General features: G+C 54.1%; 7 protein-coding genes across 21 annotated transcripts; 3 read left to right on the top strand and 4 right to left on the bottom strand.

Annotated features, from left to right (window-relative positions):
• The first annotated feature begins 30,575 nt into the window (after positions 1-30,575).
• ANK1 (ankyrin 1) lies at positions 30,576-67,403 on the top strand. 10 transcript variants are annotated; one of them, XM_084302315.1, is made up of 44 exons: positions 30,576-30,668; positions 38,049-38,150; positions 43,007-43,105; positions 44,138-44,236; positions 44,911-45,009; positions 45,121-45,306; positions 45,445-45,543; positions 46,070-46,168; positions 46,477-46,575; positions 46,995-47,192; positions 47,311-47,409; positions 47,782-47,880; positions 48,157-48,255; positions 48,427-48,624; positions 48,803-48,901; positions 48,989-49,087; positions 50,187-50,384; positions 50,597-50,695; positions 51,084-51,182; positions 51,494-51,592; positions 51,697-51,789; positions 52,030-52,102; positions 52,480-52,503; positions 53,312-53,414; positions 53,706-53,853; positions 54,075-54,172; positions 54,260-54,484; positions 54,885-55,039; positions 55,150-55,361; positions 55,488-55,692; positions 55,866-55,962; positions 56,316-56,544; positions 56,707-56,832; positions 56,920-57,039; positions 57,174-57,258; positions 57,503-57,577; positions 58,141-58,272; positions 58,468-58,614; positions 60,159-60,711; positions 61,350-61,614; positions 62,892-62,975; positions 63,259-63,426; positions 63,719-63,841; positions 65,130-67,403. In XM_084302315.1, exons 1-43 carry the CDS (start codon positions 30,645-30,647, stop codon positions 63,815-63,817), a joined length of 5,808 nt encoding a protein of 1,935 aa, XP_084158441.1. In that variant the 5' UTR covers positions 30,576-30,644; the 3' UTR covers positions 63,818-63,841; positions 65,130-67,403. The 10 variants fall into 10 exon arrangements, with proteins under 10 accessions (XP_084158441.1, XP_084158445.1, XP_084158440.1 ...); XM_084302319.1 differs by lacking the exon at positions 30,576-30,668 and adding an exon at positions 36,031-36,123 and having other exon boundaries at positions 60,639-60,711; XM_084302314.1 differs by lacking the exon at positions 30,576-30,668 and adding an exon at positions 36,031-36,123 and having other exon boundaries at positions 61,350-61,608.
• Positions 67,404-68,501: 1,098 nt separating this feature from the next.
• NKX6-3 (NK6 homeobox 3) lies at positions 68,502-70,334 on the top strand (the record flags this gene model as incomplete). Its single annotated transcript, XM_084302425.1, has 3 exons — positions 68,502-68,883; positions 69,852-70,021; positions 70,104-70,334. The coding sequence occupies 3 exons, from the start codon at positions 68,502-68,504 to the stop codon at positions 70,332-70,334; spliced, it is 783 nt and encodes a 260-aa protein (XP_084158551.1).
• Positions 70,335-74,975: 4,641 nt separating this feature from the next.
• On the bottom strand, positions 74,976-83,414 carry GPAT4 (glycerol-3-phosphate acyltransferase 4). The gene is made up of 13 exons (XM_084302300.1): positions 83,365-83,414; positions 81,235-82,132; positions 79,284-79,353; positions 78,703-79,000; positions 78,450-78,524; positions 77,944-78,033; positions 77,732-77,825; positions 77,183-77,298; positions 76,898-76,953; positions 76,484-76,569; positions 76,117-76,245; positions 75,957-76,036; positions 74,976-75,354 (listed from the first exon to the last, which is right to left on the bottom strand). Exons 2-13 carry the CDS (start codon positions 81,397-81,399, stop codon positions 75,246-75,248), a joined length of 1,368 nt encoding a protein of 455 aa, XP_084158426.1. The 5' UTR covers positions 81,400-82,132; positions 83,365-83,414; the 3' UTR covers positions 74,976-75,245.
• Positions 83,415-83,544: 130 nt separating this feature from the next.
• LOC311219137 (protein phosphatase 1 regulatory subunit 3C-B-like) lies at positions 83,545-88,625 on the bottom strand. Of its 3 annotated transcripts, XM_084302144.1 has the most exons (3): positions 88,495-88,553; positions 86,355-86,413; positions 83,545-84,759 (listed from the first exon to the last, which is right to left on the bottom strand). In XM_084302144.1, exon 3 carries the CDS (start codon positions 84,713-84,715, stop codon positions 83,849-83,851), a length of 867 nt encoding a protein of 288 aa, XP_084158270.1. In that variant the 5' UTR covers positions 84,716-84,759; positions 86,355-86,413; positions 88,495-88,553; the 3' UTR covers positions 83,545-83,848. The 3 variants fall into 3 exon arrangements, with proteins under 3 accessions (XP_084158270.1, XP_084158271.1, XP_084158272.1); XM_084302145.1 differs by lacking the exon at positions 86,355-86,413 and having other exon boundaries at positions 88,495-88,625; XM_084302146.1 differs by lacking the exon at positions 86,355-86,413 and having other exon boundaries at positions 83,545-84,749; positions 88,495-88,609.
• A 124-nt stretch (positions 88,626-88,749) lies between these two features.
• On the bottom strand, positions 88,750-92,541 carry GINS4 (GINS complex subunit 4). Of its 3 annotated transcripts, none has more exons than XM_084302148.1 (8): positions 92,420-92,541; positions 92,225-92,311; positions 91,913-92,026; positions 91,362-91,459; positions 90,933-91,021; positions 90,446-90,536; positions 90,239-90,357; positions 88,750-88,875 (listed from the first exon to the last, which is right to left on the bottom strand). In XM_084302148.1, exons 1-7 carry the CDS (start codon positions 92,516-92,518, stop codon positions 90,261-90,263), a joined length of 675 nt encoding a protein of 224 aa, XP_084158274.1. In that variant the 5' UTR covers positions 92,519-92,541; the 3' UTR covers positions 88,750-88,875; positions 90,239-90,260. The 3 variants fall into 3 exon arrangements, with proteins under 3 accessions (XP_084158274.1, XP_084158273.1, XP_084158275.1); XM_084302147.1 differs by lacking the exon at positions 88,750-88,875 and adding an exon at positions 88,981-89,118; XM_084302149.1 differs by lacking the exon at positions 88,750-88,875 and adding an exon at positions 89,583-89,693.
• Positions 92,542-92,686: 145 nt separating this feature from the next.
• GOLGA7 (golgin A7) lies at positions 92,687-96,856 on the bottom strand. 2 transcript variants are annotated; one of them, XM_084302431.1, is made up of 5 exons: positions 96,630-96,856; positions 95,538-95,690; positions 95,087-95,188; positions 94,732-94,795; positions 92,687-93,956 (listed from the first exon to the last, which is right to left on the bottom strand). In XM_084302431.1, exons 1-4 carry the CDS (start codon positions 96,738-96,740, stop codon positions 94,748-94,750), a joined length of 414 nt encoding a protein of 137 aa, XP_084158557.1. In that variant the 5' UTR covers positions 96,741-96,856; the 3' UTR covers positions 92,687-93,956; positions 94,732-94,747. The 2 variants fall into 2 exon arrangements, with proteins under 2 accessions (XP_084158557.1, XP_084158558.1); XM_084302432.1 differs by having other exon boundaries at positions 92,687-93,953.
• A 12,966-nt stretch (positions 96,857-109,822) lies between these two features.
• SFRP1 (secreted frizzled related protein 1) lies at positions 109,823-121,791 on the top strand (the record flags this gene model as incomplete). Its single annotated transcript, XM_084302203.1, has 3 exons — positions 109,823-110,357; positions 113,837-113,914; positions 121,469-121,791. 3 exons carry the CDS (start codon positions 109,823-109,825, stop codon positions 121,789-121,791), a joined length of 936 nt encoding a protein of 311 aa, XP_084158329.1.
• Between the last annotated feature and the right edge of the window lie 14,545 nt (positions 121,792-136,336).

The following is a 136,336-nucleotide window of genomic DNA, read 5'->3' as shown; positions in this document are numbered from 1 at the left end:
CTTTCAGCTAAAGGAGGAAGTCTGCTTACTGAAATTTTCATCCTCTGTTTCCCCATTTTGGAGTGATTTTATATTTCTCCACCCAGAAAAGCAGCAACAAGATATGATCCATAATACGTTTTCTACTGTTTTGTGTATTTCCTGAACAACTTACTCAAAGAAGAGAAAAATCAGTGTTGGGAAAAAAAAAAAAGGAAGTGGCAAGTTAAGTGAAATTATTGCTAAGACTATTTCTCACTTCCTCTGTCCTGTGTCCTTGCTCCATTCTGAAATAGCAAGAATGGAGAAGAAGATGAGATTTTCTTCAAATACAGCAGATCTCTAGGGTCACTTTCTACCAACCATACACCTACAGCGCACAAAAGCTTGGTATCAATCCTAGGTCAAATGCTTCATAACTTAGAATATGATTTGTGTAAGCCCCTGCACAGGACAACCTTATATATATGGCAGAGATAACTAATTCCAGTTAACTCGGTCTCTTAAATCACTCTGTCAAAAATCAATGTAGATGTTTCAAAAACAACCCTCCATGAATTGGAAGACCATCTAGCAGGCTTGTCACTCACCCTCAAGTTAAAGCACTAAGCGTGAAACACTAGATGCTAGGGTTGTAAAAGGACAAAAGCCCTGGATGTAGAGTTTGATAGAGACAAAATCCTCTCTGGTATCTTGAGAGGAGAGGAAAAGGGTGTCATGTAGGAAGAAATAAATTGGTTTTGGACAGCAGATTTCCCAAACCAGGGCTTCAGTCAATCCTGCTGGGAGGAGCTATTCTCCAGAGCAGCTAGTTCAAGCTGTTTTGTGTTCCCTTCTGACAAAAATTGTCTTCTGCAGTCTGATGTAGGCAAGACTGTAGTTACTTTAGCACTGTCCTTGTCCTCCTTTGGTTTGTGTTAGGGAGCATGCTGTTGAGACCAAAGCAATTTGCAGAATTTGGTCCTTGGCAAGTGATCAGAACTGCCCAGGCGCGTCCAGCGAGAGGTCAGCAGGTGATGGTAGAAACTCCAGGGACAAAGAGAAACACTGAAAAAGTGGTTTTTTTTAGAGGCTATCACAGGTGTCCTTGATCATCTCTGTGTGCATCCAGCTGTGAGACATGTGATATGTTAAGAAATGTGCCCACTGTCTTCAGGAATGTTGTCACAAATACTGTGCAGAGCTCAGTGAGTCCAAGTAGTAGATGATGGTTCAGGAGGAAGGTAGAAAGGAAGACATGGGAAAGCGCCACCTGGAGGCTCTGACAGTGTTTACATAACTGTGGGGCACTGTGCTATAGTCAGGGGTATGATGAATATATTACTCTGAATGAGTTGGTGAGGAAAATGGATTTGAACAGGGAAGGATTTCTGCCCTTGAGAAAGCACAGGCAGCCCTCTCAGCTGCACCAGTAAAGCAACTGAACTGCTGAAGTGCACCCCTTTTTTCCTGCAAATAGCTGATGATGCTTTGGTGCTCTACGAGGTGTGCCTATATGGTATTAGATCAGAAGTTTCTCTGACTTACAGATGGAGTCTGAACCTGGGGTTATCTGGGGTCTTGCTTCTCTGCTCTTCTTTGTGGGCAGACAGGGGACAACGGTATTTTGCAATTCATGTGTCTAATGGTTTTCCAGTCAGGATCAGTCATGCATAGTGCAACGGGGGGCGGGGGGGGTGTAAGATAAATACTGTGTCCAGGAACTATCTTTTGAAAAGTTCTCTGCATCTTACCTTCCCTTTAGCATCTCGTCCCAGCATTCTAATCAAGCTGTGGTTTAAGGGCTTCCAGAGAAGGAGGCTGAGCCCAAATCATCATGTTCAATAATCTGTGATGGATCTTTCCTGCCCAAATTTGTCTCACTCCTGTATGTTTTGCTATCTGTAGCATTCTGTAAATTTTTCTGCTGAGTGAAAGGATATATATTTTTAGTTATTTTAAATATGGTGCCTCAGATTCTTCTGTTGTATGAAATAATGTGCAATTGTTTCCTTTTGGACGTTATCTGTATCACTCACATTTTTCTGTGCTCCTTTGTCACCTTTCTTCCAGTCTGAAGGTTCTGCACTAGTATGTGCTGTCCCTTTATGTATCACGATGTTTGAGGTTGGAAAGGACCTCTGGAGGTCATCTGGTCAAACCCCCAACCTAAAACCAAATACAGACAATCCTGGTTCAATTCTGTGGTGTCAGAGCGGCCTCCTAAACTGCCTGCCAGTCCGCAAGAGAACTCTTTCAGCCTTACTGTATACATTTCATATCTCTTCTTAGAATCCTTAGAATCTTTTTGCTATTTTTATTTGAATGAGTGCTTCATTCTGTGTCAAACAAGATGGCAGCTGAGCATATGAGGAGCTTATCCTCAAACTTGAGGAGCTCATGAAAACATACTTGCTCCTTCTGTGAGACTGCATTTCTTTCTTCGTGTGTGTGCACTGAGGAGGAAGCAGGTTTTTAGACAGTTACAAGGAGGTGATTCTCTGTTGTGTCCCCTGGGGCATCAAAAGTGTGACCCCATATCCTATTTCTCCCTTGATGGTAACTGTTCTTGTCCTGTGCTTGTTCTGCTGTGGCTTATAGGGAGTTAAGATGGGATCTCTTTGTAGGAGGAGACAGTGTCCTACAGGCAAAAGTCTGCGTACGGCCACTGCCTGGTGCCATTCAGCTTTGTCTATAGTGGATGCTTTGTTAGCATTAGGAAATACAGAACATCTCAGGGCAGAGCCTGGACTGTAGCACTGCTACTGCTTGACTGCAAGCAAGCAGACCCTGCCACATAGTGGGGCTGGGTTGCAGAAGTCTGACCCAGCTGAAAGCTTGCATCCACGAAGGCAGAACGTAGGTTAGGGATGAGATGTACTCACAGCAGTATCTTGCTGCTGGCTTGCTGACATTGCCTGGACCTCCACAGGCAGGTTGTCTCACAGTTCTGAAAGGTCAAGACCCAAGCACTGTGAGGAGTTGCACATGTGGTGGGAACCGTTGCAGTTGCATTTAGCAGAGCTTGGTTTAATTCCTGGGTTCTGTATTTTGAAAAATGAGGTAGTTCCTCAGAAATTATTCTAAACTGGCAGGGAGCTGGTTTAGGGTGCAAAGTCACGCAGGCAGAACTGAGGAATTCTCAGTGTGTTATGGTTAATTGTGACAATTAATTTCCCTCCTGTGTACATGTTGGTGGCTGCAGAGATATATATATATACATTTCTTTCTTTTTTTGATTTGGCCTCTGCCTCTTTTAGTCTGTGAAGTGTTTCCAGTGGAAGAGACAGGATTAGGGTGACTGAGTGCAGCTGTGCATGTGGCATCTCCTATCTATAGAGTCTTTCACTATACTTTTTTTTTTTTTTGATGGGTGTTCATAAGATGTTACTGTATAAAGATGTGCAGCTGTATGTAGAGTGCTTTATTTATCTAGATGAGTAGAGTAGAGAGAACTATAGGTGTCCTTGGAAAACCCTTGTAAAATTTGATGATTTCCTGTTCTCAGACTTTATTAGGACCCCATAAACGTTTGCTGTATTCTTACCCATCATATGCCATATAAACTAAGATACACAGATCTTTTTTTCTGTTTTTAATCTATGTTTCTGTTTCTTAGTCTATGGATGAAGCAAGGGAATTGGAGGAACTTCAAATGAGAAAGAAATGCAGGAAATGCAGGAAAACTTAGAAAAGTGACCTATAGCGCCTAAGGTAATTCTGCATTTCTCCGCTTCCTGTCACTCTGTATAACCTGTCAAGTAGTTGCTGAGAACATTAATCCCTGCTTCCCCGTCTTTTGATACAAAAGGGACCCTTTATGTAGAAAATAGGCTGTGCCAGAACAGCACAGGGTATGCAGGGCTGCTACCTGGGCAGATAATGTTCTGAGTGCTTTACCCATAGGTCTACACATAGGTGAGCTTTACAGGGTTGGGGGGGGGGGGGAGGGGGTACACAAGAATTGGACTGATAAAGGCAGGGCTGATAAGAAGTGTCTGAATAGAGCACACTTTGCTGCAGCTAATGTGGTCATCACCAAAGTGTCAATCTCACCCACTGGCACAATCTGCAGGAATCAAATTTACATCGCTAGGCCTGATCCCTGACTTCTGGCCTGTCACTGGTTGCGCTTCAGGAAGGCAGCTGCAAGTGAAATGTACAGATGTGTGTGGAGAAAGGGTGACTGACTCCAGCAGCCTTAACCAGGGTTCCTTGAAGAGGACTTGAGCTCTGGTGATGCCTGAATGGGCAGGGGCTTTACTCTTCAGGAGCTGTGTAATCAAAGAGCAGACTGAGCCCCCGGTTTCTGTCTCCCATTCACAGCCAAGATCCCTCCCCTCCCCTTGCTGTTCACTCCGTGGAGAAATGCAAGGAGAAAAGGATGCTGTTAAGCTGCACTTTGCTCTGGTACTTGGCACAGCCTTTGCAGTGTCGGCTATTTTCTGAGAGGGATGCTGCCTTCCTTCTAACCAATGCAGCGCCTGCCTATAGCTCCCCCTGAAAGGAGCTGGAATCATAACCCAGAGAGTGAGCGAGTGATGCGGATGCTTCACAGAGAGTGACTGAGAGAGAGAAAATCGGAGAGACTGGAATATGTGCCTGCCTTAGCAGCATTGCAGTGGTGAAGCCACTGACTGACTGCATGCAGGTTACTGCTCTTAATGCATTGCTACAGAGAGCCCCAAAGTCAAGATGAAATGCATCATCCTCCTTTTTCACTGCTTCTCTGTTGTCACCCTGCATTAATTGCTGAGAGTTATTTTCCTTCCTGTGGCTGGCTGCCTGCATCTCTTCTCGTGCTGCAGGAGAGACAGTGAAGGAGCGAGCGCTGCACCAGCCTGGTGTCCTGTCCCACAAGGAGGATTCTGCATGATGTGCCAGTGCAGTCAGGGGCTGCTGAAATGGTGCACAGGACGTCTGGAACAGCTGGATTTAGGATTATTAATGGTTTGTGAAGGTGTCCTGGACTCCGTCTAGCAATTAGCTGGAGACATCGGCTGTCCCTTGGGGCTTGTTGTCTGCTTTCTATCTTCCTCTCATTACTGCTTTCACACCCATCTGGGTCGACAGCATTTGAGCTAGGGGAAGGGACCTTCTTGGCCAGTAACAGAAGGGTGCCGTGTGGAAAGTGCCGTTGTGAGCTCTGGAGGGAACTGCAGCCTTTGTGAGCTCTGGAGGGAACTGCAGCCTGACCAGCCATGGCTCAAGCAGCTAAGCAGCTGAAGAAAATCAAAGATATTGAGGCTCAGGCTTTGCAGGAGCAGAAGGAAAAGGAAGAATCCAATCGCAAGCGCAGGAACCGCTCTCGGGACCGGAAGAAAAAGGTCAGTGGCACTGGGGCAAGCAGCCCTATATCCAGATGCCTATGCTTGTGGCAGTGGGTGCTGTTTGCGTTTGGGAGGAGGGGAGAGAAGAGGGGGGCAGCCTGCTCCCTGTACAATTTCATGTGCACGCAGCATAAGGAACAGTCCCTGCCAAACAGAGGACAACTTTTGGGGTCAGGAGTCTGCTGTTTGCCCCAATGACTTAGGAAGGCAGCTAGAAAAAAGGTGGGTGAAGGGAGAGAGGAAGGGAAGGGTTCATCTGGGCAGCCAAAGAGTCTCACACAGACCACTTCCAAGTCCTTTAATCATCTGCCAGTAACAGATTTGATCTCTGAGATAACATTTCTGGCTTCTAGTTTCATGCAGTTTCCCAGAGTTGCTCTGTATATGCACAGTGAAGGGGCCGGTGACCCTCACTCCTTTCTCCAGTGACAGAGTGGTCTCAGTGTCCACTTCATGCCCTGCTTTACCCAGAGCACCGAACCCAGGGTAAGGTGGCCGCTCAAGGAGAGGGAGCAGTTTTGTGCAGAGGCTGAGAGCTCTGCTGCTGCTCAGGGCAGGCTGTTTGTGAGCGGGACACAGGTCACCCCTCCCGAGAACAGCATGCTGCTTGTTGGCAGGGGGTGTGCAGGCAGTCAGAAGCAAGAAGAGGTGTCTTTCCCCTCTGCTGACACTGAGTTGCGGGAGCCTTTGGTCCGCCAGCTGTTCCAAGCTGTAGCTTCCCTCTGGAAAGTTACTGCCATTTGTTTTCTTGCTGCCAGCTTCCTGCAGGAGCAGGCAAGTGGCTAAGATAGCTTTGCTGCCCCTTGGAGATCTCGTTCTCACAGCGGGGCCTGATGTGTGTGCTATACACCAATGCGGAGAGGCAGTGAGGAGGGAGGTGAAACCAAGGGTAATCCTGTATATGCATGAAAGGAGGTTGCGATACCGGGGTGTCTTAGGTAGACTTCTCCTCTGTATTTAGCAAAAGACTTTGTGACTTCCATGTGTCCCCTGTGAGCAAGAGGCTTAAAGCAGAGCTCTGCTGCTTGGAGCATGTTGACAGCTGCTTCCGTGCAGTCCTGAGAAGTGTCCTGCTGAGGTGACAGGGACAGGCACTGCTGACCAGCCCTCAGGCTTTTATTTTTCCTGCCACACTGCTGGACAATTGCCAGTTTAGGTTGTCTGGGCTAGTCCGGACACTGTAATTCCAATTTCATTCATGCCTGTTTCTGGTGAAGGCTCACTCTGTGTGGCTTTCAGAAGACCATTCTATTCCTTCCCACCTCCCCCCTCCCCAGCACAGTGTATGTGTGTCTCAGTGATGGGCTGGGAGATCCAAAGATTCCAGTAAAGTGTCTGGACTTCCTCAGGTGGAAGGTCCTAGGGAGGGCACCTTCTTGCCTGCCCCATGTGAGAGGCCTAAGTCGCACTTGCTGCCAGGACATGGTGACAGAAGGAAGGAAAGCGGAGAAACACTGCTGAATAAACCCAAGAGGGCTCTGGTTCCCTGGGACAGAACAGACCTTGCAGCCATAAAGAAGTCTCTTGCAGCACACTAGTCAGGATTGTCACAGCATGAGGAGCGTGGATCAAGGTCTTCTTGGAGAATTCAGTGGGATTCTGGCACACTGAGGAGAAGCTAATTTTAGCTACCCCTTCCTGAGTATTACGTCCAGGGAACACACTCTGACAAGGGAGACTGGCCTGCCTTTCAGCTTACTGCCTACCGTCAGGGCAGGCAGAGCCCCTGCTCACCCCCTCCCTGTTTCTCCTGGGACCAAAGCTGGGACAGGGATGCTTTCCATGTGAGGCTGAACGCCAGGCTGTCTGACCAGGAGAGCTCTGTGCCTGCCAAGAACAGCTAATTGTGGAGAGATCGACGGACACGTTCAGGACAGACTCAAAGTCTGCAGACAGCAGCTTGGAGCTTGGATGTGGGGTTTTAGCTACAGTGCTGGCATGTCAAATGCTGCCTTCTTCAGTGGTAACTGTTTACTGCATGCGGGCTCGTGGCTTTTTCCTGCAGGGCTTCTTTTACTCTTCTACAGGGCAGCTTGTCTCTCATGTTGCTTCAAAGGGCTTTGCTTTGAAGAGCCACCAACCCAGGAAAGTTTGCTGTGGGGCAAGCTCTCTTTTCTTATCCCCAGCCCTCAAAAGCCCGAGTGTTTGTAGTGGTAGTGGTTTATTGTACAAGTCTCTGTTGGCACCAAGCTGAGGGCTGCCAGAAAGTGTTGGAGTTTCTCATTCTGTTTTGCAACAACAGCTATGGGGGTCTCATCTGTGCTAGCCTGGATGTTTGGCCAGTGCCTTGTGAGTCTGTGTGGGGTTTGCATAATGTCTGTGCAGAAGGCCTCTCTTCCAAAATACTCCTGCACTGGCCATCAGCATGGACCAAAAATGTTGTGTCACTGGGTCCTTCTGCTTCTCCACCTGTGTCTGCCATTTGTCTCTTGCTTTATCTCTATGCACATCAGTCTCCTGTGAGCAGAGGAGCTGCTTGTGTTCTGTGTTTGTACAGTGCAGCATGTCAATGTCTTAATTTACGGCTGAGCCCACCATACACTGCTGCAGTGCCCTTTTTTAGAGTTAATAGTAGGGCGTGACCTGTGATCCAGGGAGGTGCTAGCATGACACAAAGCAGCAGAGACAGCCAGAGGAAGGAGATGATGGCCCCAGAACAAGTTTCTTCTAATCTCATGCAAGCTGATCCCTGTATCCATCAGCATTTCCAGCTGTTTTTGTGTGGTCGTGTGTGTCCCCTATATTGCACAAATTACCAGTTGGTGGTTGAATCCTACAAGACCATTGTGTCCTGTGATAGATATCTGGAGGTGGTGAGTTCAGTTATTTAAAGCTGTGTTGCCCCAAACCCTTCTTCTTGGACCATAATTATAGTTGTTGCTTTTTAGTTTCCATGGAAATTTCTTGGCTTTTTTATTGAGTGTGTGTAACGAGCTCAGCTGACCTTGCATTGTCCATTTCCACGTTGTGTGCCTCTTTTTTGTCTCTCAGCACAGGAACAGTCCAGGTGTTATAATCTTTCCTGCTCCTCCAGTATGCTCTGCCTCCACCATTTGTAACTCAGGTGGTGAGAGCTGGTGTTTGGTTTAATAGGGTGCATAAAGTATTTAAGCCATGGCAAAGGTGTCACCCACCTTTGCTCTCTGTGCAGCCTAGCCACACTTGTATTTTGGGCCGAGCTGCCACTGAACAGCTGGACATGTTCTGAGTAGTGGTCCTGATCTGTGTGCTCCACAGCATTGCTGGAGGTTGCCTTGGTCTGAGGATGGCCCTAGGATACCAGCTCTCAATAGTCTGTTCTGTCCCCAAATTCAGCACAGGTGCTGAATTGTGAGGAATTGCAAGGTCCTCACAAGCATAATGTGTTGGTGGCTCCTTGGGGTGCTCTGCAGACAGGTAGATGTGATGGGGAGTAGCCCATGAGCAGGGGATGGGAGTTGAATCACAGAAGTTTGCTGCCATTAGAGAATTGGCCAAGCATCAACTGGAATGGCTTCTCACTGTTTCTGCTGCAGTACCCTAGCTTCAGTGCTCTGTGTGTTTTGTTTAGATGGCCAGCCCACAGGGGACCACGGCCACTGAGTTAACAGCTTCTGGGCTGCATGTGGAGTCTCTGATGTGGTCAGCTGCGCTGTCATTAGGACAGGTGGTGATACATTGTAGCAGTGTCTGTGTTTTGGACCAGCTATCCATCCTTATTTCATGGTTCTGGGAGATGCTGATGGTAAAGAACACCTCCTTCCTTTCATGGCAGGTGTGGCGTGGTCAAGCTGCCACAGCGGTTGGGAAGCCTCCCCCTTGGAAGTCACACAGAACAGTCGACAGATACAGACCTGCCTTTTGCAGGATTATTGATGCTTTGGCACAACTTGTGAGGCTGGTCTGTAAAGTGTTACTGTCCATACAGTGTTACTGATTCTTTTTTGGGTTGTATGTGGCTTATTATGGTGATTACATTGTCGAGATAGAGAACATATGGAATCCCTTTCTGGGAATTCTGGAAGCATTTGCCAAGCTCACCAGCCTGGTGGTTAGAAAGGGCCCAAAAGGTGTGACCTCGTGCTGGGACCCAGGGTATTTGGCTCACCTTTGTTTCAAACATGCATCTTAAGCAACTTGCAACTGTACCAAGTGCAACACGATGGATTGCTAGTGCCTGCAGTGCCTTGCAACCTGACAAGCTTTGAATGAGATGAATAAATAATAATAATAAAAAAAAGCTAATAGTTTTGTGACAGTTGTTCTTACTAGTGAAGTACACGAATTCTGGTACCAAATACAGCCAAATATCCAGTCAGGTCTGAAGAGTGGCAGACATTCATCTGAGGAGCACAAAGAGGCAGATAAGAGCTGAACTCCTCAATTGGCATGTGAGATTCATGGGGCCAGAACATGGAACCTGTAAAACATCTATAACAAGGGTGTTATGCAGCAAATATGACCAACAGTACTTCAGGAAGATCAACAATTCTAATAATGTCCAAAGGCCACCTCAGTTGCACATATGAAAGTGGGTACAGTCGCTATGCAGCACAGCTGGTGGCTAGCAGATTAAATAACAAGCTAACTAGAAGGTCAGAAGAAGGCAATTTGTATGGTAATTGCTATCAATGTTTAAATGATAAATTGTTAGTGTGAAAAATGTGATACATCTGCTCACTATGTTCAGAGCAAGTTTTGCCTGGGCATCTAAAGAATAGAGGAAAGTGCACTGCTGTCTCAATTTACTACTTTTTTGTTTGTTTTTAATAATGAGGAGCAGACCACTTCTTTTATCATTCCACTTCTGTCTAGTTCCTTTGGTTTGCAAGCGTCCGAGAGTAAGATGGTCTCTCGGTATGGATTTGTGCAGCGTCTCGCCCAATGCCATCTCGAGTGCTGAAAGAAATTGTTTCCAAATAAGAAATTCTGCACAAAACTCCTCGCTGTTTTTCTAGTTGTCCATTTCCAGGATGCAAAACACATATCAGTCTGTTATATATTGGAATACATCCCAGCAGGAGTCAGAAGAAACTCCAAGCTGAGGTAGGCGAGGTGAACTGGGAGAGGGGCTAGATCCTGAATGGGCAGCTGTGAAAAGCTAGAGGTGATATGGAGGGTGCTAATTCTTTTGCATGAAAGAAATTCTGCATGTTTAGGAAATGTGGGAAATAGTTCAAGTCAAGTAGGGCTTGGAACAACAGCCACAGGTTCCATCAGACAAAGAAGCAATTACAGATGCTTTGTTAGTAGGACAACTGATCAGTCATACAGGATGAGCGTGCTTGTGCTTGTTGTGTCACAGTCCAAAGAGCTTGCTCATCTCCTGTTCACTGATGAACTGTGTCAAGTGGAACCTAACTCCAAGCATAGGATCCCTGAGACTTAAAATCCAGGCACCTCTGTCAGAGCTGTGCAAAAAGCACACAAGAAACCAGGGTGAGAGGTGGCTACTGGAGTGCTGCAACAGAGAAGCTGGTGAAGCTGTACTCTGCTTGCCTGCCATCCTTCCCCAGGGCTGTCACTAACCAGTAGCCTTCAGCCTTGTGCTGGCTTTAGAGAGGCTGCAGGGAGCAGAGTGCTGGACAAAGAAGGGCAAAGGAGTTCAACAGACCTGGGCTGCAGACAGCTTAGAGCATCCCATGTATAACCATGCCTTCCTCCCATGGGTGTCGGGCTTGGTGTAGTTGCTGGACTGGGCTACCTGGGTTCCTGCATTCGGTGGCATTAGATCCTGCCAGATGTGTGATGTGGCTGTCAGCCACCCAGGGCTGTAGGGGCTGCTGGGTGCTTTGTTGGTGTCTAACCTGGAAACTGGAGCTTGCCAGCAAGAGACGAGACCATATCACCTGCAGAGTCTTAGAGCACAGTGCTGCTTTACCTCTGTTCTGTGCCTGCTCCTAGAGCATCCACTCCAGCTGCAATTTCTGCAGTCTCCAGCTGCAAATTTTGTTGTCTCCATCAAGCAGAACTATTCCTGCATATCCTTGAATGGGCCTGGCAGTGGGGTTAAGCAGTCAGCACCACAGATGTTGAAGCAGGCGAAGTTGAGAGATGTTCCTGGCTGGTCATGCAGCCCAGCACTTGGATCTCAAGCCTGCTTCTGGTTGTGCCCATGCTTCCTTACAAATGGATGCTAGAAGCTTGTGCGTGTCTCTCACTGGACATTCTTGCAGTAGTACCCTTTCTGCAAAGGTTGCCGTTGCAGGGAAGAGCGTGAAATGGGAGCCTGGAGTCCTTGGCAGCTCTGGAAGGACAGGCAAGACACTGTGGGAGACCACTGGGGCAGAGTAGTCCCATTAGCTGATCCTGCACTAAGGAGCTCCTCCTTGCTGGAGGAGAAGCAGAGTCAGGAAAGGACATTGAAGTACACAGATGCCATCTCACCCGAGGCGGCATCAGGAGAACAAGTGTGATGATTATGCAGGCGTCTTCCCTAAAAAGTTATCCAGCTGTTGGTGTGGCACAACACTGAAGCAGGTATCTTTAGAGCTTTGTCATAGTTGTACTAGGTGAGGCTGTTAGGGCACCAGATGCCCCAGCCAGGCTCCAGCTACTAACATCAGCTCTTTGCAGCCAGGATTGTGTGTCTGGATTCCAGTTCTCTGGGTATGAGGCACATTTTCTGCAAAGGAATTGGTATCTAGTATCTTCTGCCTGAAACTTGATGCTACTGTGCAGTGGCAGGGAGAAGGGGCATGGGATATCAGGACAGCCAAAACCTTTGAGGCTCTATGAATGTAACTGGCCGAGTGTGTGGACAAAGAATTAGACTGTGTTACTATGAATGGGCTCAGTCAATTAGCTATCTAGCTATTACATAGGCTTTCAAAAGGATTTTGCAATTGAAAGGGCCATCTTAAATCTTTCTGTGTGTTGTGCATGCTAGGTTCAAGGCAGCAGTGCAACGTTGAATCTTTTCTGCTATAATTGCCCGGTTCTTAAAGCATTTTGTATACACAGTTGCTGGCAGACTGGGGCAAAGCATGAGCTCCTTTACAGGTGATCCAGTGCACTGACTGATGGAGCAGCTGTGGAGGATTTGCACCCACCACTGTCTGCCCAGTGCGCCAGCAAGGAATTGATTTGTGCAAGCAGAAGGTAAATGTGACCCTCCAAGCTCTATCAAGGTTGTTGGGGAAGCAAGTCCCATCAGGGTCTGGGAAGGATTACGTCAGCTGGCTGCACTGTCAGGAGATTCAGACCTCTGATTTGCAGAAGATTAATAAATGTTTAGTTCGTGTTTTATGCTGAGTTGGGAAGTACGGGGGCTGAGTGTGACAACGGCTTCCTCTGATGCTGTTTATCTGACCTGCCACTGGAGTACTGTGTGAATGGAAATGCTGTCAGGATTAGAGGGAGCGTCAGTGCTACACTGTGTTGTGCTGCTCTGCCGACTGAGGTCTGCAAGGGGACATTCTCCACACAACCCACTAAGGTTTCCTCTCCATCTCTCTGTTTCTCTCTCACAGGGAGTCATCAGGAAGCAGAGGTGGTTTCAAACTTCCCTTTGGCTAAATTCTGTCCGATTTCACTCACTGCTGCTCACAATCACCCTCTGGCATTTTTCCATTAGGCTGCAATGCAGCGTGCACTGGTTATAATGGGAGCATCTGTGCTCCCAGCATTTGTATTTTCTTTCCAGCGATTGCATTAAGTATGGGGGAGGGATGGCAGAGAATAGTGCATGGCATATTTATGTGGTGGAAGCAAAATGGCAATGCAGAAATTAGACTACTCTCAATGCTCCTTTACAGAAGAGAGGTTACAGGAGTTTGTGGCTGAGCACAGGATGCTGGAATGGACACAAACCAAGATGTCTCATGTGGCCCAGAACACGTATTCAGTAGCAGTTCCTCTCTGGTGTTTACCTTTTTCTTCTTTCACTATCTGCTTTGCCCTTTGCAGGATGTGGTGCTCAGGTAACCTGGTTTCTCAGATAATGAAAGCTGAAGTATGATAGATTGTGTTTGATTGGGAAGTTCATCCCTTTCTCAGTAAACAGTTGTCCACAAATACTAAAGGCACTTTTAAGTGAAGAAGAGCTTGCACACTACTTAACTAGCAAGGCATTTTAGAGCCGGTGCCTCTGTCCTTTGCTGACACTTCCAGACAAGAGGGAACTGCAGAGCTTGTGATGGGAGGGGGAGCAGCTGGCGTGTAGAACATGAGCAGAATATAAGCATCTGGATGAGAGGGATGTCAGGTCAGAACAGACCCTGCTGCTGCAGGGACTCGCTGGCGGCTAGAAGAGGCACAAAGAGGAAGCTGGTGCCATTCTGCACTGCTGCTCTGCAGGCTCTTAAATTATTCAGGTAATAATGGTATCCATATGTGCTTGGTGAACCAACCAGATATCAAGGTATTGGATTGAGGCAAGCAGCGTTTAAAACCTTGCGGCATTCAGAAATGTGTTTCAGGAGCAAGCTCCTTCAGGCTGTGCCCTATCCTCAGTGCCTGGTCCCCTGCGCTGTGTGGAGCACCCCTGGTGTCTGCCCAAGCAGGGCAATTGCTGTGCACAGGGAGTGAGCCCTGCCCAGAGCAAATGCCTTCAGGAGGATGCGAAGCAAAGGATGATGCCCCTTTTGATAGTCCTGTGCTTGATACCATGAGGGGCTCGGGTAATTCATGGTGAGAAGCTGCTTCTGGTGTGCTGCAGCTGAGGTACAGCAAGCTAGGTTTGAGCTCAAAGGAAAGCAGCTTTACAGAGATCTAAATTTAGAAGTTTAGTCTGAATTATGCTAATTTGTTTTAATTGTCTAAGTATGTCAAGGTTCTTCAGAAATATACCCTCTCTTTGCTGGCCTGGGAAGGTGCAGCTTCACTGGGGGCGTGATGGAAGGATAGGTCAAGGATTACAGACATTACTGTGTTCCCTGTCCTACTTACATGTATATCTCTATAGCAGTCCTCACCTTCAGCTCTCAAAATGCCATGAGGTGAGGTTCTGAAAACGTTAGCCCTGGACTGGACAGACTAGCCTTGTTAAAATCTAAGACGTGTAGAGGGCAGCCTCCTGGACACAGGGAAGTTCCTGATATATATAGCCCCTCTATAAAAGGACTGCTCAGCATGGCAGGACTAACTGAAAATTCACATTTCCTTTCACAGCTGAACTATGTCATGTTTTGAGCCACAGTGCTGCAAACAGCAGCAAAATCCAAGCTCCCTTCCTATTTGCAAACCAAATTTTGCTGACTGGCTGAAACATTAAGCCAGAGCCATATATTTCTTTGCAGGGGCTGCAAATGTAGGGGACTATGTTAAATCTAGGGCTGCAGAATGTCGCAGCCTCAGTGAAAAATCTTCAGCAGAAACAAAGCAGCAGGTATTCACCGAAGTGTCTTGGGAGGTGGAAGGAGAGAATGCAGCAGCAGGAGAGCATTTAGAAAACAGACGAGGTTTCTAAATTTATACAGGGATGAGGGAAGAGGGAGAAAGTGTGCGCGCGCGTGTGTGTGTGTCTGTGTCTGTCCAGGTCATTGAGAAGCCTCCTGTTAAAGCAAAAAGGTACTGCAGCAAAACAACAAGTAGAAATGATGGTTACAGTCATTTACTGCATTGTGGTAAGAGGACTTCTCAGGGCCTGCAGGATACATACATGTGTATATTATGGACCTCTTATATGGGAAATGCAGAGAACAGAGTGCTGAAATCCTTTGCAGAGTATAAACTGTGTTAGATTTTTAACTCATCTGATAGTCCCTGCAAAGGACTAATAAATATTTCCACCTTTTTACAGTGTAATTTGTTCAGAAAACAAAGGCTTCCAGATAATCTACAGGAAAAACAGTGTACTCAGAGTCCATTTAGTTCTGTCATGATGCCTGGAAGGGGAGCATTGTGTCTTTCCCAGGACTTGCTGAGAACAGCAAAAAGTAAAGAATAAGATAAATGCTATGAGAATGTGCTGTTTTGGTGGGTGACATAGACAGGTGTGGGGTGAGTTGAGGACAGTTTCAGCTTTAAGTGTGCTTCCTGGCTTGCACTGAGCATCTCGGAGCACATGAAAGAGGCTGCCCCTGTCCGTGCATGGCTCTGTGAACACTGTGCAGGTATCTCACTGCTGTCTGTGGGCAGCAAAGGCACCAGACTGTCAGTATGACTGCCCCATCTAGATCTTGTTCCAGCTCTGCCTCCCTGTCGTCTGGCATATTCATGGACCCTGAGGCAGTACAGATGCCTGGCATCCTAATGCGCTGGATGGAATACACTCTGAGGGTCTGTCATCTATTTTAAACAACGATCTGGGAAAGAGAAGAAGAGAGTGTCTGTGCCATCACCTCGCAGTGAGTAAGCTGTCTGCTTGGTGCTCTGACTGAACCAGCCTGTGCTCGCAGAGTCTCAGAGCCTTGCCTTGGGCAAGTGCTGTGGGAAATGCTGTGCTAGACATTCTAGGCATTTGACCCTTCCATCTCCAAACGTGCTGCAATTAAACTCAACATCTTCTAAGACACTTCATCAGCTTGCTCTCTCTCCTCTGTCCCCAGCTGAGGGCTTTGCCTCTCAGACCTGAGCACCATGTCCTGGCACACACACATTGCTCTGTTCAGAGAGAGTGGCTCTGCTGAGCAGTAGGTACTAATTTCTTCAATAGCCTAGCTCTGTGTTGTCACTTGCAGTGTAATTGTTGTTAATGGCACTCGGAGACCTTGGAATCTCTTGTGCAAATAGAGAGGTCCTGGGCAGTGCCAAAATGCATGTACCATCAACCTGATAGCTGCTGTCATCTAGCAGTCTTCTGGGTAAAGTGCTCATGAGGTCCTTGTGGAGAGATTGTTGTGCTACTCCCTGAAACATGTTTTGGCTGCACTGCTGGAGCTACTTGTCAGCTCTGCTGCACAGCTGGCTTCTGATTTAGGAATTTGCAAAGAAAGAGTTTGTTATGCTGGCGCTATGGATGGACATTGAAAATCACTGGCTTTGTTATTGGAACGGAAGAATCTGAAACAAGCAATTCCCTTTTGCTGTGTAGTTCTCTATAATCTTGCAAAAACAAAGTTAAGCTGGTGTTACCAGTGCACGGAAAGTTTCAGAAACTACCATCCTTTCCAACACCTTGTATTAGTTGGCTGGGAGAAGAATCTTACCATGCAACACATCAAGACTGTGAAACTGTATTGCAGCACAAGGCAAATTCTTACAAGTCAGTTGTTCTTTTTGCAGGTGTCACACAAGCTGTAGGGATGGAGTGAAAAAATGGCTGCTTTGGGCTGTATCTTTCTTCCAGCAGATAGTATCTGCCAGAGCTTTAGGCAGGGATGAAATAGATGCCAACTGAGCTGTTTCTTGCATTCCTCTGCATGGGGAGGGAGGGGAAGGAGTAAAAGGGGTCTGCCTGGGAATCAGCTCTACTCTGTTGATGACTGCTATGAGCTTTTACTGTGTGCTGTAATTGCATGCATGCCTCTTCCACTTCTAGGTTCTTACTCTGATATTTGAAATAATAATATTCTTCTGAAAATGATTTCCATGGTTTTGCTTACAGGAGTAAATAATGTGTTTTTAAATAAGATGCTAAACTTCAATAATCCCATTTCTATGGCTTGGAAATCTCTGCACGGAGTTCCTTTTCAGCTCTTTCTTCTCCCCCCACCTTCATTTGCCTTGTGGTGGATGAAAGTGCTCGAGTTGGCGGTGGGCCTGGGAAGTGGTGTGTGTGGGGTGGTGATGTGCTAGGGAGCTCTCAGCAAGGGAAAACTTACCTAATTGGCTTTTGATGTTGGACTTGCTTTCCCTGTAGTGGGGAGGGTTATGGTTCCACTTCCTCCACTTTTAACGCTGAAACAGAAGTTACATCTGTGGGTCAGTGTCTTTGGCATGGCAGTGTTTCAGCTCTCAAGCAAGAGATGACTGCACAGAGTCTGTACTTGGCCTTGCAGGTTATAATTTTCTAAGCTCTTCCCTTCTTCAGCTCCTTTTCTGGCAGAATTAGCTCAGCTCACAGGGACAGTAGATTTGGTCCAAGCAAGAATTGCTCGGTGAAGCGTGGCATGGCAGCTCTCTTCATGCACAGGTTGGACGTGCCACTGAATTGATGCATAGCAATGTGCTCCTGTTGAAGAGTAACATGATGGTCAGCAGGCTGACCCCTTTCTGTACATACTAAGAAAAATGCTTCCTGTCAAGACTGCTGTCAAATAGCTGCAGTGCTGAGATTGCAGTAAGAGGAGCTGCAGTATCACAGGACAAAAGTATAAAATATCTGCTGCCCGTCAGTACTGTATCAGCAAAACTTCTCACAGCTTGTGAACTCATCCCTGTCAATGGTGAGATATGTCTCAGGCCTGCCAGAGGAGTGCTCCGTGGCCAGCAGTAGCACAAGACATAAACAAATTCACCCTCTCTCTGTCCAAAATGTGGGGCAGCAGTGTTCAATGCCTCCTGACAACATAGCAGCAGGGATCAGCAGCACCTCCACAGGGGGACTCTCAACACACTGCATAGCACCCCCACCACAGCAGCAGCAGAGAGGACAGTGGTTCTGCCTTTCTTGTACTGCCCAGACATGGTGGGTAAGCTGCAGATGCTGGGGCAGAGGACCTGACATCTTTCCCCAATTCACTTTGTTTGAAAGTCATGCTTTGGAGCTGAGAGTACTGTGAGGATGCACAGAGCGAGCTGATCCAGAGGCTGTGCTCAGCACTGCTGTAGTGAAGCAACTTCCTTCTGGAGTTGGGAGATCAGGTCCATTCACTGGGAAGGGGCATTGCACGTTGGGCATTGTAGTCTGCACAGACTTCATCTCTGTAGAGGTGTTTTGCCCATTTGCTGGAAATAAATGCAGTGTTGTACACAGAGAAAGACAAAGGAGAGTGCCCAGTAATATCACATGAACCTGTAATTTGTTCTTGACAGAAAGAATCTATTGCAACCTACTGTGAGAAAAAAAAAAGGAGCTGAGCAGATGAGGAAGGTTCAGAATTTCCTTCATTGTTTGTGTGAGATTTCTGAAGAAACAAACAAACAAACAATCAAACAAACAAAAAAAAAGCAACTAATGTGCAACTAATGTGCTTTTTGTCCTCTTCCTGGAGCTGCAACCACTGCAGTTAGCTTCCTGCCCTCCAGCTGTCTGCTCTTTACTGCCAACTGCTGAGCTTTGCCAGCAGGTCACCAGGATAATGCTAAGCTTATTTAGTGAAGAATGGTACCTTGAAAATATGCACAAATCATGCTTATGTTTAAATTACGAGAGATATATGACATGCCAGTGATGTGATTAGGAGCTGGCAGGAAACAGTAGAGATTTCTGGGGTTGGGTGCCCAACCATGAAAATAAGGACCTAACTTTGGCTGTGGCTTTGAAGATCAGTATGAGCAAACATGCATACAAACTAGTTGCTTGGAGGTCGTCATGCCTCTGAAGAGGCACTAAGGGTTGCAGAGAGCTAGGAGAACAGGCTACAGAGCTGGAGGCTTCCAGCAGGACCAGATTCCAAAACATGGTCAGCAGCTAATGCAGCAAGGCAGCTGTGATGAAACCATTGTGCTGTTATGTCTGCCACAGCGCTTTGGCATCCTGGCCAAAATGTGCTTCCCAGTCTCCATCCATGGGCAGGTGAAAATGGGTCCTCTTTTGAAAAGAACTTGAGGAAGCCAACAGAGGAGATAATCAATAGGATTTTCTTTACTATTTAATTAAGTTCACAGGCATGCACAGCCAGGGCATTCAATGTAAAATAGGCACTTAGACTCCCCCCATACTCCATGAAATTAAAAGGAGGAAATCTAAAGGTTTTAGGATGAACTGTCTTTGTGAGCCTTGTAGCCAGCATCTCTTATAGTTGCTGTCAGAGATCCTGTGATGTTTGTGTGTGTGTGTGGACTGACTCCTCTGTCCTGCCAAAATCCTTCTCAAGCAATTGCATTCTGTTTCCTTCAGTTCCCTTGCTTCTCTGGTTCTTTGAGTTCTCCTTAGCATTTCTGTGGTCTGCTAGAGGCTGCTTTCTCTTACACTGGTTATGGGCACATTGGTTTATCTGAGGGTGACCAAATTTAGGGAAATCTTTGCAGTTGTGGAGTAGGCTGTAGGCTGAGTCATCAAAATGAAAGCAGTGGAAATGGAAGAGAGCAGTACATCGATGTTAACTCTGTTGGAGATCAGGTTTCTGTGTTTCATGTTGCAAAGCATATTCTGTTAGAAGGCTAGCATAAAAAATGCTGAAATAAAATCGTCCTCTGTGCCCCCACATTTCAAGGCTTCTTGGATTGTACTGAGCCACCGTAACCTGGTAGTTGAGCAAGGGCACATGGGATGCAGGGGCTAGTGCCTAAAATTTCCTGGCACTGACAGCATTGGTTTCATGCAAAGAGCAAGGTAGTTCTAGTGGTAAGTGCTTCAAGGGTATTCATCTCTGAAGGTACACGAAATTGTGCAGTCCTTTTTGAGCTTTGAGGTGCCCTTGCAGTGCAGGGGATCTCTGAGAGCTGCCGGAGAGGGGATCAAACTGCCTGCTTCTCTTGAGGTTTGCACAGCCTATTTGTCTTGTGGAATTACTTCCCCCTCCTCTGCCTGTGATGCAATGGGAGATGGGGACAGCATTATGCCGCATGTTAGCTGGCTGTGCTGGTGCTTCCCTGGCCTGTAGAAGCCCCAGCAGGTTCCCCAGCTGCTCTGCGGACAATATTCTATGCGCTCAGCTCCCAGTGCTTGCTGCCGGCACCAGTAGCCGGGAGTAACAACATCTTATTTTTGAATCATTTAGGGGGGGATTTTTTATTAATAACCCAAATTACCCCGCAAAACTGCAGCTTCTCTGATGTTAAATATTAAAGTCCACTAAGTAGGTGAGCCAGCACAGAGAACAGCATGCTGGTGACAACTTGTGCTGGTGGGACCTCCAGGGTGCATCCATCCTCCCTCGGTGGAGAGCCCTCCATTGTCAGGGCAGCCAGGTGCTTCCCCACACAGCTCCCCATCTTCCCAACGGCATTTTGCATGCTTTAAACAGATCAGCACATCAAAGGCTGGCAGATCTTCTCTCTGGCGTTGCCATGGCAGCAGCAGCTGAGAGGATTTGGATGTTTCTGGGGCGGATTGTGTTGCTGGGTGCATTGGGGCAGAAGAGGACTGCTGTCCATGCACCTGCATTCCTGTCCTCACAGACACAAGTGTGCACGGAGCTTTCTCACTGTGTAAGGGGCTGCTCTGCCTTGGCTTAGGGTGCTGTGATACCTCCAAACTGCCCCCCTCGTCTCCGTGCAGTCTGTGAGAGAAGAACGCTGTGCCACACGTCAAGTAGGTCAGCTGAATACACCCTTAGAAACGCTTGCTTCTCTCTGCTGGCTCTCCAGGGAGCAGAGGGGTCTGCCCCAGGAGCTGGCCCTGCAGGTGCTTAATGCTGTTACAGTGAGGCTGCCCTCTGGGCGCCTTCCTCAGGGCCCTCCTCAGTGCCTTGCAGCTCCATGCATGCTGGTGCAGGGGATTTCCAGGAGTGCACACAAAGCTGAGCTTTGAACACTGTGGAAAATGCGACGTTGGTCTGGGCAGCGTGCTGCAGCAGCGTGATCCAGGGCCTCAATGCTAGTCTGTTGAGCTGTGTTTCATTAGCAGAATGCCTAATCCTCCTTAAGAGGTGCTGCAGTTGCTCCCAGGAATTCAGCACTCCCTTGTGAACACTTCCCTCTCAGGTGCTCCTGACCTCTCCAGCCAATGTCTGCTGAGGGGGCAGGCACATGTATGTGACTTATTCTGATGCACCCATAGCAAATGTTCCATGGGTAACAATGGCTGGCACTCAGGAACAGCTGCCTGGTGTGGTGAAGGAAACCAGGTAATTTCAGTCACCCAGCCTGCTGCTTATTCTGCTGCAGTTTAGGCAGCCAGCTCTTGGGCCGGTGGCCTCAGTGCTGTTGGACACTGCATTCTTTGGGAGATTATGAGTTGCTGGCAGTATGCTGTAACATGGTTTGTGGTGGGTATGTTATCATTGTCAAGTTGCTTTGCAATCATCTGAATTAACTGCAAACTCATCTGCAACAAAAAATGCTTCATGTTTTCATTGCCTCTAAGAGCACAGTATTCTCTGCTTTCCCTAGGGTAGGCTAGATTCCCTGATGGGACTGGGGACCCAGTGCTCTTCCAGGCATGGACATGCCAACAGATGATACATATTTTCTTTGTAGTATCTCCAAAAAATGCTCTTGGATTGCAGAAGCACTTCTGATGCCCATCTCTGAGAATCAAGTGACATTCCTGTCTCCAGAGGGCTTCCTTAACACTAGCTGTGGCCTATTAAAGAGGTTCGCCTTAGGGCGTAACTGGTCTTTTTCAAGAGCAATTTCCTGCAAAAGGTCTAACTGAGAATCTGGGGTATGTCTGGTCTGCCCATGCAGGATCCACTCTCAGGAACTCTGTATTGTAGTACATTGCAGTATTTTCCCAGACTGAATTTACTTTCTCATAGTTCTGACCTGCATCTGCAGGTACAAGACAGAAGAACTGGGGTACACATCCAGAAAGTCAGAAGGCAGACAAAAGGATGCTGTTGGTGGGTGGAGCAAAGACCATGGAATTCATTATAATAAATTCCATTTTCTCTTTGTGCATTTACCCTGAAGTAACTCTGTGCTGAGTCTGCTGTCAGGCTGCGGGAGACCTGTGGGAGAACAAAACCTGATTTGTTCTGCAGCGTGGAATCACGGGAGCTCTTTGGTGTTCTCTGCTGCCTCCTGGGTGGGGACTTACCAGTGCCTCTTCCCTAAAATCTGCCCGGTCCTCTTCTGCAATGCAGAGCTGGATGCTGGATGGTGAACAAAACCTGCCATTCGCTGCTGACCTGCACACATTTTCCAGAGTTTAGAGCAGGGTAAACTGGTAATGGTGACTGCTAGAGGCTTTATCCTACTGGGAGATTTTGAGTTGCAGGTGTGTGGTGGGCACCTTGAAGAGCAGAGATGGAGGGTGTATGGTTTGTTGAGATCCCATGCTCCAGAGGAGGATTCATGTAGCCCATGAAGAGGAGCGGTTGCACCGATGTTCTACAGGTGGCAGGGGAAGTTCTCTTCCAGCAGTAAGCACTTGCACATCTCTGGTGAGGTAGCTGACAGAGCTTTGAGGGGCAAAGTTTTACTGCTGAGGCCAGGGAAAAGTGCTGATACTGCAGGCATTCATTGAGAAATGTCCACTGGGAGAAATAAAATATTTGATCTCCTTCACTTTTAGAACAATGGTGAGACTCTCATTAGCTCTGTCAGGTCAGCGGAGCTCTGTCCTCACTCTTACTCTACAGAATTGCTCCCCTTCCAAAGTAGTGTATGAGTGAGTATTTCTGGGACTCTGGGACTCTGCTTCTCTCATCCAGAGGCATCTTATGTAATTGAATTAGACCTTAGCAAAAGCTACTGTGAGATGAAATCATCCTAAATGCTGATCAGTGAGAACAGAGCTGTGGGCATACAACAGAAATGTGCACATCTCTTCTGAATCATTCATTAATTGCCCTTAAATGGAACTCATGAGGTTCAAGATTTCAAGTGTTTTTTCTGCAGATCTGCCAAACTGTTCTTCAGAGCATTGCAGTAACTGGAGAAAGGTGCAGGCTGTTGTACTGTGATCAGGGTGCTCTGGTGTGGGTTGTCGTCCTTGCTGTAACGTTCATACCATGTTGTCCAGGCCTGTCAAGGGTGTTCAGGAAATGAATGAATCAGCAGTACCTGGAACAGTTAGCTAGTCATAGAAGGGGATCAGCAAAGGGATGGGTTTCTAACATCTTGGATGTCTGTATGAGATGTCTTTATGGGACTGATAAGGAGTAGGAGCGTGCAGTTGCACTCCAGACCTCAGGGAAGCTGTGCACCTTGCCTGCAGAGATGCAGCTGACTCCTATGGCTGCTAATTGCTAGGTGTGTAATCCATAATCTGTAGGCGTATGGGGCGGAGCAGGAAAATTTTTTCAACTGCTTCCTTTGTTTGCAACTTCCTGTGATGTTTTAAAACATGACCTTAAGCTCAGATACTTACATATGAAATGCTTCATATATTATAGTTTGGGAAACAGGAAAAAACAATGGTTTACCACCTTCTTCCCTCTCAGAGGTCCCATTAAGATAGATTCATGCTGTACAAGTATTATCTCTACAGACATCACAGGCTGGCTGCTGGGAAGGGGGACTGCCCATGTAGGGCAGCTCTGTGCCAGGATGAGCAAACTAATCTTGCCACAGTCCCTTTAGACATCACCTTTAGAAGGAAGAGGAGTGACCTTGTGAGTGTGGAGTTTGATTTTGGAGGAACATGAGGCTCTGAGAACCTGGGAGAAGAGTTAATGACTTTTTTTTTTTCCTTTCATTTTGCATGGGAACCAGAAGAGCGGGGACAAGTCCTGCTCTGTGAGCTGCTGCAGTATAAGTATTTCACCATAATCTCAATGGCCCTCCCTGAACAATCCCCAAGAGCAAATTAGTGACAAACAGATTTTGCTAACACTTTATAGTTTTTGCAGATATTCTTGGCAATGCCTGTTATGGACTTTGATGTTGATGGCACAGCCCAGTCAATATTGCTCATCCAGCTCCCAGGAGGGGGTTGTCTAAAGACCCAGATCAATTAGAGAGATGCAGAGAATGGAGGTTTCCCATGACTCATTTTTCTGTGATTATACTTTGACGCTGTAACCACTTCGTGGTAACCTGCAGCACAGCACTGCCACTGTCACAGATGTTGCCTACAGATGGCTGATCTACACTTGTAATTCCACCAATTTTCTTGCTGATCCTCGTTTTATTTTTGCCCAGTTGCACTCCATGTCTGTCCAGATAAAAAAGCTGAACAAATTTCAGCTGACTGTGGTGTGAATACTGACTGGAATTAATTTAAATTTTGGCGCAAGCCTTCCTGCCTTGTTACTGATATTTGAGCCCTTCCTCAAACTAGAGAATTTATGTGTCAAATCACAGGTGTATAGCTTGTTTTGTTTCTTGCTGTGAATATTAAATGGAGACTTCTTCCACTCCTCCACTCTCCCCTGTGAGCTCTGTGCAGGTCCCTGGACACCTGTCAAGCCACTGCAGAAGCAGGTAACAGAATTGAATACACCACAGAGTGCCTGGTGGTTGAAGGTTTTTCTTGCTAGTACAAGCTCAGAAGAAAATAATTTGAGAAATCAAAAGAGAAGAGATTTACAAAAATGGTTTATACCTTCTGTCAAATTGCTTGAGCTGACACGACTGAGCAAGAAGATCTTGGTGCAGACCATGGCATCTAGGTACACTGCAGACCTCAAAGACCAAGTAACTGCTGAGAGTAAATGTACAGTGAAAGGTCTTGCTTTTCCCCTTACTGCTTAGCAGCAGTGCAGAAAATTTCTCTGCAAAAGTAGCAGAGTGCAGCTTGCCAGGTAGGGACTGTGCGTTCATCTGCTCTCACAGGATGTCAGTCTACATTGCCTCCAGGCATGCACTACAGCCAAATGCTGGATCTCTCTCAGTCTTGAGATCCCCAAATAGGCATAACACTGAGGTATCTCAGTGGATCTGTAATCTTGCAGTTATAGCAGAGTCAGTGGATCCAACAGAATCAATAGCTGGGCTTGATTAGCTGCAGCTAATACGGGTCTTGTTATATCTTTCAGATTGGTACTTGCCTAAGTGAAAGCAGAAACTTGCACCATACGCACTAATTAAGAAGTGATTTGCCCTTGGCCCCTGTACTGAGCGTAATGCTCAACTGGCTTCCCAGAGCTGGGATTTTTTAGATTCAGGCTGAGTTAGGTGGTACTCTTTGCTCTCTAGAACTGTCTGGTCTCTAGCAGGGGGGAAAAAAACGATGATGGTGAATGTTAATCCTTTGGTCCTTTGGGCAAGATGTCTTCTGGTCTAGTGGATGGGGGAGCTGATCGCAGCAGTTGCTGAACACTTTCCATCTGAGAAATATTCTCCTTTGCAGCCAGGATAGCACATGGTCCATGAGTATTCCTTTTCTGTGAATGCGTGCAAATAAGATAAATTGGTGTGATAAAATTTTCAGTTGCATTGCCTGGCTCATCCAAATGAGGAGCAAAAAGAACACCTTATGACTCATGTCATGAGTTGCCAAAGGGGTGCATGCAATTCTGTCTGCTCGGTGTCAGTGTAGTGAGGGACAAGGGCTGTGTAAACTTCCCGATTTCAGGCTTAGACTGTTACCTCTCCAAGAACTAAACTGTGGTTATAAAGGCAAAAGGCAGTTATCTCTTGGAGTGAGACAGCAGTTTGCTTCATCTCTGAAATCATGCCTTTGGAGGCAACTGTGCATTGTTCAAGAAACTTAACATGAAGACCTTTTCAGTTTATATTTCTGTATTTCCAGTGTGAATCCCACAGCTCAAACAGTTCTGAACTGATGGAAAGCAGTTAAAGGGTTACTTAGATCAGGGGTGTAATGGGGAGAGATTTCCTATGCCTATTAGCTGCTGAGCTTTGCAAACCCAGTCCACTGGTTTTCTTCCAATTTTTCATCTGTCCCATGCTTCTGGGTACCAGTTTTTAGACTCATGTGGGGACAAGTATTTGTAAACTGGCCTCCCTCCCCGCCCAGCCCTGGTTGTTCTCTCTCTCTCACACACACACGAAGGGATAGAGAGGCAACCAGCGTGAGAGCAAGGCCTGGAAAATCTGTGCATAGCAAATCATTGTCCCTCTTCCACCACATAACATCGCATAGTTTCTCCTCTGATGGAAAGCTGAAGAGCAGGTGTCAGTGTGCACCTTCCATGTCCTTCCTCTGGCTCATGACTGATGATTCCAGCACTATGGAAGCTGAGGAATTGACTGTCTGAGAGGTGAGGCACCAGCAGCTCCCATGGACTTTCTGTAAAATTACGTATCACCGTGCCAGAAACAACAAATGCCATGGCAAAGCAAATCTCAGCCTTGCTGTGCTAGGAGGACTGCCTGCTCTGAACATCAGAGTGCCTAGCTCAGCACTGCAGAGCACTGCTATCTGCTTATTTATGCTGGTATCACAACTGTTCTCTCTTAACAGCATGAAGCAGCCTGACAGTGGCAGTGATTTTCATCACAACTGTGCTTGTGTGAAGCTGGGTACCTTCCATTACCTACAGCTGGGCAGCAGTAACAGAATTGCTAAGGGTTTAAATTATTCATCTTTTGCTGCTGACTCAGCTTTAAAATTGCATTCTTGTTTTCTAAGGTAACAGCTTGTTACCAGAACCAGGGAGCCTGGCTGCTCCGTGGAGTCTCAGCTGTGACGGGAGCACTGGGAGCGCTGTCCTCTGTAAGCAGACGGGACATGCAGCAGGGTGAACCCTGGCACACCCTTGTCCTTGCTCCAGGAGGGCGTAGCGAGACAGGAGCAGCTCTCTTCAACAGCTTCAGCCCTGGACCTGTCCTGGCATTGTTTCTCAAACTGCTGAATGCAGAAGAGGCTGTACCTCATTCTCTGAGCAAAAGCAGCAAGAAGTTTTCTCCAAGTATTGAAGCCCACTGTTGAAGAGAGGTATTTACTTTTTCCCAAGGCAATGTGTTTAAGACGCTCTGCTGTCTGACGCACTCCCTATTCCCTTATATGAAAGGAAAAAAACAGCTGAGGACGGACTGGCAGCAGCCTCTGGTGCCCAGAGATCACTTCTCTGGTTACATGGAAGATAACAAGGCAGAGGAAGGAGCCTTGCATTCTTTCACAGCTACATCATAGTGCAGCTGAAGAGCTTCTCCAAAGGCTCTCAGGGAAAGGTCAGTGGCAAGACTTCGTATCTTGAAAAAAAACAAACAAACAAACAAACAAAAAAACAGAAAACCCTCTGTATGTGAAGGAGTAGTTTTCTATAAAGATCTCATCCTCCTAGTTGCTGACAGGGTGCTGCCCTCCACCCTACCTCTGTCTGCATTTGGTGCTGGAATTCAATCTTAGGTGTAAATCTGTAGTGCACTAGTCCTGCTGTGTACTGTCGCAGGAGCTGTCTCAGGACCACAGAGGGAGAAATTATTTTTCCTGTGTATGACATATTACAATATCTGGGGAACAGCACTTAAGACAATACTAGAACCCTGGCTGGTAAAAAATCCCCTGAAGCCCATGGGGGTGCACAGAGTGGCACAAAAGGGAGCTGACAGCTATTATTCGCTGTAACTCTCAGCTGCTTTTTCTCAACATGGGTTTGCTCTTTCTTAGAGAGTGTTTCTGTTGTGTCTTTTGTAAATCTTTTCCCTTTTCAGAGCTCTGATTGAGCTCTGTATTAGCTCTTGTGGGGGCAACACAACTACAACTTGAACAATCGCAGAGGCCTTTAAGGAGATATTTATATACTCAGATGTCGCTAAGGAAAAGGCATGGTATAAAATCCTAAAGAATGAGCAATCTGGCCAATCTCAGTTCATGGTCTGAAGACAGGTAAGTGTTAAGGAATTGCCTGAGACCTTAGTCTCTTGAAGTGTTTTCATAGAAATGAAAGGAGCTTTGGGATTAAGTGCTATATGTTTATTAGAGTTGTATTCATTAATTTTCATGCTCTTCTGGGCTCTGATTTCTCAGGCAGGATTGTGCCCATACTTCTGTTTTCTCCAGAAGTGCTAGCTGTGTCGAAGATGTTACTGTTAGGTGTAACAGGCAAGGTGACAGTGACAGAATGCTAATAAAGTGAGTCGCTCAGGAGTATTAGATTTCAGAACTGATGCATGCAACTCGCCTGTCTGTGATCATAGAGGGAGAACCTCAGAAATGCCTCAGCCAAGGTGGTAACGAGTGAGGTGAGACCTCATAGATGGATCAGTGAGAAGTGGTCAGAAGAGAATGATTAATGAGGGACTGCAATTGATGTAGCAGAGTTCTAAGAGTTTTAAGTGTCTCCAAGTTTGCTTAGAGATAGAGCCTGCACCAGCCCTACAACCAGCTGAAAAAATAAATGGTTATCAGTGTATTGCACGCTTCAAGGCAAACTGCTGTGCTCTTCCCCTTCTTCAGGGCAGGGAGTGAGCAGGCATGTGCCTACCACCTCTCAGGACACTGCTCATTCCTGCTCTTTGCAATACCCTTCACCTCTAGAACTACGGAGATATGACTGGTCATGGAGTTAACCCTTGGGCTCCATACAGTTGCCTAAACACAGGTATCTTGTGCCACACAACATGCCATCCCATGGGTCTGCTGTGGTCCTGAACGTGCCAGCCTGCGTCGATGCCCCAGACAGCCTGGGCTGCCTCTTGCTGCCTCTTCTGAGGTCTGACGCAGGTGGTGGAGGGCTGCTTGCAGGCAGAGCTCCAGGTCTCAGTGCAGCAGCAAAGCCTTTGTGGCTCGGCCAGGCTTGCCAGGGCAGTGCCTGGTGGTAGTTCATCTCTGTCCCTTAGAGAAGCTTTGGGAAAAAAAAAAAAAAAAAAAAAAACATCCCTGCGAGGGGCTCTTAGATTTAGGCACTTTCCTCATTTCTCGTGGCTGCGGAGAGGCTCTGTCTCAATGTTGGGGACCTGGGGCAATTCCTTCTCAGCACCCAAAGCACCCTGTGGTTACTGTCCCTGTCCCTGCAGCACCTGCATCTGTTCCTTGCTCTGCACACAGTCTCAGGGGCCTTGTTCCACACACAGGTGGAGAGGTCTCAGGGACTTTTGCACTGTTCTTCCCAGAAGTGTGGTATGAGGTAACCCCAGGTGGACCGAAGGACACAGGTCTCATTTCTAGGGCTTTGTCAAGTGTGCATGGCACCTGATTGCAGCAGGTCCTGCATGAATTTTGTGTTATTCTGAGCCAGCAACTCCTGTTTGGCTCAAGAGCCCTAGCTAGTAAGATTCTGTCTTCAGGGTGCAGAGGACTCGTATTTGCATTCATGATATACAGCTATGCAGGGGAAAAGAACAGCAGGATCCGAGACACTGATGATGTTGGCCTGTAGGTTCAGAGCAGCAACACTTTTTAGAGCAAATGCAGTGCCCCAGCCAGAAGTTACATTGCCCATCATTGTGATAATTAACATTTGAGCTCTACCTGAACTGGAGGTGGAGTCTGTTATAGGTCAAACACCTGAGGAATCCCAGGCTTCCAGGGAAGTACTGAATTGCACTAGACAAAGGGAAGGCGTTCTCATTGGACTGAGACAATGACTATTCGTTACTATGATGCTTCAACGTGGCCTTTGCTCAGTATAAAAATCTTAGTTTCTACATAATGCAAAGCACTTTTCTGCCCTAACAGGCTCTCTTGATCTACTTTTCCTCCTTCAGCTGGTATAAGCTTTCCCAGTGGTGGGCTGGGCTGTTTTATAGGAATTCCCTAGGGGGATGCAGTTGGCAGAGCTGGTTTTGTTCTTTCGGCAGCTGCAAGTGTCACAAGCTGTATTTATCCGTATGCTGCCCGGCCCTTCCAGGCGTGATCAGCTCATGGCCTCACTGGATGGCCCCAGTGCAGAAAGTGCTTTGGCCTTCTTGAACCTGTAATTGGCAAATAGGACCTGGTGAATGGTAGCTAGAAATAGAAACCAAGCTGTGCAGCTCCCCGGCACTGCCCCAGTGCTTTGTCAAGGCTGCCCAGTTTAGCATCTTGCCCCCAAATGGGGTGGGAAAGCACTAGCAGAAGGATGCATCCTGCCACCCAGGAGTGCCAGGTGAGCATCCTGTGGTGCTCTGTGCTGTCATCCCGAGCCTGAGCATGAGGAGAGGGTGGGAAGGGAGTGGTCTCCAGGAGGTCTGTTCCTTTGGACGATCGGTGTGACTCCCTTGCATGTCTTTCAGAGAGGGCATGCACCAACCACTGTGGACCCCTTGCCTTCTTGCTGCAAGCAAGGATCTCCTGAAGGGATGCTGGAGCAGGAGTCTGCTGCGCAGGTAGAAGGGGGGAAGGGGCGCGTTCATTATGTTGCAGTGGGCCCCAGGCCCTACAAAGGGCCTGGAGCTGCTGTCACTAGAGCTCATCTGCCACATCAGTTCCATCTCAGCGTCCCTCACTTTGGGACCTTGCCCCGGCCAAGGTCCGCAGAGACCAGTGGACTGTCCGGGCTCCTCTGCTGACTGCCTCCAGCCCAGCCTGCTTCGTGCAGCACAAACCAAGAGGCGGTGTGGTTCAGGCCACAGCATCGTTTCATTTTGTGGTGTGCTTCTGAAGTTCCATCTTCCCTTGTGCTGTTTGAAGAACAGGGTTTGCGCACACGGGCTCCTCCCTGTTTACATCCCGCAGGCATGTTTATGAGGTGTGCGTGGGGCACGGCAGTGTCCAGCCTGGCAGCCCTGGCCCAGCCAGTACGTAGAGCAGCTGTAATCTCCAAGCTGCATACAGGAGACTCCCACCGTGCTGGCAGGCACGTGAGAGGGGAGATAGGGTGCAGGCCTCCTGTTGATAAAACTCTTCGGGGCTGGCTTCTCACACTTGATTTGGCTGCAGCATTCAGTGTAAGTGGGCTGATCAGACCTGCAGACCCTGGCTGTCCAGGGCAAGCTGACTGTCCTGCAGCGATGCCATGCCTGCATTACATGAGGGTGAGTACTTGGGCAGCCCTAGGCATCGTAATGGGCTCACTGGGCAGCACTAGGGGGAGAAGAATCGGGTCAGCTCTGAGTGTTTTTTTGCACAAAGGAGTTTAGATATATCCTGGTTGGGAATATGGATTTAAGTCTAGTTCAGAGAAAAAGGTTCCCAAAAGATGGCAGCCTAAATGGGTCACAGAATGGCAGAATGGTTTTGCTGCCCTTCCTAGGTAGCTGGGAGCTTGCCTAAGGTCATGCTGGGATTCAGTGGCAGAGCCTGGCATTGAATCCAGAATTCCTAGTTCCCCCTGGTGCTGTACTCACCTTGTCCTTCTCACTGCTGCTTTGCTGGGAGATGTGAAGTGCCCACTAGGGTGTTTTTTTGTTGTTGTTGTTTTGTTTTTCCTCAGTTTTAATGGTACATGTTGATTTCTGTGTTTATCATCTTTCTTTTTTTACCCACCCGAAGCCCTGGGACAGGTGCACAGGATGACGTTTCTTTCTAGGCACAGTGCTGCACTAGCTCTGCTGAGGAGCAGGTGGCTGTGCTGCCACAGCTTTTACTCGCATGTCCTCACCAGGGATCAGCTGGCAGTGATCTACTGCCAGGCTTGTGCTTCAGGTGCTTTCCTGTTGGTGCTTTCTTCCCTGCATGGCTTCCGGAGGCTGCACCCCAAGCGCTGGCCAGGCCAGCCTGGCTGCACACTGCTAACAGTAAATCTGCAGCCATGGCACAGGGTCTGTGGTGCGATATCTCACAGCCTGCTCATCATAGCAGAAAGCCCCCTTCTCAGCACTTCTGCTCACGCAAGCAAGCAAAGCAGGTGTGGACTAGCCCTGCTGAAGCAGAGGGACAGAACGAACTAATAGAGACTGCAGAAATTAGGAGGAGTTTATACATAACACTAGCAAAGAGAAGGAATTTTCAGCACGAGGCACTGGGTCAGACCCTGATGGCATGCTCCAGCCTCCAGCCCATCTCTTCAGTGCAAGGGCACTGCCCAGAGCCCAGGGCCAGATGAGGCTGGCTCATAAGGTGTGCCTTTGTCCGTGGCTTGCATCAGATGGGCTCAAAGCATATCCCCATGTTCCCCCTTTCACTGGCAGTGTTTGTTGTATGTACCTGCCTGAGCCATGTCGTGGACCAGGAGGGCAGTGCGTTAGGAAAGTGGGAGATAAAAAGCAGTCACAGTGCTGCCACATCTCTGTCACCAGCTGTAAGCGCTGTTATGTTGTAAGAAGAGGTGTAGTTCCTGAGCAACAAGCTCTGATGTATTGTCTTCAGTCACAGTCTATGTATTTTCTGATGAGGTAAAAATAGCTTTTCTTTTTCAGGATATGCAAAGAGCAGAGGCTCCTGCTAATATCAAAGGAGTGTGACAGCTTTCCCCTGGGTGCACCTCACCCCAGCTGGTAGGAGCAGTAGCTGTGCTAGCTCTTGCCTTGCTTTGGGTCTGTGTGAGAGGGACAATGTTCTGTTCTCCAGCTCCCTGTTTGGGTATCTGGACCAGCCCCTGTTCCTCTCTCCACTCAGTGCTGCTGAACCCAGCACTTTACTTCATTGAGAAGTGGTGCTTTACAAAAGGCAGAACAAAATCTTGATGCTACTGCTTAGAAAATCCATCAGTAGTAGGTGGTAACTGACAGACAGGCTGTCACAGAGCTGCAGGCTGTAGCACCAGGGGATCCTTATCAGAAGGATCAGTCTGCCATGAAGGGGCAGCTCCCAAGTCCTTGTTCATCGCAGATTAAGCTGCTTCTGATATACACCCTCCTCCAGTCCTGAAACTATTCCAGCTTCAGCAGCTATCAAAGGGGATCTGTGAGGGGGAGGGAAGGAGCCAACGCAGATGCTGTCTGCACCTGGACATGCTCAGCAGGGACAGAGCTAACCATGGCCCTGAACTGCACCACCAGTGACAGTCCAGAACATCTCTTCTGTTAAGACTGAATAAAAATGGACTTTCCAAAAGCTAGTTCGTTATGATTCTGTAAAGATGGAGGACTGTGCATAATAAATGGGCCAGGTGACTGCACCTGAAAACTTGCCTCCTCTTTACTACCTTCCAAGCTCAAACTAACAGACAAGTTGCCTCCCTTCTCCCAAACCTGTCAGGGGCCCTATTTCCTTTACTTTGTGATTTCTGCTCTGCCAGTTGTGCTGAGTTCTCTTTCAGCTCTAACAGCCCCCTCGCTGCAGGAACATGCGCAGAGTTCTTGCTTTCTGCATGGTCAGATTCTCCTGCATGCAAGATGATTGTGCCCCCACCCCTGCACTCTTGTCACTGGGGGTCTCTGCTGCCCTTACCAGTCTTTGACCTGTGATGATCTGTTGAACAGTGGTATGTGCCCTAGGGAGGCCTGGAGTATTGTGAAATCTCCACTCAAAAGAAAGGAACATGGACAAGGGGTTTACTCAGGGTTTTGCATGAAATGAGAGGAAGCTCGCGTGGCAGGTGCCTTCCAGGGATGACCTCTTGGTGTCTTGACTCTCATCAGTCCTATTAAAGTCTGCAGACCTGCCCTAAATCATGTGGGCAGGGGTGAGGATGGTGAGAGTATAGGTTTTGGGCATATATCCTTTTATCTGATGAGCTTTCCCAAGGCTTTTGCTTTTCTCTTTCATCTGGGTTTGCAGTATGTGCCTGGTAGCCTCTTCTCTGCTCTTCTGGCAGCCCGCCTGAGGCTTTGCTCCAATGGCTTCTCTGGAGATGCTGTGCTCTGCTGAATGCTTTCTTCCACCCAGAAGGCAGAAACCTGACAGTAGGTTTTGTACCCACTGCAGACACCACTGGGAGTATCAAGCTTCTGTGAATGCAGATAGGGAAGAAAGTTCCTGTACAGCAGACAGTGCGGTTTCTCTTTCTGGGTATTCTGAGCTGAATCCCTGATTCAATTTTCCTGATCTTCCCTGATCTTCATAGAGAGACCGTAGGATCCATCTCTGACTGCGCTTAATATTAGCAACTGTTTTAGTTTGCAGGACTGACTCCAATCTGATGAGAAGGGCTCTAGGTTATCACCTGGAATCAGCTGGTTGAAGTCAAAGCACTTTGTTTCAGCAGGCAGGGGGAAGGGCCAGTGGATCCTAGCAGCCTCTAACTGGGCAGGGCTTCTCTTTGGGGACTGCTGGAGTCATGGGCTTGCTGGAAAGGGTGCCCAGTCCCTTTCTCTGAGCATCTTTGGCCATGTCTGCAGCCAGACATGGGCCCGAGCAGTCCCATCAATCTGCATGCACATCCTTGCAGTGAAGGGGTCCCACCTCCTCCGGAGCTCCCCAGCAAGCAGCCAGCTCAGCCCCTTCCTCCTGCTGGGTGCTGAATAAACAACAAAGTATTTGCAGTCCCTGCCCAGGCTGCCTTGCCGCTCCAGCAGAAGACTTGTAAACAGGAGAGAGAAGTGGGCAGACAGGGTGAAGAGTGCAGTGTAGTGGGATGCATGTGTGCCTTTCACCAGTCTGGAACAGCACGGCAACTTGCTGCTTGCCTGCTTCCTGCTGGCCCAGAAAACAGTGATAGCAGCATCAGCTTCTGAACTCGTTTGCACTTGGGAATCATCTATGTGCAGCATTTAGCAGCGTGTGCTGAGTGGGTTCCTGACAGATGTAGCCACTTTTCATGGAAGGAGGCAATGTTGAGACCCTCCCTTCCTTTATCAGCAATACGCAGAAGGAGCTGGTGGAGCTCCTCCCAGGGTGGGAGTGAGAACGATGGCACTGCCCGAAGAGATTAGAGCAGAGCTCCAACTGTGGACTGAAGACAAACAAAGCAAGATTACTGAACCTCTGACTGCAGCCCTTGAAATCCAGCCTGAACCTCTGGTTTGGCAGAACATCCACTTTGCATATTGCCTTAGGCACAGCTACAGTGGAGGGGCTTTAGTCAGGCCCAGGCTGCTGTTGGAGTGAAGAGGCACTGGGGGCTGGGACATTGCTATGGTGGCAGTGATGTAGCACAGGGCAGGGCTTTGCAGGCAGGGAAGGCATCTGTGAATAGGGATCGAGGAAGCCTCCTGTCAGGGCCAGGGGAGAGAAAGGGAAAAGGTTGATTGTCAGGAGACAAGGGGAGCTGTTGCCTGAAAGAGAAAGGGAAGGGGAGAAGAAAAGCACAGCCCACCGCACTGTGCTTGTTTTTACTTCAGGTCTTGAACATTTTGCAAAGTCCAGATCTTTGGACTTCTGCCTCTGGGAACTGCTGTAAGCAGCATCCTGCTACTTCACAGCTTGAACATCCACAAGTCTGTGGCACACAGCACCTATGTGCGGGATTTAGCAGTTGTGAGAGAGTGCAAGAAGTGCACAATGACAAATACGTAAGTTTATTTTCTCCTCTTAGAATAACTCCTTCCTGGAAAATTGCTGGGAAAGCAAAGGTGAATGGAAAGAAACACTACAAACAACAAAAAAGGAAAACCACTGGGGGCATTCTTTGATCTGGAAGCACTTGCTGCACATGCTGGGGTACACGGATAGCAAGAGACTGTGTGTGTGCAGCAATGCGTGCACAAATACCAAGTGGGTGCATGTGGCGTGCCTGTGCTACGCTTCGTGCTCATCTGTGGATTGTGACTGTGCAGTGTGAGCGCATCTGCATTTAGGTGCATTCATGTTGTGCTGGCTGGGATGTGTGCGCATCTTTTTGATACGCACATACGCTTATGTCCAGAGGGTCTCTGCATTTCTTGCTGTCACTGCTCCTTTTTGTCAAAAAGGAGAGGGCAGTGACCCAATATATGCTTAAATTCCCTTCCTAATCTCGTGCTGTCAGGCTGGCTGTGACACCCAAAAGTAACACGAGCTGTTGTGAAATAGTTCCCCTGAGTGACGGGTAGGTAGTCACAGAGTGCACGGGGACTTCAGGAAGGCAACATGACTGCAGGTCTCTTCCCTCTGCTTTTGCTATCAGAGCTGAGCTCCCCTTTCTCTGGCTGCCTGTGCCACCCGGCTGCTGGTGTCTGGCACCCTGTAGTTCTCTGTGCTACCCTGAGCTGGTCCCAGTGAGCAGGGGGGTGTTCGCTCTGAAGCACCCAAGCCTGAGCCCATCAGGAGGGTCCCACCACCCCTCTGCTTCAGGGTGGGTGTTACCTGTGAGATGCCGGGCTCCTGGGCATGTCTGTGGGGCTGCTTGGTGTTGCCCTTCCCAAGGTGTTCTCTGCAGCTCTGACCTGCTCCCTGTGCTTGGCAGCAGGCATCTGTTTTCTGCAGGCAGCTTGCTATTAAATATCCTGTCTGACACAATAATGGAGAGAAAATGAACAAATTCCATTAGCGGCTGGCGATCCCTGCAGGGTCTGCGTTGGAGCAAGGAGTAAGATGGTATTTTTAGAGAGAATGCAATGTAACTTACTGGCTCTCTCAAAGCTGGGGAGTAGATAACCAAGGAGGGGGAGAGGGGACACCAGGCTCAGGTTTCAGCCGAGGTGCCGGACTATGGCAGCACGAAAGGGCAGGTCCCGTCCAGACGTGGCTGTGAGTATACAATGCACTTCTCCTTCGTGCACAGAGCTCTGCTTTGCTTTTTTGCCTGCTTCCTGCTTGTGGTCTCCGCTGCTGGGCGTGCTGGGGCTTTGGGAGCTCCTTTGCTGCCAGAGCCTGTCAAGTCTTACCATGTTAATCTTCGCAGCTCCATGCGTGTCCTGTGGGTGGGAGAGTCTGGCTGAGCTGTGCTTGGAACTTCCAAGGGGGTTGCTGCCGAAGGTCTGTGCTGGTGTGCCTGCAGCATAGCTGGGGTCCTGACCTGAGATGCAGAGGCTTCCAGCAGGGTCTGAAGTTGGAAAAGCTCTTTGCACTCAACCTGTTGGTTGAAGCTGTCAGTGTTTCCTCACTGGGATCCAGGCGCCAACGTGCACTTCTAAGGGCAGTGCCAGCACTGTCCTCTGCCTCTTACAGCGGATCAGCACGTACGAGCAGAGAGCACCGAGGTGCCCCGGTGTGTCTCCTGTGTGCTTGCAGCCCTCCACAGGGCTGGCAGCCCTGATGTGTATTTGAGGGCTCCTCCCAGACGGGCAGGGCTCTCCTCTGGGGTGGCAGCACGCAGTGCCAGCTGGCTGAGGGCATGCCTGCTGCACGTGTTCCCCGGCACGCAGAGGCTGCACGCCAGCACAGGGCATGGCAGCGCTGCCCTCCTCCACCTGTCCCTTTGTCCTGGACAGGGCCGTGGCACTCAGCCACTGCCTATGGGAGCCACAGCTGGGTCCTGCGTGGGGGGTCAGGACACCCTGTCTGTGGGCCTTCCTTCTTCAGGGCGTAGCAGGGCAGTGGGCCCTGCCATGGGCTGCATCTCTGGGTTGGAGGATGAGGGCAGAAAGGATGGAGGATGGCTGGAGGCAGCCAAGTGGTGCTGCTCCGGTTTCCAAGTTGGAATGGCTGAGGCTGGGAGGACAGAGGTCCTGAGCCCAGCTCCTGCACCATCCTGCCTAGGTCTGCCACCAGCGCTGTCCTCAGGCTGCGCTGCTTCCTGCGCCTGTCCCAGGAGCTCACTAACCCTGGATGCTCCTCCACAGCTGGGCTGTGGGTGCCGAAGGGTGGCTAGTTCTGGCAGGACATATGCTCACATAGCACAGGAGGTCCCTTGGGGACTCCAGCATGAGGGGTAAGAAAGGGGCTCTGATTTTCTAACAGAGCGGAGGGCAGGGGCGTGTGTCCTGCTGCCATGCCACAGATGTCTCATGGCTCCGTGCTGCAGAGAGCCCTTTGGGCTGCACCTAGCAGGCAGTCACCAGCTCATGGTCCCAGCCATACAGAACTGTCACTGCATCTCCACCCTGTAGTTATCCAGCTTTTGGTGAGCCATCTCGTGGTCTTCATTTGCTGCCTTAACCACTAAATAGTGTTGCTAAAAGTATTGCTGCACCTTGCCGAGGTGGCTGTCTCAGTGGTGCAGGGAAGCACTACCTTGTTGCAGTTTTCATGGCTGCAGCATGTGCAGTCAGGGTCATTGTCCCCGATGACACTGTGGCTTCCCAGTGGTTTCTGGAGGACAGCAAAGGCAGGTTCACTAAAGCTGCATTCTAGTGCTTGTCCATCGCTGCTCGCTCTCAGCCAGGATACAAGCATTTGCTGGGCCAAGGGAGGCTGCCATAGTTGCAGCGGTCCCCTTACAGTGTCATCCCTGCCCTGCCAGCAGCGCTGGGATGAGCCATGGCCCCACGTGGCTCTCCTGCCCCTGCTCGAGGATGCTCTCCACCTTGAGCTCCATTTCCAGCCCTGCCCCATCCCATCAGATTTGGAGCATCTCAGCTTGTCCCAGCAGTGTCCACCTCCACCTGCCCAGCCTCTGCCTGTCCTGCCTGGTCTCTGTAGCCACATGCTCTGCAGCCAAGGGCCAAGGTGGCCCCATGCCAGTGATGGGGGGGATGAGCCCAAGCCTCATGGTTTTTCTTTCTTTCCCAAAGGCCGATGCTGCGACCAGTTTCCTGAGAGCTGCAAGATCTGGGAATCTGGACAAAGCCTTGGATCACCTCAGGAATGGGGTAGATATTAACACCTGTAACCAGGTAGGTGAAACCCAAAGGGGTTCTGGTACCACCTCTCGCTCATGTGGAAACATGCCGTGCGGTGGCTCTCCCCAGCCCAGGTGACAGCCACCGCATCCCTTCCTTACTCTTCCCTGAAGGATGGGGACAGGGAGGTGCCCCGTGGCTGCCTGGTTGCTTGGCCCTGCTCTGGCAGCACCTGCCCTGATCCTGGCATGGAGCAGAGTACAAGTGGGCAGGCAGACACTGTGGCAGAGCAAGTTTAAAAACCCAAAGGAGACGTGCCTGGATCACTGGCCTGGGTTGCTACTGTATGGCAGCTGTCCTGGGCAGGCTCTGCTTGGAAGAGGCTCTGCGCAGCCCCCAGCCTGTGGCTGCTGCTGGGCAGGGAACAGCTTTGGACCCATGGTCTCTGGGACAGGGAGAACTGCAAAAGCTGAAGACCCAGGGTGCCTGGCAGTGCTGTCTGGAGGGTAGCAAAGTGCATTGGCAGGTAGGAGAGCAGAGGCTTCTTCGGGGCCATCGGTGACTGGGACAGCTGGGAGAGGCTCAGCTGTTTGTCAGAGGGCAGAGAGAAGAGCGTAGCACCATGCAGGACTCACTCCTGGGGTTATCTCTAATGCTTGGGCTTTCAGATTCCCAGAAGCTGCAGCTGCACACAAGCAAAGGATGCTTGCAAAACTCCAGTCTCGGTGGCATGGGAGATGCTGGGCGGGTGGAGCCCCCCCCCCCAGCTCAGAGCAGGGACAGCTCTGCCACAAGAAAGATCTGCAGGCTTGTACATATTTGACAGTCCAGAGGAATGGCTTGCACATAACTGACGTATCTGTGCAGCTGCCAAATGCAAGTGGCTCAGCCTGAATCAGGGTAGGTGCTGCAGGGAGAGACTCAGGGGGCTTGGGCCGAGCAGGGCGAGCGGACAGACAGCACTGTCAGCTACTTCCCAGAGCAGCAGTGATGCTGGGCAGGCTGCCTCAGCAGGTAGCACAAATGGACCTTCACCTGGTTCAGTATCAAGTCCCCAGGCCAAGTGTGGTTTAAAGCTATGATGTGTGCACTGCAGTGGCCGGTGCAGTTACTGCAGACAGGTTGCCCCAGGAAATGTCTCTGTCTCCTTTTCTTTTCTGGCTGACAGTGGTGTGCAGAAATGCTGGGCTTCTGCAGGCCTCTGGGGCATGTTGCAGCTTGCATTCTCCTCGGCAGGGCACTAGAGGAGGCTTGGGGAAAGCTCGTGATGTCTCTCATTTTGTTCCTCAATGTGTTACCTGGATTATCGGTGGATAATCAGCATCCAGATAATCTCAAAAACTCCTAGGATTGCATGGGCATATGGGATTTAGATCAGATGGGTCTTGAATGGAAAAGAATTAGAAAACTTTCTATTTCAGCCCTCCAAAAATGAGCTTTCCATTGGGCTCCCATGTGTGGGCTCAAGGCTCTGACCCCACAACCTTTTTGGAGATGTATAGGGTTTGAAAAGAGGAGAGGCCAAGTGACACACTGTTCGCACAGGGCTGCAGGGACTTGGTTGGCACTCATCACTGAGCAGATATGCTCGTACCTGGCAGGATCTCCCAAGTTGCTGTGCTTCATTTGGGGATTTGGCCCACTCATGAAACCCAGCTGCTGCTTCCTTGGGCTCTCTTGGTGCTGTGCTCCTCCCCATGAAGGACTGAGGACGTGGCCCTGTGTGCTACACTTGTTCATGCCCCATGCGTGCAAAGGCTGGAGCAGAGCTTGGCGGTAGAAATCGTCTGGCTTTGCTCAGTGGGGTACTGTGGCTGCCCGGAGGAGAGGGGCAGGAGCAGGGTGGCTGTGCGTGGCCAGGCTTACCCACACCTTCTGAGAGGGGAGCCTCCACACGCAGAGCACGCCAAGGATGTTCACTCACTACCGATGACAGCCCTAAAAGCAGAGGAAGGATTTTTACGTCCACGGCTTGGGTACTGCTAGTGCAGACGAATAGATGGGTCTAGAGAGGGCTCTGCATGGAATCAGAACAGAGACAGCCATCCACGAGCTAAAGACAATAGCTTTGAATTTCTTCCTCACCCAGAGGTCAGTCATCAGCTGCCTCCATCCGCTGGTATGAGTCCTGCTTCCAGCCAGATTTCTGCAGCTGGTGAGGTGGTTTAACACTTTGACAGAGAGCATCAGGCCGCAGCATGATGAGGTGCTTCTTTCAGTGATGCTGTCTTTGCGCGGGTTCCTGCCATCTCCCTGAGGTTAGATGGCACTTTGGGGTTTCCTTCTGAGGAATATCAGACCTGTGGGAAAGGTCCAACCTCACATGTCCTGTATAGAATAAAGAGGGATATATGTGGTCAGACCTATCCCACAGGTCCTGTATTCTTACACATGTGCAGAGACCTTGACATGCCATCTGATCTTCATTCTGCCAGTTCCGTCCTCTTCATTGTTGCCATCTGCATCAGTGCCCTCATCACCCGCCGCTCCTGTGTGCCGAACCCATGCACACTTCCCTCTCACCTGTGGAGAGCTGGAGGCTGAGGCTGAGCAGACCTTGCTGCTGCGACCCGTGCCAGCAGTGGTCAGAAGGGTGCCGGGAGGTGGTCCCTGCTGGGGTGGCCAGCCACAGTCCTGATGGGAAGCTCAGGGCAGGGTCTGCATCAGGGCCAAATTCTGAAATGAGGCACAGCAATGTGGACGACCTCGCGGGGTGCAAAGTCCCATCTCTTGCGCTTTTCTGCAGGGCTGTTTGTCGCATTGCCAGCCAGTGCCTGGGATTTCTGGGAAGCGTTTGCGGCAGAATACAGCACCTTTCAAATCAAACACAGCCCTTGGCGGTTTTGGGTCAGATGAGCTGTCAAGCTGAAGCAAATGTGCAAAACAGCCTGCATTGTTCCTGAAGCTCAAATATCAACGGGCCACTGGGAAACAGTCTTCTGTAAACATCGCACTTAGCACTGTAAGGCCAGAGAATAATGATTCCTTGCAGGTTTTCAGCTTTCAAAAGGTTATTTAAGACTCCTTTGTGTAAAAGGACATAGGTGCTCAGGAGAGCAGCTCAGCATCCACAGTCTTGCCCTCTGTATGTTTTGTTGCATGCATGAGTGTAACAGGGAAAAAGTGCGTGTGTCTGTGGTCACTTATCCAGCTCGTGAGCTCAGGGAGGTGAGGGTGCCAGCAACCACGGGAATGGAGCTGTGCAGGTGTGTCCCAGTCAGAGAAGCTGGGCTGGACCGAGGTGACGGTCTGTGTGTAGCCAGGCCTGGCTGGGGACCGTTTCCTTTCAGTGGCCCTGTTCTGTGCGTGCTGCAGCATCCCCACTTCATTCCCCCTGGGCAGCAGGCCCCTTGTGCTTGGGGCTCCAGGGAATGCTGGAGTTGGTGTGCTGAAGAAGCCCGTGAATATGTATGTTTTTGCTGGCTGTGCAAATCAGACAAATTCGTGACACCAACTATGATCTTGGAGGGCTGATGTCTTGAGCAAGAGGGAGGTAGAAAACCTTTTACAATATGATAACCCACTCTGGGAGCTGTTGTAAGTTTAACTGGAGTGCTGAAGGTTGAAACTGGAGCTTACCCTGGAATTTTCTGTGCCCCTACCTGCATTCAGGTGGGGATGAAGCAATTCTGTGACGTGACCTTCCAGTACTCTACAGAAGCTGAAACAGATGGTTAGGAGGTGGAGTGCTTGGGCAGGACTGTGTGCTCCCAGGGAGCTGGTGGCTCTCTGCCATGTGAGCGAGTTGCACAGGGGTGAGTAAGCATAATGCATCCATCTGGGAGAAGCAAGGCACTTTTCCCTTGTGGGGAAAAAAGTGCCATTTGAAAGTGCCTGCAAATATTTAACGTCTTTGCCAGCAAATATCCCAGCCCTTCTGTTCACATCTGGGAAGTGGAAGAGGGAGTCAGAAATAATGAAGCAGAAGCTATTTCGGCAGCCTCTGGGGTGCTGGCTCGCCTGACCCTGCCTTCTGACAGCCCAGGGATGTTCCAAGGGCATTCTCCAGCCCTGTGCTCCAGGGGTTTCATGTATAGGAAAAAGGAGAGGTAAACTGGAGCACCTGCAGAGACCTTCCCAAGAAGTCACCTGCATTGGTTGAGAGCTTCTAGGAGCAGGCAGAGCTAGAGCAGTGGCACAGCCAATGCTTCCCCTGCAGCCTTTACTACAGTTCAGTGCCAAGGGAGCAAAGCAGCCCCTATGCTGGGCATGAACAGCAGGATGGAGCTGTTGGTGGGCAGTCTGTAAAGCTAGCTGCTAGACTGGAAGCTCCTGAACTGTTATGAGTTAAATTGAGCTGCTACTTGGATAAAACCATTGGCCTAGGCAGAGCTGCTCACTGCACTTCTGTCTGTGTAAATGTTAAATGTTAAGGTTTGCACGCACACTTACACAGTGTGTGCATCCTCCTCACTCTGAGCCATACAGAGAGCTCAGCTCTGTGTTTTAGCTGTGGAAAGCATCACTGTGGGCGAGTGATCTCAAGGATGGACATCTCTGGAAAGCCACTGAAGTGGAGTCAAGAGTTGACATCAGGGATGTGTCAACTGAGACAGTGTTTGTGGGGCCACACACACCCACTGAGAGATGGGGACGTCCAGCCATAGGAAACAGTCTACAGGGGCTGCACTTCTTGCTCATGGGGAAACCTCTACATTAATCAGCAGCTCAGCAGCAGGGCTATGTGCAGTTCCCCTGGCAGCATGGAGCCGACTGTGGCTGTTGTGCTGATGCCAGTGCAGGGCTCGAGGGCAGGACAATGAGTCCTGCTCCCGGTAGCCAGAGCCCTCTCCAGCACAGGCCAAATGCTCACAGTCCAGTCTGTACAGGAGCTCAGGGCAGACGGTTCCCTGGAGAGCCTCAGCCCCACCGTGTGACTAATGCCCCTCTCCCACCTTTGCTCCCTCCAGAACGGGCTGAATGCCTTGCACCTGGCCTCCAAGGAGGGCCATGTGAAAATGGTGGTGGAGCTGCTGCACAAGGAGATCGTTCTGGAGACAACGACCAAGGTGAGGAGAATGGAGTCTGGTCACGCTGGTCACTACTCCACGGTTTGCTGTTGCTGCCAGACGCCAGTGACAGATGGGCAGTGAGTCGTGCTGGTTGCCTTTCGCTGCTCGGAAGGCTGTGCTGGGGGCAGTGCTGCTGGGCTGGGGGGCCAGGACCTGCCTTCGCTCCCAGTGAGTGAGAGGTTCTGCCCGAGCCTCTGTCCCTTGGGGGCCACAAGGGCTACTACAAGCTCAAGAAGATAGTAACAGAAGCCACAACCTGTGCTTGTGCTGTCCTTGCCTCTCCACATTGGCTGCCCGCTTACATCAGCCCTTGCTGCCCCAGGGCAGCCCCTGTGCACTGCATAACTGGTGTGGTCTTGGTGCCATTGTAGCAAGCCTTGAGAGCTCTGGAGCTCCATGGATCATTGCCTCCCTGTATCACCATGACAAGGTGTGGCTCTCACTGTGTGACAGGTGAGACAAAGGCACAAGCAAGCTGGGCTGAAAAATGAGCAGCCTCTGGCACTGTCCAAAGGGCTCTGGGAGTGGGCCTGGCGTGCCACCTCCCCAGTGCTCTGGCAAGACTCGGGGTGTGGAGCAGAGTCTGGTATTCTGCCCCCACCACCTCAAGACACAAGTTGGAATAGCCTGTGTCTGCATTTTCTGGCCTGCATATCCCTTAGCTCTGCTGGGATGCCTTGGCTCCCAGGGCACACTCTGCAGTTTTGCCTGAAGGCTGCCAGCTCAGCTCCCCCTTCTTCCCTCCCCTACTCATCCCCTGGTGCTGGCGATTTGCAGAGCCTGACAATGCATGCAGCTTTTGCTGCCAGTAACTTCATGAGAAATGTGAGATCATTCTCTTCCCTGGCCAGCAAATATAAGTCTACAGCAGGGATGGGGCATGGAGCTCGAGCTGCATGGTCCTAACCCGGCCAGATGCTGCCAAATGGCAGCAGCCCTGTTTCCGTCTGTGTTAGTATACATGTCAGGCCCCTCTTTTCCCAAATGGGTTGTTCCAGCCCCTGAGTGCTGCCCTGTGGTGTCTTTCAGAAGGGAAACACAGCCCTGCACATTGCTGCCCTGGCTGGGCAACAGGACGTGGTCCGGGAACTGGTGAACTATGGGGCCAATGTCAACGCGCAGTCACAGGTAGAGTAACATAGGTTGGGTGGGAAAAGCCCCCAGCATGTGTGGTGGTGGTGGCCTCATGTGAGAACTGTGCCCTGCGTGGGTACTTGAGCAGCCCTTTGCAGTTTCTCTAGTCCTGTTCAGGGTCAAGGATTGCTCTGCCAAACTCACGAAGGACCACGAGGGTGTGAGTGGGTGGGGAGGCTTGAGAGAGATGGGAGATGAGTCCCTCTCTGGTGGGAGTCCAAGGGAGCATGCACAAGCATACTAAACCCTTCCTGGGAAGACTCATGGGTGATGCTCAGACACAGCTGTGAGTTTTCCTGCAGCCCTTGCATGTATGATCACCATGCCTCCTTTGTTCACTCTTTCGTGGACCTGGTGGGGCTGCAAGCCCTTCGATGTGTGCCTGATGGGAAAAATACCCCCAGAGTTAAGGGAGTGTAGAGGCAGGGAGTGGAAGGCAATGTTTTATGGGTTGACTGCTGAAAAGCATCTCCTGGTTCTTTCTGGATGTGGGTGCCTTGGGCTTCTGCTTTCCAATTGCTCCAATGTTGCCACTAGATTTTTACTTTTCTCACACTGTGTGCGCTTTTCCCCCAGTTCAATGAGCTGAGGGGGTGGCTGTTGGTGGGGTGTAGATCTGCAAGGATCTGGAAGAAGGGTTGTGTTGACGTGCACGACTCTGTTTGCAGAAAGGCTTCACACCCCTCTACATGGCAGCACAGGAAAACCACCTGGAAGTTGTCAAGTTCCTGCTGGAAAATGGAGCCAACCAGAACGTAGCCACAGAGGTGAGGTCCTTGGGGAGGACGCTGTAGCCTTGCTTGTTGGGGCTGCTCTTGGATGTGCCAGATGCTGGTGTGGCTCCTCAGCTCTCCCCCTCTCACCTGCCTCTCTTTCAGGATGGGTTCACACCACTAGCTGTGGCTCTGCAGCAGGGACATGAGAATGTGGTTGCTCACCTTATCAACTATGGGACAAAGGGTAAGGTCCGCCTGCCCGCCTTGCACATTGCAGCCCGCAACGATGACACCCGCACAGCCGCCGTGCTGCTGCAGAATGACCCCAATGCTGACGTCCTCTCCAAGGTGTGTGGCTCTCCCACCCCGTATCTGGGAGCTTTTCCACATCCCCAGGGAGAACAGCAGCTTGGTATGCTGTATTTATCCATCCTTTCAGCAGGGAGCATGTGTCTGGCTGGGCTGATCCCTCCTTCTTTCCCCTAGACTGGATTTACCCCCTTGCACATTGCAGCCCACTACGAGAATCTCAGTGTGGCCCAATTACTGCTGAACCGTGGAGCCAGTGTCAACTTCACACCCCAGGTGAGTGCGAAGTGGTGTGGCTGCTGGAACTGGCACTGCCCCAGCGCGAGGGGAGGATACTGTGACTCCCTTCCACGTGGTGAACAGCTCCAAGGGTCCCTTGGAGAGGTGGCACTGTGCAGAAGATAGCACGCTGGTACCTGTCTGAGGGTTGGCCATTAATAAGCAGCATGGGACTTTTCTACTGCATCTCACCTCTGTCACAGCTGTACTCTTGGGACATTGTGTCCAGGCCGAGGGAAAGCTGGTGTTGCCACAGGGCAGAGCTTATGCCCCTGTAGTTGGTGTGCCATTTCCAGTCACATGGGTGTAGACAAGCCCACAAGCTGGCACTTTTCTGTGAGCCCTGTGCAGCTTCTGTTCACAACTGGAGACGGGGGCAGGTGCCCACCCCCTGGCCCAGCCATCCCTGGGCAGGGATTTCGCTGTTTCCTGCCCTCTGTTGTTTGCCCCATGCTTCCTGGCAGCCCTGCAGGGGAAAAAGAAGGGGGTGCTCCCTTTAACAGACTCCCCTTCCTTCTGTCAGAATGGGATCACTCCCCTGCACATAGCCTCCCGTCGAGGCAACATCATCATGGTACGGCTGCTGCTGGATCGTGGGGCCCAGATAGAGACGAGGACCAAGGTGAGAGCCCTTCCGAAGCACCAGCAAGTGCACGGGTCTCCATCCGCAGGCTCCCTGTGCCTGAGCACTGCTGCGCTGTGCTCCCCAGCACGTACCCTGTGAACATCGTGCTGGGGCATGACCACAGGTCTCTGGTGCACTTTCAGTGCTACTTGCACAGGTTGAGGGGAGGCTGCATGCATGGCTGGTGTGCCTTGGAGACCAAGGGCGAGCTCACTTTTGCCTTATTTTACAAACAAGTCACAAGTCTCTGTTCTCTCCTGACCTTTCTTTGCCCATGCTGAGCCTCTGAACCCTTCTCTCCCCAGGACGAGCTTACCCCTCTCCACTGTGCAGCTCGCAATGGACATGTGCGAATTGCAGAGATCCTGCTGGATCATGGGGCTCCCATTCAAGCCAAAACCAAGGTGCCCATGGGACCCTGTGGGGTTGTGCTTGGTGTCAGGCCCTGGGATGGTGAAGGGGTCACAAGCTGTGTGCAGTTGCTGGATGCTCTCTGTGGCTGGGCCAGGGCTGAGCTTTTAGTCACCAAGGGCAAGGAACTTCCAGACCTCCTCACTGGAGCCTTTTGCTGAAGGGCTGCGTGCCCTGGGAAGGGGGTGGCCTGGGGACAGCCTGCCCTATGGCAGCAGCTCTTCACGTCTTGCCCCCTGTTCAGCATTGCTCCCTTGTAAGTCGCAGTGGGGCACCTGGGGGCTCCTCTCCGGCAGCAGCTTGGGATTACCATGTCCCTCCTGCCCAGAGCTGTGGCCCAGGGGGCAGCAGGGCTTTGTGAGACGCCCAGTGCCCCCCAGCCCAGCCCTGAGGCCTTGCTCCACGGTCACAGAATGGCCTGTCGCCGATCCACATGGCAGCACAGGGTGACCACCTGGACTGCGTGCGCCTGCTCCTGCAGTACAGTGCTGAGATCGACGACATCACGCTGGACCACCTAACGCCGCTGCATGTGGCCGCACACTGCGGCCACCACCGTGTGGCCAAGCTGTTGGTGGAGAAGGGGGCCAAGCCCAACTCCAGAGCCCTGGTGAGCAAGGAGGGGCAGGCAAAAGATCAGAAAAGGAGGGAGGGGGCTGGGGATGGAGAAAAAAAGGAGGAGGAGGAGAAGTGTGCCTGCAGTTGACCATCAGCTGGTTTGTCTACAGAATGGCTTCACGCCCCTCCATATCGCCTGCAAGAAGAACCACATCCGCGTGATGGAGCTGCTGCTGAAGACAGGAGCCTCCATCGACGCTGTCACAGAGGTGGGTGGGCTGCAGGCCGGCCCCAGCTTTTCTGCTGCTGCCTGCGCACAACAGGCAGCGCTGCAGGGGAGGACAGCTTGCTGCCTCTGCTGACCCCCAGCGTCTTCTTCTTTGCGGCTGAGAGCTCTCTGCAGCTCAGGACCTGCTGCTCCTGGCAGCATCTCCCCACAGCCTGCTTCCTGCAGGGCGGGCAGCTGCAGGGGGCAGCAGCTCTTCGTGCTGCCCTCAGCTCACCTTGGGGCTGCCGGGGGCCTGGCGGGAGACATGGGGTTTGCCTGTGTGTCAGAGCATGCCCGGGGGTGGGAGCACAGGAAGAGGTGTTGGTGAGACCGTCAGCCCCCATCAGGAGTCCTGACCCCCTTCTCTCCGCAGTCTGGCCTGACCCCTTTGCATGTGGCTGCCTTCATGGGGCACCTGCCCATTGTTAAGACCCTGCTGCAGCGCGGAGCGTCTCCTAATGTGTCCAATGTGGTGAGTCCTGGCCTGGCTGGGGCTGTGGGGGCTCACTATGGGGGGTGCAGCAGGAGGTCAAGGTTGCCCACATCCCGCTCTCTGCTCTCCTGGGAAATGCCTGGTGCCCCCTCTCCCTCCTTCCTCCCCACCACCACCACCTCTGCTGTCAGGAGGAAACACCGGGGGCTAGAACAAACTGGGGGCACTGCTTTCCTACGCTCGGACCAGAAGAATGACTGCAGGAAGGCATGTCCCCTCCCATGGCCTCACCACTTCAACCTGTCCTTGCTGCAGAAAGTGGAGACGCCCCTGCACATGGCAGCCAGAGCTGGGCACACGGATGTGGCCAAGTACCTGCTGCAGAACAAAGCCAAAGCCAACGCCAAGGCCAAGGTAGGCAGGGAGATCCCGTGTGCCAGTCCAGCACTGGGAACAGCTGGTGCTGGGTGCTTGCTGTCGTCTGTCCAGGGCCCTGCCTGCCAGGGGCTGTGGAGCATCAGAAGTTGGGCCAGGGAAGGGACAGGTCTAGGCCCACCAGCAGCAGCCTCTCTGCCTCCCTCACAGGATGACCAGACTCCTCTGCACTGCGCTGCACGCATTGGCCACACCGGCATGGTCAAACTGCTTCTGGACAACAATGCAAACCCCAACCTGGCAACAACAGCAGGGCACACGCCCCTGCACATCACAGCCAGAGAGGGGCATGTGGACACAGCCCTGGCCTTGCTGGAGAAGGGAGCCTCCCAGACCTGCATGACCAAGGTAGGCTGCTGCGGCTGCTTCTACAGTAGGCGAGCTGTGCCTGGGGGGGCTGGCGGCACGGCGTCCCTGTCACAGAAGGGGCAGCTTCCTCCTGTGCTGCAGCACCCCTCCCTGTGCTTGTGCCAGCATTCTCCTTGTCATCCCTGTACACCCTGTGATGGGCTGCCTTTCTCCTCAGAAAGGATTTACCCCTCTCCACGTTGCGGCCAAGTATGGGAAGGTGGATGTGGCAGAGCTGCTCCTGGCACGTGACGCTCACCCTAACGCAGCAGGAAAGGTGAGGGTTGCTCTGGGGCTGTGGGAGGAATGAGTGGTGTAGGGAGAGGCTCTGTCTCACCACTCTGCACCCTCTCCCCCTCTGCAGAATGGCCTGACCCCACTGCATGTGGCTGTGCACCACAACAACCTGGAGATTGTCAAGCTGCTGCTTCCCAAGGGGAGCTCCCCACACAGCTCAGCCTGGGTAAGACTGGACGCGGTCCTGTCTCTGAGGGGATGTCGTGTGTGTGTTCAGTGCACTCTAGCTGTAGGTGGCTGTGCCATGTCCTGTGTCACCCCTCAGCTGTGACACCCGCCAGCCACCCCTGTGGCCCTCCATGCCAACTGCTCATGCTGGCCCATCTCCTGCACTGGCAGGGGTGCTGAGCAGGCATCCTGTTCCCACAGAGCAGCTGTGTCAGGGATGTTCCCTGCTGGCAGCCTGGTGGCTGTTGTTGGGGAGGGGACGTGTTTCCATGGCAAGTCCTGCTGAGCAGCGCTGCGGTCTGGCAGTTTTGGAAACCACAGGCGAATGTTTGCATGCAGCTGGGAAGCCATGAGTCAGAAAAAAGCAGCAGCTTGTGAGCATCTCAGGCTCTGCCTGGGCATGGGGAGCATTTCCCTGTGGAGCAGCCCAGCGGCCTTATGTCCTGATTACCACATTGTTTGCAGAAGCTGCAACCTCCCAGCAGACAAGCAGCCACCAGTGCCAGCTCTCCCCATCTGGCTCTCCCCTCTCCCCTGTGTGGCTTCTAGCAGACCTGCTGGGCAGGCATCAGGGCAGCTGGTGCTGCTGCTGATCCACCTCCGTCTGCGTCACCGACAGTCCACGTCACTGCGGGCAAGGGGTGTCTGTTCCGCTTCTGGCACACCGCAGCGCAGGCAGTGCTCAGGGCCCTGTGGCCTCTGCCTGAATATTAATGCTGTGTGCTGTGAGTCCTGCTCCACACGGCCGCCCAGCGTGTCCCAGTAGGTGCCTGCCTGCCCTGGCTCTTGCTGCCCCAAGTGGCTGCATGCTAGAAATTCACATGAGGAAAACCTCAGGGCTGCTTATACCAGCTGGACCCAAAGCCTTGGAAGCACCTCGACTGATTTGGCCGGAGAAGCAGGATTTGCTCAGTGGCAGGTGGCCTCAGTGGCAGGCCTAGTTGCTGTCAGGGAGATGGTTCAGGCGTGAGGCTGTGTCCCCGAGCTCTGGAGGTGGCTAGGAAGGGCAGGCCTGTCCTGCAGGGGTGGGCTGGTACCTCCTGTCCTGGCAGATCTGCTTGGCGTTTGCTGAGCACTGCAGTGGTCTTCCCCCACAGAACGGGTACACCCCCCTGCACATCGCTGCCAAGCAGAACCAGATGGAGGTGGCCAGCAGCTTGCTGCAGTATGGGGCTTCTGCAAACGCGGAGTCTGTGCAGGGAGTCACCCCCCTACACCTGGCTTCTCAGGAGGGGCATGCGGACATGGTGGCCCTGCTCTTCTCCAAACAAGCCAACGGCGATTTAGGCAACAAGGTAAGTTGTGCTGGTGCTTCCTGCCAGGCCGGAGGTGAACGCCCTGGCAGGCAATAGCAGACCCAGTGCCTCTCTGCATTCAGGCAGCAAGGCCCTTGCCAAGAGCACAGTGTTAGCCAATTTGCCATGTTGACAACCCAACTTAAGAGGCTCTGCTGGTAGAGCTGCAGTGCTTCCACTGCCACTGTGCAGGTGACCTGCTCTTTTTGCAGAGTGGCCTGACTCCTCTCCACCTTGTGGCCCAAGAGGGACATGTGCCAGTTGCTGATGTTCTGGTGAAACACAGAGTTACAGTGGATGCAACAACCAGGGTAAAGTAGTGCGTTGGTCATGGCTGGGATGAAAAACACTTGGGAACTACTTATAGGCCTGCTGCAAGCGGAGCCTTGCTTTTCTTCTTTGTGCAAGAACTTCCCCGACTTGCAGGCATCCTTGTGTCCTGGGGTCTCTTCTTTCTCTTCCCCCCACCTCGCTGCAAGAATGCTTTTTGCCTGCTCCCACAGCTCACCCCTGTCTTCCTGGGCACAATGTAGTGTAGTCTGCAGTGTGGCCTCAGCCCTGGTCCTGGGCTCTCAGGCAGCACCAGCACACGTGTTCCATGCTTCAGCTGTGGGGGCTTGCCCATGGAATCAGCATACCCAAGGCAGAAAGGCAGGAAGCACCGCTGAGGGCAGGCTGAGTCCTGATCTTGTCTTTCAGATGGGCTATACCCCGCTGCATGTGGCCAGCCACTATGGGAACATCAAACTGGTGAAGTTTCTGCTACAGCACCAGGCTGATGTCAATGCGAAGACTAAGGTACAGTGATGCCCTGTGCTCCAGGGACCCCTCTGCCCTGGGGAACAGAATGCAGGTTGATGAGAAAGCCTTTGCCTGCCCCTGCCCCCATGACTCCTCCACCTTGCTCCAAGCTCTCCTTTCTCCATGTCTGGAAGCTGCTGTAGTCCACCTACAGCCCTGGGCAGGTGCTGGGTCCTGCAGACATCCACAGAAAGTAGAGGGGCAGACCTTGTCCTCTAGGCATGAAGCACCATGCGAAGCCTGGGGCGACTGTTTCTTGGGCAGTAGAACCCAGAGCTGATGGCAGCACCCTCTGTCCTCTCCTGCAGCTGGGCTACACCCCCCTGCACCAGGCAGCACAGCAGGGCCACACGGATGTCGTGACGCTGCTGCTGAAGCACGGTGCCTCTCCCAACGAGATCAGCACGGTAGGAAGTGCACTTGCCTGCACCTCCTCACCCTGCAGTGAGCTCAGGTGCTTGCTTGGGCTCCCTCGCAGCTGCAGCTGACCCCATCCTCCCACCTTGCACAGAATGGCACCACTCCCCTGGCCATTGCGAAGCGGCTCGGCTACATTTCTGTCACAGATGTGCTCAAGATTGTCACAGATGAAACCGACATCCTGGTGAGCTCCTGGGTATGGGACTGGTGGGGTGCAGGACCCTGTGTAGGGGAGTTGGGGCTGGGATCAGCCAGGCGGGGGTCTGCTGTCCTTGCCCAGGCAGCGAGCCCCAGGCAGCGGCTGTGGTCTTGCTTGGGGCAGAGGTTGCCTGAGTGCAGCCCGAGTGCCCGGGCATGGGGGCAGGAGCTGCGGGCGGCGCTGCAGTAAGGGCTGGCCTGCTCTGACTGTCCTCTGGTCCCACAGCCAGTCAGTGACAAGTACCGCATGAGCTTCCCAGAGACTGTGGATGAGATTCTGGATGTGTCAGAGGATGAAGGTGAGGGGCCAGAGCCGGGTCGCACCCCCAGAGGTCTGCTGGCTGAGCTGGCACCACTGCCAGCAGCCCTAGGGATGGGCACTGGGGTGGGGGGAGCTGCCTGGCCACACAGGGGTCTCTCAGAGAGGAGGTGGGGAGCCCACCAGCCTCCGGGGATGGCTTCCCCTGGCTCAGGTGCTCCCCTGTGCTGTGCGAGGGGGAGATACCTGGACCTCTCTGTGGCCCCATACCCCGAGGATGGTGTGCAGAGAGCCCTTGGGCACATGGAGCACCCCACCGTGCTCCCTGGGGCAGTACCAACTCCCAGCCCGGCTGCAGTTGGTCTGCTCCTGTTCCCTCCCACTGAGACCTCACTTTTGCCTCTTCTTACTTTGCAGGCACTGCTCATGTCACAGTAATGGGTATGAAACACGTCTCCCACCCCAGCTCAATGGCCCATTTCACCCCATGGCCACTAACCATCTGCACGCCACGTCCATCTGCTGAGCCTTGTTGCTGGGCTGGTGCTACCCAGCACAGGCCCTGCCATCCTGTTCTGCCCATCCGTGTCCATGCTGCTTGCTGTGGTGTGACTGCATGAACAGGGCTATCCCCCAACCAGGGGGCAGAGGAACCTGGTTCTGTGGCAAGCTCTGGTGCCCATACCCAGCCACCCCGTGCCGCTCTGGCCACAACGGGGGTGAAGCTGAGCACTGGAGGGCCCCTGTGCTGCTGCAGTCCCCTCCCCATCACCAGGGCTGGTCTCCTGCTTTGGGAGGTGCTGGACTCCTTCCTGCAGGGCTTTAGCACAAGCCCAGCCCTGGTGGACTCCTTAGCAGGAGTTAACTGGGCCAGCAGGTGGTGCTGGCTGGGCTTGTCCCGCAGTTAGAGGTGCACAGATGCACTTGACAATGTTGGTGAGTCCTTCACGTGGCCCCAGTCCTGCCTACGCCTGTCTGCAGTGCCCGGTGGTGAGGTGTCCCCAGCAGGCTCTGCTCTGTGTGTGGGTGCCGTGGAAAAGGGTCCAGCTGGCAGCTGAGGCTCCCAACAGCTACCACAGCTCCTGTCCCACTAACCAACAGCTTCAGCCTCTGTCAGAAGGAAAATTCCCCACACGTCTGGGGATGAGTGTGTGTGGCCAGTGGTGGGAGCAGGGATGGGGGCAAAGGCTGAGCTTCTGTGCTCCCCTGTCCTGCTGCCTCTGCATGCTAAGCCAGCTCTTGGTTTCAGAGGAGGAGCTGATCGCACCGAAGCCCAGGACACCTGAACCCAGGGACCAGGAGGGCAAGAGGGAGATGCTGGAGCTTGTGACCAGGATGACACTGGAGCAAATGTATGAGGCACTGGATGGCAGAGAGGGAGTGGGAGCGGGATGCGAGACCAGTTTGTTGTTGGGTTGGGATGCCAGCAGGGCAGGGACAGCCAGAGGCCAGGAGTACATCCCTGAGCCCCAGCAGCCATTGCAGCAGGCACAGCTGGTTTGTGTTGGTCTTGCACAAGGACATGTGTGGGTCTGTGGCTGATTGCACCTTCGCCCCGTGGCCCCAGGGCTCCCTCGGGATGGCTGGAAGCTGAGGGGCCCAGGCCTGCCGCTGCAGTGGCTGTCACTGCTCTCTCCTACCAGGGAGGAGTCTGCAGCTGTCCCACAGGTCCCCTGTATTCCACCTGAGACTGTAGTGACCAGAGCAGAGGAGCCTGAGCAATTAGGACCTGTGGAGACAGAAGCTGAGCAAGTCGGCCTGCTGCCTGCGCCCTCAGTGTCCCCGCAGGAGGTGAGCACGGGACATGGCCTGACATGGCCCCCGGGTCATTCTTTGCCAGGTGGACCCTCCTTCCCTGTCAGCACAGAGCTAAAATGTGAGGTGGGCAGGGGGAACAAAGCTGGCAGTACAAGGCTGCCTCATCAGGGCTGGGAGAGTGCAGAGGGGGGAGCAGGCTCAGCACCCCCAAACAGGGCCCTGTGCCCACGGGGGCTCTTCCCTGCCTTACACAGCCCTCCAAGGAGTTCGATGAGGACTCTCTGATCCCCAGCAGCCCAGCCACTGAGACTTCAGACAACATCAGCCCAGTGGCCAGCCCCGTGCACACAGGGTGAGTGCCCGGCCCGTGTGGCACCTGTGTGGCGTGCACACGGGTGGCTGCAAGGCACCCACCTGCCCTCGCCTCCATCCACGGCAGGTTCCTGGTGAGCTTCATGGTGGATGCCCGCGGCGGCTCCATGCGGGGCAGCCGGCACCATGGGCTGCGTGTGGTCATCCCACCCCGCGCCTGCGCCGCACCAACCCGCATCACCTGCCGCCTGGTGAAGCCCCAGAAGCTGCCCGCACCCCCAAATCTGGCTGAGGAGGAGGGCTTGGCCAGCAGGATCATTGCTCTGGGGCCTGCCGGGGCCCAGTTCCTCAGGTGAGCGAGGCTGGGGACGGAGTAGATGGGGCTGCCCCCACCAGGACCATCCCTTAGGGCTGGGGATGGGCCTGGGCTCCTCTGGAGACTGGGGACAAGACCTGTGCTAGCTGCTGCTTGTGGAGGTCTGGTGCAGGAGTGATCCCAGCTCTGGCCTGGCACAGTGCAATTTTGGGGCGGGTGATGGAGCAGTGGCTGCGCTGTGGTGGGGAAAGCCCTGATCAGCAGTGGCCTGCTGGGTGCAGAGCTCCATTTCCCAGAGACAAGGCTGTGAGGTGCCCTGTCTCCCCCTTCATGTGGCTGTGTAGTGCGGTCAGGTGTTCTGCCCACAGCCACCTTGCTGCCTGCAGATCCCAGTGGCAGCATGTGGGTGTGAGCACACTTCCTTCCCTATCTGCAGCCCTGTCATCGTGGAGATCCCCCACTTTGCCTCTTATGGGCGTGGAGACCGTGAGCTGGTGGTACTGCGCAATGAGAACGGCTCGGTCTGGAAGGAGCACCGCAACCTCTATGAGGAGAGCTACATGGACCAGCTACTCAATGGCATGGATGAGGGTGAGCATTGCCAGGGCTGGGGTTTGACACCAGGCGACCAGGCGAAGTGGTGGGTGAGAGCCATGGGCCCGGAGCAGGGGTGAACGCTGACGGCTGCGCTGCCCTTGCAGAGCTGGAGAGCCTGGAGGAGCTGGAGAAGAAGAGGGTCTGCCGCATCGTCACTACCGACTTCCCTCTCTACTTCGTGGTCATGTCCCGGATTTGCCAGGTCTGTGACATGATCGGCCCTGAGGGAGGGTGCTTGAGAAGCACACTGGTGCCCATGGTACAGGCCACCTTCCCAGACGCTGCCGTCACCAAGGAAGTGAGACTGGCCCTGCAGGTGAGCCCCAAGAACTCAGTCTGGAGCCTGGCTGGGCTTCTGCAGTCAGGGACAGGCAGCTGGCCCAGGCTGCACCCCAGCACTTGCAGGGGCTGGCCCTGACTCCCCGACCCGTGCTGCCCGCAGGCACAGCCCGTGCCCGATGAGCTGGTGACCAAGCTGCTGGGGAACCAGGCAACCTTCAGCCCCATTGTCACGGTGGAGCCACGCCGGAGGAAGTTCCACCGCCCCATCGGCCTCCGTATCCCTTTGCCCCCGTCCTGGAAGGACAATCCCCGAGACAGTGGCGAGGGTGATACCACCAGCCTGCGCCTGCTCTGCAGTGTGATTGGTGAGGCTGCCACCCCTGCTGTGTGGGCACGAGTGGTCCGGGTGGGGACGGGCTGGGCCGCCTCGGTAGGATGTAGCTCCTGGGAGTTGAGGGCAGGGTGCAGCTGTGCGGTGGGGAGAGCAGGCCCCTGGCTTACGGAGGGGCAGCGTACTTACCCCTGCTTTCTGCTGCAGGAGGGACAGCCCAAGCTCAGTGGGAAGACATCACAGGCACCACGAAGCTGGTCTATGAAAAGGAATGTGCTAATTTTACCACCAATGTGTCTGCCAGGTAAGTCGTGGCAAAGCATGTGGTGCAGTGGGGACAGCTGCTGATCCTGGGGCCCTCTTGGGGTGCAGTCTCTGCTGAAAAGAGCCTCCAGCCCCTGTGCTCATCGGTTTCTGTGGTGCTGCCACACCCCCACATGCAGGGCAGTTGACTCTAGCCTTAAGACACCTGTGCTGCCTTGACACACACCAGGAAACACTGTGACACCTGGGTGTGCTGAGGGAGAGGGCCAGTTCTTGCACTTGTGTGCAACTCCCACACCCAGAAACGTTGTGGCAACCTCTGCAATGCAGTTTGCTCTCCCAGCGTGGCTGGGGATCCAGCTCTGCAGCACCCCTGATCCAGCCCTCCCACAGGTTCTGGCTGGCCGACTGCCCGCGCACGGCTGAGGCCGTGCACTTCGCCACCATGCTGTACAAGGAGCTGACGGCTGTGCCCTACATGGCCAAATTTGTGGTGTTTGCCAAGATGAACGATGCACGGGAAGGCAGGCTGCGCTGCTACTGCATGACTGATGACAAGGTGGACAAGACTTTAGAGCAGCATGAAAACTTCACCGAGGTGGCCCGCAGCAGGGACATTGAGGTTTGTCCCCAGCAGCATGCATGGGAGGCAGCAGGGCAAGGGCAGGGGCTGCCTGTGCAGGAGGGGTGCTGATGCCAGTGCATGGGTCTGGCCCTGGCCTGGAGAGGAGGACAGGGGAAGCTGCCCTGCACAGGGACTTATCCTGTGTTCCCTGCCCTCCAGGTGGTGGAGGGGATGCCTTTGCATGTTGAGCTCTCAGGAAACCTGGTTCCTGTTAAGAAGACCACGCAGCCACGCACCTTCCTCTTCCAGTCCTTCCGGGAGAACCGCCTTGTCATCTCCATCAAGGTAATGGCAGGGCACAGGGCTGGGCTGCAGTGGGGCCCCTGCACCTGCCCCGTGCCAGGCCCCACTACCCGGCCTCTTGGTGCGCAGGTCCGGGACAGCAGCCGTGAAGCCAGCGGCTCCCTGTCTTTCCTGCGCAAGGCCATGAAGTATGAAGACCTGCAGCACGTGCTCTGCCACCTCAACATCAGCATACCACCCTGCACCAAGGTCAGCGTCTGCTCTTCTTTCTCAGCTGCCCCATGTGGCCATGCTGCTCCGTGCCAGGGCTGTGCTGGTGCCAGAGCAGAGCCACTGCCCTCTTTTCAGGCTGGTAACTACTCGGTTTGTCCCCACTCCTGCAGGGAAGCAGCAGTGAGGAGCGGAGGAAGACACTGACGCCGTTGTCTCTGCGGGAGCGATACAGCATCCTAAGCGAAAGCAGTTTCGGTACACAGCCAGCTAGGTCTATTCAAGCCTCTCACCACTTGCGGTTAGGGTAGGGGTACCCAAGCCAGGAACAAGGGCTGGGCTGAGTCTGCTGTACTCACACGTGTGGCAGTGTCCTGCTCCCTGAGTGTTTCCGTGGTCCTGCATGTGCTGTGCTGAGTCCCCGCAGCCAGTACCTCTCTCCCTCCCCACCCCAGTTCAGGGTCCTGTGCAGCTGGAGTTGTGACTCCCTCTTCTCCTCCAGGCTCTCTGAGCAGCACCGACCGTGCAGACCAGAAGATGGTCGACATAGCAGAGCAGCTGGGCCTCAGCTGGGCAGGTGAGTCCACACTTCACGGCCCCAAGGATGCACAATGTGCCTTGAAACTGAGCACTTAGAAAGGCTGGGAAGATGCTGGAGGGTCTCATGAATGTGCTTTATGCTGTCCAGGGAGCTGATTCTTGATGCAGTTTGTATCCACATAGTCTGCACTAGCCCCTCTGGCAGGCTCTTGTGGCAGGTCCCAGCACTTCTGCAAAGCTGAGAGCCTCCTTTCAGCCCTGCATGCATGCACAAGCACGTGCACAAATGCCAGGGGTTTTGGTCCAAGTTGTCACCATTACTGGAGGCCTAGCACTGTTGGTGCAGGCACACACCAGCAGCAGTACCTGCATTTCTCCTTAGTGTGATATGGTAGTCACAGCCAGCCTGGGCAGAGAGGCTTCAGCCTGTGCCCCATCCCAGCTCCTGCTCCTGCCCATTCTGCCATGTTCAGTTGTGTGGGATGTGGGAGGACTGTGCTGGGTCTGGCTGAGCCCTTCACAACACCTCCTGCCTTTCTGGCTCAGGAGCTGGCAGCAGGCACTGAAGGGTGTGATGCTGAGATGTGGTGTCTCCCCCAGAGCTGGCACGTGAGCTGCAGTTTGGGGTGGATGACATCAACAGGATACGTGTGGAGAACCCCAACTCCCTGCTGGAGCAGAGCATAGCCCTACTCAACCTCTGGGTCAGCCGCGAAGGCAAGAGTGTCAAGAGTGAGTATCTGTGGTGCCCTGCTGCAGGAGTGGAAATGGCTGGGCTGGCCGTGCAGCCTGTACGTGCTCAGGGCTCCCTGTCTGGGTTTATGCCACCCGTTCTTGTACACCTGCCTGAAGGGTGGCTGGGGCATGGCTGTGTCCCCCCAGTGACCAGCCTGCCCTGCCTGTGGCTGACGCCAGCTTCCCTTGCAGTGGAGAGCCTGTACACAGCACTGAGAAATATTGACCGCAGCGAGATCGTCAGCACACTGGAGGGTTCTGGGCGGCAGAGCCGGAGCCTGAAGGGCAGTTGGCGCTACACGGACAGGGACTACTCCCTCTCGCCTTCCCAGATGAATGGTGAGCCCCAAGTCCTACACAATGAATGCCGGAGGGCCCGGGGACAGAGTTGCTGCAGACAGACTGGGGCTGATGTCTGCCATGGTCCAGGTGTGCTGGTGGCCCCTTAGGAGCTCCATGGGTGCGAGGTGCCATGGGCAGATGTAGCCTTTCCCAGGGGGCCTGTGCTATGGGAGCCTTGGCCCTGCCGTGCTGTCTTCTCAAAGTACGGACATGTGGGGCTTCCTCCTCACAAGGTACCAGTGTTGAGCAGTGGCCAGGGAGCTCCTGGAGCCATCTGTCCAGCCGTGGCTGTGCCCTGGGCTGGGTGCCAGGCACAGCCTGCCTGTGTGCAGGGCTGTGTGTGCTGTGGGGGAGCCAGTGCACCAGGCAGGAGTGGGGCTGCTGCAGCCCTGCACCGTGGCACTGCCTGTGTGCCTCTGGCTCATCACTCTCCCCCTCTTTGTCTCTCCCCTCGATCTGCTCTCAAACGTGCCACCTTGTGCCACCAGAGGTGGGCACTCCTGGGGGCCACTTCTTCTCACCTCCTTCCTCCCAGCTCATCCTGGCCTCTCTTCTCATCTTCCTCCTCTGCCTGTCTCCGCTGTCTCCAGCTCAGCTGAGCCCTCCAGGAGCCGCGTCCTGCTCCAGCAAATGCATGTCACCCAGGGCTGCCCCTCTCCTGGCTGTGTCACACTTGCAGGCAGCCATCCTGAGCCTCCCTGTCTGCACTGCCCCTGCTCCTTCCCTCGCTGGCCCTGCACTGCTTGCCTCCAGCCAGGCACCTGCATGAGGGGGCCTGGGGGCTCCCAGCTGCTCCGTGTGCCCCGGCTTCTGCTGGCAGTCCCTGGCTGCCCAGAGCAGGACGAGTTCCCTCTTAGTCTCCAGGAGTGAACAAGGGGCTCATGGCTCAGAGCTGAAGGAGGCTGAGCAAACCTGCCTGCATGTGTGGGACTGGACTGCCTGTCTTGGCCATAGTCCCAGCCAGTGTGCCCGGGCTGTGCATGTGGCCCTGGGTGACAAGGACGTGACAATTGCTTGCAGGCCCAGGGACACTGATGGGGTTGTAGAGCCCCTGCTGCCTCCTTCAGCATGAACGTGTACTGGGGCTATCCTTCCCAGCTCAAGGGTTAGCTCTGGGAGCTGGTGCCTGCAGAACCTGGCCACCTTCAGCCAGCTGATGCTGGGTGGGGGCTGGGGACAGGGAACCAGGGGCTGACAGTAGGGTGGCAGAGAGGACACCGTGCCTTGCAGTGGGGATGGGGCATCACCTGGACCCCAGGCCCGCCCTCCCCACGGAAAGTGGGCAGCCACAAGGTCTGGCCTGGTGCAGCCCTAGCACTCAAAGGGAGGCACAGGAGCACTTGCAGGGACAGGAGGGACCACGCAAAGGCAGCAGCCAGTGAGTGCAGTCCTGCTCAGCTCAGACGTGGGAGTCTGGTGTGGCCGGGATGGTGCTGCGCTAGGGCGGGCACCCTCCTGGTGGCTGTTTCCCTTCTTGCCCTGCTGTGCTTGTATGTATATGAGATGGCTGCTGGAGGTGTCACCTCTGTCTGCCCATGTAGGTTACGCTTCTCTGCAGGACGAGCTGCTGTCCCCTGCCTCCCTGCATTACACGCTGCCATCCCCGCTGCGTGCCGACCAGTACTGGAATGAGGTGGCCATCATGGATGCCATCCCCATGGCTGCCACTGAGCAGGATGCCCTGATGGAGATGTCCGACATGCAGGTGTGGTCCTCGGGGCTCACCCCCTCTCTGGTGACGGCTGAGGACTCCTCTCTGGAGTGCAGCAAGGCTGAGGACTCGGATGCCACGAGCGAAGGCCGTTTCCTGGGGCAGCTTCTGACAGACACACACGGCCCGGACCACATGGGCTCTATGGACCTAGTTGAGGATGACACAGTGGATTCAGATGCCATGAATGGTCTGATTGAACTGCTAGACCAGGAGGAGGGGCAGAGGCCAGAGGAGAAGATGCCAGCCGGGGACTGCCAGATGGGGACTGGAGAGCAGGACCCAGAAAGTGAACTTTCTTTTGTTTCAGTTCATCAGAAGGTACAAGCCAGGATCACAGCATCACCGACCATTAGCCACATTGTGGAGAAGAGTGCAGACAGGTACTGTGGCCCAGGATGCCAGAGGGGGCATGGGGGGAGGGAGCTTCGCCAGCTATTGCCCTGTGCTGGGCCAGCTGCAATAACCTCGCAGCCTTGCTTGCTTCCCTGCTGGTCTCCAGCACTGGAGGCCCGGCACCCCTGGCAGACAGAGCAGTGGCTTGGGCAGAGTGCCTTGTAACCCTCTGGAGATGCTCTGGGGGCTCCTTGCAAAACACCCCTGGAGAACCCCTGAAGACAGGCAGGCCTTGCATGTAGGTTGTGCTTCCCAGCATCACCTCAGACGGGGCTGTGTCCTGACGTATTCCCAGTGGCACCAGTCCCATGATGTCGCTGGTAGAGCCCAGTGATGCTCTGAGGCGTTGCCTTAGAGCCTGCAGCCCCAGGGGCAGTGTGGGGCAGCCGAGGCTGTGGGACTGGCAGGGAGCGTGGCAGGGAGGAGGCCTGTGCCCTTTGTGCATCTGCATTTTGTGCTGCTTGTGCCGGGTACCCGGCAGCGCTGGCAGCCGGGGAGACCCGTGCCTGGCGGGGTGCAGGCTGTGCTGGTGCACCTGCCAGCGGTCGGCTGGTGTTCTGGCAAAGCTGACTGCCTCTCTCTCTCTGTCTCTCTCTCCCTGTCCCTGTCCCTCTCCGGTGCCCAGGCTGAGGGACTGGAATGCAGAAGGCTCCTTTATCTCCTGCCTACAGGACCTGACAGCGGGCTCCTGGCAGGAGGGGGTCACCCGAAGGCTGCGCCCGACCTACACCGTGGCTGCCGGGGCGCAGGGCCAGGAGCAAGAGCAGGTCCTGGCACCGGCCGTGGAGCTGATGCGGGTCAGCTCCGCAGAGGACAGCGACTGGCAGCCCCAGCACCCCACGGGCAGCTGGCCGGAGGAGGCAGACAGCCACTTCTTCGGGCAGGTGAGGGTAAGAGCGACAGCAGGGGCAGGCCCCATGGGCAGCCCCTCGCCTGCCACCAGGTCAGCCAGGCTGACCGGCTGCTTGCAGGGACAGAGGTGTCCCAGCAGAACCATTGCACTGGCCCCTGGGGGGGCCTCTCAGCCCTCTGGTGGCCCAGAATAGCCTGCTTTGCACCCGATATGTGAGCTCTTGCTCTCCATTTATAAACCAGGCAGACTCCCTGCTTGCTTCCTTATTGAGTAACTGCCCTGGCTGCTGGCCCTGACAGCCTGCTGAGGCCAGAAATAGAGCTGGTGTGGGGGCCAGGAAGGGTGGTGGGAACCCTGCCGCAGCCGTGTGGAGCTGGCAGGTACAGGGGGAGGGCAGGCAGAGCTGTCCCGGCACCGTGGCTGCTCTTGGGGGCAGCTGCAGCAGGGCAGCTGCACAGCTCTGCAGTGCCATGTGCAGCTTCAGCGGCAGCCCCGACCCCTGGCTCCCACCTGGGGCTTCGTTTGTCCCGTGGCAGAGGATTGCCCACTGCCCTGGGGCTGCAGCCAGCAAGACAGGTTGTTGGCAGAGTGCGGGCAGGCTGCCGGGGCCGGGGGACAGGGCTGTGCCTGTCACTGCCTGGCTGGGGACGGGTGGTGCTGTTGCAGCCCCAGCCCCATGACTTTGACAGAAACTGTGAGCGCAAAGGACACCCCACCTGCCTGCTGCCTTCTCCCGCCCCAGCCAGCTGATCTGCAGCAGCTAGGGTTACAGCAGCCCTCCCACCGAGCCGGGGCACGCTGCAGACCAGCGGGCAGCTCCTGCACAGGGGGCTTTGCCCGTCCCAGCCGGGCAGCATGGCCGGAGTCTGAGCGGCAGGTTCGGGACCTGTGGGGCACACGCGCAGCCCTGCGCAAGCAGGATGTGGGGCTTCCTGGCCCAGCTGCTGATTGTCGTGGTGCTGCTGGCCTTCTTCCTGGTCAGCTGCCAGAATGTCATGCACATCGTCAGGGGCTCTGTCCGCTTCCTGCTCAAACACGCCCACCGTGAGCTGGACAAGGAGCTCGGGGAGAGCCAGGGGCTGGTGGATGACGAGGAAACTCTCTCCACCAGGGTCGTCCGCCGACGTGTCCTTGTGAAGGTAACGGGCAGGGAGCTGAAAGAGCAGCGCTGGGGCAGTGCAGAGGAGAGCAGAGAAGGGGCTGGGGCAGTGCAGGAGCCAGAGGCTGTGGGGTGTGCGTAAGATGAGCTGTGTTGCTTGCAGAGGGGCCCCTCTTGCCCCCTGAAACACCGTACTGTTCCTCCTGTTCCTGCAGGGCAACGAAGTTCTTCACCTCCCTGGCGAGCAGGTCACAGAGGAGCAGTTCACAGACGAACAAGGCAATATCGTCACCAAGAAGGTGAGTGACCAGAGACAGGGTGTGTGCAGGGTGCGTGCCGCAGCCTTCCTGCTCTCCCCTCTCCAGGCTGTCCTGCTCCTCTCTGCAGCCCAGGGGCTGTGCAGGGTGCCTGCATTCTGCCCTCCGTGGTCATGGTCAGGGGACAGGGGATGCCTGCCACGTGGGGCTCAGGACCAGGCTGGGCGAGGAGGGAGGCATGGTGCCTGAGGGCCGGCTGGGTCTGCCCTGCGTGGGCTGGTACCTTGGGGCTGGCTGTGACGCCCGGTTGTGTGCCTCTCTGCAGATCATTCGGAAGGTGGTGCGTCAGCTGGGCCCCAGTGACACGGATGACAGGCAGGAGCATGAGGAGCTGATCGTGGAAGGCTCCCTGCAGGAGCCCCAAGACCTAGAGGCCGAGGCCGATCACTTCATGAAGTACTCCATCATGCACCGGGATGGTCTAGGGGCCAAGGTACGGTGTGGCTTGTAACCTGCCTTGCAGGTGCCCTGCTTGGGGCCAGCACTGCCTCCGCAGCACTTGCAGGCTCTGGGGTTCTACCACCCTCTGTCCTTTCTTCTGCTTTCCTGCTTTCCTCTCCTATTTCCCTTCTATGGCAGCTAGGGGCGGCTCTTGCCCTCTGCACGAGTCTTCTTGCTTGGTGTCTTCTGCCAACTGACTCTGCCTTTCCCTCTCCTGTCCTTTTCTGTGTGTCTGTCTGTTCACCTGGGTGATGTTCCACTTCCTGTCCCTGCGGCTCCCTCAGGAGGAGGTACAAGCGCGTGTCCCAAAACTGGAGGTCTCCGGGGGCAGGATGGGGGCTCAGATAGTGAAACGAGCCAGCCTGAAAAGGGGAAAGCAGTGACCCCCTCAAATGGCCTCTTTTGAGGTAACTCAACCTTTGTTCTTCCTTCCGTGCCAGCTCCCCGTGCTGCTGCCTGCGCTGAGCTGCGGGTCACGCGCACCCTGCTGGGGGCGTGCGGCAGGGCTGTGCCCATCTCTTGGCCGGCAGAGAGGGGCTGCAGTGAAGAGATGGGGGCAATCAGGGCTGTGCTACCCCACACAGATTCTGCCGGGGGCCAGGAAAGGGGCTGCAGTCCGTGGCAGGATGCTGCTGCTGCTGCGTATAAGAGCAGCAGGGATGCGGTGCAGTTGTAGTGCAGGAACACAGTGCTTGTAGGGGCTGAGGGCAGGGGACCTGCTTTTGTCACGGGACATTTATTCTGTTGATCCCCAGCACGAGCACTGGATCGTCCCCACTCCTGTGCATTCCCTGCGCCCTGAGCCTCCCATTAGGTGGGACAAGCAGGCTCAAGGCAGGAGCTTGGCACAGCGCACTGGGACCCGGCTGTGTCGTTGCGCTCTGCACTCCCGCTGCTGGGCTGGCAGCGCAGCGCTTGGGGGCAGGCGCTGCATGCAGGCTCCCCAGCTGCCAGTCCCTGCCTGCGCCAGGGAGGAGACTGCCTGACAGGGGCAGGCGTCCTCCAGCCTCGCTGTGCGTGACTGTGTGTGTCTTCTCTCTCTCCCTCTAATCCCTTTACTGTGCTAGTGGGTTGTCTGTGGTGCGTGACAGCCAAAACACTCGTGCCTGTAGACGTGTGTTCATGCAGACTGTGTCCCCACACCTATTGCCTGCCCCTCTCCCCAGACAGTCCCTGGGTCTACCTCTCTCTGTGGTGGTGCTCCTTAGCTCCTGCTGTTTTCCACAGCATGCAAAAACAGCTCAGGGACCACGTTAGGAACCTGAGGGATCTTCCCTGCTGCTGTGAGAGCACAGCGCAGTCATTCACCCTCGGTGAGGCTGGGGGCTCAGGACTGGCCTCCAAAGGGATATGTCTACCTCACACGCTACAGCAGCCCTCCCAGCTCCTTCCCAGTGCCATAGTGCCTTTGGTGCAGCTCAGCTCCTCCTTGTCACTGCTTTTTGCAGCTGGGACAGCAACATCAACACCATCTCTGCCATCTGTTCCAGAGAGAGCACTCTGTTGCTGTCTCTGTGGCACCCCCCCACAAAATTTATCTTGTGGTGACTGGGCATAATGGGTGCATGTAGGACAAGTGCAGGGCACAGAAAGGGCTGGGACTGCCACATACCCAGCTGTCCCCTCCCTTTCTCTTGGCTGTGCCACCACAAATGCCTGGGAATCCCACCTCTGTCTCTCTCTGTATCTCTCCAGGATCTCACCTCAACGCCAAACCACTGAACTCCACACATGTTCTGACACCAACCTGAGAAGAGAAGAGAGGAGAAGAGTGGAGGGGAGCAGGGCTGGCTGTACATGTTTCTATAGGCTAATGGCATGATTTCTGTACGAGACATACTTACCGTCCTACTCGCATGACTGACTGACTGCAAGACGCATGAGCTACAGTACTTACAACAGACGGAGGGGCCCCCGTCCCTGCCCCACTGCCAGCAGGAGCCCAAAGACAGCAGCACGCACGAGGGATATCCTCTCAGCTCCTCTGGGAGGCGAGAGCTGGACTGGCAGCACGCAAGAGGGAAGGAGAACCCACCCTCACACATCCGTGTGTGTCAGTGCATCCCCACGCCTGTGCTCCAGCTGCAGGAGGGAGGCTGGAGCAGCATGGCTGCTCACCGCGGAAGGAGAGGGGCTTGACCCTCATCACCCGTGCTGCCTCTGCTGGACTCACTTCTCATCCCTCTCAGTGAGTGCTGGGGCATGGGGAGGGCAGCAGTTGGAAAGGTGTGGGAGAGGGGGGCTGCAGGGAGGCGGCTGCCCTGGGCAGAGGGGCTGGCGCAGGGCTGCCCTTCCTCTCCCCAGCACGTGCAGCGTCTCCCACCAGGGCAGGGCTCTGGGCTCGTTGCTTGTGTTGAAAGTGTAAACTGTACAGCAATCAGCCTTGTGTATATGAACCAATAAATACTATGCAAACCCCTAGGGACACTCTAGCAGTATGTACAAAGCACTAAAAGCTCCGCTCCCAAATACCTCTTCAGGCTGCAGGACGGGCAAAGCCTTTGGAGTATGTGAGCAGCTCTGGTGTACAGAGCTGGGAGGCTACAGGAGTAAAAGGGCAGCAGACTGCCCCTGCCCTGTGCCCCTCTGCCTGAGCCTGGACCCTTCCTGGCCTGAAGATAGGGGCCCATGGGGACAGTCCCCTGGGCTGGTCCATGGTGCAAGCCCCAGTTTGTGCTGGCTTCAGCTGGGGTGAAGCTGGTAGCCTGCACTGAGGTGCTTGGGGCCCAGGGAAGAGGAGTAGTGAGACAGAGCAGGGGATGCTTGTGCCACACACAGGGTTGTGCCTAGCTCTACTCAGCACAATATCTGCTCAGGAGATGAGCCAGGAACTGGCAGGAGTCAGAAGCCTGCACTGCGCATCCTGCGCAAGGGCTTTGCAGGGTCCCCTGGCCTCCCTGCGAGGGCACAAATGAGCACAGACCCTTAACCCCATGGATGCTGACCCTCCCAGGACCAACCCCAGAAATGCGGGGGCTGCTCCCCTGGGTGGCTGCACTTTGGCCAGGCAAAAGGCCCTGCTGCAGCAGCCCAGGCTGAGCAGCCACGCTGGGAGTCAGGGCAACACCTGGGCCAGCTGCTCTGGCAGGGGAGCAGTGACAGGCAGGGCTGCCCAGGCAATGCAGAGAGGTGCAGGAGGTTGAATCTGCTACAAAATTTGGCCCTAGGAGGACAAGATGCAGACAGTGGCAGTAGGTCCCATGTCCCCAGTTCTGTCCTTTACCTAATCAATGTGGGGGTCTGGCCTTTGTAGCACAGTGGTGTGGAGACGCCCCTGCTCTTCCTATGGAGCTGGCCGGGGGCCTGTTTTGCAGGGCCTGAGGTTGCTCTCTGTAGCCATGTGCAGAACAAGCCCAGCTCCAGCTTCAGGCCATGCAATGGTGGCCCTGGCAGGGGCCGCCTGTCTCGCAGGGCTACTGTCTTGCAGTGGGTGCGCATCTGCCAGGAAAACCCTGGCTCCTCTGCAGTCTGGTTAAGAAGCCTGGCTGCAGCAAAGCAAATGGCCCAGCTTAGCCCCGGAGAGCAGAACAACCCCTTCCCCACCCCACCCCAAAATTGAGCCATGTAGGCAGATCCCCCATGCATCACCCTTGCTGTGTACAATAACCTACCTAGACCCACTGCGACAGCTGACTCCGTAGCATCACCGTAGAGTTGTGTTGGGTCCTGTGCTTTGGCCTCGTATACGCCTTAGGGAATGTGCTGTGCTGCAACCCTGCCCGGCACCTGCAGTGACATTGCTTTGCGCTCGGATTGCTCGTAGGGCTGGTAGAGGGAGGCTGCACCCGACATTGAGCCTAGAGAATGCTGCAGTCTGCACACTAGAAGCTTTTTAGAAGTTTTAAAGATTACTTTTATTTCCTTTTTTTAATTGTTATGGAAACAAGCCTTTTGGATCTCCCTGTCTTAGCCCTTGATGTATAGATCATTTCCCTGTACACCAGCTATCAGACTATGAATTAATAAAGAAACTAACACAGACCGCGTCTCATCTCTGCTTTTCCAAGGGTGAGGAGAAGATGGAGGCTACGGGACCTGTGGCTGGGGGGGTTCCTCTCTCCACTCGTACCCCATCGCCGGGAGGGCAGGTGGCACTCGGGGGGGCTCGCAGCTGTTTGTGCACCGCCGTTCCTGGGGGAGTCTGATGGGTGCACAAACGCCCTTGACTCCCCCCCGGCCCCCGGCCATCCAAGCGGATCTCGTGGCCGACCCCCCAGCAGCCTGGTCCGGGATGGGCTGGGAAGCGGCTGCCCCCGCCCTGCCCGTGCGCGACCCGTGCCCTCCCGCCGTGCCCGCCGCCGCGGGGAGCACGCGGGGGGCACACGGGGGGCCGGAGGGGCCGCCCGGCCACACGGGGGCCGCGGTGCTGCCGCGCCCGGCAGCGGGGGCTCGGCGCGAGCCGCGGGTCCTGGTCCCCGGTCCCTGGTCCTGATCCCGGTCCCGCTCCCGGTCCCTGCTCCCGGTCTCTGCTCCCGGTCCCGTTCCCTGCTCCCCGATCCCTGGTCCCGGTCCCTGCTCCCGCTCCAGGTCCCGGTCCGGTCCCCGCTCCCGGTCCCTGGTCCGTGGTCCTGCTCCCGGTCCCGTCCCGTCTCGGTGCCGGTGCCGATCGCTGTCCGCCGGCCGCGGTGCTGGAAGCGGCGCTCGGCGCCCCTCGGCCGCGCGCTGTCCGGGCGCGATCCGCCTGGGCAGGGCCAATCCCGGGCTGGGACCCGCGGAGCAGCCAACGGGAGCCCGGGCCGCGGGGATCCGGCCAATGGGCGCCGGCCGCTGCAGCCGCGCGGCCAATGGGCGCCCAGTATTCTAATGGAGCTCACCTTTATCAGAGTTGCCTCTTGCCAAGCCCAAGTTGAGTGCCCGGGGCCGGGGCCTCGCCGGGCGCGGGGTCAGCCGGGGCTGCTCGCCGAGGCCGTGGCCGCCCCCGCTCAGCCCGCCCGGGGTCCCGGCGTCGCCCAGGCGCCCGCTGGTCACGCTGCGGGCCGGTAGCCCCCGGCATGGGCATGGCAGGGCTGGGCTGCCCACCGCGCGCTCGGGGTTCTGGCCTCTGAGGGCTGCCCTGGTGCTGGAGACATGGACACCAACCTGCCCGGCACCTTCCTGCTCAACGGCCCCTCGCTGGGCGCCTTCCCCGAGGCCAAGGCCCCCGTCTGCCAGTACTCGGTGCAGAGCTCCTTCTACAAGCTGGGTCCCCCTGGGCTGGGCGCCCAGCTGGCTGCCGGAACCCCGCACGGCATCTCCGACATCCTCGGCCGGCCAGCGGCGACGCCGAACAGCAGCCTCCTCCCCAGCTACCCCCACGCGGGCGGATTTAATGGACTGAGCTCCCCAGGCGTCTACTATGGGCCCCAGGTGGGCGCCCTTCCCAAGGCCGCCGGTGACTACCTGCCACGGGGCCGGAGCTGCTGGGCGGAGGCGGCCCCTGAGTGGCGTGGCAGCCGGCAGTGCAGTGGCCGTAAGTACAGTGGGCCGGGGGTGGCGGGGGGCAGGCGGAGGCCGCGGGCAGCGGTGCAGCACGCTGGGGCTTGGCAGAGCCCCGTCCCATTGGCGCTGGGGTGCGGGACGGCCACCTGAGCCACATCTCCATGGCCCAGCACGAGGCACGGGTGGCCACCCTGCAGGCGGCACCGGGAAGCAGAGGTTTTGGCTCGAGTGCGGGGCAGGTCCGACGGTGGGGGTTAACTCTTTGCTTAGCCCCACGGCAAGGCACAGCTGGTGAGGGCAGGCGGAGCCCACGGCCCCTGCAGACCCCTGCCCCCGGCAGCCTCCTTGGGTCAATTCCCGGCCCAGCTCAGGCCAGGGATAAGAACTGGTGGCGCTGCCTGCCTGGTGCAGCTGGGAGGGGAGCACGGGGGGTGGGCAGGGCGGGCGCTCTTACTGGCCTGCAGGAACCCCCCCCAACACACTCCCCACAGGAGCTTCTGCTGCTCAGCACCTGCAGCCGCAGCCCCGTTTCCCCTCTCCAGGCGCTGCTCTTGGCTCACCAGGGTCAGGCAGCTCAGCTGCCCGCTCTTGGCACGGCAATGAGCCGACCCCCTTGTGCTGCCTTCCCATTGCGCACCCAGCGAGGTGCAGGGCATGGGCATGGCGCTCCTGGTGCTGTGCAGCTCTGAGGTCGGGCACTGCTCCTAACAACTGTTCCCTCCTCAGCTCAGCAGAACAGTCCCGTTCCGGAGCTGCAGGTGCAAAGCCTGCCTCTGGCTCTGTGGGGTGAGCACAGAGGGCCGCACAGCCCTCCCAGCACGGGGCTGAAGCCTTGAAGCCGGGACACGGTTTGAATTTGGAGTGGGGTCACAGGACAGACGGACTCTGTGGTCGCTGAGGCTGGGGGCATGCAGGCACAGTGTCCAGGAAGGGCGAACTGCCCAGAGCCAAGCACCACGGGGAGCCCAGGCACTCAGCCACCTCCCTCCTCTCCTGCAGCCCCCACTCACCTGGCCGACAGCCTGCACAAGAAGAAGCACACACGCCCGACCTTCACGGGGCACCAGATCTTTGCTCTGGAGAAGACTTTTGAGCAGACCAAATACCTGGCGGGGCCCGAGCGGGCACGGCTGGCGTATTCCCTCGGCATGACAGAGTCCCAGGTGAAGGTGAGCATGGGTCCTGTGGGGCGCATGGCACGGGGGCATGGCAGGGTGGCCACTAACAGATGCCGGTCCCATGGGGCGGCAGGTTTGGTTCCAGAACCGACGCACCAAATGGAGGAAGAAGAGTGCCCTGGAGCCCTCCTCATCCTCACAGCGGGCGGGGGGCTCTGGCGGAGAGCGGGCAGCCTCTGAGACTGAGGACGACGAGTATAACAAGCCGCTGGACCCCGACTCAGACGATGAGAAGATCCGGCTGCTGCTGAGGAAGCACCGCGCGGCCTTCTCGGTGCTGGGCTTGGGAACGCACAGCGGCTGAGCACAGCCACGCCAACACCGCCAGCCCCCGGGGCCATGGGGGACCCGGCCCGGCCACCTGCTCCGTGCCCATTCAGACACCTGGCTGTGGGGAGGGGGCACAGCTGCCCCCCCCCCAGCAGCTCCTGCCTGGGGCTCCTGACTCTGGGCTGGTTGCAGCAGGCGTGGGCGGCAGCAGGCACAGCTGTGCCAGCAGCACCGATGAAATAAAGGCCCCAGCCCCAGCCACGTCCCAGCACTGGCTTCATGGGTGTGTGGTCTGCAGATGCCCTTGTGAGGCTGGGCTGGGGAGGGGCTGGGACTGGGGTGGGAAGGGTCCATGTGCCAGGCAGGGGAAGGGGCTGTGGCTGGGTACCGTGCATGGGGACAGGAAGGCAGTGGGGTAGCCCTGGGGACATTTTGCAGGGTTTCTGCCTGCTTGGGCATGCATTTCCAGCAAGAGGTGCTGGTTCAAAAGTCACTTGTTAGGGCCTCTCGTTGGAACCTATTAGCAGCAAATAAATATCATTTATCTTAACGGTGTGAGTGAGAACCCATTCACCTGTCAGGGCTGCAGGATTGATGCCGTGTCAATAGCACTGATGTGTTTGCTGCCAACCTGGCGCACCCCCCCCTGTGCTGCGCCCAGCCTGCTGCTGTCTCAGGGCTGCACACACGTGGGGACCGTGCGCCCCCCCACACCCCCTCTCCCTGGGGCTCGGCCCCTTCTCACTGATGGTGGGTGCCACACGAGGCCAGTGGCCCCCCGCTGTCCACAATGCCCAAGGGGCTCCCGCTGGCACGGGCACCCTGCTGGGGCCCGGCAGGCTGGTTGGTTGATCAGCTAAGAGCCAGCAAAATGCCAGCCGGGTACGAGCAAACAGAGCTGCTGTGTCCCGGGAGGAAATCGATAGGAGATAAGGTGCTGCCTGCACCGTCCGGTCATTAGCAGTGTGGCACGGAGGTGCTGCAACCCAAGGTACCTGCCCCGTGGCAGCAGGCAGTGCCGGTGGCTGAGCCCCCCTGAAGCCCCCACAGCACCGTGGCTCTGCGGCAGCCCCCAGCACCCCCCCACAAGGCACGGGACTGCAGGCAGTCACTGCGCTCCTGCCTGCATGGCCCTGAGGCCCATGTTTGGCTTTGGGCCCTCTCAGCCCCCTCACTTTCACCACATGCTGGGCTCTGCAAGGAGCCCCGACTGCTCTGCAGCCATTCCTGGGGGCTTGGGGAAGGCTGAGCCCCCCCTCACCAGCCCCTGGGAAGTGTGTGGGGGTGTGAGGTGGGACGTAGCCCTTCCCCCGGCCACGCAGCCCCTTTGGTGCTGTGATGGGCCAGGGGGGGGCTCCATGGGATGTGGGTTCCCCCAGTCGCGCTGCGTGTGCACTGCGCGTCCCTGGGGCAGCGCCGCGTCACCGCCACCGTCCCTGCACGGAGCCGGCGCTTGGCAGGAGCAGGCTCCACACGGACGAAGTGCGGGGCTGCTGTTGAGATATTTTTTTGACATTTTCTAAGCTGCCCAGCGTGGCTGACAATTTTTAATGTACTAACTGCCTGGTCCAGTGAGCTGATTAATTGGTGCTGTGGAGATCAATACAAAACAGAAAATTAAAACAATTTTAAAGTGATTAAGTAGTTTAACACCTGTCTGATGCCACGTCAGGACCGGGAGACAAATAAAGCAGGTGGCAAAGGGCCTGCTGCAGCCGAGGAGAGAGACAAATCACAGCCACAGCCTGCCTGCCCCGTGCAGCTGGACGGGGCCGCAGGGCACCGCTCAGCCGGGGCTGCGGGGGCTGCCAGCACCGGCACACGGCTCTGCTCACCCGCTGGGGCAGCTCGCAGCCACACACGGCCCCCTTGGGCACCAGGGGCTCGGCAGGACCTGGCCCGTGGTGCAGGCGAGCTCCGGCACCCCCAGGGCCTGCTCGTGGCCCTGGCTGGGGCCTGCTGTGGGGCCGGGCTTGGTGCCGAGCGGCACTCGGCCGCTGCTCAGGGGCGTGCGGCTGCGAGCGCGGGCAGGGCGGCCTGGCAGGCAGATGGATGGCAGCTCCGCTTCAATTCCGCATCCCTTTTCTCCCAGACAAACCCCGTCGGATTTTCATAAATCAAAGCGCCACACTGTTTAATAAAAATTTATTGACTTACAAGTGATTATTTATCAAAAGGCCATTAATAGCGGCTCCGGGAATGATGTGCTACTGGGTGGTGCGGGGAGACTAATAGCAAATCAATGCCAGCATCCGGGCAGAATGCATATGAGGGCCCCCGGCCCCAGCGGGCTGCATGGCTGCTGCAGCCAGAGCCGGCAGCCCCTACCCCGTGGGCCGCCCGGCGCTCCCCCTGGTTATTTATTGCTTACAAATGAAATGATCGATACTTTTAATCTAGAGCTAAATTTATTAACTTTCCCATCGGAGAGAGACATATTGACTGGGGGCATGGGGAGGGGGAGCCGAGGCAAGATGGATGCGTGCCTCCTAACCTGTCCGGCCGTGCAGCAGCCCGGCTGCGGGGATGGCCACAAGCACGGCGGTGGCTGGAGGCAGCTGGGGACTGCGAGCTGGGGCAGGAGACCTGTGGGCACCTGCAGCCAGGTGCCAGCACGCAGGGGCTGCTGCAGGTGCTGGAACGCAGCCCCTGCCGGTGCACGCAGCGGTGGCTGCACAGCCGGAGCCGGTGCCCGACTTGGAGAGGACAGGAAGAGTGCAGGCAGGTGCATGGGAGCGGGCTGCTGGCTGGGGAAAGGCAAAGGAAAGCCCTGAGACCTTGCCCAGGTGGGGGCAGGCTGGGCAGCGATGCACTGAGCCCAGTGCAGCTCAGCCCAGGGGCACCCAGAGAGCACGGTGCAGCCTGGAGCCTGCAGCGCTCTGGGTCTCGTGCACGCTCCAGAGCCGCTCAGGCCAGGGCACGGTGCTGGGGTTTGGGCCAAGTGGGCCCTGGGGCAGGGAAAAGCTTTGTGAGCCCTGCAGCGCTCATCTGGGCAGGGCTGGGGCTGGTCAGAGGCTACCATGGCAGCCACGAGGCCAGCAGCAACCTTTTGGGCATGGATCTGACTCTAGCAGGAACCGGAGCAAATACAGATAGCGAAGTGTTGTGGTTAAATGGTATGGGAGAGTGCTAAAGGATAGCACAGCCCCCCTTGGGAACCGAAGCGTAGCTCCCCCAGCATGTGTGTTATAGCCACCAGTTCTCATACATCTAAAAGTTGGTGACCAAACACTGCCTGCCAACAAAAACTGACAAGAAAGGTTACTTTCTTTATTTATTTCTTTTTAAGTAGCAAAGCAATAGCCCCATCAGCTAAGAAATAGGGATGGAGGACTGGTGAACGGCTGCTAAGGGTGAGTCTGGTAAACTAAACTACTGGTGAATAGCTCCTTACCACCACTATGAACTCCTGCAGGAGGGGCCTCAGGTACCTATTAGCAAGCTGTTACCTTGTCTTCCTTTGGTAGTACAAGAGCAAAAGCAATTAATTTCAACCCTGTAGATGCTGCTAACTGTCCACTGCTTGGCTTCAGCTGCTTTTGTTTTAATATCTTTGGTGGAAATGGAAATAAACCAGACTTTCTTCATTTTATTTTTTTCTTCCCTTACACCAGTTGCCATATCTGACTTTAGACAGAAGAGAATATGAAATTGGGGCAATAATGAAAAGCCTGGGGCCAATAAAGGTGTCTCCATCAGCAAATGAGAAGAGTGTGGTTTCTACTGGTGATGCTGGCGTTAATGGGGATCATATGTAACAGATCACTGATAACCGAACCCCATGTTTATTCATGGAATGTGTCTGTGTGCATGTTTATGCAGGATTATGTTTTGATCACTGCAAGAAGCAAAGGTGAATCAGTTTGGTACAGAAATATTTCCCTTAATTATATTTTAATAGATCATATGCTGTTAAGTGTAGCTTTACACCATTGGAAGGAGGACTGTCTCCTCTCGGGTATTGTACTGAGAAGATTTTAGGATATCTGTGCATAAGTTCATGGTCCTAGGACAGCTGAAAAATAGCACATGGTGGAAAGTAGGGTTTCTCTTATGGGGACACCCCGTGCTTCGGGCGTACCCTGCTTGCACAGGTCAAGATCCCCTAACTGACCCAAAATAATAGTTTCAAACACATTAACAACACAAAGCTGGAAGGTGGCACACAACTGAATAACAGGAGGGTGTGCACAGTATGTTTTGGGAAAGGTTAGAGGAATTCACGTTTCTTTCTCATGCTTTCTTTTCTCTGCCTCTTTCTTGATATGTGTTTTACCCAAATAAAAACAAGCAGAAAGGAAACTACCTTGAATCCATAGCGGGAGCTTGTTCAGAGAAACTCATATTTAAGGACTCTCACCACAGAATGGCTGTCCTGACCTGCAAGGCATCAGCTACCCTTGCTCAGCAACCGCCCCTTAGGGTAGCAAAAGGAAGAGGAAAGGTTTCTCCTTGTGAAGGTAAAGCTGGAAATGGTGAGACCACATACTGGTTCCATGGGTTTTGTGCCACGGACAGGAGAGGCACAGGCTCCTAAGAACCGTTTGGTTGTCAAGGCAGCTAATCTCAGTGCAGCTCACCAGCTTCTGTGCTGTGGGAGACTTGTGACTGACACACATGCACATCAACACACCAGCCCTCCCCCGAGCCTGTGAACACCACATGGAAGCATATGACACCAGAAGTGTTTCATTTAATATTGCCCCTGCAAGGGGCTTCACTGTAACAGTAACAAGAAGGCATCTTTGCCAAGAGCTGCCCAGGGCGAGAAGACTCTGGGCAGTAACAGTGCCCCCGGGAAAAAGCCAGAGAATTAACAAGCAAGTCCAAGCAGCTCTGGAGCAGCCAAAGTCCAAACACACAGAGCTGCTTCAGACAAGCCCTGGCTCGTGCTGGAGGCAGAGGGCTCTGACCGGGCCCAGTATCAGTGCTGGAGGCAGAGGGCTCAGGAGCGGCTCCGGTCTTCATGGTTGCCTACAATCATTTTGCTGTAGAGTTTCTGTTGTTCCTCCTTGAACGTATCTTTCACCTTCTCCCTCTTCAGACCTCCATCCCTGTGAAGAGAGTCATATGCTCAGTGGAGCTACAGGTGTGCACTGACACCTCCATTGGGGCTTCTCAGAGCAGCAGGTCCCACACCGGCCGGACAGCTGCACTTGCACCTCGGGCTGCCAAGACACACTGCAGGCTGACTGTCCCCAAGGGGAGTTTCTTTCACACCTTGCTTTGCCAGGAGTGGCACCCATGGCCCTGCACAGGGCTCTACATGGCAGCTCTGTCAGTGTGAGGTGCTCTGATACCAGCACAGCACAGCGCCTGCAGAGGCCCTCCACCTCCGAGGCTCTGACGATCTTAGTGCCTGACAAGAGAGGTTCTCAAGATCCACCTGTTTTGCTAGCAGCATCAAGAAGAACAAGGGTATCTAAGTGCAAGCCAGAATCACAGAATGAAGCTCTGGTGCCCAGCACACACAGAAGAAGGAAAGATTTGGGTCCTGACTACAGAGCAGCAGTTTTGGAGACTTATCTCCATTTCTCCATAGGCCTAATCTGCCCAATGCAAGAAATGAACTTAGCTCTGCAGCCCACACACACTTACCAGGACCCAGGAGCAAGGAACCCTAGCACCAGGAAGAGAAAAGCCTGCCTGGACTCACCAGAGCAGATCCACAAGGCCTCCCTGCCTGGCAATGGCTGACTTCACTCGATTGGCAAACTGGACAGCGTCCTCTTCAGGCTGTGGGAAAATGACATCATGCAGCAGAAGAAAAGGGCAGCCCTGCAGTGGATCGGGTAGGGCAGGCTCAGCTTACTTACCTGCCTGGTCATCGGGGGCAAGTACCAGACACTGCAGACAATGGCCCAGCTGGTCATCATCCTGAGGAGGTAGGTTACCATGCCGTACTTGCTGCTGTTCCAAAAGGCATCTCCAAACTGTGGATCGTACTACAGAGGCAGAAGAGTTCATGAAAGTCAGGCAGAGGATGCGCCCTCCCTGAGGCTCCGAGTTCTCCCCAAAGCCCAGCTGTAGGCCAGCCCTCCCCAGCGCACCACATGAAGTAACCTCAGTGTCCCCACGCCCTCAGACCAGGCTGCTGACCCATCAGTGCCAAGACTGAGCCACTACGACTCAGCTCTCATGCAGAGGGCTACTTCTGCTGTAAGAACGTTTGCTTTCTCATACCTTGATGGCTACAGGGTAAACTGTGGCTCCAATTTCAAAGCTCCCCTTTTTGAACATCATCACAGACGTGTTGTTGATGCAGGTTCCTGTTAAAGGCAAGCACAATCTTCTCAACTTCCCCTTGCAAGTCAGTTCAAGGGTCTAAGCTATACACCTACAGGCATCCAGCAGCTGACCCCTAACACTCACTCCAAACCCCGCTCTCTGGGTGCACAGGAGGTGCAGCATCACTAAGACATCATATATGACTTCTGCATTCCTGGCTCAGTTAGTTCTAAAATTATAATGCTCCTTTTGCCTCACTGAAGGCTCTCAAGGCCCTTGGCTGCACAAGCAAGGAAGTCACATAAAGAGGGTGCTGTCCCAGCACACCCTCTCCACCAGGGGCTCCTCTGGCCTCACTCCACGACTCACCTTCTGGAAAGATAAGAATAGGCAGTTTGCTCTTGTCCTGGACGTGCTCTGTAAGCCTAAACAGAAGAGCGTCACCAATTAGCACACGGCACCGGGGCTATCCTAGCAACCCACACAGCACACAGCGCTTATCCTTCAGTCACCGAGGACTATCTGGATGCCAGTGACACTGCCACACTCTCCCAACACCCACGAGGAGAGGCAGTGTCCTCACCCAAGGGAAGGGGGCAGCCCCCTGTCTTTCCCAGCCTCCAGACCTCTCCCTGCAGCTAGCAACTGTCACACCTTTTGGCGACGAGGTGACGGTCTTTGACCTCTGAGCGTTCAAACCAGACGTGGGGGCAAGCCTTCACCATGGCTCTCTGTATCACACCCATCAGCCCGCCGTGGATTTGACCCACCTGAACAGCACGAGAAGACACAAGTTACAAGACCTGGGCACGCTTGAAGGCCAAGGCAGCTCCTACAGCTTCGCAGCCAAGCTGAGGTTCATCTTTCCACCCCTGTCCCGGTAAGGCTGAGAGGCTCTGACTGGAAAGATGCAGCAAGCCCCAGGGTGGCCAAGCTGAGGATGTAGCTTGCTCTTCCATAGAGAGCAAAGCCAAGAACTCTCCTTGCAAAGCAGTGGCCAGAATGCCTTGGTGCTCTGAATTCCAGGCAAACTCGCTGGAAAGCAACGCAACAGGGTATCAGTGCACAGGGCCTGAGAGTTCATGCAGTTCTGCGTGTGCAAAAGCCTCTTTCTGCCCACAACTTGCCCCATGCAATATACTTGCTGCTCCAAAAATACATCTGGCCAGGCCTCAGCAGGCAGAGCTGGGGCACAGACCTTACCATTGCATAGTAGCCATCGCTGGCAAGGATGATCACGTCAATGGGGGATGTGTGATTGGCCACGCAGATGCCTCCGTTTCGGGGTCTGTTTTCTCTAAATGCAAAACAAAGACACAGATGAGGGCAGAGGAACGAAGAGAGAGGCCTGCAAGAGGCACAGCACGGAGTGGCTGGAGGGGAAGGACGGTCTGCAACAGGCAGCGCTTCCTTACCGATCGTGGTAGGTGATGATGGCTGTGAGGGCACGCACGCAGATCCGGTAGCACATCAGGTGGACGTGCTTGCTGAGGAACTCTTTACACCTGCAGCCCAGAACAGAGACTATCACCCCCAGCTCCCTGTGATGGTGCCACTTGGCCCAGCTGGCTCAGGCCATGAGATCCAACTGCAGAAACACATCTCCCGCTGGGGTTTGCTGTCAGCTTATGACCACTGACTGATAATGCCCAAGAAGCACGCTTAGGTCTTTGTTCTCTTCTGGTTTTATTCTGTTCAGAGCCCAGGGCTGAGAGACCCGCCAAGGGCCTTAATGTTTGTATTTAGGTCCTTTGTTTAAAATTACAGGGTGTCTGTTCCTGACAGGCTACAGATGCCAGGACTCTGCGCCTCGCCTGCAGCAGGCAGAACAGCCAGGCCTTTCAAGAAACATTCAGGATCATCAGGTCTCAAATGGCCCACGGAGCTGCCCCATCCCTTCTTCTCTCCAAGACCAACTCACCTTCCATTTGGCAAATATCCCACGACTGTAGTGCCAGTCACCAACAAACTGATACCAGTAAACGCCAGGGCTATCCTGCAGAAAGAGGGAAGTCACATGCTAGCAAAGCCAGGCCACAGGCCCTGCACAGCACCTGTCCGTCCCTCCTGATCGTGCTGAGCAGGGTCCACGGGACTTGAGGACCAGCTGCACCTGCTGCAGCAGCGACAGCCCGCAGCACCACCTCATGGGCACGCTGCACAGCAGCACTCACCTGAGGGGCAGCAGGAAGCAGTAGCGGATGAGAACACCCAGTCCCCAGAGAACAGTGAGGCGCAGGCTGATGTAATGGAAGTTGTAGTTGGTCCTGCTGAGCAGATTCCAGGACTCCAGCTCTTCAGCTGAAAACCTCTTGGTCACTTCATCATCCATGATGGTCTCGATGCCTTTGCGGCAGAAATAGAAGATATCTGAGAGCTCAAACTCAGGGGTGTCCAGGGCTTTGCCACTGCCACTCCGGCGGATCTCCTTGATCTCCTCTTCCAGAGATGTTGGTTCTTTCGCAATGATACCTGTAAGAGGCCACGGGCAGCTGAGCAAAGCTCAAAGACAGATGAGAGCCAGGGTTTCCCTTCCCTCCTCCAGCCCAGCCAGGAACAAACCAGTCCTCCCAGCTACCTAGACATGAAGCAAGCTCTAGGTGCCTCATGCACCTGATCTCTCCACAGCCACCCTGCTGCTCCACCTACAGGGAGAGGGTTTCCCACCCTACCTCGGCTGCTCACAGACACATTTACCACAGCTCCCATACAGAAATTTGAACTTGGTGTATACCCACGCAGGGCACGATCTTACCATTGACATAGGGCTTGTATAACGGATGGTTCTTCTCCTTGGCACCACGCTCTATTCTCAGTGTTGCCCACTGCAAGAGACACACGTGGCAATCAAGACTGTCAAAGCCTGCAGCTCCCCTTCAGAATGCCCATTTTCCAGTTGGCTTTCAGGGAAGACCACAGGTAAGGGGAAAAGAGGAGATGAAGGCAGAAGGCTTCTGTACAGAACTGAATGAAAGTCATGAACATGCAACCGAACTGAGGGAGAAGCAGAAACTGGGGTGGGAAGAAAGTTCCCAGAGCAGAGATTTGTCTGCAGTGGGGCAAGAGGACTGCTGGGGAGGTGAGCAGCACCTAGGAAAGCCTTAACACGCACACATGAGCGTGCCATTCTGCACAGCAGAGCCCCAGCAAAGAATGAACACCAGCAGATGGAAGAGTGCTCAGTGGTGAGATGGCACAGCAGGATTTTCTGCAGCCCCTGTCCTGCAGGCTCTGCTGTAGCTCGCAGGTGGCTGCCGCTGCCCAGCCTCCAGGTTTGCAACACTGGCCTTGAGAGTCCGGAAAATATTTCTTGTGAATAATGCTCCCCAGGCGTACACATCCCAGTGACCAGCCCCAGTCGCTGAGTTTTCCATCAATCTGTGGGCAGTTCTGCCAGAGTGCTCTTCTCTCCCACTACAAAGATCCTTTGATAAAAGCTGAAGTAGATTTCAAAGTCTTTTCAGAAAAACAGTTTCAAAATTGAACACCAAAACATGCATTGAGAGTAAATGTTCCAGAACTAAATTAAAGAAAGGAAAGGAGAAAATAAAATAATAATAATAAAAAGGCCAGTGAAATGTTCCATTTTGGATAAACCAAAATTCTTCTGTATTTTTTCTCTCAGTTCAGTCACTAAGTTTGAAGCCAGGCTTTCAGACACCTGTGTTAATGCAGCCCTGCACAACGCCCTGGGACTCCCACTCACACACAGGGCTGCCCTCCCAAGTCCAGAGATCGTCCCAGGAGCAATCAGCCCTGCTCAGGCAGCAGCAGCACCACCAAACACTGCAGAGGTCTGAACTACACATGTAAGAGTCTGAAACTTCCCTGCTAAGCACAAGACAACCCTCTTCCTCTTCCCTGGGCTGGCAGCGTGGGGTGGTTTGGGTTTTACCTATTGGGAGTTTGACAAAAATTCTGGGTTCATCAGGGACTTGATTCAAGGAGAGGTTCTGGGTAAGATAGCTCAGAAAATAGGTCTGCAAAGGCAGGCAGGGAAACAGCATAACCCCACGCTGGAAAATTCCACTTGGCTTCTCGGTGTCCAGAGGGGCAGTGAGGGTTGCTGGGTGTCCTCAGGCTGCAGGTACAAACGTGGCTGCTGGGCTCGGCAGATAAGCAGGTGGCGCCCCAGGACAGAAAGGTCTTGAAAGTTCTGGGTTCTGGCTGCAGACTGCTCAGGGTTCACAGCACACAAAGTCCCGCCTCGCTGCCTGCTTTTGCTTCATCCAAACGTACCAGAGATAAGCAGCCCACTGCCTGCAGCCCCGTCCCTCCCCACCATGCCCTACACCCCTTTTGGCTTCCTTCCACATCAAACTGCAGCAGCGCCCAGCCTCGTCTGGGACGTTAACCCCTCCGAGCACACGCCTCCTCCCAGCACATCTGCAGCTGCACAGGACGGCGGCACTATCTGCATACCGACTGCCTGCGCTGTCCTGCCCTACTACTTGTCTGAAGACTTCGTGGCTTAATTACAGGAAAAAAAAGACCAGCCCGTGATCATTAGTCCAATAAATTGTGTTTGGCTGAGATGACTCCTGCGGGTCAGCTGGCAGCAGCGCGTCACCAGCAAACCAACCTCCCACCCCAGCCACCTTCAGTGTTCTGCTGAGGGGCAAAAGCCTCTCCTCCCAGCACAACTGTGCTTGACGAGACCCCTGTAATTGCTCTCCAACACTCAAAATGTTGAGAACATGACTTACCTGAAAAATCTTTAATAATGTTTTCATGTAAATCTTGCGGATGCCAAAGGAGACTCCAAAAATTGCTGGCACAATGATGAAAACCAGAAGCAGAGTGAAGAGGACAGTTATGGAAATCCCCAAGAGATTAACGACCAGGCTGTCAAAGGGGAGCAGGAGGAACATGGTGAAGGGCCTAAGCAAGGCTGGTGCCCTGCGCCCCCACAGCCAGGCAGAAAGGCTGCCCACAGCAGTTAACCAGTCCTGCTATTATTCAGCAAAAGTCTTACACATGTACCGAGTCCGCAGCTGCTCACAGACCCCATTCCAAAGTTCACATCTTTTTTGGGCTCTACAAGAGAGGGAATGCAACAGGATCAGGGAGCGCGGTTGGGAAAACAAGCAAACAGACTGCCAGGAGCCCCGGTGAGTTCAAACAGCGCAGGCTGAGGAGCTCAAAGGAGATGTAGCATGCGAGCAAGTTCCTCCATGGGTCTGCAGCAAGTACTGGCGTGAAGCTGTGTGAACGGATCTCCCAAGGTGCCGCTGAGCAAGTTCCGCTGTGGGGCAGCTTGTGAAGACGCCAGCAGTAGAATTCCCCTCTGGCTGCCGAGAGCATACAGTATCTCCTCACGGGGACAAGGTGGAGTCCATCCCTGAGTCTGCATTGGAGGAGATCGAGGGAGGTGGCACTTGCAGGCGCCTACTGAGCGTGGAGCTATTGCTGTTCTTTCCACGAGGACGCAGACACTGGCACAGACCCTAGCATGACGCCTGTAACAAGTTTAATTCCACAGGCCCTGCGCATCCACTCACACTGAAGGGTCGTAACACACTCAAATGAAGCTTGTGTCCCTGGAAAACTCTTCAAAGAGCGAGTTGGCTTCTTGGCAGACCAGGCACTCGCATGTCACCAGCACTAGCAGAGGAAAGAGAAACCGAAGTCAGGCAAGCCGCACAACTCCGAGAGACGTCAACATGGAGAGGGTGGCAGGAGGCCAGGCACAGCGGGCTCTGAGCTGTCAGAGGCAGTGCTCAGGCTGAGGACACATCACCCCGAGCAGCTCCTCGGGCACAGTGGACTCAGGCCGCCACTCCAGCTACCGCCTGGCACCGCTACAGATGTGTGTGCTGCACCTTCCTCCCATCCAAAGCTCAGCCTGAGCAGCTGCTAGAACCACCCTCAGAGCGCAGGATATCAGCAGGCTCCGTAAGCAGCTCCCAAATACAGGAAAGGAGCCAATGGAGTGACAGAGGATTCCCCGGAGCGCCAGCGACCTTACCGCCCCTCTCATGTCACAGGAATCCCAGAGCAGGGAGCCAGCCGGGCCCCAGCTTCCTGGGCAGGAATCACTTCCTCTGCTCCCGTACACAGGTTCCTGGGGCGCGGCTCCCCCCCTGCTGCCTCACGGACAGTTCACGGCAGGAACTTAGCCCAAGGCAAGAATTACTGCGGATGATTAGCCACAGCGGAACGCGCTGGGGCACGGGGACCAGGCAAAGGTCAACACCCGACAGCAGGGCTCTCGGGAGGCGATGCCCCTGGCGCAGCGGGCACGCGGGAGGCCAACGCCGGCTGCTGGGAAGAGCTCAGGGGAGAACGCCCGGGGGACGCTGCCCTCGCCTGCCACCGGAGGGCACGGGCCTGGGCCCGAGGACGGGCACTTGGGAAGCGCAGGGGGGCAGGGGCCGGGCGGCCCCTGTGCTCCCCCGGGGAACGGAGCAGCCCCGCCCCGGCCCCAGGCACGCGGTGCCCGTACCGTACCGTACCGTACCGCACCGTACCGGCGGCCCCCCGGGCCGGGCAGCCCCGCCCCGCGCCGCCGCCCCCCGTTTGGCCGCGGCCTCCGGGCCCACCCCGCACGGAGCCGGGGCGGACGGCGCCTTACCCTTAACCCTTACCGGGGCCGGGAGCTGGGCCGGGCCTCCCCTCCCCTCCCCACACGCGGGGGCGCTGCGGCGCGGCCCGGAGCGGGCGGGGAGGCCACGCTGCTGCCGGTTAACGGTCACAACGGCCCGCGGCCCGGCCGGGCCCCGCGCTACCGCCCCACCCCGCCCCGCCCCGCCCGCAGCGGGACCGGGCCCGAACCGAACCCAACGGAGCCGAACCGAGCTCCCCCTCCTCCCCCCCCAGCCCCGCTGGGCACCCACCTGCCGCCGCCGCCGCCGGGCCCGGCCCCGCCCCCGCCACGTGCCGTGCGCGCCCCCGCCCCGCGCGATGACGCCACCGCGGGGCCGCGCACGCCGCCGGGCCCGCCCCGCCCCCCCCCCGCCCCCCCCCCGCCCCCCCCCCGCCCCGCCGCAGAGCCGCAGCCGCTCCAGCCCCCGCCGCCTTTATTGAGCCCGTCACAGCCCGGCCGCGCCGCGAACCCCCCCGGTAAGGCCCTGGGGCGGCAGCCCGGCCCCCCCCCGGCGGCCCGTCCGTCCCCGCTGTCCACGCCTCTCGCAGCGGCGCCGCCTTCTGGGACCGCCGGGAGGCGCCCCCCGGGCGCTGCGGCAGGGCCGGCTCTGAAGGTCCCGCGGAGGAGCGAGCAAAGCGGCCCCTGCCGCTGCCGGCCCCCCCCGGTGAGCCCCGCACCACGGCAGGGACGGGGACGGGAAGGGACGGAGCTCCGCCTGTCCCCCCGCTGCTCCCCTACCAGTACGGGGCGCGAGGCTCCGAGAGCCGCCAGGGCTGCAGGTGAGAAAGGACAAGGGCGGCAGCCCGGGAGGTGCCAAGATGCTCCCGGGCCCCGTTGGCACTCTTCACGGCATGGGAAGGAGGGCGGATCGTGCCCACGTGGCAGATCCTGTAGTTCCTCCCGTGGTTGTTGTCCCAGTGGGTCTTCTGCCCACACTGAAAGGAGATGCAGAACTCCGTGGCCCTGCGGGAGCTGGAGGACTTAGGCAGCGAGAGCTCAAAGGAGAAGGTGTCTGTGTCAGCCGAGCCATACGTGCTGTGCATGTACTGGCAGCAGATGTCTCGAAAGCTCTTCCAGCCATCAAAAGTGATGCGGACTGTGACTTTCTTCTCATATTCGATGTTTCTGACCTTCACTGTCCCTGACAGGGCACGGTCCTGGATCAGGCAGCTCTCCAGGCAGACCAGGTTGCTGTGCAGGCGGCTGCGGAAAGCTGCATAGTCTGAAGAGGGCTGTGGGAAGTCCAGCACGTACCTGCAAACTTCTGGGCGTGAGTCCCGCAGCCTGGGTCGGAAGCAAGCGAGGTCTGACAGGGTGTGCTGCAAATCACAGAGGTCCTCCTCGATCTTTGAGAAGAAACGGATGGCTGTCAGCGAGAGCCCTTTCATATCGGCAAACACAACCCTCTTCTTCTTCTGGCTCTTAGAGCTCTTGGTGCTATCTCGCCGCTCAGGCTCGTGCTCTGCGCTCGGCTTCTGGTTGAGACAGGAGCGGAGGGGTTTGCGCGCCCGACTGCCCCGCAGCTCCTCGTAGGAGGTCAGCAGCTTGCGGATGGGGGGCGAGTGGCCCAGGCAGAGCCGCACGGCCAGGTCCACGGGCATGGCTGGGGGGGGCGACGGCCCGCGGGCTGTACACCTGGAAAAGCCTGGAGGTGAAGAAGGGGCAGGCGGTGAGCCCCGGCTGCCGGGCGGCAGGGCCCCGGCCCGGTCCCGGTCCCGGTCCCGCTCCCTCCCTCCCGCCCCCCCGCGCTCACTCTCCGCAGCTCATCGCGCCCCGGCCCCGCCGCTCCCTCCGCCGCCGGCGCCGCGCGATGAATGGGGCCGTGGGAGCGCCCGCCGCCGGGACGCCGCGCGGCAGCGAATCGGCGCCGGGGACGCGCCCGCGAGCGACCAATGGCGGCTCGGGGCCGGCGACGCCCCGCCCCCCCAAACCCGGACCCGCGGGCCGAGCCCGGCCGCCCCCAGCCCCCGAGCACGGCGGGGCCCCGGGGGAACGGTCCCGGAACGGCACCGCCCGGGGCAGCCGCGGCCCGAGCAGCGCTGCCCTCCCCTGCCCTCCCCTCCCACTGCCGCCTGCCCCTCTCTTTCCAGGGGGCTTTAGGGCAGCCGTCGCCGGGGCTTTCCCGGTCACAGGGAAGCCGAGTGCCCCGGACCAGAACGCCCCCAGCGCGGCAGCTTCCTGCCCCTGCTTCCTCGCCCTGTTAAAGGTGCCGTGGGGTGCCTGCCACTCGCATTCAGAGCCGCCCTCACTGCTCAGCTCACATGTGACTCCCTGACAGAAAGGACTGTCACCTAAATCAGATCACCCCTGCCCTGCGCTACCTGCTCATCGCCCCGGAGCTGTCTAGCCATTTAGGTTAAGCAGACCTGATTTTTCCTGCTGACAGCACAGATCTTGATCAGCTCATGACAGAACCCATCTATCAATATTTATACACGGCTTCTCACCGCCACTGCCTGAACGTCTTCAGCACGGTGCAAGATGTCTCTCCCTGGATGAGCAGAAGTGAGCCTGAACTCTGTGCGTGGCTGGCAGGAATCTGCAGCTCAGCCCTGGCCTCGGTCAGCAAAAACATCAGCAAACAGCCGGAGCCAAAGCTGAGTGCTCCCCTGGAAGGACGTGTGGCACTGAGGTCACTGCGGGTCAGACACTCCTGCCTGGGGAGGAGCACGGCAGAGCCCTTTGCGGATAACCAGGAGCCAGATGCACTTGTCCGGCTGGGCCTGCAGGAGCCGTGTGGTGTTAATTCCTTGCTGGTACCAGTTCCCCAACCCGGCCAGCATCAGGATGGATTCATCTGATGGGCCTGTTAAGCCCATGCCTAGGCCAGAGAGCCCTGCTGTCAGCACACGCCTGCCATGCTGAGCCAGAAGCCTTGAGCTGAAGCCCTGGCTGGCAGCAGGGCTCAGGCCGTCCCTGGAAGCAGTGCTCCTCGTTTCTGAGGCTGGCCTCGGACACAAGCAGGGTCACATCCTTCCGCAGAGGTCAGAAGGAGGACAGGCCATGTTGTACTCATGCCTGCAATGGCTAACTGTGGCTGCAACCGCCCAAGTTACAAACCCAGGCAATGTCTTCCCAGGGTCATGCCAGTGAACGAACCCCTCTTCCCTGGAACTAATGGTTCTTCCTCATGGTCTCCTAATTTGTCTGCTTCTGAACCTTTCAACACTCAAAACGCTCCCTGCAGAAGTTCCAGCTGTTTCCCACTGTGACTTTTTGTAGGCATTTATTCCTACTTACTAAAGAACGATCATCCTTGCTGAATTACATGCTAGTGAGATCATTTTCCTGCAGATACCCTAGAAAAAAGAAACAATCACCTTTTGTTTTTTTTTCTCGATGGCTTTCAGAGGAACAGCCCCCTTGCTATCAGTTCTAATACAGGCACCTCTCAATTCTAGGAAAGACGCTGTCAAACAGCACAGCAACCTACAGCCACAGCGAACAGAGAAAGCTCACCGAAGTGCCAGGGATGGGTTCTTCACGAGGCTGGGGCCCCGGGGAAGACGGCCACCCTGCACACAGCTGTGCTGGGCTGCGTACCAGAGGATTGCATTCAATCACATAGGTAAGCACACACACTGCAGGCAGTGAGTCAGTTCCCAGCAGTTTCTTCCTGAGAACCATCCTTTCATCACATCCTCTCAGACTGACAGCGCGTATTCGACTTCAGTGACCTGGGGAAGTTGACACGGCCATGCAAGAGGCTTCCTGCTAATGAAAGCAATCGCTCCACCTTTCTCTTGCACTCGGGAGAGTAGATCCGGCTCAAGCTGGGAAATCACAGCTCACCACCAGTGCCCTCTCTGTGACCTCTTCCACCACCCACCTACTTTGCATTGAAAGCTGATCACCCAGTAAACCAAGCTACCTGCACCCTGGAAGGAACAGAGAACAGGGGCTATATTTCAGCCCAGCAGCGGACCGTGGAGCAGCTGTTCCCTCTCAGTGCATTCTCATCACAGGCACAGACTAAGGTGGACTGACCACCAAGTCTTTTTCTCCATCTAGAAGTACAAGCCAAAAGCACCTCTTCATCGACAAGGTTGCAGATGTTTCCCCTTCCCCCAACACGGATGAGGAAACAGAAGCACTGTGTTGCGCTGAGACAGCATCCAGTCCCAGAAGTGTCCAGGTACTTGTTTACGGAAGGACACAGCGAGCAGACAGCAGCACTTTCAGGTGGGCCTAAACTTAACCTGTTAGCCTGACTGATCCCAACCTATGAGCCATGTTCAAAAATCCTGCACAGCCTGTGACGATGCTGCCACGTACCAGCTTTCACACTCCAGAAAGGAGCTGTGCTGCAGGCACTCTAGGAAAAATCAGCTCTGGTTGAGATTTGGCTGCTAGAAGAGGGCAGGGGCCCCTTTCACTCACACTGCTGCAGCCACGTGCTGCCCGGACAACTGTTCAGTCAAACTTAATAGGGCCAAGGAGAAAGTCTGCCAGACAGGCCACTAGACGTTCTCCAAGCAGCTCTTCCTGAGCACGTTTTGCAGCAGCAGATTAACAATGACTTTGAACGGGATCTCGGTCACCTCTGTGAAGCTGCCTGGGCTGTAGGAACAGGCAGGGTGCAATCCAAAGCCCTTTCCTGGGGGCTGCGCAGAGGTATGCGCCACTGATTCCTAAGGATTAAACCCAGCTTCCTCTTAACGCCTGTACTTAAAAGAATCTTCTTTACCTAAATGGATTCATTAGAAACACTATAAAGCACACATGCAAAGCCACTCACACTACAAGATGCACTGTGTCACACCCTGCCTGGCAGAGAAAGGGCAGTGTCAGAGGAGCACCAGCCTGTTCCCCACAGAGCACGATGCAGGGAAGGCCCCGAGCTGAAGGAAAATGAGCCACAGTCTGCTCATGCACTTGGCAGGCACTGGGCTGCGTAGCAGGGGACTAGGAGAGGCATGCAAGGGTCAGCAGGGCAGGAGGAGTTTTTGCTCTGTGTGACCAGCACCAAGGAATTGCTCAACTCCCCTTCCCCAGCAGCTGTTTCAGCAGAAGGCAGCTTGACAGCTTCTACCCTCACAAATGCAGACAGCAGCTGCAGCAGAACTCCACACTTTCTGGAGGGAGACTCTTCAGATTCAGAGTGCACACAGCAGAAAGCTGCTTTCACCTGACCCCATCGTTACAGTGACTCCATTTTAGTGAAACTGATCACCACTGTTCTCAAATGAGGCATCCTGGCAGAACATGCCCTCTGCCGTGTAACTCTGCAGCACCTGGTTCTAGAGATCCACACCTCCCTGCACAGGGAGCTGAATGCTCTGCTGCAGAACTCAGATACAGAGTGCTAGCCTTAGAGGAAGCAACATGAACACACAACGCATAGCTGGTGAGGCAAAACCAAGACTGCTTCTGTTCTCACCCTGCAACAAGAGACTGCTTGGGAAAGCTCCGCCAGACTTGTGCTGCAGAATCCTTCTGAACACAACAGCACCACAAGCTTACAGAATCCTTCAGTTCTTCCAGTGCTCAGCTGCTGGTCGTGCAGACCGTCCTGTACCAAGGGCCTTACTTGTCCTGAAGTTCACTGAGAAAGGCAGCCTTGAGCTTGAGGATTAACTAACAGCGGTGTAATCTCCCTGAAGTCTGTTGGCCCAAAGGAGGAGGTCAGAAAAGGCCAGAAAAGCAGGAAGGCCTCTCATCCCCCCTTGCTGGACTTGATCGACAAGGATTTCAAGAGGTGAAACAGCAGCACTTCAGTCTTCGGCGCAGGAGCTACTTCGGTGCTGGCTTCGAGCAAAGCCTGTGCACGTAGCAAAACAGTGAATGGAGCAAAATTGTACACAGGCAGCATCGAGACCCTGTGAGCATGAACCAGTTGCTCTGGTTAAAGAGCTCTGTGACAAGTGTTCAATGACTGCCTGGTATTTCCAGAGCTTCCATCAGGATTGCACCATTCGCAATCTCAGAGAAAAGACAAAAGCCCAAGGCTCCTGTAGACACTCCTTCCAAATCCAGGCCTACTCTGCAGGCAAATCTCAGATACCTGTAATGGCAAGGGTGGGTATTTTAAGAGAATAGTGCTATTGTTACCAAAATGCCTGGATAAATCAGTGTAATCAACCACGTCAGAAGGGGGCTTGTGGATGAGTGTCCACCCTGGGACACAAGCTGCATGGGACTTTCCAAGGAAGGACAGACTTGCTGTTTGGCCTTCAGAACTATCCTTCAGAGAAGACTCACTGAATTCCTAAGTTCGTCAGTGTCTCCCAGCCAGTATTTTCAAGAAGACCACATGAAAACAGTCTGTAAACTCTGTAACCTCCCTTCCCACTGCAGATAACAAGCTAATGCTAAGCACCCCTCACATGATCCTGTGGCTGTCCCCTGCCTGCCCGTGACATTCTGTTTGCTCTGCCTGAGCTTCAATTTTATCCTTAACTTGTTCCCAATCCTTCCTGCTCGCCGTGTGATAATCAAGATTTGCTCTGCCAGCAAATACCTTCACGTGTGGTGTTCTTTTGCTCAAGGGATCATGTGGCAAAGGTGGTGCAGAAGTATTCCCCCCACTTCACCTCAGAGCAATCGGGCACTTGCACAACACCCAGGGTTGCACAGACCCTGTGAAAAGATCAAAGCCGATGGGGGAAGGTGGAGTTTACACAACTGGTTACCACACCATTTGGTCAGCCAGTTCCCACCTGATAGCCTAAATTCAAAGAACAGTGCTAAACTGGGGCACGGATGAACACACAGAGGTTTTATGGTGTGAGTTTAAAACAAAGGGCATCCTGGGATTTACAAAGGCATTATTTACCTTTGAGGACAGATGTGCTCTGTCCACATCTGCTGTCAGACCAGCCCGAAATCTGGAAAGACAGCACCTACACTCGTCCCTCCCTTGGGACTCAAAAGTGATCATGGCAAGGCTCCGCCAAAGCCTCATTGGAAGGAGTGCTGTGACACAGACCACCCTTGCTCAGCAGCTCTAGGCAAAAGGAGCCCGGGTGTACCGTAAGCAATTAAGAGTTTGATTAACTGTGGGGACAACGAGCCCCTCTGGGTTTGTAGAGGGAAGACGTCTTGCTGGTCTACTTGGCTGCTCCCAAACCAAGGCCCCACCGCGCCGTCCCGGCGCCACCTGCCGGCCCTGGCTCAGCACCTACCTGGCTCGGCTCCCAGCACCACTCAGATGAGCTGCACTGCTCCCGAGGCCACCAGAGGGGCGATGGTCTTGTAGCGGATCAGGTGTTGCGAGCCCTCCTCCAGATCGATGGTGTACTCCCTGCAAGAGGCAGGCGTGGCGTTAAGCTACTGCTCCTCACTCACTGCGTTTGGAATCCTGCCCACAGTGCCTGTGGGAGGACCCCTACCTCTGCTCATCAGTCTCCGGCTCAACCAGGATGTTCTCCTGCCTCTCCAGCACCCTCAAGAAGACGAAGGAATCCAGGTTGGGCTTTGGAACTGTGGAAACAGTGGGTTCAGAGCACAGACTCAGCACTCAGTCGTGTTCCTCTGCAGGATGCTCAGCTCAGAAAGGGGCAATGGGGACAACAAGCACAAGGCCAATAAAGGGAACGCTAGACAATGCTGACCAGGGGTAAGGCGCACTGCTTCCATTTAAGACAACACTGGATTGCAGTGGTCAGCACATGCTCTGAGAGAAGCACGAAGGGACAGCAGCATTAAGCCATGTACTACACAGCAGAGCAACATGAGGATACTGTCACCAAACAATGTTTGTTTCTACTGAGCACCAGCTAAAAAAGTAGTTCTTAATACTGCATGCTCCCCAGAGCTTTCCCCACACCTCTTTTGCTATGATTTGCTGGGACTATCCTAGAGTCTGGCTGTACTCACCTGATTTTAAGAGGGACACTTTCTGCAGGTTGGGTGGCATGTGCTTTAGGGCCACATTTTTTAGGTAAGTCTCTGTGTTTGCCATGTACCTGGAAAAAAAAAACAAACAAACATCAGAACATCTGTTGATTAAGTCAAATGCAAATTTGCCTAGAGAGCACTGATTCAAAAATGCCAAGAGGTGACATCTCCTGGTCCTGTGATTGCTAGCAACTGGCTGACAGTAACTGGCTCAGATGCCAAACACAGTGCGGACTCAGAATTATTTCATTTCAGCTCTTTCCTTGCCCATAAGGAAAGCTACTGGTAAAACTGAACTTTACTGCAACCCTGCCTAAAGCTAGCACTCTGCAGAACTGTTCAGCGAAACACAAGGATGAGTCCTGTAACCCGTGCAAAGGGAGGGAGATGCATCCAAAACCTACTCACTCTTTAGCAAAGGCAAATTCTTCTGGGGATAGAATAGAAGGCTCCCCTTCAGCTCGAGACTTCTCCTTCTCCAGGACATGGGGAAAAAACTTCTCTATCTGGTATTGAAAGAAAAGTCACAAAGAATAAGACACAGATCGCCTAGAAGCTGGGTGACTACAATCCCCACCCTTCAGATGCTTCCCCTACAGGTCACCTGCTCCTGAACAGCAGACAAACCTGACCAAAGACCTGCTTCTGAATTGACAACACGGTCAGCTGGGGTCTCCACGCTGCACAGGCATGTGTGTACATGGCAGGACCCAGGCAGAACACACAAACATTTAATTGTGCTGTCCCGGGCTTAGATGCAGTGATGGAACACCGCAGCAATGCTGGGATTCTCCTTCACCACAACAGAGAAGCAAGCCCAAGGAACGAAACGTTTTGGGTTGCACCCAGGATGAAAGAGAGCGAGCTTTAAAGAAGTGTTTCACTGCAGCAGGTGGGGTTTTATGGGTGAGATCGCCCCTGAAGTTACCCTTTCCTATCCCCTCTGCACAAGGTGTTACCTTCACAAGCCTACATCGCAGGTAGCTGCTGAGCACGTAGCGGATCCTTTCGATCTCCATGCGGTGCACGCTGACCTTTAAGTCTCCTGCCTTTGCCCGTTTCAGGTTTGACTCCTTAAAGAAAAAAACAAAACTCAAAAGCTTCAAATACCAAGCAAGGCACAGCGCGTGAGGTCTTCCTGCACACAGGAGCACCAACCCCGCCCGCGGCTCCCTCCGGTGCCCCAAAGCGCTGCCCCCCTGCAGCCCCCAGCCGGGGGCACGGAGCCGGGGCGCCCCCAGGGGGAGCCGGGCCCCGTTTGCCGGCCCTACCATGTGGTCCAGCTGCTCCACCACGCACTCCACGATCTCGGCCTTGCTCTCCAGCAGCTCCGGGGCGAACTTCTCATTCAGCCAGGCCTGCGGGACGCAGGCGGTGAGCGGCGGCACCACGCCCGCCCCGCGCCCCAAAAAACGGCCATAACGGGACCCCCCCCAGCCCCGGGGCTCGCCCCCCGGCCCCGCTACCTGCTCCAGGCTGCGGATGAGCTGTGCCGGGGTGAGCTCCAGCTCCTCGCCGTCCCCGGCCGCCTCAGGGCCCGGCTCCTCGCCGCCCGCCGCCGCCATCCCAGCGCGGCCCCCAGCGCACGCGCGGCCCGGCCCCGGGCGGCCCCGCCACAGCCGCGAGATGGCGGCGGCGGCTCCCGGCCCGGCCCCCCCCCCCCCAACAGGCCCCGTCCGCTCCCTCCCGGGCCCCCAACACCCAGCGCCGCCAACCATGACACGGACACAGTTTAAGAAAAGATTTACTCATCCCTCCGGACTTCTGCCAATATCACAACAGATGTGAAAGGCCAACAGGTACAGTTTTAGAAAAAAGAAAAAACACGTTTTATACAATTAAAATATGAAACGAATCTCAAAAAAAAAAAAAATCAGTGGCTGAGTAATAAGCCTGGAATTTCAGATCCAGTATTAGCACCTACAGTACCACCGGAAGCCGAAACACTCGCTATTTCTGTGGAATTTTTCCGTTTCTAAATTCAAGAATTTCTTCCCCGATCGGACAGCGGTGCTCAGCACCAGGACATCCTTGCTTTGACAACAGAAAAGGATACAAGAGAGAAGTATCAAGCCAACCCAGTTTGTAAGAACTTAACTTTAGCAGGTATTGCTGAGGAATGTCAATGCACAGGAGATGCTAAATAATGCACAGCGCTACTCTTCCATAGCGTCAGCAGACAGAGTTAAGACACCATCTTATACAACATCTAAGTTCATCAAATCAGTGTTTTCCTATAAATTATATATAATAAATCCATAAAGAAACAGTTTTACACTTCACATATTAATCAGAGTAGGGTAGGAACTGTTTATTGGTTCAGCATCCATTTTATCGTACTTACTGTTCTATGCGCGAACAGACCCCCTCTCCTGATGAGCACTGAGAGATGCAATAGCAACATACACACAGTAGTAGAAAAAACATCAGTATTAAAGTCCAGCTATTCCTCCCCCTTCTAGGAACAACCAAAACACTAAAACAAGAAACACTTTGCCTTCTAGTTTTCCGTGAGAATCAGCACGGGAAGCTTAAAATGCTTGTTGCCTTGAGTCACTTCTCTCCGGGCAGAGGCACTGCATATCCCCTCACTGCAGCACTGAGCAGGAGGGAAGGCCTTGTTTCTGGAAAATTCCCAACTCTGACTTGTAGCTTTCCAAAGCCCGACTGATGTACAGGAAGGTTTAACAACTAGGGAGGACCAGCACTGCACTCACGTGACTAAAACTAGACTTCTGTTGGGCCAAGCGCCTGGTTTCTTTCAGCAGAGAACGCAGCTTTATCACCTCTTTTTCTTGAAAAAAATAAGAAATAATCTCATTGCTTAAAAATTGGCCACAAAATGGATGCTGACCAGCTGGGCCACCCCATGTGGAACAGAGTTTTAGGAAGTTAGTCCTTGTAGTAGATGGCACTGTGGATCTGGCAGCAGAGAGAAGAACGATGCTCTAAAGTAGGAGGTAGGGGAACTTTGATACAGCAAGTCCACTGTTGAGCTATCTGCTAGAAAAGAAGTTTAATATTATTAGAAACTTTTAGAAAAAAGCATACAAATCTTTACACAGATATTGTGTTTTCTTAGAAGGTACACAGCAAGAAAACCAGGCTATGCAACAGAATATAGAAGCTCATCTTCTATCTGCTTGGAACCAAGAAGGTAAAATGCAATTACTCATATTGATTTGTTCAGGCATCTAGGGCTAATAATAACAACTCCTAGGCAAAACACCTTGGTTTCACAAGTGCTGGAAACACAGCAGCTTTTAAAGTAGAGCTTGCTACAAGGTATCTCTAACAACAGGAAAAGTTCTATCTTTCACAGCATTAAAGGAAGAACAGTTGCTTTTATAGCACCATCAATGATTTCTCTTGAGTATTTCTTAGTCTCTTATTCCATTAGTCTGAAAATTATTCAACGATCCAAGTAAGAGCTTAAATATTGTTCTATTTTGAAGTCTAGATTTAAGGGTAAGCCTTAATTGTGTCTACAATAATACAGCACAAGTTAGGTTTATACATATCTGTACAATCAAGACCTGAAATTGTTAATTCTGTTAAATTTTATACCACCTGAAATGTATTAACATTCAGTGACACAATACCAAGTACAGATATTTCTACATATTCAGAAAACTGAAGCCACACAAGACTTACGTGAAGAGCCTTTGATTGCATGCAGTGGTTGGATAAATATTTTGTCTCAGTAGGAGAGTCTACATCTTTGAGCACACACAAAAAAGAAGTTGAGATTGGCACCTAATATAATGTTAATATGTACCTGAGACTCCACAGTTTTATCTTCCACTGCTCATACCTCTGTCTTCATAGATGGTAATTTCAATCTGCACAGAAAGGTTGTTAGGGAAACATAGTATGGAAAGATTATGAAAACTTAAAAAAAAGTGGAAAACCACAACAGGAGAACTTTAGTCCTTGTGCTTCACACCTACTGTTTCAAGGCTAGTTTCAGAGCTACAGAACAAATGAAACTGTACACCTAAGGGTTGTCTCATACAATAGTATGTAGTGTTACAGATCAGGGATGACTAGAGGGTGCCACAGTAACAGAGAGAAACAGGTAGCATAGCACGGATGGACGAGTCAGGAGAAGCTTGGAAACCACAAAAGGATACAACTCTTAGCCCTCTTTCAATGGGATCTGTCAGCAGTAGGCCCTGAGGAGCATAGATCTTCTCATTCTGTTCCTGAATGAACTTGGCAATTTTCTTTAGAACCTGGTAATAGAACAGCCCAAAAGTCAGTTTCTTAAATCACGATTCCCTGAAGTAACAGCCCAGCAGAATCACAAACATAACATCAGGACAGCCCAGCATGACAGTGCCAACACCCACCAGAGACAGAACCTGCAAAGTTCCCTGATGCACAGACGATCATTACACTGCTCAGTCTGATCGGAGTCAGTCTGACGTGCACATGAAACAGCCCTGCAGTAAGATCCAGGCCCTAAATGGAATTTGCACAGCAATGGTGCAAGTCACAGAAAACCTACCAGGAAGTAAATATTTAACTGATGTCTGTGGACGTCCTGCCTTCTAAGCAACACAATGAACAGAAGAAACGCACCTTTTCATAATGTGTTTCCATGCACAAGAAGATAGTATAGGCAGTCAGACAGGCCAGACACCCTTCAAGATAAGATTGGCCCCCAAGTTTTTCAGCTTCCGCATAAAGGTTATTCAGCGTTCGGACAGTCTCTTCAAACTGCTGCCTATCAATCTGCAACAGAAAGTCAAGTTTAGCCATCATACCGCACCCTCCACATTCCAGAACTCACTGATACCTCCATATATCTGCCTTCATTTATAGCTGTTTGTGCTTCCATGTGTTTTTAGATGCATCACCTACTAACATTTTAAACAGACACTGTGTTTAGAGCCAAAGTCTGGAGGATGCATAGTTACAGGCCAGTAATTCTCTGTTAAATATCCACCAAGCGATTAGAGCCAGTCTGAATTCCAACACAATCTGAATGTAAAGCCATTAAGAGTAAAAATACTACATCAAAGTGCAATTTAAATGAAGGTGGAAAAAAAAATGGGTTATTTAACACACATGCAAAGATCTGGTAGATTAAGAAGAGCATTTAAGAAGTGAATTGATTGAGCTAACTTTTGATGTCAATAATTCCTTGCTGGTCCTGAAATGTTGGGCAAACAAGCCCTCTATAGGACGATATAGAACACGCAAAAAACAATGAACAAAAACAAAGAAAAAAAAAAAACAAACAAACACAAAAAGGGGGAAAAAAGCCATCAGCAAGGCGCAGCTGTTGTCTCTCGTGAAGACACCCCCTCAGCGCACATTACGCCAAAGAAAGACCCCGCAGACGATCCTCGTGTGCGGGCACAGCGCCAGCCGAGCCGCTCTCCGCAGTGCCACAAGGCAGGCGTTATTCCCGAGCAGACAACGAGCCCATTCTGCTCCGCTGCCACCAGACGCGGCTGCGCTGGGCGGCCCCGCGGATCGCGCAGCGCCGAGGGGCGGCAGCGGCCGCCTCCCACGCGTTTTCCCCGCCCGTTCCCATGCCCACCGAGCGGCAACGACCGCACGCCCGGGCCCGGACCCCGACACCCGGCGGCCCCCTCGAGGCCTCGGCACCGCCCGGCGGGGGACGGGACCCGGGGACACCGCCCACCGCCCCCCCGCGGCCCTCACCCGGTTCTCCAGCTCGGCCGGGAACTTGCTCTGGAACTGGCAGCGCGTGCCGCCGCTGTAGTCGCGCTGGATGAACACCTTGCCCGACACCGGCGCCTGCTGCGGCCTCATCGCGCCGCCCGCAGCGAGCCCCCCCCCGCCGCTCCCCGCCTCGCTCCGCCCGGCGCCGCCTGCCGCAAAGGCCCCGCCGCGGGCGAGACGAGGGCGGAAGTGCCGCACCGCGCACGCGCCGCCCCTTCGCCGGCCCCAGGGAGCGGCAGTGCGCAAGCGCTCGGCCGCCTCGCCTGGTCTCTGCGCGTGCGCGCGCAACGCCCGCGTCCCATTGGCTGCGTGGCGGTCACTGCCCCCTCCTCGTCACCTCACCCGGGCCGTCGCCCCGCCCCTCGGGCCGTCGCCCCGCCCCATATTGTAGCCCCGCCCCTGATACCGGAGACACGCCCCCGACCCAATAGTCCCGCCCCCCGGTCTCTTAGCCCCGCCCCTTATTGCCTTAGTTCCGCCCCCGATGCTGTAGTCCCGCCCCTGATCAGTAGCCCCCGCCCCCTGATCCAGTAGTCCCGCCCCCTACAGCCTTAGCCCCGCCCCCCGATCCCGTAGCCTCGCGCAGGGTCCTGCCGCCCGCCGGTCGCTCTGGGCCGGGCTCTCCCAGCGCTGCAGAGGCCGCCCCCGTGCCCGTTGCCGGGGGTGGGGGTCACTGGTTGTCCCCTGCCAGCTACACCGCAACGCAACAGGGCAGAAATGAGCGCAGGAATGATTTATTTACTGAGTTTTTCTCAGGACATAACAAGCAGCCTCCGTGCCGTGCGCCAGACAAGAGCAGCAATGCTGCAGCGATAAAACGCAGCGAGCAGCACCGCAGCTCCCGCAGGCACACGGGGACACAGCTGAAGGGTGGCCCCGGCTGGGGCTGGCGGACGGAGCTTCAGGGCCAGCTGGGGACGGGGACCAGCGCGGGGCTGAGCTGTCCCCAGCATCCCTGCTGCAGGCTTGTGGAGGAGCTGGGGGCACCCCGGCCTTTGCTGGCACTCCTTGTGCTAAACACGTTGTGAATGGGATAAGGATGCTTCCGTTTTGCTTAGGGAAGAGATTAAAGGGGGGGGGGGGAAAAGAAAAGAAAAGAAATCCAGCAAAGTGGTGAGCTGCCCCAGGAACCTGGGTATCAGCTGCTGCTGATCTCACCTCACCCTCCAGCCCCCCCTCTCCCATAGGAACAGCCTGAACTAATTAACCCTCTAGCACTCCATAATGAAGGCTAATAAACACCTAATGGGGTTGCTTGAACAAACAATCTCCTCGTGGGCTCTAGGAAACTCCAAGTCACTTGGGGGAGCCTGGGGAAGAGCAGGGAGCGCAGTGCTAGGTCCCCCTGGACCCACGCATCGCGGCGTGCTGGCGGGCTTCTGTGGATGGGTTTGATCGGGATTGTGAGCCCAAGTTCTGAAGGAAGCACGCTCAGAAATAATCTGCTGTAAATACTGTACCAGATGGACTGCATCTTCCTAACCTTTAGCTTGTTCCAATATGCAAACAGTTAAGATCATGATGTTAACATTTTCTCAGATGTTTTATGCGTGTATAAAATATTCTAAAAGAATGTGCTTTTGAATGCAGAGTTTGATCCAATTACAATCTTACCAGAGTTTATAGAAACATAAAAAATCTGTTTTCAGGGTGTCTGAGATCCTGCTGGCCTTTGTAGTAAACTCTGAAGTCCTTGCAGCGGAATATAACTGCTACTACGTAGGAGATGGTCAGTGGAATATTTATGGTCAGGTAAACGTGCTAATTCTTCAGTCCTGTGCTTGGTCTCCTCTGCAGATGGGTAATACAGGGTCACTTAAAAACAATATGTTCCATCTCTGCACCAAATTCTTTTGATTTCTGTTGGGGCTAAAGGCTTGGCTCCTGCAGACATGAATGGATTTGAAAGACACTAAAAATACAACTTAAGAGCTCAGGACAGCTACTCCATGGGATGAGTTGCTTAGCTTATCTCCCTTATCCTACATGGCGACTGCAGCCTCTTATGGGCAGGTTTCCCAGAGATTTAAGTGAGAATATATTTTTCCCTGGTTTAGCTGCAAGGCTGAATTAAGGAAGGACAAAAGTGGAGTTTAATGGATGTTCATTTAAAGATATCCACTGTCATGATTTTGGAATAGAATAGATGGCAAACACTGCGACCAGTGGGGATCTTCTAAGTTTGCTGTGTTATTATGAAGACTAAGCCTGGAAGTGGTAATCGTGTGATCTGTCCGTTTCTGAAAGATGCATTTATTGTTTCAACATTTTATGACGCCGTCCGTAAGCAGTTCATAATTTTAACAGGCGTCTTCTAACTCACCGGTTTTGAATAGGAATAAGACTGTTAAAATTATACAGCAAGTGTGCATGAAATCATAAATAAAGGCAATAAATTACCCTGTTAAAGAGGCAGAAGCAGTCTCTGTCTCCCAGCTGCTTCGGGGCCACTGACGGAGGGCAGCCCCCGTGCTGCAAGAGGTCAGGGACCTGCAGTGGAAGCGCCGTCCCTGCCTGCAGCGGGCAGCACTGCTGGCCCTGCAGCGGGTCCTGAGCTGCTGGCAGCCTCCCGTGGGATGCAGGCCGTGTGGCAGGAGGCTCCCGTGCCCCGGTGCTGCCTGGGAAGGTAATCTGAACCTGCATCACTGGGTATCTCGCTCAGTGTTTACACAGAAAAGGCGAGCGCGAAGAACAGGATTGTATTTGTTTTTTTGTAAGTCAAACCAGCTGTGATCGAAAGGCTGCAGCCCCTGCCTCTGAGAAACACCGACCGCTGCTGCTGCTGCTGCTCGTGGCTGCTGCTCCCCGTGCCCCGTGGGGTCCGGCCCTTCCCCACCGTGACCCCCGGGTGCTGAGCTGCTGGGTGCAGCCCGGCTGAGGGACGCAGCAGGGGCACAGCCAAGGGGCTGCTGCCTGCGCTGGGGCTGGATGGGGCTGGTTCACAGACAGGCATGAGCCTGGGGCTCCGGTGAGCCTGGCTGGCTTGGCATGGCACCTGGCCCTGGGAAGGGCTGGCGGCGTGGTCTGGCTGTCACTAGGTGCTCCCTGCAGCGGCTCCGATGCATGGGGTGCTGGTGACGAAGCTCCTGCACGCTGCAGGGCTGCAGGACCCAGGTCCTGGCTCCTCTCCTGCGTGACCCACCGGCGAGGCCGAGGTGCCGGAGAGGCACCGAGCCGGTGCTGTTAATCTGCGGGGTGTTCTCCAGCCTGACATGACCAAATGTGGAAACCTGGGGCTGGTGGAGGAGACAGAGGAACTCAGAAACAAAGAGTCTTTCAGGCCACCTAATGCCGTGTGGATCCAAGAGGACAAATCGAATTTACAGGCATAGCTTAGATTGGGAGATATGCTTGCAAAGCCAATTTGTTTCATTTTATAGGCCTGAAAGATTCTAAGTCGGGGCTCCCTGTATGGTTTGAATTAGGTTTGGATAGTGGTGTTCTGGAAAGCTAGGTTTGGAGAGGTTTTCATGCAGTACATTTGTAGTTGAATAGGGGCCATCTAGTGCTTTTGCAATGCTTTTAAACAAAATAATCCATGTCTGCCCCAAAACGAAGCTTCCACCTGGTTAAGAAAAGGATGAATACTTGAAAATGGAGGTCTCTCTCATACTACATATTTTGGATTAAGGTTTGACACATGTATCAACAGAGAAAGTGAGAATTTCAAAGGGTGCTTTCTTTTTAACCCTGCCAATTTGTGCTGTTGATACGTTTACCAGTTTTGTTGTCCACAACTGTGCAAAACACCAAAGCTATAGGGAGCTTCTGTGTGAGACCTCAGCAGCAAGGAGGCTTTAACAGGCTGCCGCCGGGTCCGCTGGTGGAGATGCTCCCATGGCCAACGGACTCAGGTGCTTTACAGAGAAGCTTCCAAGGGGCTGTTTTGGCTGCTGCTATCTCTGTGCAGAGCAGACGATGTCTGAGAACCAGTCCCTCTCCCAGTGCATACAGCAGAAGTAAGAAGTGGCTGGGTAATGTGCTGCGGCAGCAGGACCTTTCCCTGGTGGTGGTGGTCCCAGTGCAGGCTGAGCCCACCCTGGGCACCCGTCCCTGTGCCTCCAGTGCCCCAAACCCCAGGCACCTTCCTCTGGCACGGGTGGGAACCCGGCTGAGTGCTGTCCTCCAGCACGAGGGGGCTCCCAGGCTGCCAGCTCTGGGATACTTCTGCACCCTGCGAGCCCCGGGGAGCAAGGCGACTGTTTCGGCAGAGGGATAAGCCCCTGGCTCCCACTGTGATGCTCGGCTGCCAGAAAAGTTCCCCGGGAAGTAGCACAATCTTTGTTTGGTCATTAAAGCAGAAAAAGAGAGAGGGAATCTTAGGAAATGCTTGAAACGATTAGGTGATCTTAACTCTAAGGAGCTAAACAAATGCAAAGCAATCCCCCCCCCGCCCCGGCCCCCAGCCCCTCGTGCTGCTGTAGAATGTAATCTCATTTCTAAACACACAATTACAGAAAATAAAAAGAAAAGAAAAGAATAATTAATTTCTGCTTCCTCATGCAAATCCTCTGACCAATCATTTAGGGATCAGGGGCAATTCAGCTTCTTGTGCAAATTCCAAGCTGAAGGCCTGAAAAAAAGCAAGTGAATAGATTTACTTTTCTAAGAACCAGAATTAACAAAGGTTCCATTTTCCATGGTTATGTGCCTGGCCAGACAGCTCTTGCTGACAAGCTCTCAAAAAACATGTGTTGGCCTGTTGAAAAGGCCCCAGTGTTGACTGACAGACAATTGAAGTGACAAATTGTTTCATTGTACTTGGCAGGGAGAGCGCTGTATTAGATAATTATGGCGAGGAGGGAAGCGGCGGGTCACAGGTCAGAAGACACGTCTGACCCTGTTTTCTGAAAGCCCTGAGAGGAGCCCACTCTCGGCAGAGCAGCACGGCGCTGCCGGCGGTTTCTCCGCCTGTCGCGGTGATTAAGAGCTAACGAAGACGGAGAGGGTCCGGGCTCGCTCCCTGCTCACCCTAGCCTGGCTCCGGTGGGGCAGCGCCGTGCCGCAAGGCCGAGCTCTCCTGCGGGGCCTGCTGCACCTCACTGGTACCCATGCACCGGCTGTGCCGCCCCGCTTCGTGTCACCGTCCCTGCAGCTCCGCGTTCCAGACCCGCAGCCGACGTCCTGGTGCCTGAGTCCTGGTGCCTGAGCCCCGCAGCTTGCACGGGCATGGGGATGCCGAGGGGCGGTGGGGCCAGGCTGTGCTCCCGAGGCTGGGGTGTTGCTAGCTGCGGCACGGCGCAGCTAACAGTTATTGAAGCCTTTCTCCCACCGTAGAAATAAAATACGGCATGGAATCATGGCACAGCTACTCCATTGAGAGCGCTGCTCAACTGAGTAATACCAATAATTCAAAACAGATGAGCTGAAGGCTCGAACACTATGGACTTAGTATCCTGATCTGCCCTGACCCCTGGCACTCGCTGAAAGTTACCTTGAGACTCGCCAGAGCTCTTTGTGACTTCTGTGAGGGTTATTTATTGCAAACTCATAAATAGTTGTTATGGATTTTCTCCATCAATCTACAAAATGAATTAGGTTAGAAAAAATTTATGTAGTTGGATTTTGGGCATGTGTTTCTCAGGCAGGGAGTAAAAGTGGGATCTCCATTGTGCAAAGGACGGGCTGCTGCAGAGCTCGGGGCTCTGCTGCCTGCGTTAATTAATTCCCTTCCGCAAACAGTTTAAAATGCACAGTATAGTTGAGAAGGGGGGGAGGGAGGGAAGAGGTTCTTCTTTACTTCTCTCTTAAAATCTTCCATAAAACTATTTATGGGGGAAGGAAAATCTATTTCCCTCTCTTCCCTCCTGGATGCACTGCCAGCCCATTCAAAAACTGAAACTTTCAGCTTTCTGCCCCCAGAAAATCCACCTTGAGCCAATATCTCCCAGTCTCCTTCTGAGACTGGCACCAGCTGGGTGCAGCCGGGACGGGGAGGAGCGCCGGGTCCCTGCCCCTCTGCCCCGACACACAGCTGCCTCAAGGCAAAGCCACCATGGTTTCCACCCCTTGTTGGAGAGGACACAGGAGAAGGGGTGTTCTTGCCCTGCGGGGACTTTTCTGGTAAGTTAATAAGCTTTTATTCAAAAAGCGCTAAAGCACGACCTTAACTTTCAGGGTGCTCTGGAGGTCCCTTGGTGTGGTAGGATTCAGGCCCTGGTGGATGTGGCACCGGGTTGCTGCCCTTGTCTGGAGGGGGTGAGTGGGGGCTGGAAGGCTGTGGTGTCTGGGAGAGGGGCCCGGTGGCTCCGGGGATGCTGCGGAGGGACCGGTGTTGCTGAAATTGGCAGAAAGTGTGTGTCCTCCTGGGCTGGTGCTCTGTGCACAGGCCTGGCGCAGCAGCATCCTCCCCACCAGCCTTGAACAGCACAAAGCCTCCAGCCTGTTTCTGTGTTATCCGGTGCTTCTGCGCTGCCATCCTTGCAGCCTTTGAGGGTCTGGATTTGCAATAAAATGGTAGCCTACCTTATATCAGAGCTGCTCTTTCACGTGCTGATGTGAAGCAAAATGCACATTGGCTCTTCAAGACGTAGTGTTTTTTTGTTTTTTTTTTTTTTTTTGCATTAGTTTTACAGGAACCCTCCAAAATTCCAGAATCTCTGGAACCCACAAGTCATACCAACACTTTTAAGCTCTTGGCACTGTGGCTAATGAGCTGCTATGTTATTAGGCTATTGCTAACAATTCCATTGGGCTGCATTTTTTTGTTGTTGTTTTAAGATTGTGGCAGCTGTGCTTGCCCTGTGTGCGATGTCACCAAGCCCAGGACAGAATCTTCCTCAGTTTGGAGTGTTTTTCTGCTGGCTTTTCCTGTCTGTACATCACCCAGTTGCCATGGCCATGGCCCAGGGTGGACAACGGGCGCTTCTGCCTGGTGGAAGTGGCTGCATGGTGGAGGCAGTGTGGGTGCCATGTGAATTTCCACTGCAATTCATCCACGTCCTGCTCTCCCATGTCTGTCTGTCCAGCTACCCAGAAGCTCTTGAAAAGGTTTGTGTGAATGAGCTGACATAGCTTTGTTTCTGCTCCCCTGCTTTGCCCTTTACCCTTTGGCCTTTGCCCAGCTCTGTGGCCAGGGGAGCCAGGGTTTGGCCACAGATGACTGCGCAGCTGGCCAGATGCTCTCTCAGGAGCACAATGAGCTGTGGCGGCTCTGCCCCCAGCAGGGGCTCGCCGCTCCTGCTCCCTGGCATGCTTGCAAAAATGCCAGACGCAGCATTTTTGTGTCACCGTGAGGAAGATTTCAGTGTGGGTCCTGCACTGGTGGCAGGGGAGCCGGCTGCTGCTCCCCATCCTCACAGTTTCAGCTTCATCTAGGACTTTATCTTGCTTGCAATGCGGCTTCTGGGCTTGCTCTGCATGCTGTTGTCGGACTCATCTCCTGACTGCTTTCTCCTCTCCCACGTCCCTCTGCAGGAGGAAGCAGCCCCTCTCCGTTCCTGCCCAGTGAGGCCGGCTGGGGCCCTGTCCCCGTCCATAGGTAAGGTGCGTACTGGCTGGGCACGCCAGTGCCACAGGCCTGTGCAGGCGTGTGTTTGGTAGGGCTGTGTCCACTGACACGGAGAGCGCAGTGAGAGCCCTGCCCACGAGTGGCATCCGGGCATGAGCCCTGCTGCTCGCTGCGGGACGCGTCGGTGCCTACCCGGGGCTGAAGCAGATGGGTCGGTGCTGGGTAACGTGGTAGTGGAAAATGTTGACAGAGGGAGCATGACACCAGGAGCTATTTGTTCAATCAATGATTTACCAGATGTGTATGCTGTACTAAAGGCTTGTAAACATACTTTAATGGCCTGCTGTAAATCCAGGCAGTAGCAGTGCCAACTTCATCTCCATCGGACACGTTTTAGGAACAGCAGTGCAAAGTCTCTGAATCACTTTGTTACAGGCTCTGTCAGCTCTGCAATTGTGCATGTAAATCAAAGAGCCAATGTCCTTAGGTCAAAATTATTTGAACGTCAGGAATGGTTTTATGACCAGCAGCTTTTCCTTTTCTAGGTTCCCTGCAGTTTCTTATCTTCCACAGACTGCATCTCCAGAACGTTGGGTTTCCGTCCGAGTGCCCCGAGTGCGTGGCTGTGTTTTCACTGACTAGGCTGGAAGTCTCTTTTGTTAATCATTGAAGCAGAGCATCATTAGTGAGAAGTGCAGAGTGTACACAAAGAGGAACTTGCCAAATTACTAATAAGCAGAAACTCCATCCATCTTAATGAGACAGGGTTAAGAAAATAGCAACCTAGAATATACACAATGGAGCCTTTCCACACTGTTTGTTTATCCATGTTAGAAAGTAGTTCAGGGCTCCATCTCTAGAGCTGGTCAGAGACTGGAGCATGGTTTCCAAACCACAGATTGTTGATGCGCTTGCAAATCATCAAGCATGAGAAAGATAAATAAATAAATGGACGGACAGCTCAATAAATTATTAGAAGGGAGATAAGTATCTGGTTTCCAAACAAATGAAACAGCACCACAACAAAACACCGGTTCCAGGCTCCCCTCACTGCTGAGCGAGTCAGGTCTGCACCAAGCAGACCTTGGTCTGTTCAGGAGCCTTTTGTCCCCCCAGTGTTTGATTTACCACATCTGCAGGACCAAAGGAAGAACCGTGATGTGCTGGTCCCTCTGTGGCTCCCATCGATGCAGCAGGGTTTGGCCCACCGTGTGCGATGCCCTGCAGGGAGCTGCTGCCCACCTGCTGTGGGCAGAGCAGATCTCAGCCACGTCTGGTGATGCCGGGGCACTGCAGGCTGGATCCTCAGAGAGAGAAGTGTGAGGCCAAATATCTTCGTGTGGTGGGCAGGTCTCCACCTCTGTACCTGAAACATCTGGGCTGGAGCTTTTGCCTTTCTTGGGCTCCTCACCAGTGAGGCCAAGGGTCCCTGTGTGCTCCATCCCCATGGGGCTGCCCTGGGGTGCTGCAAGCTGGGCTGAACCCCATGCCGTCAGCCCAGCATTGTGCTTTCCACTCTCCAGTGACTTCCGTGGGTCACTGGCAGTGCAGCAGAGGCTTGCACCCTCACCGAAGTGTCTGCACACCTGTGCTGCCAAGCCACATTTTTCTTTTGTTGGGTAAGAAATGACTTGCAGCGCATTTCACGCAAGCAGCTCAGCTGCTGGCTATTTTATTGAACGCCAGCACACGCTGTATGTTATTGAGACAAACTTTATATATGCTACAGACCCTCTCAGCAGCCTGCACCTGGTCCAGAATGAAGCTGAGCCTCAGAGAGAAGAATGTGCTGTAATGCAGCAAGTTATTACAGGATAAATATTTATAAGCCCCTGTAAATATTTGCCATTGGTTCCCTCCTGGGCTTTGGGGCAGACGGTCAGGGTTTTCAGCCGTGCTGAAGGCATTAGCTGTTGTAGTTCTTTATGCATTATCTCAGCTAGTAAACCCTTTGTTGATTGTGTTTAGTTATAGAATTTAATGGTGCTAATTTCACACTAACAGGAGACATCAGCTGGAACTGCTGCATGCCTTGACTCTGTCCTAGCATGGCCCGGTACGTGGTGGGGGTGCTCCCAGTGACAGCATGGGGCCATCCCAGCTGCAAAACCTTCGCGCACAGCCTCCCATGTGCGGGGGCGAGGTAACATCCCTGGCTGCATTGGTGTTACTGGGAGCTCAGGGAGGACTGCTGTGCCAAACCAGCAAACAAACACAACAAAGCTAACATCCTCCTCGGCAGCTTGACCCTAGCAGGGGCTATTGCTTCCAGCTGATGTGGGGGGAGTGTCAAATCTAAAATCAATACTCCCTGGGGTCTCCAGGAGCTGCCCCGCTGCAGGAGGTGGAGCAGGAGCCTTGTGCTGCTGCAGGGGCCGCATGGCGGGGACATGGTGGGGTGGCAGGGGCTGAGTGCCATGGGGCCGTGCAAGACCTGGCGCGGTGGCTTACGGTGGCTTTTGTGTCACCCATGCTCGGGGCAGGGGCAGTGGATGCCTGTGGCCAGCCGCTGTCAGCTCTCCCATCACTGCTGCCTCTGTTGGGGCTGGGATGGGGCTACTGCAGTGGTGGGAAACTGGGGAAGAAATGCCAGGGCAGACAAGGCCATGACTCCTCCATGCCCTCAAACACAGCAGTGAAACAATGGGCCCTGGGCAATAGTGCTTGCCGGATTGTTGCATGGGACTCTATTTGGGGGCTCCACTTTGCTGCTCATGCACGAAAGCCAGTCATTTGGCAAAAATCAGCTCAGTTAGCAGCCATTGTTCGTAAAGAGCCCGGGGCTGAATGGGCTCAGGGCTAATATATTCTATTATCCCACGCCTGCCTGTTCCCTGAGGACGTGGAGGGAAAGGCGCATTCCAGTCCCAGCGGCTGGCCGGGCAAGCCCTCCAGTCTGGGCAGCGGGGCTGGGAGGGACACGGGGTGCAGCCCCCATCAGCCACGGTGGGGTTGGGGTGCAGGGCGTGCGGCCACGCCATGCCCTCCAGGTCGGGTGCCCACGGTGGGGGACGTGAGCAGGAGCAGCCTCACCGGCAGAGGAAGTGGTGGGGGTGGCAGAGAGCGGGGTCCGGCAGGCTGCGGGACAAACAATGGAGCCAGAAATAAGCATGGCTAATTAGACCGGGCTTTTCAAAGGGCAGAGAGGACTCGGGATAGCCAAAAGCGTGCATGGTGCAAAGCATCTCATCTTTCAACAAGAATATGTTAGCTGCTGTGGGAGAGGCAGTGATATGTGGCTATAAAGCAAAGTTAAACGATGACATCGCAGACTATGCAGTCTTAAGAAGCGGCGGGCTAAGTAATTATGAATGGAAATGACTGCACAGGCTTCGCTCAGGAAAGTTAATGCCCAGTTTGGAAGGGGTTTGTCAGAAGAGCAGCCCTTCTTGAGCAACTGCTATTTAAGAGGTCTTATACTGTGTGTTAAGCAATGTAATGGTCTAGACCAGAGCTGAGAGGTTTTTTTTTTTTTTTTTTTTTTTTTTTAATTTTTAGTTTTATTAAACAAAAAGCGGTTTGCGGGGCAGTTCTATTTCAGTCATCAATTCACTCATGAATTCCCATACAGGTGCAGCTGCTGTAAATGTGCATTATCAAATACAGAAGAGAAGGCAGCCAGCAAAGACTTCTGCTGGGCTGAGGACAAGAATTGTCCAGGCTTTCAGTGTGGATGGTTTAGCAAGCAAGGCACACCATCTCGGAGCTCTCCTGCCTGCATGAGGAGAGCTGAGCTGTGGCGGGCAGCCCTCTGAGCTCAGCAGCTGCTGTGGGGCGCATTGGTGATGCAGCCAGCCCAGGAAACAGTGTGGGATGCGCTAGGTATGAGGTGCAACACATCTCTGGAAAGACATCCCTTCTCCTTGTGGTATTTGTTGTGCTGGGGATAACCAGAATCCTGACTATAGTTTTATTGCAGTGTTATTGCTGTGGCCTTTGAAGAACTCCCCAGTTTTTGAACAACAGCCTTCCAAAGCCCCCATTTTGCCTGCCTTGCTATGATGTGCCTATCACACTAGTCTATCTAAAATAGCAAGATAATAGCGCTGCCAAGCAAAACATGCCTATTGTATCTCTGGAAAGGGTGATTTTACAGTTAAAAATTGAGTTACTTGCACAATTTGGTTTTGAGTAAGTGCCCCAGAAGAGCTGGGGTCTGTGTTCTGGACCAGACATTTGTGCCTGAGAATGAAGCACTTGGCTACAAATAAAGATTCTTGAAAGAAATTCAGCCAAACAGCCCTCAAGCAGATCTGTGTCCTGTTCTGTGCACTGCAGCATTGCACGCTACTTGGACATTGTGTTGTCTTCTACATTATGAAAAGATGTTTCAGTGTTTTTAAACTGGTGTTGGTGAAAGCAACTCTAGGGTGTCAGGATTTCCCAAGGGTGAGAAGCCCATTCTGCAGCTGTTTCGTGGGGCAGTGATTGGTGCTTTGCAGCCATTTCCTGAGCCCAAGCAGCATGAGAGGGCCTGCTCCATCCAATCACCTCTTCATTCATCTGCTGGCACCTTATGGCGAAGATTTCTCCTGTTTACGGCTGAATTCTCCACTTCGTTAGCAGTGCTAACTGGCTGCTCGCTTCTGCTGGGCCTCAGGTGAAAGTGGCTCTTTCACGCTCCCCAGCTGCAGAGCCGTGTCCGTTTACCTCTCAATGAGGTGTAGTTCCTGCAGTAAATAGCACAAGCTGTCGGAGCAAAAGGCGGCGGCAGCAGAGCTTTGTGCGGGTCCAGCGGAGGGAGCTCAGGGAGCTCGCTCAGCCGCGGGCCTCGGCACAAGGGCTGCTCGACGGCCACATCCCGTGCACGCAGGGGCTGAGACGGCTCCTCCCGCCCGGCTGCAGCCGAGGGGCCCGGCTCTGCCCGCGGGCAGCAGCGGCACCGGGGGTGCCTGCGGCGTGCGGCGGCCGCGCAGCTTCAGCTCCCGGCAGGACGGAGCCGCCCGGCCGCAGCGTTCTGCAGCTCGCTCGGCTGCACGTTCCGCAGTCGGGGCTGGAATTCGTCCCCGGGGACGTGAGGTCTGCGCGGCCCGCTCCAGGTTCTCAGCAACGTCTGCGACCCGGAAAAGCTGCTGGGGAGCCGAGGGGCCTCCCCGAGCCGCTCCGGGGCGCCCCGGAGGCAGCGGGACCCGGCTGCAGCAGCCCCCGGCTCTCACGGGCTCCGGATGCCCGCGGGGGAAGCCGGGGCTACCGGGCGCGCTCACGGGGCCGAGCCCGCGGGACCCTCCCGGTGCCTCCGCCCTCCCCGAGTCCCTTCCGACGGCCTCCCGTGCCGCAGGTGCGCGGGGCAGCCCGGGGCCGGGCCGGGCCGGGCGCGTCCCCGCGGAGCAGCCCCGGGCCGGGAGCGCCCGTCGGGGCCGCGGGGCTGCGCTGCCGGAGCGCGGCGCCGTCGGGGCCCGGCCGGGGCGGGGCGGAGAGGGGCGGGGCCGTGGCCGGGCCGGGCCGCGATTGGCTCCCGGGGCCGCTGATTGACAGCGGCGGGCGAGCGCGCGGCGGGCGGCAGCGCCCTGATTGGCTGCCGGGGGCGCACAAACCCGCGGCGCGGCGCGGCGGGGCCAGAGCGGGGCCGGGAGCGGCGGCGGGCGGCGGACGGGGGGGGCCGCGGGCACCGGGAGGGGGCTCGGGCGGGGAGGGGTCCCCGGGCGAGGCGGGGGGCTCGGGGCTTAGCGCTTGGCGCTTGGCGGGCGGTGCCGTCGGGGCCGTCGGCGGGCAGGGCGCAGCCATGGGCAGGGTGCGGGGCGGCTGCGGGCCGGCCGTGCGGGCGCTGCTGTCCGTGGCCGCCGGGCTGCTGGCGTGCGGCGAGGGCAGCGAGTACGACTACGTGAGCTACCAGTCCGACCTGGGGCCCTACCCGGGCGGGCGCTTCTACACCAAGCCCCACCAGTGCGTAGCCATCCCGGCCGACCTGCGGCTGTGCCACAGCGTGGGCTACGACAAGATGGTGCTGCCCAACCTGCTGGACCACGAGACCATGGCCGAGGTGAAGCACCAGGCGAGCAGCTGGGTGCCGCTGCTGAACAAGAACTGCCACATGGGCACCCAGGTCTTCCTCTGCTCCCTCTTTGCCCCCGTCTGCCTGGACCGGCCGGTGTACCCGTGCCGCTGGCTGTGTGAGGCCGTGCGCGACTCCTGCGAGCCCGTCATGCAGTTCTTTGGCTTCTTCTGGCCAGAGATGCTCAAGTGCGACCAGTTTCCCCAGGACGACGTCTGCATTGCCATGACAGCTCCCAATGCCACTGAGGTCTCCAGGCCCAAAGGTAAGGCATGACCGGAGCTGGAGCCCTTCTTCTGGTGTTTTTTTTTCTGAGCTGGTGGGGCAGGCGTCAGCCTAGGAGTGGCTGCGTGGGACCAGGTAGGGTCCTGTGCTGGGCAAGGCTCGCCTGGGGGCTGCTTCTTGGGAGCAGCTCTCCCTGGCTGCCTCCAAGCGCTCTGTGAGCTGGCTGCTCCCAGCTGCTGTCTGCAGCGTCCCGAGGAGGGCAGGATGCACTGCTGGCTTCTCACCTCCCTCTCAGAGCAGAAATCCAAGTGCAGGTGGAGCCGGGGGGGGACATGGTGGGTGCACGGCTGATCTGATCCCTGTGCAGGCATTGGGACCAGGCTCTGAGCCTGCCCTCCGCGTGCACATCGCCTTGGGAAGAGCTTCTCCTCCCTGCTGGGCTCCCATCGGGGCCACTCCTTAGCAGCAGCAGGGTGTCTGCTGGCACCTGGCAGAAAACGCCTGGTGGGAGTAGATGGTGGCAGTGCTCCTGGCAGGGACGCCCTGCTTCCAAGGAGACCTGGGGCTCGGCAATCTCGGTGGAGGATGAACATGGTGGAAAGCCAGCCCTGCCTTCTTGGGGGGGAGCTGTATGGTGGAGTGGGGGCTGCGGGCAAGAGGTTTATCAGGAAGCAATTGGAGCAAGTGGGTGTGTTTCGTGTTTACTTTGATCACACTCAGCAAGTCTGTTTGTGCCAGACTGGCTTGTTTACAGTCAATTGCAATGAGTCTCACTTGTTGCTGAAAACTTCTAAAATAAATAAATATCCTGGCGTAGCTTAGGCAGTCTGCATTAGAGCACCTCGTAAAACTGACGAGAAAGGTGATTGCAGAGAGAGAAGACAGAGGTAGGTGGGGAGCGATGGCTTGGAGCTGGGGCTGGGGCCAGGGCCAGTGCTCGCTGCAGGCAGGGCAGCACGCAGGGGACAGCCAAGCCCGCCGTTGCACCCGGGGCGGGTGGGGGCCAGGCCAGGGGCAAGGTTTGGCTCCTGATCTCCAGGACCCAGCCTGCTCCTGCATGGAGCAAGCAGCCACGTAGCCGTGCTGCCTTCCATACCGTGGCTCACGCTGACTGATGCGACTGCTGGACAAAGCTCTTTGTTTTCAGGGAAGGCTCCAAGGTTGCTGTCCTGTATGAACCCAGACCCTTGGTCCAGACCGCTGTCACGTCCTGTGAGCAGGTCCGAAGGTTGCTTTTGTTCCCCAGGGACCTGCAGCCAAGCGTGCTGCTGGGCAGCTGGACCGGAGCTGCTGCCTGGGGGCTGCTCTGCCCCAGCCCACAAGGGGCTAGTCTGCAGCTCGAGGACGTAACAGCCTGAGATGTTTTCTAGGTGAGCAGCATCTGCTGGGCTTTTCCCCTTGTGTAGTTCAACAACTTACTGCTTGCTGAACTCTCAGAGCCGCCTTGGCAGCAGCACCAGGGTGGCACAGTATTGCTTTCTTTTGGTGCTGCGAACGTGTCTGGCAGCGTGGTGTTCAGGCAGCACTGAAGCGACTTCTTCCAAGCGGTATCAGCTCAGGTTTGAGGCCTTTGTGCGTTTTCTTCTGCTCCTGCCAGGGGTGCAGAGGACTCATTCTGCACAGGCTCTAGGGGATATTAACAACATGTGCTTCGAGTGAACTGGAAACCGGAGCTGGGGTGGGTGTCGCAAGAAAGCGTCGCAGCCCCTCCGGTAAACGCGCTGTCTGCTGTGCGGGTTCACAGACTTGTGTCCCGTGCACTTCAAAATGAGCAATTTGTTTGCAAGGATGTTTACAGAAAGCAAGTCTTTAAAATTCTTGTGCAAGTGCGGACTCTCCAGAACATTCAGCGGAAGAATTTATGCAGCCATTTTCGTGTCCTCTTGGCTGCCTGCAAACATTTCAAGAGAAACTGCTGCCTTGGTGTGGCTCAGAGCCCCTCGTGCCTGTCCTGCTGGCTGGGGCACTGCTCTGGGAAGGGACCAGCACAGTGGCTAGAAACGCTTCTGAGGTGAGGTGCTCTCCGGTAATAATGGTCTGGACCTTCTGCCCATGGGTCTGTGAGGTTTTGGGCTGTCAGTGCTGACACAGCTGAGGCACCTTGCGGCTGTGGCATGGCCCTCCCTGGCCTGCAGCCTTCTGTCAGTGCAAACTCTGAGCCCTCGTAGGTTTTGGGTGCTGTTGATTTAAAGAAGGTCAGAGCCCAGCAGTGTCCCCCCTCTTCTCTGAGCATTAATAAGAACGAGCCCTTTCAGTATTTTTCTCCATTAACACCTTAAAATTGGAATTTGTTTCTGCCTCTCAAATAGCTGACCTGCTGAATTCCTTTCTCCTTAAGCATAAGGCGGTAAAGCCTGCAGGCCCACAGGATGCATCAGGGGAGTTGCAGATTAATATAGCATTACACATTCCTTCTCCTGCCCCTGGAGTAAGCCGGCTCTAAAGCCAGGCATTAGAAAACGGTCAGCAGGGAGAAAACAGGCTGGAAACAAGCAAACGTTGTGCCTTGAGTAAAGCTGTCAGACACAGACGATGGGCCCTGACCGAGCCGTCACAGGTCAGGAGGTGGGGTCTGAACTCCAGCCCTGGGGTGCTTGCGGGGTGCATGACCCAAGGAATTAGCACTTGCCAAGAGCAGAGCGGGTGGCGGGAGGGGAAGAACAATGCAGGGAAATCAAACGTCTTGCCCGAGGTCCCGTGGGGCTTCTGTGACAGGGAGGCTGCGGTCCCCGTGGGGTGCCTGGCTGCAGGGCTGGGGGGGCAGCGCTCCGCTGCACGCAGGGACCGGCAGATATTGTGCTGCAGCGCGGCTCCTCAGCACAACTCCCGTGTGTGGGAAGGAGCCCTTCGTTCTGCTGGACCGAGAACATAAGCAGCACCTCCCAGCTCAATAAATTCATCCGTCAGTAGCACAAATCCACGTCTGTGCTGCCGGGTGGTCTCTGCTCAGGCGGGAGGCAGGGACCTGGAAGTGGATTTTTATTCTCTGGGAGAGCTGAGCTTTCCTCCCAGGATGGGTCCCAATGAAGAGAGGGTGGCTGTGCTTGGGATCGTACTGGAGGGGGACGGTGCACCTGAGAACTGTGTGTGTCCCTCTCCAAGCTGTCCCTGCTCTGGGAAGGAGCAGGAGGGAGGTAAGGCCCTTGCCGTGCCCGGGTGTCTGGCAGGGCCCCTGAGCTGTGTCTGTCCTGAGCTCCAGCCTGGCTCTGGAGCAGCTGCCAGCCTGGGATGCCCCATGCAGTGTGAGCCATCCTTGTTCCTGGTCCTCCTCCTGCTGTGCCCTGGGCACCGCGTGCCAGCTCGGCACGCTGCAGGGAGGCAGCATCAGCAGGCAGCTCGCCATGCCCCACGGCGAGTGGTTGCCCCCGGCTGGGAGCCTGGCCCTGGAAGCCCCTCTCCTGCCTGGTCCTGCAGTGCTGGGACCTGGCACCCCAGGGCACATGTTGTCTGCACATGTCAGCCCAGCCCTCTGGTGCTTCCTGAGCTTGCTCCTCATCACCTGTTCTCTCCTCTTACCAGGAACGACGGTGTGTCCCCCGTGCGACAACGAGATGAAGTCGGAAGCCATCATTGAGCACCTGTGTGCCAGCGAATTTGGTAAGGAAAGCGTTCCTGCTGCTACTCCTTGCTGGCAGGGCTCTGGAGTGCGGAAGGGAGGAGGTGCTTGGGACCCTGGCACGAGAGTGTCCTGCTCCCATCCTGCTCCCTTTGGGCCGGCCGCGGCAGTGCCCAGGGCAGCAGGCAGGGTGCACGTTGTGCCTGGAGGGCACTGCCCCCCTACCCCCTGAGCAGGAACCTGGGCACCAGCAGGGTGCCACAGCTGCTCCAGTTTCCCTGCCCACCCTGAGAGTGCCTGTGGGCAGTTGCAGTCCTTGCCCGGAGGCGAGTGAGCCTCTAGATGTCAGTGTCGGCGCGCGGTGAGGGGGGACATGGCCAGGGCCGGGTCCTGCTGGTGCAGCCCGGTGGGGGTGGCAGGGGCTGGGGTCCTGGTCACGGCGTGGTGCCTGCACTCGGCATCACCCCCGGCCTTGGTGCTGCAGCACAGCCGGCAGCTCTCTAGGGAGGTGCACCCAGACGTCTTTCCTGCCCAGCTTGTTTGGAGCCCTGGGCTTCTTTTAGAGAAGTTACGCTCTGCTTGTCAAGTCCAGGTGTAAAAACCAAGAGCAAGCCTTCGTCTTGCTAAGGCTGAGCAGTGAGGGAGAGAATACAGGGCTACTTCACAGCTGAGTCCTAAATCCATTATGGCTTGTGAGTGAGTCAGACAATCACAGGTAAACAGAACTCTATTTAAAAAAAAAAAAAAAAAAAAAAAAAGAAAAAACACAACAACGAAAAGTATTGCAGGGAAAAATAGCTTTTTCAGATCAAGCCCAGAATTAACTGGTTTTGACATCCTTGCTGGTGTATGTAGCTTTCCTGGAAAGTTATTAAAGGCATATTGAACAAGGTGTGCATTCCTCGGGGATTAGCGCTTGAATGTGCCCTGTGCCAGAGCATGCTATGCAAACCCAAACCTGCTCTGCATGCTGGTGTATTACCCTTTCTGCTGGAAATGAATTCTCAACTCTCCTGCAGATTTGGTATGCCAAATGCCCTAAGTTCAGTGCAGACTTCTTGTAACAGGGAAAAGCATCGACAGGAGCAGCCGTGTAATGGTTTCTCAGGAATGTGCGTGAATCCAGTGCTGCAGCCTGGCTGATGTGGGAAGCACCCGGCTGGCCCTGGGCACTGCCCCCAGCAGCTCTGCTGCTTTTCTGCTCCCCATCCCCTCGCCTCCAGGGGCAAGCGACCAACAGGACAGGTACCAAGTACCTGGGAGGGCCAGGGGAGGTCTTCCACTCCCAAGCCTTCATCTTTGGCCGTGTTTGCTGTTTGCTCTGTAATTTGCCCTCCTGCAGACAGAAGGGTGCTGGGTGGGAGCGGTGTGGGTCGTGCCGTGTCCCGTCCCTGAGCCACAGCGGTGTCCTGCTGTGTGCTTGCCATCAGCCTCTGCTGTTACACATCCCGCACTGCAGGGCAGCTGCACGACCGGCAGGAGAGGCCAAACCAGGCGTATTTGTGGGCTCGGTAGAGGGGCTTCAGACACTGACTTGCCCGCAGAGTAGGCTGGTTCTGGAGAAGTTCTGTGGTGACAATCCGGAGGGTGGAAATATTTCTTGGCAGGCACTCCCTGGGTAGGGCTGCGGCGAGTGGCCAGATAGAGTTGCTGAGCAGCAGCGACACCGACTGCCGTGCGCACCCCCAGCTAATCCAAAACTGCTGCAAAGGCTTTCACAGAAAGCCTCCTCCTGCTGCGGTTGAGGTGGCAGGGATGGGTCCCCCCGCCGGAGGAAGGAGCGGGGGCAGCTCCAGGGCTGGTGCAATGCCAGGCACTGCTACTGCATCAGCACACCTGCCTGCCCCCCAGAGCAGCGTGTTTTCCAAGCGTTGTTTAAAGCTGTTTGTTTCCTCTGCTGAAGCAGAGTCTTTTTCAAGCCATTGCAAGTAATTTGGGATTGTTCTTTGTTCTGTGTACCAGCATGACTTCAACATATAGCTTTAGTTCTTAAACACATTGGAGCTCTTGCTGATGCCAAGGTTGCTTCTACTCCTTCTCCTTCCCATTGTTGCTTTCTTTAATCTCTTTTTTTTTTTTTCTTGTGAAGACACGATGACTTTCCTACAGTAGAAAAACCCAAATACAACTGAGCAGGACGCAACTAGTGTCTGCTGTGTGTGAAGCATCATTCTTTCTTCACAATGGAAAGCTGGTTGCATCTTGGATGTCCTTTTGCTCCCCTGATCCTCCCCTGTCACCAGAACAAATAGCAGTGGAAAAGTTCATTTGCATGGATTTTCAGTGATGTAGGTTTCATGCAGCTGCACTGGTATTTTCTTCCTTCTGTTGCTGTGTTTTTCCTCCCCAGCCAGGAGAATTCCTGGGTGCATCTAACGCTGTTTCCAGCCTGTAGCGACCTGGGAATCTGGTGTGCAGGAAGAGATGCAGAGGTGCAGTGCAAGTCTTCCCTCTGCTCCAAGGGAAGATGGGGCAGGGCACTCCTGGGGATGTCCCAGCCTGTGGAGAGCAGCTGGCAGAGGATGAATTGGCTTCAGGAAGTTTTCTCAAAGCACAGTGCGTGGTTCTTAGATCTCTGTTTAGTCTTCAGGGGTTACTGTCACAGGGGCAATTTCTCAAGGGGAGCTGTTTATCTGGCACTAAAATAAACTCCCAGCCATTCAGACTGAGATTTCTCATGCACATCCACCAAGGTAAACACTGGCAACTGACAGGTTACAGATCCTCATCAAAGCCAGACACATACAATAAATGTTTAAACTAACGTGTGCTGCAAGGGGCAGCTGTTTGGTGGGTCCTGCTCGCCAGCTCTTCCTTGCCGATCCCCACGATGATGTTACCGCAGGCTTCCCGTACGTCCCAGCGCCTTGTGAGGTGTGGGGTGCTTTGCCCATGGCTGGAGGCAGCTGTGCAACAGCCCCGGGCACGATGTCGCTCGTGAGGACCACGGAGGAGGAGCGCTGGCCCCAGCTGTGAACATGGGAGGGGAAAGGGCAGGAGAGGGGGCCCAGGCAAGGTGCTGGTGCTGGCAGGGCTGCCGGCCTTGTGGGTGAGCAGGACTCTGGGTTTGGATCTGTCCAAGTGGTGCTGAACGTGGCTTCTTGACGCTGCTTTGAGGGCAGCCCCCTTGTGCGACAGCTTGGTGGTTCCTCTGCAAGTGGGCACGGCTGTGGGGCCGGCTGCGTCCCGCCTGCTGGTGGAGGCGCCCAGAGGTTGGTGTCTCCTTTCTTTCTTTCCTTCAGCAGCATCCAGCAGCTGCCTCCTCTCTTCTTGGCAGCATCGGCAGAGCCCCTTCAGGAGAGGTCCTGGAGAGATCCCGGAGCACCTCTGGCTACGTGTGGCTGCTGCCCTGCAGCTGGGGCTGGCAGCGGGGCTGTGGGACCAGCCTGGGGCACAGAGCGGTGCTGGGGGGGCTGGCAGGCACGCTCGGGTTAACTGCAGCTCAGGTTTTGGTGCAGCTCTGGTGTGCCAGGGACACACAAGGGAGGCGTGATGAAGTGCGAGTGCCCTCTTGTGCCCCCCGCACCTCCCGGGGCTGCAGCCAGGATTTATTTCTTACTCCTCGTGCAGGCTGGGCTGGCCACACGCTCTCCTGGAGTTCATTCCACTCTCTGTTTCTCTTGCTGATTTTATTTATTGTTTCTGCCCTTTCTCTGGGGTCTGAGGGGATCCTGCTGAACGGGCTCTTGCTGCACTGGAGACTGCAGTACAATCAATACATGCTGTTTATTTTTTCCCTTGACTGACAGTTCCTTGCCTGCAGCCTTCTCCTGTTACAGCCCTAATGTGTCTTCTGGCAGGTTTCCTTCTTCTGAGTGATTTCTAAAGGAAGGAGCAACGAGGCTGAAGGAACAGCAGAGCTTTCCGTTCTCTCACGTTCCTTTCCCTGCCCCTGAGGGTGCTGCAGCGGGGCCCCTGCCCACAGTGGGGATGGAGTCCCCGGCTCCTGCGTGCTGCTGAAGGGGGGCTGGAGGGGCCGGGGCGGGGGCGCGGGCATTGCCGTGCAGCTGTACAGGTGGGAGCTCACTCAGCAGGGCTGTACAGGGCGGGGGGACGTGGTCTTCCCAGCTTCTGGGGGGGCGTTTGGGTGCACTCTGCTGCAGCGGTGCCTGCCCGGTGTGTGCGTTGCAGGGTGCCCCGTGCTGCCCCTGCCTCAAGCACGGCGGTGCCCACGACTCTCACCTGGTGAGTGAGCACGAGTGATGCGGGAGAGGCTTTGCTTTCGTGCCGTGTGTGGTGCTGAGCCCTTGTGGAGGGTAGGAGGGTGCTCTGCTCCCAGGGGTGCTGGCAGTGCTCCCAGTCTGTCTGGGAGGTTGGGTTTCCTTTTTCCTCTGTGTGAGTGGGACTGGGAAGCCGGAGCTGCAGAGGTATTGATGCGAGTGTTTCAAGTGATGCAGTGCAGGTTGTACTTTCAGGCTGGACCGCAACCAGCTCCGTGGAGCCTTTGCTCTCCTTGGAGCTCTTGCTGCCACAAGTGATTCTGCTCCGAGTGAACAAACTTCCATATATCCTGCTTCGTTTTAGTAGATATAAAGAAGACATTTTTATATCCTCAGTGCTCCCCTCTCTCTGCGTTAGAGATAGCAGAGCTATGCTGCAGTCTGATAGGAGCTGTTTGTAGCTGGGGCCAAATTCCTGGTGTGATTCAAAGGGGTGAGCGTTACACAGGCAAGGGTCTTGCCCCATGCCTGGGGAGCCATGGCCAGCCGTGGGGCGCTGCCCTGCGCCCTCTCCCTGTTGCATCCCCTCCCAGGGCACTTGGGCAGCAGCGTAACCCCGGGGGGATGCATGGGGCGCTGGGGGAAAGGGTTCTGCCCTCCTTTGTGGCACAGGGTCTCAGGCTTTCCAGATGGAGAGGACAGCCCCAGTGATGTGCTTTTATGCTTTGGCATGGCTCGGCTCTGGGCTGGAAGGAGCAGCGTCAGCCCCAGAGCTGCTGCGGGAGCCAGGCATTTGGCACTGCTGGTCCTGGCTGGCAGCGAGTGCCTGGGCAGGGACCACAGCCTCTTGGCACTAGGGCTGAGTGAGGGCATGCCTGGGTTTAGCACCCCGGGAGGACTTGTGCTGTTGTCAACACAACGTGGCTGATGGCTGATGAGTCCCAAATTAGATCCTGAAATCTGCCTTTGTTGTGTTTTGTGTGCTCCCTCCCAGCCCGAATAACGCTTTCACTGCTGTTCTCCGGGAGGAGACCTTGGGGCGGGTGGCTGGACGCTGGTTCTCCCTGGTGCTCTGCCTCCACGCCTCGCCTGTGAGCAGGTGTGCCAGCAGCTACCCAGGAGGGTGTTTCAGGACCAGATGCGGCGCCAAAACAAAACCTCTCCGTGCACCCTGCAGGAATGGGCCACGGCCCTGCGGTGTGCTTGCTGCTGGAGCAGAGGGGATGGAGAGTCCCCAGGGTGGGTGCTGCAGCTGGCCACTGCTGCTGCTGGGGTGGACGCAGAGAAAGGCGCTTGTCTGCTGTCACATCTCTGGGGGCTGCTGGGTTTGATGACAAAGATTTGCTGGTGGTTGGAGAGTGAAGGGGAGGTGGGCTTGTGGCTGAGGCATTGATGAGCCTTCAGACCCCGTGGCTTTGGATCCTCCCTGGGGGGCAGCACCCACCCTGGGTGCTGCCTTTCTGGTGCGTGTGGAAGGCACAGGAGCTGTGTGCCCATCCAGCTGCCTGTGAAACCTGCCCCTCGTGCCCAGGAGCCTCAGATCTTGGCTCTGAGTGCTGTTCTGCAGGAGTGAGGCTTGGATACATTTTTTTTAGTTCCCATCTGGATTTATGGTTCACCTGGGCAGCTCCCATGCTCCCCGAAAGTGCAGTGCTGGCTTGCAGAGACAACTGCTGCTGTGCAGGGCAGGGAGCTGTGAGCTCCCAGGGCACAGGATTTCCAGACCCTCTGTCTTCTGTAGACTACAATGCTTGGAGCAGAACAACACCTCTGCTAGTTGCCAGCTTGTTTTCTTCCTCTAGCGACAAGGTTCTAAACTTGCAGCAATCACAGCAAAGCAATTTGCAAACAAGCCACTTTGGAAAAAGTCTCTAATTATGGGTATTACACTGCTGGAAACTGCTGTGCTCAGAGCAAGAGTTCAAAGCCAGAACTGATAAAGAAACTGAGGCTCATTTGGAGGAATGTTGTTGTCGCTACCCAAGTAATGTCATGGAGCTTAGAGTTGCATGTAAACTACTTGCTCTATTTTCCAGATTCATTGCAAATTAACCTGGTTCAGTGTCTTTAGCTCCTTTAAAGCTTGCATCTCTTTAGCTCCTCCGACATCCTGAATTTGAAAAACAGATGGAATTACAGTTTCACTTAGGTTTCCAGTCCCAGATTACTTTCCTGTACAGTAACAGTAGAACACAACGGGGCTCTTGGCAAGCAGTAGACCTTTTTAGCACATGGGCAGATAAATACCATTATTCCTTTTGCCAGTGCAGTGGCTGGGAGCGTGAGGGTAATACGCAGGCTCTGCTGTGCTCTCGGGATTGTCATCGCGCTGTGCTGTTGCCATTTGTGTCTGGAACGGTGAACAGAGCTGCCGTCCAGAGGCAACGTGTATTTATTACTACAAGATCCAGCAGAGCAGGACTTCAAGGAACAGTGCTGCGGGGGATTCCTCTCCCTGCCAGAACCCAGGGTTTTTGCAGTGCTGCCTGCTACACACACATCTGAGAATCAAATGGAAAGGGACAGCAGACAATTAATCACCTATCCAGGCGCTATTTATCTGCAACTCTGAAGTAAACTCCCAAATGATGGAAATATGTTAGTAATTTTTGGCCATATGTGCTTTTCTCCCAAAATGAGGCAGAGCCAAATGGCACAGAAGTGATACTTTAATGTACAACACATTTTCATCATTTTTCCCATGCATGCTAAATTCCTCTTCATGGTCAGGACAAGGGAACATTTTATTATTATTTTAATTTGGGTTGTGATTAACTCAGGAAAATGCTGAACCCCAAGAAGAAGATATTTTCTATGGGAGTCGTATGGGATTTCCCCCCTTTGCTGGGGAAGGTGCCTGCGCTGCTGGCTTCCCCATCGGGCACGGGTTCTTTCAAGGGGCTTTGCTGCTCTCACGCAGACACGGTTGGTGCTTGGGAACTTGTTTTGTGGGCGCCCGAGGCCAGGAGTGACTGTACACAAATGTTTGAGGAGCTAGGCTGACCTTTTAAATGGCCCCTGCAAGAGTCTCTCCGTGTACTGAAGCAGGGAAATCATGTTCTTACTCAGCCAATGTTTTGCTAGCAAAGTTTGTGTTGCTTCCCTGAAGGAGTTTCCCTTCCACATACAAAGTGCCTGGCACGTTTTGTGCTGGGGGGTGGGAAGCAGAGGCCGATGTCTTACGCTGGTGCCCTGCCAGGAAGGCACAGCTCTGCCTCGGGCGCTGTGGGGTTTGCACTGCGGCCCTGTGGGCAGGCCGGGGTCTGGGCGTCACGAGGAAGGTTTTGCTTGTGCTGTCCTGGCACCCACTGTCCCTGGGGCACCTTCCCGGCAGCACAGTGACATGGGTGGGTGGGTAGCAAGTGCTCTGTGAGTGAAGGCTGCTCAGGACTTTTCTGTTTTCCCCTTCTCCCGGCTCCCGGGTTTGTTTTTCAGCTCTTAAGATGACCATAAAGGAAGTGAAGAAGGAGAACGGGGACAAGATGATCATCCCACGGAAGAGAAAGGCGCTGAAGCTGGGGCCCATCAGGAAGAAGAACCTGAAGAAGCTGGTGCTGTTCCTGAAGAACGGCGCCGACTGCCCCTGCCATCAGCTGGACAACTTCGGCCACTACTTCCTGATCATGGGCCGCCAGGTGAAGACCCAGTACCTGCTGACGGCCATCTACAAGTGGGACAAGAAGAACAAGGAGTTCAAGAAGTTCATGAAGAAGATGAAGTCACCAGACTGCCCGACATTCCCATCCGTCTTCAAGTGATGAAGCGGGCGGTGGGAGAGCTGCTGGCCCACGCCCCAGGCACGGCGGTCCCAGCCTCGCTCCCTCTGCCGCGGGCACGCAGGGGCCGAGCCCCTCCTGTTCCTCCTCGCCCTTCTCAGAGCTTCCTCCCCAGGCCCCAGCCCTCCCGCATACCCCCGCTGGCATTCTCCTGGCTGCAAGAGCCTGCCAGCGTGATGAGCAAGCACCGAGCAGTCTCTGAGGTCACGGACTATTTGCATCTGCAATAGCCAAAGGCCCATTGCTGCAAGGATATGTAAATGCCTTTAAATAGCAGCTGTCAGGTAAAGAGGGCAGGCACAGGGGTGCGAAGTTGTCAATCGCATGATTGCAGAAAAGACACTTATGACCAGTTCCCTCCTGTGTTCATGGCTGCGGGAGCGCCCTGTGTTAATTCCTGCTTGAACCAGAGCCGGCCTGTTAGAAAAACATCCCATCCTGATGATAAAGGTTAATAAACGAGTGATGGGGAATATGCCACAACCTGGGATAAAGCCTCCTAATAGCTAATTGCCCTCCCTGTAAAACAAACAAACAAACAAACAACATTCTGGTCTAAATTTGTTTGGGCTGGGCCTGAGCCCTGGCATCCTCGCGGTGCCTTGGTCGGCTGGTTGGGAGAGGTCCTCGCCCTTGTGCCTCCCGGTGCCAGCCCCCCAAGGCAGAGCCCCGTACCCAGCTGGCCTCGTCCCTGTGGAGGTGCGTGCTGCTTGGTGGTCGGCCCCACTGCTGGCAGAGCCTGCGGCCAGCCCCTCCGGTTTGTGTCACTTGCTCACTTTACCGATGATGTTTTTACGGTGTCTTCGGGCTGCCGGCCAAATATCGGGTTGCAGAAGGGCAAGGATCGGTCCCCATGGAGCACCGCAGGAAATGCATCATCTCCGCGTTTCCCTGCCTGCAGTCACCGTGGGACCTATCGGTGTCTGGACTTCAGTCCATTTGATGTGTGACAACTTGGCTTTATAGAATTCTGGTTTTTTTTTCTTGTTTTTTTTTTTTTTTTTTTTCCCCTTAATCAAAATGTCATGTTAGCACGAGGTCAAGTCATTTATGAAAGACAAAGACTATTGCATCCAAATGATTACATTTATCGACCAAGCTGAAATTCATTATTCCACTAATTGGACAAGTTCTCTTTCCCATAGACCCATATTGTTCCACGTTAATTATACCATCCTGCTTCCGTTCATTATTTTCATCAATCGTGATTGCTCTAAGAGAATGAATATCTTGCAGTTTGAGATAATCCTGTTGCATTACAGTTAAGTGAAATAACAAAAACTCATTTCTGAGGTTTAAACCAACCCTGCTCAAAGCTGGCAAATTAATTATTTTCTAGCTCGGGAGTGCCGTTTATTCCCTTTATGGGGTTTGAGATGTGGATTTTACTGTAGATAAATTCCATGAATAAGCCAAGCACCCAGATGAAGATGTTTCAAAACTACCAGAGAGCTGGAGTTAGGATATGAACTCTATAGAAAATCCCACAAAGTTGTCTTAGACCACCATGTGTAGTAGTGTTATTTCTTTGATGCCAAGTTAATCGTTGTAGATAACGTACCTTATCAGTGAATTAAAACACAAAACACTCTAAGCTTTAGAACCACAGATTGATGAGGCGACCTGATGGGGAATGCGGACAAACGAAGCCTTGTCAGAAGGAGGCTGTGGGCTGCAATTGGGACCCTCCGAGCTGCTGGCACGGTTCTCTCGGTGCACCCATGGCACCAGCCGGTTTCTTCCCACAGCCGAGTGGCAGCACAGGAGGGGAATTGATTCTGCATCAGAGAGAGATGCTTAAAGGTTTAGTTGGGCTGGGATCTTCAGGCTCTCACCAGGCTGCTCATATGGGTCCTGATGGCCACTTCTAGAAAAGTGGGCTTTGATTTAGTGTTTTAAAAATATGTATTTCAGCAGGAAATGCTGAATAAAAGGGAAAATCAGTTCATGTGTGTTTAGAGCCACTGCTTGATTTCCACCAGTAGCCCTTGAGCCTGAACTTGAGCCTGGCTTCAGAGGTGGCTCAAACAACCAGGGCAGCACTGGGTTCCCTCATGCCAGCACACAGCGTGCAGCGACGCACATGAGTTTCTTAGTGCTGCTGGTGCCTTGTTTTTCCTCAAGCAGTTGGGAAGACCTGGTAATAAGAGTACCCAGGAGAGGTGCCTTTTTCTCTTTGCAGCTGCTTTGTTCGTCATCTCCCGGACTTGGTCAGAGCTGCCTGGGAGCTTCCTTCCCACTGGTGGCCGTGCCATTGCTGCATCGGAGGGCAAGGGGCAGCAGCGATCCTCCTGGCTGCATCCAGGACTGAAGAAGTCCCGTTTCTCCAAGTCACTTGGGGGAAAAAGAAATTATCACTGCAATTACAGGCTTAAAGCATACTATAATTGTATGTTACTGGTTGCTCTGTCAGTTTAAACAGCCCTCTGATCCTGTATGTTTGTCCTCGAGAAACAGATCAGAGCAGCTGAGCAGATTCACACGTCGTATTTCAGACACGGTATTTTGGATGTTTCCATGTACCTGGACAGGAATTGTACCGTTCTCTTGCCTAACTGCTCTGTGATCTGTCAGCAGTTCCTGCGTGGATCTAGCTGGCAGGTGGACTATGCATCGCTCTCTTCCCTTTGTACTCTCTTTGTATATGGAGGTTTTTGATAAAAATAACAGAACTAAAAGAATTATGTTTGATGTAACATCATGTTTTAGTCAGTTAAGGTATCTTTATATTTTGTTTTAATGTAATTTTAGATAGTTAATTTAGAAAAGTGTGGCAGATTGGAGGGGATGCCTTTTCTGTTTGGAAGTTTTGAGAAAGAAAAAATGTAAAAGATGAGTGAAAATCAGCACTGTAAAGAGCCACCTTCTCGCAGCACTGAACAAGCGTAAGGCTTTTCACTGCTGTAGCTGGTGGGATGCTAGTGTTCACAGTACGTTATTTTAGCAGCTGTTTTTGATGTTATGACTTACATTTATTTTCAAGCCTAATATCGGTTCTGTATTTTTATGCTTTTTCTTCCATGTATCAATGTTCACTTAACTAAAATTGCTGAATTAATGAATTACAATGTGATCCCCCCCTCCACCCCTTTTTATAAAGAGATGTTGTTTTCTATCCTGCATTGGTGCTGTCAGAGGTGGCTGCAGAGTGGCTGATGCGATGGGATGCTTGGGGTAGCCGTGCTAGACCCCAGGTCCTGCAGGGGTGCACGTGCTGCATGCTTACAGCAACGATGTTCTGGGCTTAATGCACCCGTGTTTGTCTTTGTAAAGCAAGTGGTAAGATCAAGACAGTTGGTCCCAGTAATGGAAGTCCCTATGCGAGAATTTTGGCATGTTCTCTCGCATTCATTCTGTTGGTGTTTATAGTACAATATGATTCACACTTTTGGCCATTCAGCCTATCTCATTGCTGTCCAGTTCTCTTTAACTTCATGTCAGTGAGAAGTAATGTGGCTTCACTGTGTCCCAAGCTCCAACTTCAGATTATTGAAGGAACAGTGCCAGAGCTTTTCCATAATAAAATGTTGGGGCAAGAGCTGGTGGCCAGCTAGCTAACACGATGCCATAAACCCAGCGGTGGTGGAAGGTGCCTGCCAGTACCCTCCCCATCCGCAGACAACCGGCGACACTGCCTGAGCCCCCACTGCCCTGAGCCCAAAACAGCATCCTGCTGGTAGCTGGTGTTTTTATATAACAGCAACTTGTAAAACAAGGGGAGGGGAAGAGGTTTCCCACAGGCCAAGCCTCACGCTCCCCAATGATGCGTCCTTGCCATAGGAGCCCAGAGTGGGAAATTTTGCCTCGCGGTGCCGCCTGTGTGGTCTCCAGAGAGGTTTGGGAGTGTGAGAGCCGTGTGGGGTGAGTTGTGCCGGGCAAGGGGCAAGGCTGCAGGATGCAGGATTGTGGTGTGGCATGGCTCTGCCCCTCCTGCTGCACCAGGAGCTGTCGGCAGAGCACCCAGGCAGGGAGGGAGGCGGACGGGCGATGGGGCTGCGGAGCCGGAGCAGCTGGTGGCATGTGCATGAGGACAGCGGGTGCCAGCAGCTCCTGTGCTTCTGGGAGGCACTGACAAGCTGCGGGCACGGCCAGTGTCTGCAGGACATGGCGTGGGAGCCAAGCTGCTGTACAAAGTCCTGTGAACTCACCCAAGAGAAGGCCTCAGGGTGGATCCCTGCCTGGGGACCGGTGGAGAGCCCCGCGTGGCATCGGTGCCCGCAGCACAAAGTGGTGAGAGCTGCAGCTGGGAGCACCAGGGGCTGCTACGTGCTCAGCAGAGCTCCACACTGCTTTAAGGCCTTTGCATGCCTTATTCACCTCCGAGGTGTGAGGGGAGCAGCCCAAGCTACACGTCAAAATGGGAAGTGGGGAAGTATCAAGAGATAATTGTGATGGAGAGCATAGAAGTGCACAGGCCCTGTTAAAGAGCGCTGATATGCGAGTGTTTCAGAGCAGGCATGGGCACAGGAGCAGCGCAAGAAGACCGTGGTGCCTGTGGGAATCTTGCATGAACACAATGCCTATTACAGCAGAGCATTGCTTGCTTTTCTCACGGTATATTTTGACAAAGAAATCTGTACTTGATTGTTTTGCTTTATTTTAAACTTGTGGTTGATATAAACACATTATAGCTTCTGTTTTCTTTCTTCTGTGATTGGAGCAAGAAGACCTCTCAATAAAATGCGTTTTTTTTTTTTTGTTTTTGTTTTTTTTTTTTCATTCTCTCAAAGTTGTTTTCATTATTGCCTTTTCCATATCAGCTGCGTTACTCATTCCATGTGGTGCTGACATCTGAGGGCCTCAGCGCATTGTCTTTGTGTGAGACAGCATATCTCCACTGCTGCCTGGCAAGGAACGATGCAAAAGCTTAAACCATAGATTCACAGTGTCGGAGACAGAAAAGTCTGTGGTCAGATCACTGCTGCTGGGCAGTACTTCAGCAGCACAGCTGTTCCCCACTAAATGTCCGTGTTACACACCAGCTACCTGAAGCTCACACCAATGCATCATTTTGATCAAGGTAATCACCCACCCATCATCTGAGAACCAACCAGCTGGTGTGAAGGCATTAAAGCCTGGGCTGGGGGGCAGGTGCATGGGAGAGGTTTGGTAGCTTGGGGGAAATGGGAGCTCTGAGCCTATGCTGCTTCTGGCCAGAGACCACCCCCAGTGGCAGTGTGATGTGACTGTGAGAGCAGATAAGGCCAGCAGCTCTGCCCTGCTGTCTTCCTCATGGTTCAGACTTGGTGTCTGGGGTAGCTGGGTGGGTGAAGCCAGGATTAAGGCTGAGCTGCCTTCTCCATGATTTCCTGTTGCTGGGGTTTCACTGTGGCTTTTTTTCTGGAATTATGGATTAAAGCACAAATATCAAATTTGCAGAGGTGCGGGAAGGTAGTCTGTGTGTTTATCAAAAATTTACAAGCAGTTCTTTTACTAGCCTGTGTGTTTATCAAAAACTTACAAGCAGTTCTTTTACTAGCTTCTGGTAACATTTGATTAGAAAAGAAAACTCTTAATTCCTGGAGTATTTTTTTTCTCATGTAGAAATTCAGACTCGTAGCTGACTGTTGCATGTGTGTGTTTGCTCTCCTCGTAGCTGTTTTGCTCTCCCTGAAGAGAAGGTTACTGAGGCTTGAAATGTGGTAAGTGTAAACTGTGGGGAAAAGATGTGTGAAATGAGAGTTCTGCTTGTGCAGGTTTGTGTGGAGGAGCAAACAAACACTCATTAATATAGGAAAGCATGAAAGAACGCTTAAATCAGAAGTTGGGTATCTGCCGACTTAGTGGTCCCTGGGAGCAGAAAGACTGGTATTTGTGCAGCTTGAGGATGTGTGTTATGCTAGAATTGGTTCAAATACTGATTGCTATCGTGAGTTCTATTTATGTTACAGCGATCAAGTAAATCTCAGTCTGAGACGCGCCCCTTTTTGCTGGGAGACAGCGTCCCTTTCTGCCTGCCTGGGGACCGTGGGGTGCCTGAGGAGGGGAATGTGCTGCCCGTGGGGTGTTGTGCTGTGCCTGTATTATCTCCAGTCAGATGTATCAGCCTTTTGCTTTACAAGGCTCTGCTCTGTATAACAAATAGGGGCTGAATTTCAGGTCTATTTTGTGTACCCCCTGTCTGTGAATGCTTTCAGTGGTGTTAGGACTGGGCAGAACATGCTGTGTGCTGAATGCTGGTGGTGGAAAGAAATGCCTCAAGTTAGGGCAGAACTTCAGATCTTTGCTGATCCCTGAACGCACTTCATTTTAGGCTCCCATTGTCCACTTGGAGATGAATCTCTCTATTCAAGAGGCTGAGAACGAGACTTGGTGATGGTTGGGTCTTGCACAGCAGTGCATCTATCATGCCTGTGTTGTCCCCCATAGAAAACTGCTTCAAACTTGTTTGAGGGCTGCAGCAACTAACCTGGGAGGACAAGGGTGCTCAGGCTTGCTAACAGCCTGCTCAGGGCTTGTCTAAAGTATGAATCTTGCATAAACTTAAATATCATCCTCTTGTGACTCAATTTATCCTCCCAATAATGTTTATCTTATTTGCTCTAGCATTCTTTCTGTTGAGTATTGCCTGTTAATTGAGTTTCTGGCCTTTAGTTTGTAGTTAAGTTTTAAACAAATACCGTTTTTTCTTATGCTATACAAAAGTCATCATCTATCCCACAATTAATTTTTATGTCACTGGCAGTCTGTGTTCTGCTTTGACCCCTGCTGGGGAATGCGTGGCTGGAAAGAGCAGCTGAGCAATTAGGGAGGATTTCTTCTCCTGGAGAAGAGCAGATACCAGCCTGGTGTGTCTGATGTGGAGCTCTATTAATATTGCGCAGGACAGGGAGGTGATGTGCCCCAGCTGCTCTGGCAGCCTGGTGACAGTGTCTGGAAGGGAAAAGGCTTTCTGTGTTTACCTGGTCCTAGTGCAGTGCTGCTGCCCTCCAGGCAGCGTTTAACAGCAGTTCCCATCAAAGCCCTCCTCTGTTTTGGTGGTGCTCAGCCCTTGCTAGGACATGTGCTGATGCAGCCTGAAGTTGCAAAATGCCAACTGTCTCTCTTCATGCTTCTGACTGAGGATCTGATGTCCTACAGGAGTGGTAGAGAGCTGTGTAGGTTTTTTTCACAGTTGGGAAGGATGTTTATGCTCCAACCTCGTAAAGCAAAGGGTGTCTCGCTTCATGTGGCCACGCAAAGCATAGCCTGAGAGAGATGTTCAGAGCACAAACAGGGAGCTTGTAATGTCCTGAGATGATGAACAGAACAGGAAGTGGGAGAGAAATGGCTCCTTTCCTTTCAGACACTTTTGTGGAAAAAAGATCCATCAAGGATAAATGAATAGCAAGCTCCCAGCTCTGTCTGAGTGAGCCTTGAGCCATGGGAGGGCATGCAGACGTGGGAAGTGCTGCTCTGCTCACCCTGCTCCTGCCTCCTGCCTGAGCAGCTGCACTTGCATGGGCATCACTTGTCCCCGAGGAGCTGGAAGCACGCTGCCCTGCAGACACATTGTGCGTGGGCAGGGAAGGGTTTGTGGGTTATGAGTGCATCCATGGGCAGCATCAGAAACACCCTTTCCTCCTGCCCCAGTAATGTTACAGGGAAAACACTGCATGGTGTTTCAGTGGCTGCTGCTTTCTCAGTGAGCCGTGCTGGATGACCCTTAGGAAGGATGCACACGCACGTAATTAAAGCCAATCTCCACCCCAAGGCCAGAGCTGTGTTTGGAAACCATTATTCCCTGATGCACAGTCTCTTTTTTCCATTCCAGCTGAGCAATGCCCAGCCAAGCCTTGTACATGCTGCAACTGCCCTGCTGCACAGAAATCCTCTATTAGTTGAAGTAGGGGAAAAAGTCTTCCAGGATCTTTTGCAAGTGCCTTGGAAGTCTGTTTTGCAAGGGCTCAGGCTTCTTATTTCCCAGCTGAATCCATCTGAGCCCCTGATCATGCTCCCCCTTTGATAGTCCAGAGATGATCAATCCGCATTTGAATGCCCCTCTCAGGAGGGGAGCAGGGGATCTGGCTGCCTCCTCCACTCACTTGAGACCTCTCGCCCTGTGCATGGGGCCCAGGGGCTCTGCAGCGTGCAGCTTCCCCGAGCAGAGCCACACAGGGCGAGCTGCAGGTTGACCTGTCAGGGTGGCCGACTGTGCTGCGGAAGCCTCCCAGCCTTTGGAAAATGAGAGCTTTGTTCCAAGACCTTCCCGGCGGAGGCTGGAATCTCCTCTGGACCGGCCGTCTGCCACAAGAATGCTGTCTCCGTCGCTGGCGTGGGGTCTGCTGCGCCCCTGGCTCTGGGGCACAGGAGGTGCCAGCGACCGCCAGAGCCCGCAGGAGGCCTGGCCCTGTCTCCTTGCGGCGCATTGGCGTGATGGATCTGTCTGCTGCTGCCAGCGTGGGGCATCAGCACTCGGCTGCACAGTGGGTGCTGCTTGCAGCCTGCCAAGATCCAGAGAGCCGCAAGCAATCAGCAAACAGTCCCGCTTTTCTGCAGAAATGTGCACAGCCTGGAAATTTGCTGGTGTCGGGAACATTTTTCCTTCAGAGACAAACAGGAGATGGTTGCCAAGTCATTGCTCTGGCAAGGAGACGGAGGAAAACCAGGATGTGGCTGGAAGGAGCCATACCTAATGGCAGCCAGCATGGGCTGGGGCTTCTGGCTGTCACAGGACCCGGCTCTCTGCTCCCACCTATACATGCAGGGAGCCACTTGGTTTGAGACCCTCTGTGGTTGCACTGCATGCATCAGACCCAGTTTACAGAAGAGAGATCTGCTGGGAGCAACAGAAAGCAGCATGCGATGGCTGTGAGTCACATCGCACAAAGTGACCTCGGTGTGCTCTGCCCTGCTCTGGGGTGTGCCTGGGGAGGACGCTCTGGCTTGCCTGTCCCAGCTGCACCCATGAATCTCACCCTAGGGTGTGCAACTGCCTGTTTTTGTGTGTAGAAGCCAAGTGGCCCTACCACAAAGTGCTTCCTAAATGGTAGCCTGTGCTCTGGCTGTCCCTGCTGCTGGCAGGGTTCCTGCCAAGGTGGTGTCCCTCATGGGGCTGCTGTCAGCGACAGCCCTGTCCTGCACTGTCCTGCACTGTGCAGCACTGAAATTCTTTCCTCTAGGCTCTTGTCCACGCTAATCCAAGTTTATGGGTCCTAATGGCCAGAATGGGATGTTCTGAGACCTCAGTCCATGTGCCAGACAGCTGCCACAGAACAGCTACTGGTGGGCCATTATTGCCTCAGCGAGGAGTGTTTCATGAGTAAGAAGAAAGGAAGATAACAAAAACAGATATGTTGACAGAGGTTTTCTGGGTGCTTGTGCCCTTGTTTGGGTTCCCCTTGCTGGTCCTATACCACTGCCAGGAATCCTAAATGTGAAGGTACATTGGTATAGTCACTAAAATTGTTCTGTTTAGTTCAGCTTGGGGAGCGTTTTACTGTTTGCAACCTATGCCTTTGAGCTTCACTATCTGTCTGAACTTCACCAAACTCTTGAGTTGTTACTGTGGTTGAGAGATTAATTTGCTAGAAGGGGTGGTGCTGTGTATTAATAAATCATAGCCCCAGCAGGATTGTGGAGAGCAAGTCTCCACTGTTTCTTGAAAAGAAATAGAGAGATTGGGGCATTTATCTTTGGCAGGCAGGCAAGCACGTGCATAGGCTCTCACGTACAGTGCTCATAACTACATTAGACTACACAAAGAATGAACTACAATTCCTTTAGCCAAAGAAAATGGTGCCTTTAAACCAGCTGTCCTCCAGGGTGGTGATCACACCCAGCCCAGATGGTCTCCTTAGTTGTTGCACAGCAGGGGTAGATCATGGGCTTGGAGAAGACTGAGCTTATTTGTGGAAGGTCCAGGGTAATTTAGTATGTGGCCATGTGTGATTCAAAGTGGGCTTAAATCAGGGAGTAACAGTTAATCTCAAGCCCTGTTACTGAGGGTAAAACTGACTGAGATGAATGCTAAGCTTTTTTGGTTTTGAGGGTCATTAATTTTGGCAATGGTGTCTAATATGATGCACATCAGGAAGGACACATCTGCAGACCCAGGTTTGATTTTAAGTCAAAGCCATGGGTTTATTTGCTGGGCAAGAAGCTCCATACCAAATAAAATCCCATTACTTCGGGTTTCCCAAGCTGCTGCTGGGAAACTCTGTGGGTAGCACTAAGGGGGTGCTCGCACTCCTGGGAGATGTTGGGATGTGGAAGCTGAACCCTCACAGGAGCCGTGAAGGGGTGTAGTGCGGCAGGGTGGGGGACAGCGCTGCCGGAGCAGCACAGGGCGTGCGTGGTGCTGAGGGTTGTGCTGGCCCCACCACCCTGGGACATGGGCTCAGCTGAGCACCTGTGGGGTTGGGACCTTCTCAGCATCCTGTGGTGTGGGGCTGGGGCTGTGGGACTGCTGCCAGCCCGGGTCTGAGAGAAGCTTGTGGTGATGGTGGGCAGCCAAGATGGCATGTGTAGGGTTTAATGTTAAATGGTCTCAATAAAATGTTAATACTAGGCTAAATGTTTATAAAAGTGTCTCCCCCTGAGTTAATACCTGCCAGAGAGCTGAGGCATAATTATGGGTGATACTACTTTAATTATTAAACATTGTGCTGCCCAGCTGAATTACTGTAGCCCCTAACCGCCTTCTCCAGAGTGTTTACAATTTCTTCACCATTTCATATTCTTCCCTCTCACTCACCCTAAATGTTTATTTAATAATCCTGAAAGACCTTTTAAGCTTCCTGGGTTTAATGTTTGCTAAACACCCTGTCACTTCCACTTCTATTGATAATTCCCGGGCTGCTGTGGAGCAGCCGGGGCTCTGCTTGGCCCGAGGGCCTCTGCTGCAGGCTGGGGGCAGGCTCTGGCCCTGCTGCCTCCACCCTGGGGCTGGAGCCCCCTGCTCCTTGCTGGGAGCAGGGCTAATGGGGGGCAGAGGGGGGCTGGGAGCAGCCACACCAGCCCTGGGTCAGCAGCTCGGAGCTGCCTTGCCGGGCTTAGCGGGAGGGAGAAGAGGTGAAGGTCCTGGGATGGCCACCAGGCAGCACAGATACGGGTGGGCAGCCTCGTACGGGCTGTGTGAGAAGCACCAGCATATGGAGCTGCCGGCTGGATAACCTCGCCCTGGCAGCGCATTACCTCAGTCTCTAAACTCTCTTTGGACTCCGGCAGGATTGGTTTCAGCAAATTCATTTGCCTTCACAAAAGCTTTTGGTTACTTTGGGATTATGGACTGTTAGAGTTCATTGTTTTCCCGAGCTGCCTTGTTTTGCTGTACTGTTTAGACGCCTGGTCTGTAGGAACTTAATCTCCCTTCTCCTCCAGCGGTTCTGTTCTGTGAAAATCTGTTCTCTGCTCTGGTGCAAATTGTTGATGGGAGATAGCAGTGGGTCTTTCTGCTTCTATTTAACGTGTCAGCAGAGAAAGACATCTGCTTGCAATTACGTGTAGAGCCTTGCTGAAGGATTGGCGTGGTAGATTTTAAAAGATAATAGGAAATCTTTATCAATTCATAATTCCTTATGTCATACAAAGGAACATATTTCATTTAAAATATTCATCTTTTTTATTTTATTTGTACAAAATTAAAGGATAAATCATGAGATTGATATCAAGGGAAAATGCTGTGTGCTCTGTGAAGAGCCAGCCTGTGTTTCCCCCACAAAAGCCCTGCAGAGCTGGAGAGAGCAGACCTGGGGTGCGGGAGCTCTGTGATGGCCTGCCGAGGCGCCTTTAGAAATGTTTTGCTGCTTACAAGCACAGCTTTACAGCACGCTCAAACATGAAGACTATCCCCAACACAGTGCTCAGAGCACCGCAATCTCCTAAAAGAGGTGAATGGCTGCAGGAGAGCTGCAGGGGTTCAGTACCTCTCTCAAGCCAGCGAGCAGCCCCTGCCTGCATAGCCCGAGTGGCACGGGACCAAAGTGGTGCCTCCTTGCCTTTCCTGGCCCCACAGCTGGTGCTGGTGGCAGGGACGGACAGATGGATGGACAGATACCTGGGGCAGCTGTGGGGAACGTGCCTGGGGAGCAGAGATTGGGCCTGGGAATGCAGAGTGGGCATCCTGCATCCAGCAGCACTGCGTGAGGCTTGCACTGGCCTCTTCCATCCTCCCATGGTGTGGTGGGAGCCACCGCTGGGGTGCAGTGAGGGGCTGCTCCCCCTGGGCCCCCGGGGCTGCTCCTGGCCGGCTGTGAGCCGCCTGGCAGAGCGCTGTCAGCGCAGCTATTCTTGGCCTTCCTTGGCTGACTTGTTAGCCCTCTGGGAGTCTGCTGTAATCTCCTCTGTGATTAAGGGTCTCCGAGCATGTTCAACACCATTAAAGAAACAAGAAAATAATAATAATGATCTGTGCTCAGGAATGCTCCTGAGTGGAATCAGAAATACGTTCACTGCCTTCTGGCTAAGAAAGCTACTCATGCTTCAGCTCTAGCAGATTAGCAAGAGCTGAATCCCCTGGCTCGGAGAGCTTTCTGTGCTTTCCTCTTCATGCAGTACCACCACCTATTCCCCACAGTGTGCTCCTCTGCTTGGACGTGGATTCTCATCTTTGGGGAGAGGTGTGGGATGTGTGGGACCACGGGAGGCAGCAGCTCCTCTCTGTGAGAGTGGGAAAGAGACAAATGCCAGGAGATACCATGAGGTCCAGGTCCTGGCAGCTGGTCTCCTTGCTGAAGTGCAAATGCTCTCCTGTTCCCAGTGCATTCAGACAACAAACATGGGGCTGCCCCTGGGCCAGCTTTTGAAGAGTCTAATTCTTTGGACATAATGGAAAACTCTGAGGCAGCAGGCAAAAGTGGAAATTTAGAGCAAAATGGAGGTAACTGTGGTGTGGGCATGAAGCATGCAGTGTGTGGCAACACGTGCCCCATCAGTAGCTCCTGGCTGTCTCTAGCCCAGGAAAAAACAGCAAAGCAGCCTGCAGTGCAGACAGGCTTGAGAGCAGAGCAATGAGAAGGATTGAAAATCCTGGGCTAACTTCTATAATGCCATGAATTTCTGGGTGCTCTTTAAAGTGCCAAATCTTGGTTAAGGCAGGGAAAAAGCACATGACGGGGAGTGCAGCCTAGATAAGTGCAGGCCAGTCCAGGACATTGTCCCCTTCTGAGGGACAGCAGCTGCTCAGGCTGAGGCTCCTGGCACAGGGGCAGGAGCCTCTGGCATGTCCCCTTGGCCCTGCTGATATGTGACACAAGCTGCCAGGCTCCCTGTGCCGAGGATGTTCACTTCTTGCAGTGGAGGAACAGTCTGGTTTCATTTTAAGCTCACAGATGTTGGTCATGTTACCAACGTTTCTTTCTACTGAAGCAAATTCAAAACATCTATTTTTCTTTAAGGTCTCAGACGTGAGACGTGGGGAAGCTCATGTCTGTACAGCTCGTGACCACAATGTAGAGCAGCCCTGTCCTGGCCGGGGTGTGCTGTGGCATCCTGCCCCAATCCCACCGCCTCCCCTCTGGCTTGTGCATGGGGGCTGTGGGACCGGGTGTGCTGGGGCAGGGTGGGCAGCCCTGGCTGCACCCTGACCTCAGCAGGAACACCAGCCCTGGGTGTGGAGGCAGGATGGACATGTACCCAGCAGTCCTCTCCAGCTGCAGCTGTCTAAATCCGCATCTGCCTGTAAACCAGGGCCTTGGAGCTTGGTTCCCAAGTAGGTGCCAAGGCTGTGCAATCAAACTGAACGGGGACGATGCTCCTGAGGGGAGACCCGGCCCTAAAGCAGGTTCATGTGGTCTTGCCAGCTGATGGCTGCAGGACTCTTAAAGAAATGTATTTCCTGTCTGTTTTTCCCTTCTGTCTTTGATCGTGGTGAGGCAGAGAAGAAGCTCATAAAATCTTTCTGCCTGGATGGGATTAGCGGGAACTGCCTTTCTGTGTTCTTCCAAGGCCTCTCACCAGGCAGCTTGACTGCTCACCCAATTCCTGGCTGTCCCATGTCATTCTGCAGAGCAATTGGGAAGCTTGTGCCTCCAACCCAGGACAAAAACCAGATTTCACTTTGGTCTTAGTGGAGTCCTGGGCATTTGGGCTTAGAAAGTAAAGCCTAGCTTGTTCCGCCTCTGTGCTGGGCTGTGATGTTGCAGGATGGTGATGCAAGATCCAGGAAATCTCCTCCTCGACATCCATGCAGACCCATCTGCAGCCAGTTCATCAGGTTTCACACGCACGGATGTGCTGTTAAACTGCTGGCCCAGATGTGTGGAGTAATGGAAATTCAAAGCATTTTTCATGGGCCCATTGGAAGATCATTACTGAGCAATTAGTTTTTGCTAAGTGCTTGGCCGTGGGGCTACTTTATTTCCCCTTCCCTGCAGAAAGGCAGCAGCGAGCATGCACAGCCCTGTCTCGCTGTGCTCTCAGGAAAGCTCCGAACTGTGCCGGAGAAGCAGCTTCTGCATTATAGCAGGAGGTGTAAGTTCTGCTCCACTGTTTGATCCTGATACCACTGACACAGCACTGGATCCCTTTAGTTTCTTGCTGCTCAGCTGAGCAGTCACTGAAAAGCCGAGCAGGCTTTAATGTTCAAAGGGACTGTGAGCTCCTTCCT

The sequence above is a fragment of the Netta rufina genome (genome assembly GCF_964035555.1).
Source record: "Netta rufina genome assembly, chromosome: 27".
Taxonomy (NCBI): Eukaryota; Metazoa; Chordata; class Aves; order Anseriformes; family Anatidae; genus Netta; species Netta rufina.
This window is presented reverse-complemented; position numbering and strand designations above follow the sequence as displayed.

Bases quoted from the DNA above. Each gene is read 5' to 3' on its own strand.
- ANK1 (XM_084302312.1), top strand. From the start codon at position 36,085: ATGGCAGCACGAAAGGGCAGGTCCCGTCCAGACGTGGCT. The intron at 50,696-51,083 runs GTAAAGTAGTGC...CTTGTCTTTCAG, and splicing joins CAGTGGATGCAACAACCAGG to ATGGGCTATACCCCGCTGCA. The intron at 56,545-56,706 runs GTTTGTCCCCAG...CCTGCCCTCCAG, and splicing joins CCCGCAGCAGGGACATTGAG to GTGGTGGAGGGGATGCCTTT.
- GPAT4 (XM_084302300.1), bottom strand. From the start codon at position 81,399: ATGTTCCTCCTGCTCCCCTTTGACAGCCTGGTCGTTAATCTCTTGGGG. The intron at 76,954-77,182 runs GTGTGACAGTTG...TCTTCTGTTTAG, and splicing joins CGTCACCTCGTCGCCAAAAG to GCTTACAGAGCACGTCCAGG. The intron at 75,355-75,956 runs GTGAGTCCAGGC...CTCTCTTCACAG, and splicing joins GGCCTTGTGGATCTGCTCTG to GGATGGAGGTCTGAAGAGGG.
- LOC311219137 (XM_084302145.1), bottom strand. From the start codon at position 84,715: ATGCCCGTGGACCTGGCCGTGCGGCTCTGCCTGGGCCACTCGCCCCCC.
- GINS4 (XM_084302148.1), bottom strand. From the start codon at position 92,518: ATGGCGGCGGCGGGCGGCGAGGAGCCGGGCCCTGAGGCGGCCGGGGAC. The intron at 92,312-92,419 runs GTAGCGGGGCCG...TGCGTCCCGCAG, and splicing joins TCATCCGCAGCCTGGAGCAG to GCCTGGCTGAATGAGAAGTT. The intron at 91,460-91,912 runs GTAACACCTTGT...TTTCAATACCAG, and splicing joins TGCGATGTAGGCTTGTGAAG to ATAGAGAAGTTTTTTCCCCA.
- GOLGA7 (XM_084302431.1), bottom strand. From the start codon at position 96,740: ATGAGGCCGCAGCAGGCGCCGGTGTCGGGCAAGGTGTTCATCCAGCGC. The intron at 95,691-96,629 runs GTGAGGGCCGCG...TTTCTGTTGCAG, and splicing joins CGGCCGAGCTGGAGAACCGG to ATTGATAGGCAGCAGTTTGA. The intron at 94,796-95,086 runs GTATCCTTTTGT...CTTTCTGTGCAG, and splicing joins TTGAAAGAGGGCTAAGAGTT to ATTGAAATTACCATCTATGA.